Source organism: Poeciliopsis prolifica, unplaced genomic scaffold (assembly GCF_027474105.1).
Source record: "Poeciliopsis prolifica strain line A6 unplaced genomic scaffold, Auburn_PproV2 SCAFFOLD019, whole genome shotgun sequence".
Classification (NCBI taxonomy): Eukaryota; Metazoa; Chordata; class Actinopteri; order Cyprinodontiformes; family Poeciliidae; genus Poeciliopsis; species Poeciliopsis prolifica.
Window position 1 is genome coordinate 382999 of NW_026562394.1, and position 142770 is coordinate 525768.

At 36.4% G+C, this 142770-nt stretch overlaps 9 protein-coding genes across 19 annotated transcripts; 3 read left to right on the forward strand and 6 right to left on the reverse strand.

The window, feature by feature from the left end:
* Positions 1 to 545: 545 nt before the first annotated feature.
* tpte (transmembrane phosphatase with tensin homology) lies at positions 546 to 8275 on the reverse strand. 5 transcript variants are annotated; one of them, XM_055043516.1, is made up of 20 exons: positions 8162 to 8275; positions 7884 to 7932; positions 7500 to 7647; positions 5971 to 6051; positions 5811 to 5858; positions 5564 to 5719; positions 5055 to 5174; positions 4653 to 4752; positions 4488 to 4551; positions 3402 to 3466; positions 3248 to 3308; positions 3089 to 3170; positions 2811 to 2899; positions 2652 to 2713; positions 2475 to 2555; positions 1638 to 1743; positions 1454 to 1551; positions 1281 to 1376; positions 1125 to 1195; positions 546 to 1032 (listed from the first exon to the last, which is right to left on the reverse strand). In XM_055043516.1, the coding sequence occupies exons 3-20, from the start codon at positions 7541 to 7543 to the stop codon at positions 927 to 929; spliced, it is 1530 nt and encodes a 509-aa protein (XP_054899491.1). In that variant the 5' UTR covers positions 7544 to 7647; positions 7884 to 7932; positions 8162 to 8275; the 3' UTR covers positions 546 to 926. The 5 variants fall into 5 exon arrangements, with proteins under 5 accessions (XP_054899491.1, XP_054899492.1, XP_054899490.1 ...); XM_055043517.1 differs by lacking the exon at positions 8162 to 8275 and having other exon boundaries at positions 7500 to 7642; positions 7884 to 8018; XM_055043515.1 differs by lacking the exons at positions 7884 to 7932; positions 8162 to 8275 and adding an exon at positions 7790 to 7874.
* Positions 8276 to 9154: 879 nt separating this feature from the next.
* Positions 9155 to 12565, forward strand: fgl1b (fibrinogen like 1B). Its single transcript, XM_055043520.1, has 9 exons — positions 9155 to 9326; positions 9405 to 9488; positions 9630 to 9882; positions 10349 to 10508; positions 10622 to 10719; positions 11420 to 11508; positions 11605 to 11730; positions 11827 to 11891; positions 11988 to 12565. The coding sequence occupies exons 1-9, from the start codon at positions 9291 to 9293 to the stop codon at positions 12166 to 12168; spliced, it is 1092 nt and encodes a 363-aa protein (XP_054899495.1). The 5' UTR covers positions 9155 to 9290; the 3' UTR covers positions 12169 to 12565.
* A 248-nt stretch (positions 12566 to 12813) lies between these two features.
* On the reverse strand, positions 12814 to 19218 carry LOC129368506 (thrombospondin type-1 domain-containing protein 1). 2 transcript variants are annotated; one of them, XM_055043514.1, is made up of 8 exons: positions 19138 to 19218; positions 17761 to 17877; positions 16641 to 17035; positions 15893 to 16529; positions 15267 to 15428; positions 14311 to 14722; positions 13694 to 14213; positions 12814 to 13583 (listed from the first exon to the last, which is right to left on the reverse strand). In XM_055043514.1, exons 2-8 carry the CDS (start codon positions 17810 to 17812, stop codon positions 12933 to 12935), a joined length of 2829 nt encoding a protein of 942 aa, XP_054899489.1. In that variant the 5' UTR covers positions 17813 to 17877; positions 19138 to 19218; the 3' UTR covers positions 12814 to 12932. The 2 variants fall into 2 exon arrangements, with proteins under 2 accessions (XP_054899489.1, XP_054899488.1); XM_055043513.1 differs by lacking the exon at positions 19138 to 19218 and having other exon boundaries at positions 17761 to 17979.
* A 1994-nt stretch (positions 19219 to 21212) lies between these two features.
* On the reverse strand, positions 21213 to 26764 carry vps36 (vacuolar protein sorting 36 homolog). The gene is made up of 14 exons (XM_055044022.1): positions 26614 to 26764; positions 26332 to 26400; positions 25924 to 25994; positions 25522 to 25636; positions 25315 to 25404; positions 24832 to 24918; positions 24496 to 24528; positions 23545 to 23622; positions 23249 to 23383; positions 23081 to 23146; positions 22895 to 22959; positions 22012 to 22096; positions 21827 to 21903; positions 21213 to 21697 (listed from the first exon to the last, which is right to left on the reverse strand). The coding sequence occupies exons 1-14, from the start codon at positions 26707 to 26709 to the stop codon at positions 21616 to 21618; spliced, it is 1149 nt and encodes a 382-aa protein (XP_054899997.1). The 5' UTR covers positions 26710 to 26764; the 3' UTR covers positions 21213 to 21615.
* Positions 26765 to 27010: 246 nt separating this feature from the next.
* Positions 27011 to 37605, forward strand: proser1 (proline and serine rich 1). 3 transcript variants are annotated; one of them, XM_055043842.1, is made up of 13 exons: positions 27011 to 27575; positions 27650 to 27715; positions 28805 to 28873; positions 29065 to 29159; positions 29270 to 29363; positions 29533 to 29643; positions 29958 to 30059; positions 30856 to 30934; positions 31159 to 31251; positions 33129 to 33641; positions 34242 to 34464; positions 36376 to 36520; positions 36616 to 37605. In XM_055043842.1, the coding sequence occupies exons 1-13, from the start codon at positions 27531 to 27533 to the stop codon at positions 36727 to 36729; spliced, it is 1749 nt and encodes a 582-aa protein (XP_054899817.1). In that variant the 5' UTR covers positions 27011 to 27530; the 3' UTR covers positions 36730 to 37605. The 3 variants fall into 3 exon arrangements, with proteins under 3 accessions (XP_054899817.1, XP_054899815.1, XP_054899816.1); XM_055043840.1 differs by having other exon boundaries at positions 33129 to 34464; XM_055043841.1 differs by lacking the exon at positions 31159 to 31251 and having other exon boundaries at positions 33129 to 34464.
* A 2963-nt stretch (positions 37606 to 40568) lies between these two features.
* On the forward strand, positions 40569 to 45664 carry stoml3b (stomatin (EPB72)-like 3b). Its single transcript, XM_055044035.1, has 7 exons — positions 40569 to 40695; positions 42298 to 42404; positions 42485 to 42557; positions 42648 to 42730; positions 42817 to 43020; positions 44606 to 44740; positions 44859 to 45664. The coding sequence occupies exons 1-7, from the start codon at positions 40632 to 40634 to the stop codon at positions 45045 to 45047; spliced, it is 855 nt and encodes a 284-aa protein (XP_054900010.1). The 5' UTR covers positions 40569 to 40631; the 3' UTR covers positions 45048 to 45664.
* A 674-nt stretch (positions 45665 to 46338) lies between these two features.
* On the reverse strand, positions 46339 to 88389 carry mtus2a (microtubule associated tumor suppressor candidate 2a). 2 transcript variants are annotated; one of them, XM_055043347.1, is made up of 16 exons: positions 88210 to 88389; positions 75529 to 77792; positions 74395 to 74653; positions 70725 to 70982; positions 61524 to 61688; positions 58831 to 58929; positions 55871 to 56058; positions 55641 to 55766; positions 54039 to 54105; positions 53386 to 53600; positions 53174 to 53279; positions 53015 to 53088; positions 52824 to 52922; positions 51964 to 52083; positions 51724 to 51821; positions 46339 to 51186 (listed from the first exon to the last, which is right to left on the reverse strand). In XM_055043347.1, the coding sequence occupies exons 2-16, from the start codon at positions 77545 to 77547 to the stop codon at positions 50763 to 50765; spliced, it is 4317 nt and encodes a 1438-aa protein (XP_054899322.1). In that variant the 5' UTR covers positions 77548 to 77792; positions 88210 to 88389; the 3' UTR covers positions 46339 to 50762. The 2 variants fall into 2 exon arrangements, with proteins under 2 accessions (XP_054899322.1, XP_054899321.1); XM_055043346.1 differs by having other exon boundaries at positions 51724 to 51824.
* A 2085-nt stretch (positions 88390 to 90474) lies between these two features.
* Positions 90475 to 107388, reverse strand: slc7a1a (solute carrier family 7 member 1a). Of its 3 annotated transcripts, none has more exons than XM_055043350.1 (13): positions 107214 to 107388; positions 102639 to 102899; positions 102379 to 102561; positions 100960 to 101118; positions 99872 to 100049; positions 99513 to 99646; positions 97675 to 97897; positions 96228 to 96367; positions 94299 to 94401; positions 93301 to 93506; positions 92966 to 93117; positions 92138 to 92246; positions 90475 to 91815 (listed from the first exon to the last, which is right to left on the reverse strand). In XM_055043350.1, exons 2-13 carry the CDS (start codon positions 102823 to 102825, stop codon positions 91631 to 91633), a joined length of 1959 nt encoding a protein of 652 aa, XP_054899325.1. In that variant the 5' UTR covers positions 102826 to 102899; positions 107214 to 107388; the 3' UTR covers positions 90475 to 91630. The 3 variants fall into 3 exon arrangements, with proteins under 3 accessions (XP_054899325.1, XP_054899323.1, XP_054899324.1); XM_055043348.1 differs by lacking the exon at positions 107214 to 107388 and adding an exon at positions 104758 to 105036; XM_055043349.1 differs by lacking the exons at positions 96228 to 96367; positions 107214 to 107388 and adding exons at positions 95218 to 95354; positions 104758 to 104999.
* A 319-nt stretch (positions 107389 to 107707) lies between these two features.
* paxbp1 (PAX3 and PAX7 binding protein 1) lies at positions 107708 to 118635 on the reverse strand. The gene is made up of 18 exons (XM_055043688.1): positions 118216 to 118635; positions 117929 to 118051; positions 117378 to 117578; positions 116909 to 117130; positions 116718 to 116818; positions 115952 to 116175; positions 115540 to 115729; positions 113957 to 114080; positions 113290 to 113392; positions 112486 to 112601; positions 112182 to 112381; positions 111944 to 112091; positions 111734 to 111855; positions 111545 to 111621; positions 111392 to 111458; positions 110681 to 110827; positions 109983 to 110137; positions 107708 to 109840 (listed from the first exon to the last, which is right to left on the reverse strand). Exons 1-18 carry the CDS (start codon positions 118505 to 118507, stop codon positions 109723 to 109725), a joined length of 2730 nt encoding a protein of 909 aa, XP_054899663.1. The 5' UTR covers positions 118508 to 118635; the 3' UTR covers positions 107708 to 109722.
* Between the last annotated feature and the right edge of the window lie 24135 nt (positions 118636 to 142770).

Sequence of the window (142770 nt, forward strand, 5' to 3'; positions counted from 1 at the left end):
TCACCAAAATTTAAAGAATGCCCTTGAACACACTGAAATTCTCATGGGCTCATTCATGATTTGGTTCCCTACAATAAAAAATGTTCTGGTTGATTTTGGAATTAACATATATTGTGGATGAAAACCAGCAGATGGCATAGCTTATATGATCATTGACCATAGAAACAAGTTGCTTGAATTTTGTGCCTCTCCACTTGAGTCTGAAAGTTTGATTTCCAAATTTGATGCAGATCTAGTTTTTAATAAAAATTGATTGCTAAAACTTCAAGCCATGCTCAAATCCTTCATCAATAACTTGTGAAAACATCTGATTCTAGAGGATGTTAAAAGGTATCTGGTAGATGTAGCCCATGTTCTAGATTAGGTTTATGCGAAGTTTTAGCATATCCACTCGTCTGACAGCTTCAACCGTTTTTTTTCTTAGAGACTTTGGTGTGTTTGAGTGCTATACACAATGTGAGCTTTGATGCTAGGGTGCTTAAATGTGTATGGTTGATTCATAAATACATATATATTTAGCTCTGTTAATATGTAGAGCTTGTCACTTTCTCAGAAGCAGGCCTTCAATAAAAGCAAACTGATTACTTCCAACTTTAACTTTGTTCTAGCCAAAGACTGAATACAAACAAAGGTTGTAAATGAAAAACATTGTCCAAACAAGTTACGTACAGGAAAGAGTTTGATTCACTAGGGACCAAATACGATCATCAGTGTTCCAACATTTCATAGTTAAGTGCCATACATACATCAGAGCAATACCTTTGTTATTTTAATCACAGGTGCATCCAGCGCTAATCAGAAAAATCATCTAAATGGAAGATCTGGGCATTTGGAAGATTATAGCAAACACTTTAGTGTTGAATGCATTAACTTCTTCACAGCTTTCTCCAAAATTACATGTTTTTGTTCCTCTTTGTAAAGTTACTTCAGTCAGAATCTGAGAAGAACATGGTGACACCAAAGTCCTCTTTGTATATGTTCCAGGTTTTAGATTTATGTGGGTTATCCAGCTCTTCTCTGGACAAAAACAGCCTAAATAGAAAAAAAAAAGGTCAGCTGTTGCCAAGGTCTGAGAAGAATGTAAAGGCTTTAGAAATATTATTATTCAAGCTAAAGAAACTTACTTGTTTTCTGTTATAAAAGATGTATTAAACCAAAAGTAGAACGGAACATCTTCATATCCTTTTGGAAGAGACTGGTAAAGAAAAAAAAAACCCTGAAACAGTCAGGATAAACACCAACTTTTAACATTTGTAGGTTAAAGTTCTAAAAGGACTCACCGCACTTGATTCAAACATAACCTTCACGTCATCTTCAACTAGAGGCCCATTCTGCAGGCTGATTACTGCCGCGTTGCTGCCTGCATCAGGAAACACCTGAAAAACAACCAAGATTAAGTAAAGTTACACAACTGTTAAATGATGATGCAAACCAAATGAGTCTAATGACCCACCTTGCAGTTATCCTGTGTGCTGCAATCACACTGAAAGACCAGTTTTTTCTTCATCATTATTTTCACTTTCAGATCACTGCCATCCCCTTTACCCACACCTGGGCAGGAACAAGAAAACACATGTACTAGAAATCCTGGGCTGTTGAAGCAGTTGATCTAAGTGAACTTAGGTTTGCTGAGTTACCTGCTATGGAGTGAATCCGGATGCTTTTAATTCTCAGGCTTCTAGATGGAGGCAAATTTCGGTTGTACTTGGTCTTCATGATCTCATAGTACCCCACATAGCGGCTCTGTGGTGCAGACAGAACAAATACCTAAGCAACTTGGGCTTTTTTAATGATTGGGAAGAAAAACAACAACAACAAAAATCCACCATACATCACACTCTACTCTGTACAAAGAATACGTCTAAAACCTTATTTTCAGTATTTTTATTCTATATAACCTAGATAAGTTAGGCTTGGAGAATTCTGCTGCTTGCCTCAATCTTTAGAAATGTCTTGTCGTAATTGAATACTTTTTTGTAATGCAACAATGAATTGTGGTGGATTCTGATAAAATTAAAATAATTGTTTTTAATATGCTACTGGTGAGCTGAAGATCATTGCCATTTATTTATTTGAAGCCCATTACTAATTTGACATGCTCAACAAAAACAAAACCTGCCAGATTTTTGTGCTATTTTGTGGTTTTAAGTATAAATTTTTAAATGATGAAAATGTGTAACCTGGCAGGTTATAAATGTCTTATTTTACTTATGAAAAAAAGTATTGCAAATAATTCTAAACATATAAAAAAGATAAACTGAAGAAAATGTAATGTGTTGTGAGCACCAAATTAGGAAGAAAAGTAATCTGAAACAATCAAATATGGGAAATGTATATTCATCTGTCATTCCTTACATCCAACACAAGGAGGTGTTATTCAGGCGTGAAACAAAAAGGCCAGATTTCAGTAAAACCTTTTAAACAAAGTTCAATTGAAATAAATGAACCAGATAAACATTTCTTGCTTTTCTCACCTGCGAGGGAGTCTCCACTCCCTGAAACTTGGAGCTCCGAGTCTTGTCTGTCCTCCTCTCACCAAAATACTCCAGACTGTCCTGGTGCACAAACGCACACAGACAACAGGAAGTGGCTCTGTATTTAAAATATTCATCTTCTTCATTAACCCTGCTTTGAACAATTCAGAAACTAACCTGTGCACTCTCAAACTGGTCACTGTCAATGAGCCATGTGCACACCAGGGTTCCAGTGCGTCCTGTGGGACAGCAGTATGACAAATGGTTGATATAAAGACACTCAAGACACAACTAACAACTAACAAGATAGTCAAACAAGTAGGATTCATTTTTCACCTTTCCCTCCTTTGCAGTGAATAGCAATAATATTTTTGGGATCAGCAGCCATCCAATTCCTGACACTTTCTGTGTATTTCAGCATGTCTCTGGTAAAATTCAATAGCAAGAAACCACGATAAACTACCAGGCTATTAAACATAAAATAGTCTATACATTCCTACGATTATCAACGAGACGTTACTTTATAAAGGTACCTTGAGTGTGCGAACACTTACAAGATGAGATCAATATCAAAGAAAGCCTACAACACAAATATCAAACTGAAAATTACGTACGTTAAGGTGGGAACATTGTGGTCATCAATAAAAATCCGTTCAACTTTGTAGTGGAAGAACTTGGGGTCGTACCCTTTTTCACCTGAAAACAGTAAGTATCACTTGACAGGGTTCATAAAGAAGAAATGCCAAATGAGATGAGTGCACAGTCCAACTCACTGCATAGGTTGTAAACTTTATAGTGCCCTCCGTGTTTAGTGTCTAGGAACCTCGCAACCTCCTGCAGAAACATTTTTTTTATGCTGAGCATACACTGTGACGAAGGACTTATTTACTGTATTTCAAAAGTTTTGTTCATGATCATTTTACTTACATGGATTGGGTTCCTGTAAAAGGCCTGTTTCCCAGAGGAGGGGAAAGACATAGCAATGACACGATCTAGAGAGATGGGCAACAAAGTGTTTCACCTGAAATTTTCTTCCAAAGTTCACATGAACAAATTAACACACCTCATGGTAAGCTGCATGTTTTTCTAATATATTTTATATATTAGAAAATACCTACAGCAGGCTCTTGCTATATTGAATATGAAAGGGCATATTGATGAGTCACAAAAAGACACCACAGGTTTAATTGTGAAGGGGTCGTACAAGGTCAATCTTTAAACGTCTAAGGAATAAAAACACGAAGGCCAAACAATAGTTTGCCAGAGAGAACCTATGCAAAAATTAGGGGACTAATGTTCAAAGAATGCACAACCTTTTTCAAGACTAGATTTCTCAATAACTAACTCTGTGGATATGTGCATTGCCCAGATTAACTCTGGAGTTAGTGTAAGCACATTTCAACACTAATTAGCATCTTTGGTGACATCTAGAGTGCAATAGTAGGTGTGGTGAGGACATTCTTTTGTCTTTATGGTTTATTTTGCTGTCAATAGTTAAACGGAGTGCTTTCCTATTTTTCCTGGTTAGACTAACGTTTCTGAGAATTATACTGGCCTCTGAATGCCTTATGGTTGACAAGGTTTTTTTTGTGCAATTAAGTGCAATAAATTTGGTTTCCTTTCTACATATATAAAAAAGATGATTAAACCTCAGCAATTAACTAAATATTTCATGGAATGTGAAGTATTTTTTTTCAATTACTGTATATTTGGAAAAATAAAAAAAGCATGCAATACAAGTTTAATGGTAAATGAACTGAACTTATATAGCGCTTTTCCAGTCATTTTGACCACTCAAAGCGCTTTACACTAGAGTCACATTCACCCATTCATTCATACACCAATACGCAGACCGGTAGGCAATTTGGGGTTAAGTGCCTTGCCCAGAGGCACATCGACATATGGCAGGATGAAGCTGGAATCGAACCTACAACCTTCTGATTACAAGACGACAACTCTGCCACACAACCACAGTCGCCCAATACACATTTCTGAAACATACATCACTCATACCTGTGACGTAGGTAAGATCAAGATCAAATCCATCCCTCTGATAACGTCTCTTGTTCTCTGATATCTGAATGAAAAGAATATTGTCTGAAGGCTAAATACAAGTTATCGACATAGAGTCAGTATGCAAGTGTCATTTATTTCTTTTCTGGCTTTCAGAAAACATACCATCCTTCTAGTGACCTTCTCCAGCTCTTTCTTCTGAGATGCCAGTCTGAAAATTCTCACCAAGATGATTATTCTCAAGAAGCGCAAGAATGTCAGAGCCCTGTCAAAGAAGGATTTAGAACAATATGACATTTTTTCTCACACTGACAAATGGCAAGCTTCTTTTATCCTGCGTCCTTATGCAATTAAAAATGCTTTCTAGGAAGATAAAAATCAATGTAAACAAAATTGTGTCATATCCAATACATTTAACTTAAAAACAGTAAAATACTAATCTTGCATTTTTAGGACATGAAACGATGACTTCCACTTGTTTATAATGCGGACAAATTGACAAAAAAAATAGTCAATTTTTAGTTTTTTTTTAAACAATATTTTAGGTGCAAAACAGCTAACACCCACCTGGGAATAAGACTGGGCCCTGAAAGGTCAGTGAAAGTATAGACCATGGTGACAATCAGCGTGCTGACGACAACACACGCATCCATGATGTTCAAGTTCGAGCTGAAGTAAAGTTTGTAGCTAAAAGAGACCCAAAAGAGATTAATAGTCAACAAAAAAGCATAAGTTATACATTTGAGTTGTTTGTTGATAAAACGGACTGGATTTACTGAGTGACTCTGCACTAGTATTCCAAAGAATCAGCCCAAGACATGCCACACATTTCCTTTACAGTTTCCTCTTCACAATTTCCTGCTCAACAGCTCAACCCTCTGTTCTGCTGACACAGGAGGTTGGGAAAGCTTGCATCACTCTTGAACATTCTCAGTTCCCACATTCATAGAAAAGCACTTTAATGATGAACGTTTTCATGAAGTCATTCATATAGACAAGGTAGTCCCAAGTAACTGATTCTGATAATGAGTCCATCATTGTAAGACAAAGGTTAATTCTAATGCTTTTCTTCTCACCCTTCCACATAGACACGCAGGAGAACATCACCAAGAAAGAAGAAGGAGATGGTGAGTGACACAACTTCTATAATATTAGACGCTGCGTCATTTTGCAGCGCGAAGTCCACAATGACGAGAACAATGTCCACAATAATCAGGATCATTCCAAATACACTGACGAAAAACACAATTTGGGAAAGATTAGCACTTCATTCAACAAGAATGCAGGGAAACATTCATTACAATTCACAGCAAAATAACTCACCGAAACCCAAAGGACATAATAAATGGAGTGATTAGTTTCCGAATCTTCCTATAAAACAAGGAGTGGGAAGAGGGGGGGAGGGAGGGGAAGCAGGATTTTCATGAAATGTAATTCTGTGCAAATCTGACCTCTAATTTTCAGAATGCTGCAAATTACTTACTGGTACATTGTGTCTGACTCCAAACTCTTCTCCTTTCCATCATCAATCTCTACTTTAGCGTCTTCCATCTTTGTAATATTTCTGACAAACAGAAAGAAAAAAATATGAATAAATAAAGTCTGAAAAAGTCTGAAGTTGAAAGACAGAGCTACTGTATAATCAAGAAATTTTACATCACATGTACTAAAACTTTTTGAACACACAGGTTTAGTTTTATATTAATTGGCACCTCTCCACACTTTTAAGAGTATCAATACCTACTTTACAGACCATTGTGTCTGATTGGTGAAAACAAAATCTTAGTCATACAGTAGAAAGATTCAAATGACTGAAATTCCACAATAATACAACATCATTGATACAGCAAAAATAAAGAGTTAAATAAGCTAAAAGTAAAAAAAAAAAAAAAAAAAAAAAAAAAAGATTAAGTATGTTGTAGCTTGCAAAATATAAATAATTTACTTCTTAAATTGGTGTCAACAGTTAATACTGAATCAGCTACTAACATAACTCCCAAATCAAAAGGACTTATTCAGGTTTTGCTAAAACCACAAAACCAAGCAAACCCCCCAGATTTATCTGGCAATCAGAAAAACTCAGCAAAATATGACAAATGAATGGTGATAAATCTGAAACACATAAGAGACTTGCCGGTCCCACATCAAAATGGCCTTCAAGCCACTGCTAGATGGCCATGATCTAAACAAAACATGATCTACACCAAACATGATCTACACCAAACATGATCTACACCAAACATGAACATTATAAAAGCAACAGCATCAATGTTAAAATAAAAAAAAGAGAAATATTGGTATTTACCTGGAGCAGCTAATGCTGCCGGTTAGCATTACGGTAACCAGAGCAATATGACCATAAATCCTACGTCAATAACTGATCATCAGGAAAAAGAAAAAAAATCACTGTAATAACTTTTATAAAGATATGGCTTCTATATCTTTGTTTAAACTGTCATGACCACATTGTGAGACAGATAATGGGTGAAAATCTAGATCTCTGCCTCCTCCTCCCTGAGCTACTTATTAATGCCGTGAACTTATCATTGTGGTCTGTAGAAATGCGCCTATTCAACCAACCAGAGCCAAGAGGAATAAAACTGACACTGAACTTCACGTATTCACTGCTAAATCTGCTAATGTTTGCAGGAAAACCGTTTATCGGCTGTCATCGGTGGTTATGCTAACTAGCTTGAGGATTCATGACAGGATCTGATGAAACTAAAAGCTGTAGCAGAGAGCAGAGGGATGACGAGGACGGGGTTCAGCGCGGCTCTCATTGTTTCTAATTAGTGATGGAGACAGGGGAGCTTCATTTTTTAAACCGTCCCTTTTCATTAATGTTAGACAATGACAGATTCAACAAATATCACTTTGGGTTAAGGATATGGGTCGCTTTCTGATTTTGTTTTTGCACCTGCCAGTTAACCACAGTCACACCTTGTGCTTTTTCTTTAAATCAGAAAAAGAAGAACCCATCAAGAGCATACGGCAGAAATGATGTTCTCTTACCCATTCACTTCTGCATCTGGTCCTGGGTTGAAGTAGACGGACATGATGAATGTGTTTCTGGAGTTGTCTGGACCGGGGAGTTTCTGATTTGGGCTGAATACGGTTCAATACGGTTTCTGCAACGCAGTTCCAGCAGCTCCTTTCTGCTCTAAAACAAAACAAATATATGCACCGCATTCATTTACGTCGCATCTATTTATTTATTCACTGGTGCATTAAGACGGTCAGTGTCGTCTTTTTTATGCCAAAACAAACAGATACGCAAAATGGAAATTAAAATCTGTACCCACCACTTGTTCAGCACCCAACCTTTGACTTTAAATGCCAACACTTAGACAGCAGATTAAACCCTTAAACACAAGCTGAACTGCACTGCTTGCTTACCGTTAGGAGAGTCATCCGTGAAATTATACGACAGTTCGTCTTGTGACTTCTTGTGAGCACAAAAAAAGACAGTTCAAAGGTTAACAAGGCAGATTTTTTTTCACCCACTATCCCTCATCATTTTTTGCAAGCCTTGTAGTTTCTGACTTCCTGGACTTCACAAAAAAAAAAGTTCAGCCCCTTTGTCTGTTATGAGTCATCTATCCCCCTCTGCTTACTTTTTCGTTAAACAGACTGAACTTGACCATAAATCAACCGTACAAAGCTATTTACACCACCTGAAACTTCAAGAAGTAGGTCATCAAATAGACCACAATCCTCCCGCTTCTCCCTGCTCTCTGCACATCTGGTTCTAATTAAGTGCATTCCCAAACACATGCACGGAGATTTTTCATGCTCATCTTTTCAGGATTCCTCGTTTTCTTCTTCAGCTGAATGCAAACACGTGGGTAGTATTTGCAAAGGAAAACAAAATAAAACATTAGAGTGCATTAAAACTAAAACTTAAACACTCTTGTTGTGCTATTTTTCCACATAGTTTTGTATTACTAAAAATAATACTTTTTTGCATTCTAAACAAAATAAAAAGATTAGGCTACATGCATTTGAAACCAAATGTGTGCATTGCACAGGTTACTGACTCATATTATACAGTCACAAAATGGTGAAAGTTTGAAAAAAAATGGGAAAAATATAAATATGTATTTTTAAAAGTAACACCGCGGCTTTAAGAGGACTTTTACTTGCAGGTAAAATGTCTGACCACTGAATTAAACTCAACGGAGTGTGGCAGTAGAGAGCACTCTCGTGGCTGATCTGAAATTGTCACAGAAATCCTATTTAGGAAAAAAATTGCTTTTCAATACATGTGGGCTGCAGTGTGCTTTTAACCTGCAGATTTTCACACAAGTAAACAACAATGAGAACAATGTGATTTTAAAAGCTCCAATGGGTCACATTCATTTTGTGTGTGTATTTCCAATGACTTTTTAATGTTTTTTATGGTAATGTTCCTTATATGTGCAGAATTTGAAATAACACTGTTCTAAGACTGAATTGTTTTTTGCTATTACATCCCAAAGTGTAACAATCATGACTGTATTTTAATTGGATACCTGCTTGATGTTAAAAAAAAAAAACTCCCTTCCTGGAACAGAATGTGAAGAATTTTCCGTACTTCATGTCCAATAGGACATGATGAATTCTCGGATTAGGCAGGACTTCGAACCACTGCCATTTTTGAGTAACAAAACGAAAAGAAAAAAAAAAAAAAAAAGAAAATCAAGCTGATCCAAGTCCAGCATTTGTCAGGAATGTTCAGGTCTGTTTCACCTAATGTGTTCCATGCAGAACCAGCCCAGCCTATAAATAAGACTGACATGTTTCAGAGATGAAAGAACATATGGTATGGACAAAACAAAAGGGAAGTGCTGTGAAATGAAGGTAGGCTTGAAGAAGTTTTGTTTCATAAAAAGTGTGTGAATGTGTTAGATGTGGTCAATAATTTGTAATTTTTCTCAGACAAGCGTGTTATTGGTGAATACCATAGCAGTGCTGCTACTGCATCTGGTCTGCTCAGCCATAGCAGCTCCTGGGCAGCTTTTCGTGAGTACTTCACATCATTTCCCAGAAGGGATATACCTCCTTTTCTGACCATAAACAATTCTATGAACCAACAACCAAATAGACAAATGTCTGCATCTTGAAAACATTTGTAATTTCTAACTGTAAAATTTCTTATTTCAGGAAACTGATCCATGCGGACCAGAGGCTGCAACTCTCAAGACTAACATAAGGAAACTAGAGAATAAATTGCTGATAACAACTTGGATGACTGAGCATCTCCAAATGTATAGATACTTCAAACCGCTTGTGTTTGCTGAATCCGGCAGCAAACCTCAGACTGACCTGGCACCCAATGCAAACCAAAACAACACCTTGGAAAACAACATGATGAAACCAATTCCTCCAGCTGGAAATTTGATTGTCCATGACAAAGGTAAGAAAGGAATTAATATCAGTTATCACAATATTTTACTAGAACATATGAAATAATTAAAAATTTATTTTTACTAAATTTACTCAATCTTTCTTTTAATGAACTTGTTACTTTCTTTATTATTATAAATAATAATTCTTACTATTATTAATAGTAATCGATTTTTACAGTTCACATAAAACTGAATTTTTTAACCATAGTTATATTACTCGATTCTAAACATATGAAAAAAATAATTAACTACAGCACACAGAAACAAACGAAATGACATGAAAAATTATACTTTTATAACTGACTAACCAATATCTATTTTATTGAATATGTTCTTTAAGTTACACTTGTTTTGCACTTGTACTTGTTTTCTTTCCTTTGTTACAATATTTTACAAAATAAAGATTTTTTAAAATTGTTTTTATCTATTCATGTTCATCATTAAATTAAAATCTTTTCAATCTTGTTTTCCTAGACTGCTCCGAACTTTATGATAGGTTGAGATCACCAAGCGGCTTTTACCGCATCAGACCCAAGTTAAACCAGGAGCCGTTTTTAGTCTATTGTGATATGGAGGACGGAGGAGGATGGACAGTGTTTCAGAGGCGTCGGCATGGAAAAGTTGACTTTAACAGGTACTATTTACCTTACCAGATAAATAGCTGATATTCTTATGTTGCAAAAGAAGAAAACCTTTACAGGCAGCAGAGCTGTTGGAAGTAAAATATCAATTCAATCCTTCTTTTAGAGACTGGGTGGACTACAGAGATGGTTTTGGAGAATTCAAACTGTGGAATGATGAGTTTTGGTTGGGGAATGAGCACATGAATGCTCTACTGTCAGAAGGTTAGAAACAATGGTAATTTTGTTATTGACACAGTGATTCTCAGATTTTTATACACTTCTGTTGAGACACAAGCTTTTGTGATGTAAAAATAAAATTAAACTTCATAAAGAATATAAAAAAACATCTTTCACATGAGATTTATCTTTTACTATACAGCTGACACAAACCAATTTCTTCAGGGAAAAATACAAAACAAAAAGAGAAGCTGCAATGACCTAGTTGCATAAGTGTGTACACTTGTGTGCACGCAAGTATTTCTAAGATTAAATTAGAGGTTTAGGGCTTGCAAAGTGGGTATGTAAATTAGCTAAATAAAGTATCATGTGTATAAACCTTGGTAAGTATTGTTCTTCTTTAGCAGTCATGATTGGTAGGCCATAAGTCACTTTAGCTATGTGCTTCTTTGAGGCAAAATTGTGACAGCATTAATCTAGGGCTTAAGAGTGTGCACCTCCATGCTGCCAGGTTATTGTAACTTTCTTATTTCAGTTTTCTTTTTTTTTTCCTTAAAAGATTATTCTTTCTAGTGAATTATACACACTACCTGCACATTTTAGTGTGAACATATTTTTTAAAACATCATTTGTTTTAAGTCACACAAACTTTGAGGTATGGCAGGGTTATCTACACTTTTGAGATCCACTGTAATCCCATAAATGCCTACTGTTTTTTTAATTTCCCCATTTTGTCTCCCTGCAGATAAAAATCTGGTGAAGATTGATCTCATGGATTGGGATGGAAAGAGAAGTTTTGCATTTTATGAGAACTTCAGGATCACAGATGAAGCTGTAATCACAAAAGCATTGTTATGTAACTATACTTTCTGGAGAAACACTATAAACCGAGAGCAATATAACTAAACCTTTTACAAATTCTCCCTCCAGGATAAGTATCGTCTCCAGTATGGGCAGTACAGTGGAAAAGCTGGTGATGCTCTGACTGGTGGTGGAGGAATGGTGGAGCAGTGGTCTTCCTGCGTTAGTGGGATGCAGTTCAGCACTGGAGATCAGGTCAGTCATCTGCACTCCTGGTCTTAGGCTTTCAAGTGCTACTGATTGTATTTTTTATGGTGCACAAATCATGTTGATGATAACTGTTATTTTCAGGATAATGACCGCTTCCTTCAGGGAAGCTGTGCCAAAGAGAATCAGGCTGGTTGGTGGTTCAACAGGTATTTTCTTCTGTTTCTATTCACATAGAAATGTGTCTCAAAAGATATATATCTTGCACTGTTCATTTAAGTTTGTAAACTGCCTTCTATCTGCAGGTGTCATGCTGCCAACCTCAATGGCAAGTTCTATCGGAGGGGGCAATACAAGGCTGAGTATGACAATGGTGTGGTGTGGGGGACTTGGAAAGGCCTCTGGTACTCTCTTAGACACACCACTATGAAGGTGCGCCCCCTGGTTTTTTTGGACATTGCAGGAAGTGGAGCAGGGGACATTTAAAAATCTTAGACTTCTGTCAAAAGTGAAAGAAAACAATGTCTTTTTTTTAAGATTTGTATTTTAATTAATTCCTTTGCTTTAACATCAAATTATAGCTAAAATCAACAAAACATATATATTTTTTTCCAGGGAGCATTTCTGAGAATGTAAAATTGCCAGATTTTTAAACAAACAGCATTTTAACTTTATCATTTCACCAGTGTTCCTACTCTTGCAAAATAGTTCATGCCCCTCAACTTTTTTCACATTTTATGTTAAAACCCCATACTTTATGTATTTCAATGTGATTTTATGTGATGAAGACACTAATTATAACATACTTAGAAAATTGAAGAAAAGGATATGTTCTCAAAAATTTATAAATTTGAAAATGTATTTGTCTTCAGCCCTGTTAATCCCAATCAAAGGCACTGTGTCAATTGTTGAACACAATTGCAGTTTGATACTGCATATGTACAAATTAGAATACACAATCCCTGCCTGAACAACAGAACACACCCCAATTGTTACTGTAATAAGCATTGAGACTTCACAGCATTGTTGAAACTGTAGATTTACAGTTGATATAAACCTTTTTTTTATTGCATTTTGAAATCTATCACCAATCTAACTGGTGTTTAACCTTGCAGAAGGGTGAACGTGTTCATTATACCATGGAAATATTAAAAGTATAATGCATTATAAATGTCAAAGAGTTAGTTGTTCTATTTGTTCTTTTAACATATAAAAATTGTTAACAAAATATTGTAAAAATAACTGACTTTCTACTGCTTCTCCTGTACAAAATCTGGGGAAAGATCCAAGTCCAGCATCCTTTGTTCCGCCTCACTTAGCCTATACGGGGAGCCACCGCTGCTGCTCTGGTCTCTAGACATTGGCAGAGAGTTGCACCAATCTTTCCTTCGATCAGATGGTGAGACATTAAAGCTGGAGCTGCGCTGGCGTCCTTTGGCTCCAGAGCAGGACTGAGCCTCTTTCAGTTTCCGGGCCAGGATGTTCCTTTGGATAGGTGATGGGCCACGGCGGTTCCAGTTCTGCTCAGCCCGCTCAGCTCGGTCTACACCCAGCTGTTTCACCTCATGAGACCAAGGATGTGTAAGGGATGGACCGCCAATCCCTGAGACCAACTCTCCACCTATGTCTTCAGGGTCTGCAAGCCTCTTTCTTTCACCTCTGCCACTAAAGTCTTTAGCATTTTTCTCAGATATTGAAATATTGTTAGTGTTTGTTCCAGTGTGCTTGACTTGACTATTATGTGCTGTCCCCATCCAAATCTTCCACTGCTCATTACTCTGAGGCTTGGTAGTACTCCAGTCTGAGACTCTGTGTTCTGGAATGGGATAAGATGGGTGAGGCTGTCTCTCCCATCTTCCTTTGGTCCAAGAACTTCCTTCTGGAAGCGTCCGCGATCCCACCTGAAAAGGACAATGTGGAATCACATCTTTATTGATCTTGAGTCAATATATTTTAAAGTACATAAACTGGATAAATTTGAGGTAAAAAGTAATAAAGATGGGTGGACGACCTGGGTCATGCTCCTTTCTCTGAACTGCGTGGACTGAGCTGAAGAAGTCGAAAGCAGTTTGGTGTCACTAAAACTGGAGGTTCGTCTGAAGTTTGGATTCTTGTGGAAACTATTTGCCGATACTTCATCTCCTTCTCTCTTAAGACTGGGCATCTTGCTCCTCTCCACCATCTCCACCCAGTCAGCTGTGCGGTCACGCCATTTAGAGCTCCTTCCAGAGACAGAAGGAGGACCCAAAACTATCTCCACCCTTGGACTCAGTCTGTCTGATGTGACCCCCAATGTCCCAGATAAGGGAGTCGATGTACAAAAATGGCTGTGGTTGACATTGTCCTGAAAACCCAAGGGAAGGGCAGAACAAGCAAACTCAGTAGGTGAAGGAATTGGTGAGGTGGTGGGTGAAGCGCAGGTCTCTACCACAGTATCATGGACAGGGCTTGAAGAGACATGGTACAGCTGTGTGGCCTCTTTTAATCCTTGTTTCTTCATCTCTTTCAGCTGCTGCTGAGCCAAACGATAGCTACAAAGAATATGGTGTCTTGTTTACTAAAGCTAGATGGGACAAACATAATTAAACACTGATAAAAAATATTGATAGAAAAAATATGTAAACATACCCAAATATTGGTGGCAGCACCTTTTGACCTGTGGGAGATAGTCTTTCTGGATCCTGTGAAAGTGATTTCAGTGCCTGTGGTGAAAGAGGCTGCGCTCCGAGCGAGGGTCTCTCTTTTTGGGAAACGACTGCCCCAGATGGGCAATGACCATCAGAGAGGCTGGGCCTTGGGAGACTATGGCCACAGATGGAGGCCTCATCTGAAAGTTTGCGTCCACCAGGGGAATGAATGGAGCCTCTGTGAACTGAGCTACACTGAGGGGTTTGGCAAAGCTTTCTCCACACAGTCACCACAACTGTTGCCATGATCACTGCCAAGCAGAGGGAAATACCCAACACCACAATCATGTTTCCACCAAGCGGGGAAGCTCTCACAAGTACAGAGGGAAGAGATGGAGATGGAGAAGATAACACTATGGAGTAAAAGGAAAATAACATAATATTTAAATTAGTTACAAGGATATAATCAAGTATATTAAATTCAGCTCTATAACCACTCTGGCCTCCAGGACAGCGGTTACCAAAGTTGGGGTCAGGACACATAAAACATGTTTTTTATATAACTGCTACAGTAGTAAAAAAAAAAATAAGAAAGAAAAATGAAAGATAAACATATGTTTGCTTCTTTTTCATGCTCATCTACTCAAGTCACAGCATTTCATGTTTTTGTGAAAAGTATTTTCATGAATTATTGAGATAATTAATTAAAAGTATGTAAACCTTACAGGCAATATAATTTAATTTTGCATCATAGCTGAGAAATCTTATTTTAATTTGGTATTTGTATTTTCAATTTGATTCCAGTTTTGATAACTCTAATAAAATATAGAAGATGTAACTTTAATGTAACTAAAATAGTTTCAGGCAATTTTCTGCCAATAAGGTATTATAGAAAACATGAGAACCACTGCTTAGAGAAGACATATTTGTGTAAAACATTTATTTAACAGCACTTACTATCACAGTCTTCCAGGGAGCATAGAGATTGTTCTTTCATCATGCCAGTGCACTGCGTGCCTCTCACACCAGAGGGCAGCAAACACTCTCGAACCCTTTCCCTCACTGCCTCTCCACAGGTCGCACTGCAAACACTCCATGGGTGCCAGGGTCCCCAAGACTCTGCAACGCAAAATTAAACACACATATACTGTAATTATGATATTATACCTCTTAGCCTCCTCTGCCTTTTGTCATGTTGCAAACATAATCCTTAATGTATGTTATTTGGGTTTTATGTGCTCAACCAACACAAATTAAGTCAGTATTTTTTTAAAACCACCTTTCCGTCTAAATCTAACCATAATTTGTTTGTCCTACGTTTCTATCAGATTTCGCCATCATAAGATTAATTTGCATATATATATATTTTTAACGTATCTTATAATCAGTCAAACTGGATGGAAAACGTCTATTTTTACATTTAAGGTGATTACAAAGTTTTAGAATGACAGCTTAGTTTTGAGCTGAGCTAAATATTTGCTAAATATATATTTGCCTTCTGCTGACACTGTAGATCTACAAAAAAAGAGAGAATTGGTTACTTATATTTCATAAGGCAACAAAATCATTCAACTAAATCTCACCTGCTCTTCTGTAAACCACCAGACACGTCTGTGCTGGACTAGGGGATTGACTGAAGTTGAAAACAAAGTGGAAGCAATACTTATTTCTTCCTGGGTAAAAAACAGAGCAGTTGAATTCAGTCTTATTCTCCCCTTGTGTCAGCCAATTAGATGCAAGCACAGAAGAAGATTGTTCCTCTGGTCTAAACTCCATCGACAGTGAAGTTAAATCACCCCCCCTTGCGAGGCCTGCATTATACAGCAGTATTTTCCCATTGACATGAGTGCAAGGTGGGGATATCATCTTAACAGTCATTGTGCCCATGCAACCACTTTTATAAGCATTGGCATTTTCCACCAGTAGTTTGTAGGAGAAAATACGGGACAGATAGAGAGGAACAAAGCCCTTCACTTCTTGTACTGTGTGAGGGGATCGCAGAGCCACTCTTAAGAAGTCTCTCTCAGTGAACGGGAAAGCACAGGGCAGCTCAACACTCTGCGAACGAAGCGGCTTGATTGGTTTCCGTGTTTGAGCACGAACTTTGTCAATGGTACTTCGTCCGATCTGGTTGTACTCCATATAACTCACTTCTAAGAAGAGGGCAGAGTCAGTGCCTCTGGAGCAAGCCTGAAAGTATTCATTAGTGGATAACACAACCTGTGAATAACCAACAAAAGAGAAGAATGCAAATTATTGTTTTTTTTCTGACTGTACAACAGTAAAAAGGCAAAAAAATTGCTTGATGCACTAAATTTCTGTTTGTTTTACCTGAAAATATTCAGAGTGGTTTCCTGCTTTCTCCACAGAAATATGAAAAGTGGGCCACTGTACTTGCAGTTCAGAGCTCCACCAGGAGGCTGAATTTTCTGTGCTGCTGACATCTGTTCTGTTAGCATGAAAAACAGTGGTGATGCTTGTCTGCCTCAGCAGGAACCGGAAAGTTCCTGCATGCAGGAAGCAGGAACAATCAAACTCCTCCCTACCAACCAGCTGGTTGCTGGGGAGGGTCCGGGAAAGAACTGAAGTATTGGTTTCCATGTTGACCAGAGAGAGGCTCATGTTGGTGACGGTGTTGTTATTTGATTTTGTGCTAAAGTCCACAAATACACTCCCATTGCTAAGGGCCTCATGGAAAGAGGGCCAAATACTGAGCCCTGCAAAAGCTGAAAATGAAAAAAAAGCAAAGAAAAAGATATTGAGAATTATTCTCTGTACCCCTGCATTGTTGGTAAAATAACTGAACTTTGCATTCTAAATATAAAAATATTCTATAAGATTCAAATGGACAAACCAAAAATGTTTTCATCAGATGAGAAAAAGAATTAACCAGTTGGTCACAACAGCAAGAAATATGTTTGAAGGAGTTAATAAAAAGCGTCAAACCCCAGAACAACAACAACAATAACATCAAAAATATCTACAAAATACAGTAGAATCATCATTCTGAAGTTTGGTTACACTGTTAGAGGTCCTTGTGCATTGATGAATGCCTACAAAGAGCAAGGGCAAGAGCAAGATAAGGGAACATTTGGATTATGCCATCAACTTTTACATCTACAAAAAAATGGAAATAGCAAACCTATATCTAATCAATTCAAGCTAGCAAATGTTAGAAAGTTTCATAAAAAATAAATAAACATTCTTACTTAGTATCTTTCAATCGAATAAAGATGGAGCAGGCAGAAGCTGACTCTTCTTTGCAGTGCATCAATTCATCTGCACAACTTTTTTTTGTCCAGTTCAGCATATCTTTTCACTTTATTGAATGATAGACTGAGGGACTGAACATTTGTACTATGATATTTAGATCCTTTGCATTTTAGACAAAAAGACCCCTGCATTTTCAAATAAACACTATAATAAAGATGAAAGTCTTTGTGACACTCACCATATCCTATGAGCACAAGAAGGAAGGGCAGCAGCAAGACAGCCTGTGGCATTCCGATGTCTGTTTCTCTTCTTACTTCCACACCACATGACAGTCTTACTCAACCATTGTTCACATCTATCAATCACAGATCAAAAATGTAATTGTTTAAAAAAAACCACAACCATTCACAAAGGCTCCAATCTGACATAGAAAAAGACATTGAATAGGGGTTTTCTTTCTACTGAGCTATGGAAAACAGGAAGCTCATAGTATGAAACAACAAACACCAGTTTTCTGGTTCTTTAGGTTGGTCCTCCTCTTCCTTTTAAACTAGCAATGGGAATAAGGAGTTGTCGTCACAACCTAGCTTAAGTTGTTTTGGAGGGCTTTGTTCAAAACTAAGACCATAGTTCTATTTACGGGTCACTGCACACATTTTTGATTTGTGCGCTCTATTGCTTAAATAAAGTAATTTATCTCAGGCACAGGTGGTCATTTTAAGCCCCAGACAAAAATAAATGTCACATATAATTGGAAACACAGATTGAAAGGAAAGAAAGCAGATATATATCAAAACTGATATTGTCATTGCAATATTTATCGATATTATCACCATCACATGGTGCAGCCCTAAATTATGGTATTACAGAATGCATCATTTTGTATGATAATAGCAGAAAGAAAAAAAACATGTTTTAGCAGAATTCAACGGGGCACTTTCACTGAGTAACAAATTATGTGGAACTATATAAAAAAATACTAAATCTATATTTTTGCTAATCTTTGGTAACCGCTGTCTTTTAAAAATAGTTTAAATGCCATATAAGCTCATAGTACTATGACATCTGTACAGTTAGTTGAGATTCCTTTATTGATATTCTTAAGTGCACTTTTTAATCAATTAAAAGAGCAGGTGGAGTCTGTTCAGACAATGGAGTAAACTCTCAGGCAAAAGTACTACCAAAAAAATTAAAAAGATACTCATACAAAAATAAATTTACAAATAAAAGTATAAAACAATAGCTGTAAGTTCACTTTTACTGCACGTGATTATACTTGCAACTTGGGTGTTGTGAGAAAAACAAAAACACGGACTAAAAGATATTAGAGGATTAAGTCTAGTACTGCAATATTAAAGTTTTTTTTTTCTTCAAAAAACGTTTAGTTTTTCTTATGGAAACAGAACAAAAGGTACAACATTAATAAAAAAATATATATATTTAGCCGACACACATTGAATTCCAGGAGCTTTTTTTAGTCAGACTGCGTTATGCAGCTTTATTTCTTTTAAACAGAAATAATCGCTTATTTATAAATGTAAGTCATACTATTACGCGTGAGCTCTTGTAAACATAGTACGTAGTGCTCGAAACTAAGTAATATTGTTGTACTTACATGTCTTGTTTGTGAAAGCCTACACATAATTTCGTTACAGTTTCTTACGTACAGCAGGGACTGCGGTTAAATAATGTTTCCTTTCAGCCTGACAAAACGTTTCTCCGACATCCAGCGATACTGAAGCCCGAGAGCGTTTGAGCTGAAGAGCGCGTGCCATCTGCCCGTAGCCACTCGATAGTTAGCAGACCGCATTGGTTTGATGTTTCCCGGGATTTTATTTCTATTAAAAATAAAACCAATTACTGTCCTTAACTTCCGTCCATCCGTACTTGAAATATAATGTTGATAACGGATCATTACTGGATAATGAGACTATAGTGCCACGATCCAACTTATTTAAATAAACTATTATAGGATAAGGATAAGTGCCATGAAATTGAAATAAATAAACAAATGTATTCACAGGTCAGTTTATAAATAGCTACACTTAGATATTTCTCAAAATGTGAACACATTGTGTAGTTATTTCATCATTTAACAATTTCATAGTTTCAATCAATACATTAAATAGTTTAAAAGATGGCTTGTGAGATACTAATCTTCCCTTCAGTCCAAACATCTGCAATCATACCAGGAACAGCCCTGCCAGTTATCTATTAGATCATCTTTATGGGCAAAAGGTGTTGTGTAGTTTATCACCAGAGAAATAGAGAAATTAAAGTGAAATGGCAAAACTTTGCCAGAGGAAGCATAATTTCTGAATCTATTCACCAACTATACTAAAAAGACTTCAAACAATGTCACAAAGATATGGAAGAATGCATTTACAACTAGCATAGAGCTGATACTAGCAGACTAACTAAAACAGCTGTTCCCCTGCTTATCAAATATGCCACTTATTTGACCATATATACAATTGTTATATACAATGCTTTAAAAAAAATCTATGCATTTATTTATTTGTTTTTTTCATAAAAGTGAATCAACAACTTGAGAGATGATGCATGATTGATTTAAAACCCTGGAGATGGAAAAAGTCCCAATATATCTGAATATATCTAGAGTCAATGTCCCATTAAAATTTTCCCTAACCTTCACACTCTTCAACATACACAAAATCCATTGATTTGAAAGTTGTTCTCATCGTTTTGCCTTCCTCTAAAATAAAACTAGAATGGCTCAGTATTTCACATAAAAACAGAAAACCTCCTGTTCAAGAAAGCAATGGCCAATGCTAAAAAATATTTAAGGCATGTGTAGCACATAAGTGGTCAAAGTAGCAAAACATTTCAATAAAAGTCTTATTCTGTCAAATTCTGCATATGCATTTTGACAAGTAATAAATAGTAAGAAAATTACATTACATTTGTCATATCACAGAATAGTTCTATCAGTCCACCTTGCACTGATAAAGCAGAACAAGCAATATCTTAATATTTAAACAAATTTGTATTGACCTACTTGCCTCAAGCCAGATTTCCTGAATGAATTGAGCTCAACTATTATCAATAAGTGAACCACATGGCAAGCTAATCTAATCAGTTTCACCGACCTTCATTTTTCCTTCAGTGAGTGCAGGGGAAGAAAAAAAAACAAAACAGGAAGCTTCTCTGGGGATGAAACAGTTTACTGATCAGCTCAGTTCACAGCAGGGACAAAGAGTGATCTGATTCTAAGTTCCAAAAGCTCCACACAGATCAAAAAATGATATGGCAATTGACTGGTAAGCATTACTAAATCCTCCTATTTTACAAATGTATTAGTTTCTCTGCTGTAAGTTGATGTAGGACATATTGTAAAATGGCAGCTTCCACTGCTAGATAATAAAATGCTTTGATTTATGTTTAGTCACAAGTCTGTTTAATTACAAGTCATAAGGGGTAAATACAGAAATATCTTGACAGAGGTCATTTCAAACTGACCCGTTTTCTAGGAAACAAGCCAAATTGGAAGAACATTTTACAGTTTTATTAAATTATGACCTGTAATGAAAATGATGGAACAGAAGTAACTTCTTCTGATAGACAAGACTGAAAGACAAAATATCAAAGACGAAGTCAAGTAACATGGTTCGTTGAAATGCTGCACATCCAGAAATGCTTGCACATTGTTCAACAAATAGGACAACAGCAGAAGTTTCCAACAATTTATTATAAAAATGTGTGGTTTACTTTGGAACAATGGATCAAGATACTAGAGGCTGCAAGAGTTTCATAACAGTGTGCTAGCTTGAAATAAGCCTGCAGGTAAATCACAAAGACAAGAAAGTGGAAAACATACATCAAATAAACAGAAAGCATAAAGTACTTCTGTAAAATAATGTAAAATCTTTTCCTTATATACAGTATTTAGAAGTGATTTAGAAAAACAATAATTAAGACAAGAACTTTGCCTCACAGATTAGGTATTCTTAAAAAACAACAACAAAAAAAGCAACAAAGAGGACCCAACAGCCAAGTGTCATCACCAGACAGACTTCATCATGTATATAGTTTTTTATGTTCATCCTGTATTCTTAACATTTATTTAAACAGATCAAAAACAGTTTGGGTAAAATCTTAAACCCTCAACAGAGTCATCCCTACAAAGGTGGCCCATCTTCTCGGCAAGCAGCAACCTGAGAATGAAAAGCACACAGAACACATATAAAAAAGAGCAAATGTGCAAAACTGAGAGAAAAATGTTTTTAAAAACTATCGACTGTCAAACATAAGACATAGATGATGACTATTTCATGTTAGCTTACCGCTCCTTAGACAGAAGAACAGAAAGACCCAAGAGCTTTGCAAACTCCTCTGCTGTCAGGGAGCCTTTTTCTGTCACCTGAAATTAAATCACAAATCACAATGACAAAGAATAAGGGTAAATACCTCAAATATTTAGTAGATAGTGGAACAAGCTACAATATGATGTTGAAAGGTTGAAACTCACATTGTCCAAAGCTGAGGCTATCATTTCCTCTTCACTGTGAGACTGCAGCTGGACCACCATCACACCGCTGTCAAACACACGCAGTCTACACACAAGACAAAAAACAAACAAACAAAAAAACTTCCTTCAGTGAGAGCGGAAAGCAAAGAAATCGGTCAGGCATTGAGAGCAAAGCTAAAACAAATACAGACATCAATACATAACAAATATACACATAAAATATGCAAGAAAGCCACTGTTTATTAATCAGTGCAACTGGATGTGGGAAAACGTGGATCATCTTATAACAAGTTGAAAAGAAGTGATTGATCAGGACTGATATACAGAATTAAGGCATCTGATCTAAACATATAAAACATGGCAACAACTGAAACAAGAACAACAAAAAGAAGTTAATGACACAAAAATATCCTTTGGTTTCATTTCAAGACATCAGATTAAAAGAGGCTTTTAACATATGGATTTCACACTATGACTCAAGAAGATAACAATTTTGAAACCCATGTTTTATCTTCCTTAACTTCACAAGTCCTCTGTCAAATCCCAGTAATTTGCATAGAGGTAACTTCTTCTGATAGAAGTTACACTTTATTGAAATGCAAAGTTTAGATTCACAAGGACCAGTTACCCAAAACCAATATGGGAAAACTTGGCTTTTGTTATTTTAAAAAAAGAAAAAAAAGAAAAAAAAGAAAAAGAAACACAGGAAGTAAAAGGAAATGACAGCTGCGGAAGCCTGGACAGACGTTCTCACAACAGGAAGCCAGGCAGGAAGAGCCTGGTCAGCTTCGTGCTATGCTAAAAACTTAACCTGCTCAGCATCTAAAGGAATGTAACGCACACAGATAATTCAAACAATGCAATACAAACAAGTCAAACTCACCTCAAGGGTAGTTTCAAGGACTCAAACATTTTGCAGGCGTGTAGCAAATCTTCAGGAGATAAAAGCTGGGGGAAAAAGAAAAGAAAAAAAACGTAAGTATAGATGTTTGTCTGGGGTATAACTGTACAAATTGCCAACTTATGTCACATGAAGTATCAGCTGACACGATCAACATGTGAGCATCACCTCCATCCCCCTGGCACGGTTGATGAGACAATACACCTCTGTGAGAGCCATCATACCGCCACGCTCCTGAGATGGCAGCATAGAGAGAGTATGAAATTTATGCAAGACTCGCAAGAATAAAACTTGAATTTGTTTTATTCTTGTGTAACAGACAGATGAGACACCCACCTCTAGAGGAGCCTGCAGCATGTCTCCCAGTTGCTTAGCTAGCTGCATATGATAATGAGTACCAGATCCATGTGTTTCCCTCGTAACAGGGTTAGCAATGCCCATGCTCAAGAGGTAAGACTTAAAACGAATTGTCTATGAAAAGAAACATAACTGCAGATTCAAAAAATGTTGCTGTGAGCATCCGAGAAGTAATACGGTATCTGATTCATATTTAAGTAAATTTGAAAAACAAAGGCAAAAACTTTAATTTTTAAGAGTGTTACTGTATCTGATGTTGTTGCTGGTATTCTTACCTCATCCTCTGTTATATCTCCCTGTTTGTCTTTAATCTTGTTTGCAATAGATCTGGACAACTCCACCATCTCTTTGGCCTGCCAGTAAGAGAGTCATTTAGGATATCACACTGGAGTTTGATATTGATCAAGAATATGCAGTCTTTTCACTTGTCACTGAAAATATGCACATCAAAAGTATTCCTACCCCTTTAACCTCTTCAAAATGTGTCATCTAACCAAAAATGTGTTTTATTAAGACATAACAGGATTGTAACCAACACAAAGGAGTTTTTACCCCCATGCAGGAGAAAGAAAAATGATACATGCTAATGTGCATACACATGCATTTAGCCCCCTTTAATCGAATACCTCTTAATAAAGTACACAGCAACAACTGCTTTCAGAGGCGATCTAATTAGTATAATATGCTGGACATGTCAGGGTTTTTGAAGCTTAAAAAGAAGGATTTGGAAAGAGTCATATGATGCCCCTTTTCCAGTTTGCTACAAGCTACATAGGGAACATAACAAACATGTGGAAGAAGGTACTGTGGTCAGATAATATCTTCAGGCAAGAAGAAAAACTGACAATAAATGTAACTATGAACACATCATTCACATGATGAAATATGATAATAGTATGGTAAATTTAGTTAAATAGCCCAGATATTTCACAGAAAAAAAGTCCCCTAAAAATGACTACACACTCTCTAAATGTGCAAAACTGATAAAGACATACCCTGCCATTGCCTCAAAAGATGCTTTTACAAACTATTTACTCAGGATGGCTGAAATCAAATGCATGAAACATTTTCATTTGTAAAAATTGTCACAATTATTTTTGTTCTATAAAATTCTAATAAAATACATTGACAGATTTTAAATTCAAGGGGTATGATTACTTTTGCAAGGTACTTGCAGATAACTTCCATTATATATATGCAGGAAAACACAACAAAAGCTTCCTTACCTTCACCATAAGCTTACTGAGGTCCTCAAAGGCCTAAACACACATGAAAATCTGTTGAAGCTTCAGATGTTTACAAGATTTCATAATAAAATACAAATATTTTACAGAATACTCTATTCATGACTACAAGACAGTTAAAATGCAACTTTCATGTTAGCTTTTAAATTGCAATTCCTCCATATCATTGCCTTTAGTAGCTTTGATATTATGTAAATGGCATTATATATTATATGATGTCAGGATTTCATTTCTGTCTTCTGAGAGAAATCAGCTGAAAATATAGAATCTCAATACCGTCATTCCTTTGCTTTTTTCTTTTTTGTTTTCAGAGATTACCTCAGAAATGTTCTTGTCTGTTTCTTTCCTCTTCTCCTCTATCTTCCTTTCAATGCCAACAATTCCCACTGCGCGTGTCCTTCCTGTCTACATGACCACAAAGGGAAAGAAAAGCGCACACAGTTAAACAGTAAATTCAACAGCCGATAACTATAATCAAAGACAAAGAAACATAACAGCAGAGAAAACTCCCTGTATTTTAAAATGTTAAGGGAAAATGGTGGATTTTATTTAACTTTACTGGAAAATGACTAATCTAAGTTTGTTTTAAAAAATATATGTTTAATTAGCTCAACTAACATAAAACAATTTTTAAAAACACTGCCACCCAGTGGTAGTCTTTTAAACTGGTCACAAATATCTGATTGAATCTTTAAAGCCATAAATTTGCAGCAGGACGATCCCCTAGCTTTTATCTTGCAGTCTGGAACAGGGTTGTGATTAAGATAAATTCAGAAGGATGTTGTTTGTTCAGATTCTAACCTGAGGTCCAGTTCCTGTTGAGATGGGTTGTGAAACTGGCGTATTCTCCCACCTTTTCTGGGTAATCTCTTCTGTCAGTCTCCTGTAAAACTGCAATTAAATGGTATGGCGTCAGTTCCAGTCAGGGAATCAAGAATAGAAAATCAAGAAGAAAGTGCAAAGATTAAAAAAGAATGAGTTCTGAAAACTGTGTGCATGTGGGAATACCTCAATCTGCCCATGTTCTTTAAAAGACAGCTTGATGAAAGAGTACTTGCTGTTCTGGTATGGACCAGGCTCCTTGTTGCCAGGTGATGGATGCAGGTGGATTACTATTTTTGCACTTAAAGGCACAAATAAAACAATTAGTCATTGCTTTTGTGAATAGATTTAAGTTGTGTGACACTACTGAAACAGGATATATTATTAATGATTAATGATAATCTTTTAATCACTGTCTTCAATCTATTTTTGTATTTTTTTCATAATGACATTGCCCCTACCACTCCTCAAGGGTCTCTCAGTCATTAAATTAAGGCTAGGGATAAGGCCAAAAGTATTATTATACCTTACTATAACAATGGGAACAGTTGTTACAGTAAACTAGCTAACTATCCAACTTCTGTGTACCTCTTTCCTATTCCTCCAGCCTGCTCTTCAAAGAAAATAATCTGAGACAGGGGCATGGCCATGCAGCAGTCCTGACAAATGGAAAAAAGAAATGTACAAGTCATAATTTGAGAAATCATCGAAAAGTACTTAACTACAATGAGTTATAAAACAATCACCTAAAACGTTAAAGCAAGTAAATGAAAGTATTTTAATTTAGGGTGAATGTTGACCAACGTTTTGGTTTCATGTTGGAAGTTACATGGCAAAGGAGTCTACCACAAGTAAAAGCACAATAACTGCACATCTCATATCCGCAAACAAAGGTGCATGTGTAAACTGTTATTTTATGGCTCATTTTTGAGACAAAGATCAATTTAAGATGAACATGAATAACCTTTGCTTTATTTGTTTTTAAAATGTCCTTACGTGATTCTTTCCGTCCCTCCAGATCAACCGATGTGTACTCAACAAGGCAACTCCAACATCCAATTTTGCCTGGTCGTAATACAGAAAGCAATTTTTCATTATAGAAATAATCTTAACATGTTTCGAGTATGAACAGTTTTATAGACGTTTTTTTCCCCAATGCTTGTATGTATAATGAACAGAGCCTGGACTCACTACAATCTAATTTACATAATTTTTTCCAGAATTTTGCGTCTGTTTTGGTAGCAATACAAAAGCTCCTAATAAATGACAAAACGTTACCTTATCATCACCGTCATACAGTCTGACACCTCTCTGCTGTATCACTAAAGTTTCGTTTATTTCTAAAAGCCCATTTGACCACGAAAACCGGTCCATTTTTTTCTTCTAGGAAGGAAAAGACCAAAAACAATATATTGCTCCTTTGCAAACACCCGTTCTGTATTTACTTCCTGTAAGCTGTTTAAAAGTCGCCTGCATAGAATCACTAATATAGCTTTACGTGTAAAATATATATGTTGCAGAATCCATGCTAAATTTCTATGACTTATATTACAGGGTGTGTTTTTCTCTTATTAATTGTTAGCTACTGTTTAAAAAAAAATCTAAATCAAATGTTTGCGATCAGGTCCCTCACGGGTGTCCTTCCGTTGTTGACGTCCTAGCGCCAGCTGTCAGCAGCACCAGCTAGCTGAACTTGGGCCGTTTCTTGCACACTTCATTCAGATTTCAACGATTTTTATAAATGTGCTTGCAACGGTTGAAATTTTATTACGAGCCTGTTTGAACCAAACTTGGCTGTACGATCGGCCACAAATTTGTTTGTGTATTTTTTATTATATCTTTTTGTCGCGTCGTCGTCTCGATTTGAATAACTGTAGCACGCTAGCTTGTTGTTAGCTACAGCCACATTTGGTTCTGCTTTGCAGTCATATCTCCTATTTGGGAGTCATTGTTTACTGTCAAAGTTACTTAAGGAGTATTTTAACCATGCAATTATTAAATATTTCACTGCACTCGTATAATGTCTTAAATCTTGGTTTTAGTAAAAAATGAGTTTATGTTACAAGTCGAGGAGCAGAAAATAGATTTTAACCTAATCGTATCCGAATGCCTTTTATTTTATTTGACCTCAGTTGTTGTATTTTAAATATTACGTTGACCTTTATAGTTGTATTGTAATCAATAAAAAATCAAACATGGACAAGAAATCTTTTGACATCGTCTTGGATGAGATAAGAAAGGTATTAAATGTATGTCTGATTTGTAATAGTTATTACTTCGTCAACAATATTGTTTACGGTCTACGTTCTTTCAGTGTGTCCTTACGGACCAGCGAATCAGAGCCATAGAGCAGGTTCATGGATATTTCTCCAGTGAGCAGGTAGGTTACCGCCCTTCATCTTTTTAGCATGCCATGGTTGCTTACTGCCATACAGTTTGTATGGCAGTAAGCCATACAAACTATTTTACTGGCAGGCTGATCTTGATAGAGTGGATATAGGGTGATGTTGTTTAAAGATTTCAGAGGTTTGTCAGGAACAGCATCAAGAAACAAATTAAACTGCACAGAGGAAAGAGTTGTGGAAAAGCTTAAAGCAGAATTTAAATGGCTTAAACAATATCTTAAGTTTTGAACATCTCATTGGACAAGTTAATACATAATCTAAACATACAAACATTATTGCATGATTGCAAACTTACCAAGATGTGGCCATTCCTAGCTCACGGGCCCCAGCACAGTTAATCTCCATTATGGAAGAGTAGCAACACGGTAGACAGTCAAACTCCTGTATCAACTTTCACACATGCAATGTAGGAGATAGTAAATGTGGAAAAATGTGCTCTGGTCAGATAAAACCAGAAAAATTTTCTGGCCTCATGTCACCCGAAGTGCACCATCCCTATCGTAAAACATTGTAGTGGTAGTGTCATAAAGATGTGCTTTTCCTCTGTAGGGATAAGGAATCTAGTCAGAGAAATTGGGAGGGTATATGTGGCTAAATACATGACAACTGTAGAAGAAAGACTGTTAGAGACCATGGCAGATTCTAAATTATATGTATATATGTATGACAGAGATGTGAATCCAATTGAGAATTTGTGGTAACACTTGGACATTGCTGCATCCCATCTGAATGAGCATGAGCTATTTTGGCAAAGAATGGGCAAAAAGTTCAGTTGATGTGTAAAGTTGGTACAGAAATGCCCTAATGACACGCAGCTATGATAATAGTTAAAACTGGTTCTAAAAAGGATTGACCCATTGACCCAAGGAGGGATAAATATGTAATTCTCCAGCCATTTCAGATATTTATTTGTTAAAAAGTTTGAAAACCATTTCACAATATCCTTCTGTGTAACCGAATCTATTATATTTCATTTTACCGAAAGTATTATATTTTTTGTGTTTTGTTGTTCCAGAGCTCTCTTTAACTTCATTAGTTTTTAATAAGGTACTTAATGTGTGCAGGTGATGGAAATCCTGAAGTACTTCTCATGGGCAGAACCGCAAATCAAAGCAGTTAAAGCACTGCAGCATGTAAGTAGGAATACTTTTGACTAAATCAGGCTGTGCTGCTCATTTTCACTGATTAGCCTCACATCCCGCATGGTCTCAGTGCTCCCTGTACTATAGCAATCTCTCATCACCAGGGTAGCAAGGCATGTCTTAAAAACTCTTTATAAAATGGAGGCCTAATCTTGTATCTTTTCGTCTTTCTGTTACTTTAGAAAATGGTTGCAATTCCTACAACCAAAGTTGCAAACATTCTGAACTGCTTCACCTTCTCCAAGGACAGACTTGTTGTCCTGGAATTAATAGCTTTGTGAGTACAATTTAAAATGCCATTTAATGTGATCAAATGTTGTTTGTAAATTAGTGTGATTTTTCATTTGAATGGTGGTTTACTCACTAGGCATGACTGTTTCCATACAGGAATATTTTGGATGCTCAGAATTATCGACCAGTGGAGGATCTGTTCCGCATACACGCGTCTGAGAAGAAGCGCGCTCGCAGGATATTAGAGCAGGTGAGTACAAAGAAAAATAAAAACCAAAACAGTTTATACTTTATCAAGAATTACTTGTTTTAAGAAAAACAGTGGCAGCTGCTTTGAGAGCCAAATGAGTTAAGTAATTTATCATTTAAAAAAATAAAGTACAATTTTTTATAAAAAACCCATGTCTTTGTCTTGTTAGGTTTGTAAGGTTGGTTGCAAGGCTCCTGTAGCCATGATCTCATCCTGTGGAATGATTCCGGGAAATCCATACCCTAAAGGCAGGCCTAGCTTGGTCACTGGCACTTTTCCCGTGAGTTTAAACAATATTTAATAACTGACTTACTTAAATATAATTTATATGAAATGTCTGTATTTATATTAAACTTTTGTGACAGCAGTTCTGCTACAATCTTTTCAATGCACTGCATAGTCTTGTTTTGTTTTTCCCCCACATATGGAGATTTTTATAAAATGCCATTTTATAACATGCTTGCTGATTAATTTTTTTAATTGTATGAATTATTCATTAAAAAGAAGAGGTAAACTTATTTGAGTGAGGTTGAATGTTTATGTTTTTTTTAAGAATGATCATTTTTAAATATCAGATTTTGCTTCTAACCTCAGGGAATCCTTCCAATTAAGAAAGACAGTGAGAAAAAAGAAGATGGCTCCAAGAGTATGGAGGGGAAAGGAATTGCTTCCAGGATTATAGGACCTTTCAAACCTGTAAGTCCAGAACTGATAATGAGATGTATGTATATGTATACTTTGAAATGCCTTGCTGAAATGTGCTATACAAATAAAATTTGATTGATTTGATTGATAAGTGTCAGAATACAACACATTTTGTAATGCGGTAAAATCTGATTGCGCAACAAGTTTTTATTTTCAGAAACTATGTTGCCTAACAATTGTCGGTGAAACAAATGGCACTTGTTGCTGTGGCATTGAGGCAATCTCTAAAAGACACACCTTCTTTTTATTGTTTTTACTGGACGTCAAGATGATGTATCAGTCACAGGACTGATATGGACCTGTGACGATATGCTGAAAGAAATTTTTCTTTTTTTTTTCAATTTTGTTGTTTTTTTTAAAATAAATAGCTTCTACTTTCAGTGCATCAAAAAGTATGGTGGAACTTTCAATCTGTCACATTGCATTCACAAAATTCGATGTATTTTGTTGGTTATTTTAAGACACATATCAACACGAGGTTGTGAATAATTGTGAAGTAGTATGTGTGTGAAGTAGTAGTGATAGGACACTGGGTTTTAGTGCTTTTTTTGTTTTTGCTTTTTTACAAATAAAATAATTTGGGCATTTGTATTGAATAAACATAAAAAAAAAACAAACGTTAAAATAAACTGTATTGCAACACCTAATACGCTACAGTATGTACCAATTTGGTGACTTCTGAAGGTTGCCACAACTTCAATCCTGAATCTCAATAAAGTACATCATATAGTACAAGTTTTGGTTTGTATAATAGGCTTTTATAAGTGTTTACATTTTTTGTTCTTAGTTTCCTTCAACTTACAACCCTCATCGACCTGTTCCTTACCCTATCCCACCCTGCCGGCCTCATGCCACCATCGCACCAAGTAAGAAACAACAAAACAAAGCACACGTCTCATCAGTGTAACCTACTTTAGAATTACTTTGAACATCATGCAGCCTACCCGTAATTTAAAAACAGAATGCAGTCGCAGGGTGTGTTTTCTGACTGTTACTCTTGTATTGATCCTGGTCCATTTGGAAGCTTATTTTGTAAGTTTGTGTCACACTTGTAATGCAGACAACTTTAATATCTGCAACTGCTACTTAGGTGCGTACAACAACGCAGGCCTTGTTTCTGTGGGAGGGGTCATAACAGCCAACGTGCCCCCTCCCCCCTACCACTCTTCTCACAAAATAGCAGGTACGATTCCTTTAAGGCAAGTTGTGCCTAGACTCTTTCTGAAGCTTGCAGCTTACCTTGCTGGCATGCTGCTCACCTGTGCTTCTTCAGTTTATCAGGTAACTGATTTCAGTTTAACCTTGGTTGGAGCGCATTGATTGACCAGAAAAATACTACATTTTGCAACAAGTTCCAATTGCTGTTTACTATTATTATGTCATTGTTCTTATCTATAAATTGTGGGTAAATACTAGGGATGAGCAGTGATATCTTACACTAGATAACATTCTAGAGCATTTATGGCTATAACAGAAATAATGAAAGTCATTATAAAAATATATATAGGAATATATTTATATTTTTCATCATATACTATGATGAAAACTATATTTTAAAAAATCCACTGTAGTGTTTCTGGCTTTGACTGCAAAGCTTTCTAGCTTTGCAGTCAAAGCTAGAAAGCTTTAACATGCCTATTTTTTTTTTGCAAATATATTAAACATATTAATGATGACAAACTGCCATCCCAAGATGCCATTATAAGATTATTGAAGTGCTTTGGAACTAAGCTTATTTAAGATTGTTTAAATGTAAAAAATAACTTCACCACATTATTAAATAGGAAGCCCAACTTCCAACACAATTTCACAATTTCAGAAACATATTTATGTAATTAAATGTCCCAAAACATCCATGAATTTGAGTCAGAATTTTTGAGTTGTAAATGTATGATTCTTGTATGCAAATGGATTTAGTTTGAATTGTCTATAATTATATGTACTGCAGCATTAGTTATTTTAGGTTTTGAAAGCACCATTGAGGAAATGTCAAGGCTCGCACTGGCTACAGTGCTCCATTTTCAGATTCTGTGCCTTGGAGAATATCTGAGGTATTTCTGTTATCTGGTCAGAGTATACATTTTTTCTTGTGAGAATAGGTTTGGGTTTCTAAAGACAAAAATATATTTAAAGATTTAAACTTGGCCACTTAGTATTTTACTCTTTAGAAGTATCCTTTCTTTTTCCATTTAACATTCATTGCTTGGGGTAGTCTTTTATTTTAATTGCAATATTATTTTTTATATTGGAATTACAGCTGGGTTTCCAAAAGAGTTGGTCTGTTTTGTAAGATGCAAAAGAAAAAGATTTGAGATCCTGTATTTCAATGAAATTACACTTTTGATATCATCAAGTAATGATGATAAAGGATACTGATAAATAAAAGAAACAAGTTTTTCGTTTTTTGAAATTACAAGTTTGTAATTTAGTTTCATAATCAAAAGTCAACAGCTGATGATCAATACGTTTAGCTAAACAAGTGAGGGTGGACATGCACTGTTGGTGATTTTCAAGATCCCACCTCTCACTTAATGACATCTAAAATAGACTGCCCATTCCCTGCATAACAGTAGAGGGAAATTTGAAGAGTTCAGTGATGGCTTTGCTTTTATTTCAATTTTACAAGACATTCCAACTTTGTTGAAAATACAGCTGTACATTCTCCAAACCCTTTGGGGACATCTCTTGCTACCAAATTTCTCTCATTTGGTTTAACTGAAGCATTTAAGGTTAAAACCACATATGAGAAGAGTTATTAGCTGTGATAAAAAGTAATTTAAGCACAAACCAACCTGAAATCTTGATGTAGATATTTCCCCAAAGGTAAGCTGGAGATGCCTTTTAAAACTATTATTTCAAATACCCATAAAAAACTGCATGTAGGAATGCTTCTTTGCTATTCCTCCTTGCTTTTTTCCTTCTTTTATACACATTATGCAAATGGTTTGGCTTATTTTAATCTTAATTATATACATCACAACATAACTGACAGTAGTTATTTTTCAGATATCTTAATTATAAATTGAATCTAATTTTTGACAACCTCTATGTTATTTTCAGGTTACACCAAACCTGGGACTCCACAGAACGCCACACCTGGAGTTAACAGTGGGCCACTTCTCATTCCTCATGGGTCCACTCCTTCTACCCCTGCCCCACCCCAGGCTTCACCTTCTCAGCCACCTCCCCCAACAACCCCAATTACACCAGTTTTTCCTGGGATGGTACCTTCCCACAACTTGAACACCCCCTCTCCTTCCCCAGCTCCATCTCCATCTGTGATCAAAGCTGGACCGCATACCCCCAGTGGTCAAGTCACACCTACGTCTTCGTCTGTCATTAAAGCCCACACCCCCTCTGGGACTCCTTGTGGAACTCCTGTCCCAAGTAATGGGGGTTTTTCCTCTTCCCCCTTCCATGGCCTTTCTCGACCAGGGACCCCTGCTGCCTCTCGTAGTGGCCAAGACTCCCAGTCGCAGTCAAATTCCATCGGTTCAGCTCAGCAGAGGGCTTATTCCCAGTCTACGGACCAGCAGTCAGGGCCCAGCTTCTCCGGCATGCATCCACAAGGAGGTAACCCAACTGGTTCGGTGATCCGAAGTTATACCCCTTCCCCTCTCACTCCTGGATCTTCTACTCCAGTTATCCCAAACTGTTCCACCCCGGGACCCAGTCCAAAACCCTCCCCTGCCCACCCAGGCCAGGTTCAAGCTCAGGGTGTTGTGGCTGGAACCCTGAATAGACACTCTGGGGGCAGCAACAGTGGCAGTAACAGCCCCGTACCCTCAGCCTTTAAGGGCACATCTCATTCTGGTACGCCGTCGGTCAGCCCACTGGTGACACCTAGTTCGGCACAGGCTGCCCTTGCACGTTCTTTGGGTCTGACCCACCCCTCAGGTTCTCCTCAAGTGTCTCTCCCTACTCAGGTTGCTATTACTGGCCTCCAAGCAATGTCTGCCAGCCCCGCTGCAACTCATTATCCAGGTCTGTCCCCATTTCCAGCGCTGTCTTCTTCTCTTCCCTCTGCCACCATTCCTACATCAGTGCCTACAGTTCCTCCCTCGACCAATCATCCACCGTCTTCTGTCTACCAGGGCTTAGCCCCTGGCGCTGCCCCCTCTGCAGCCTCACCTTTTGCTCTAGGCCTCACCTCTGCCCCCTCTATATTCCCAGGCCTTTCTCCTGGGCCTAACCCCTCGAGTTTTCCTGGACTGGCTGTATCAGGTGGGGGTGGCACGAGGAGCCCTGTGTTGCCTTCATTTATGGGACTATCAGGAGCCACTCCATCCTCAGTTGCATCGGTGGCCCCGCTGCAAGCAGCTGCTGTTGGCGTTCCCTCTTCATCACCAGTGTTACCAGGGTTTGCATCTGCTTTCAGCTCCAATTTCCAGCCAGGGTATGTGAACTTGATTTTTGCTTTGATGTTCACACCACAATATTTTGGATTGTTAAAGTTTTATCAAGGTTTTAACAAAATACAATTTAAATTTACAGTTTTACTGCCAGTCTGCTGACTGAAATAAGGCTCACAAACTTGTTACATAATGGTGCTTAGAGGACAAATTCCCTGCTGGTGCAGATTCAAAGTCCTCACGTATATTTTAAAGATTTTAAATTTTACATCAAACACTTTTTGAAGTTTAAAGTATTTTTATCAAGGTGATCTAACAATTGCTTGAGTAATATTCTTTATTCTTTTATTATTATTTTCTAAGCAAAGGTGAAAGCATTATAATTACAGGTAAATTGTAATCTGAGAGGAAAGGCAAATATTATGAGTATTGTGTCCCAGCCAACACTGTAAAAATTGATTGCGTAGCAGCCCCTGGTGCTTGCATGTATCATGGTGCATGCAAGCACCCATGATGCTTGCATGCCCTGGGGTTAAAACATTGCAGGTCTTCTCTGTAAAATAAAATAGTCAAAGCTTGCTTCATCTTTCATCCATTCTACATTGGAGTGCCCTGAAATGACATCAGGATATGTTGTCTTCATCACAAAAATATATATTATTTAACTCAAAGTTCTTATAAAAAAGATTTTCATTTAACAACAGTAACAATTAATATTTAAATAAAAGCATTTGGATCACATTATATATTTTGTTTGTGTAAGAACAGTAAAACATTAAAATCCTTTTACCGGTACTTTTAATCATACTGTGATAATCTCTTCCTGGCCTCCACCAAACTAGAACATGTCCATTATGTCATATGAGTTTAATAATCTCATTCAGATTGCTAGGTAATATGCTCATCAGCTCATTTAGTTTAAACAAACATAAAGTCCAGAGTCCTATTATACTTGCTTTTTCATCCATTCTTTTTCTAGTAATGGCATAGCACAGTAAACAGCTGATAGAATTACCACACAATGAGTGGAAAAATGTGACATTGATTTCCACTTGCTTGTAAAGTCAAACCGCACGGGTATCATAAATTCTGCCTATCAATTTTCCACCACTGTTTTGCATGACAAGCCTAATGCTTCCCCTATTCTGTGCAAAGTTCTCTTGTGCTTTTACTCTAGGATTTCAAGCATAGACTATGTCTATGTTCTTTGCCAGCTCGGCAGAATAATGACTGCCAGTTATTTTTAATCTCAGAGGCAGAAGCGTAACCTTTTGATGCCATTTCATGTGGTGAAAGAGCAGTTGTTCCCTCAGGATAGAGTGACTAGAAGCCAACAATTAATGTGAAAAAACTGAAACAGAAAAAAATGTGCTGCCATTATCAGTTTTCAAAAATACCACATTATGCCATCATACAAATAATATTGTGGTTACATTGTAAATCATGATCTAATAATTTTGGGAAAAGATAGGTTTGCATCATGTTATAATGATATTTCCTCATCAGAAACATACCTAGAGTGTTTACTTCAAATTTTTTATGCATGTTTGAGAAATCTTTAAACCTCCCTTGGTATACATTCAAAACACATAACTCTTTGAACACTTTTAGTGACATGATGCAGTGCAGATTGAGGTGTGTTTCACTGAAGCTGAGAATTAATGTGTTAACCTGTATATAGTGTATATATTTGCCTAATGGGAAATATATACAATACCGGTAAACAGCCATAACAGCATTAGGTATTGATTGGCCTTAAATTTTCATATTGTACATTTATAAATTACACACAGGTGGAGTCTGTGTACAATTATATTAAACTGTGTTTATGTGATGGAAAATAAAACATGGTTAAAAATAGCTTTCACACACTATCATAGAGTGCATCTATAACATTTCTGAGGAAATTGCAAGCTTTTCCCATCAAGCACTCATGAAGTATTTATGCATTCCAGTTTGAGTGGTGCGCTCCAGGCTCCTGGTGGGAGTGGATTCCCTGGCTTGCTCTCCTTCCCTCCGGTACCAGGCTTCCCTCCTTCTGCCTCTGCTGCTGCTCTTAGCGGCCTCCACAACCCATCAATGCCGTCTGCTCTACTTCAGGCATGTTCCATAAAAACAGTATGCTGTGATCAAAAGTATTTGACTTTCATTTTAATAGACTGTTATAAAAACTCAGCTACTTTCTTGTGTTTCAGGCTCATCCTACATCTGCACTAGAGAACTTTCCTCCTCAACCCAACTACCATCCTGGTCCTGGAAACCCCTTCCCTCTCCAACCAGGACTACACCCCCAATTGGGCTGGCAGTGAAACATGCAGTTCGATACATTCAAACGTAGACCCTGAACCCGATGCTTTGCCCCTCCCTGTCCTCTTTGGAGGTAATGTGTCACTGGCCATGAACCCTCAGGACTTCAAAACAGCACTGTTGCATTTCTGTGTGTGTTACAGAAGAAGCGTCTAAATTGAAGAAACACTAGTCTGGATATGTATGGCATACTTGTAATAACTAGTAGGTAGGAGTTGTAAATATCAGCAATGAAGTTGTGAGGTTTAACACATAGATTGTGACTAGTTGAAACAATAGCTTTGACTTGCCTGATTTTAATAATTATTATGAACATTTATTACAGAATTATGCAAAATATGACAAATGTAAAATTATTGCTATCATGATGAACTGTTTTACATGATTCAGCAGGAAAGTGAACAGACATAAATTCTGTCGTTTGCCTGTTATTACAATGTGAACTTACCACTGACCTGCTGCTTATGAAATGGATTTTTAGGGGAATAATTATGATGTTTGCGCAGTTTTGGTCAGTGTAATGTCCAAGGTCTTTCTGATCAGGAAAGAATGTGTTTGTGTGATATAAAATATCCCAGGCCTGAAAAGTCGGGAAGAGATATGAAATAACATTTGCAACTAAGTATTGAAATGCCTCAGAGTGGACAGTTCCTGAACACACTCCTAGGAATCCAGCATGAAATGAGCCAAGAGATCTGCACAAGTCGAAGAAAAGGACGCCATTTTTTAAAACATCCAAATAAACACCAGTATATATAAAATCCTATGACAGGCCTTGTGACCGTTAAAAAGAAGCAGACTTTCTGTAATGAAACTTGTAATGAGTACACAGATGTGATAAATAAATCTCCTCCCAGTTGGCCTGATTAGAGCAGAGAGATTCGGGTCCTGTGTGATGATTTATCTTTTATAAGTTTGCTACTTTTTCACTCTTCAACAGATTCAGTCTTGTAAATATTTTCTGTTGTATGAAGAGTGGAACTTTTCGATCTTAAAAATTGGTTTTTGGCAGCTTTGGTCAAGTTTTTATTTTATTGTCATTCACTTTTTTTTTCTTTTTTTTATATAAACTTAGTCTGCATATTCCTGTACTGTAACAGTAATATTTGACCAGATACATCACATAATGTAGAACACCAATGAAATGCTAATTTATCTCAATAATTCAATTAAATTTGATTGGATTGAATTAAATGATTTTCAAATAAAATACATTTACTTTCAAATGAAGAAAGGAGTCGCTCTTTAGCTTTGGCAGGATGCTGTCATCATTGTCCCTGGTTCAGCAGTGGGTGACCTTACATGTGACAATTGTAGCCTATGTATTGGGTGTATCTGTCTATGTCGCGGCTGTTGAAACATTTACCCAAACCCAACTGTGTATGAATATCACCTAAACTTTTAAGTGAGTTTTGATTCACAACCATCTCAAGGTTTGCAGCTGAGTTTCACTTTTTGATTTGATTAAATCATTTCACTTTATGATCAGATCATTTATTGAGAGGAATCTGAACAGTTTATGTTCCTCACACACCTGGTAATACAAGGCTGATTGATGGGTTTATAAATTGTTCATGCCATTTTTTTTAAATAAAAGGAACAAATTATATTTATTGACTTTGTCATGCACATACACAGTTGACAGATTGTTTTAAATGATGAACATTTTATTTTGGATTTGTCATATTTGTATTTGCATATGTTCCACATTTTCTCAGTGATCTAGTTTCTGTTTGTTTTGCATTGACTGACAGGGCACCCTTTAAATAAAATTACCCAACCTAGACAAAATATAAAGTACAATATAAGTTTTTTTTATTTTTATTTTTTTTATCTGAAACAAGTACGTGTTGGACCACTATCTATATCTCTGTCTTTTCATTATTTTTTTTATTTATTTTGAACATAATGGTATAAAATCACGCACATGAACAAGGAATGCAAGACACATTTTTAGTACCACAATAATCTTAACATGGTCAAAAAGGAGTAGGAAGAAGTAAGATACTCCTTCCCCATAAAATCATGCTATATTTTCAGATGGACCCTCATTATTGAATCAAACTAGAAAATAAACAGGTTAATTAATTTTCCATTTTATCTGGATTTTTATATTTCTATATCGATATACCCACACACATCATTAAGTTTGAGTTACTCCTTAAGTTATATCCCCCTTTTCTTTCAAAAAACATGTTCTGTATATGCTCAGGTAACAGTTCATTTGATGCCTTAATCATAATTGGAGCAATTTTAAATTTTACCATATCTTAAGAATTCTAGATTTGAAGAACTTTGGGATTATGTGCTCATAAAAACTGACATTAAAGTTGATTCTAATGGCTGGTTTCTGTTGGATACTCAGTGGTTGTAAGGAGCTTTTGTAATTAATTCCCCACACCTCTGAACAATATGTTGCAAAATCAGAGCTATAAAGAATATGAAGTGATAAATTATTCTGAATATGTCTAGTTTTAGCCAGGACTGATATGGTTATACATAGTTTATTCTGGAAATGTTTAATAGGAGGTTTCCAACTGATCTTGTCATCTACTATTACACAAAGAAACTTATTAACATATATATACCCATTCTAGAGTTACGTCCTCGATCTGAACTTCAATTTGTGTATTTTTGTGACAGTTTCAAAAAAACATTATTTTAGTCTTGTCCAAATATATATATTTGTAGCGAAACAACAACAGTAAACTTAAAAATTCTAAGTTACTGAATGTTGCCACGATAATCCTTTCTCACACATTTCACAGCAACCTTTGTAATCCTTATCAACAACAGTCACCTGTACCAGTCAGGTGTCGATTAGTCACAAAGATTGACGGTCATAATATTCCTTTAGCGTTGTTTCCATTCACCTCTATTTTCCACTCCTTTTTTCCACTCTCATCTTTTCAAACAAATGAAAGATTGTAATCGCTAAACATTTTCTCACATAGATACATATATGTATACAGTTTTCTCAAAAGCTTCATAGAATTAGGATTTTCATCTGAAATTGTGTTATTGTCATTTCACAAAGATTTTTACTTGCTAACTCATTTTTATAAACCTTTTAAATGACAGATTTTGTGGACACAAAAAACTAGTGCAATACAGAGAACATGGACACAATTATTTACCACTCAACCTACAAGTAAAGGCTGTATCTGTAGTTAACATTTACTCAAACTTTTATGAATGTGTTGTCACTATGTGTGGTTTTAATAGAGTTGATATGCTTATTTGTGCATTTAAAAAAAGTTTTAGTAAACTAAACTAAACTTAAACTAAAAAACTACGAACAGTTTAGAAAAGGCAAACATTAATAGGGAAAGGAAAATATGATGTATTTCAGATGCTCTTTCTCTGTCAGCAGTTATGTTTTTTTGAAATTCTCTATATTATAATTGTGAAGAGGATCTAAAATACATATTTTCTTTTCCCTATTAATGTTTAGCTTTTTTGAATAGTTCACATTTTTTAGAAATATTTTTTTTCAGAAAAAGGTTTCTAAAACCTTTTATAAATGTTCTAATATATATGAGCATCATCAACTTTATTCAAAATATACAGTTTATTTTGACTCCGTTATCTCCTGGGAAGTTGTTGAAAATCCTGGACTACAGGAATACAATTTAAATGGTTTCCTCTTTTAATGTTTTCCTAACCATTTAAATGGTCCCCCCCTCCACCCTCGCTAGATATATTATTCTACAACAAAATTATCTTTCAACCTGGGTGAAGTTTTATGATTCCACTCTGTTGATAATCAGCTCAGTCAAAGCCACGCCTCCACATTAAGGGACTGTATTGCAGCTTTAAAAGACTGGATCACTTCCTCTTGGTTAGAAGCACTTTATGACCCTTTCAGCATATATCAGAGGATTCACTCAACTCTGAGCACCACATGGAAATGGAGGACCAAATGGAAAGCCAGAAGAGAAGAGGAGTGAGCAGTGATAAGTTAATATGTAAGCCAAATATTTTGATTGTTATTTTCACATGCATGCTTAAGCATGACTTGACAGTCTGTGTCATGTAGTATAGTTGTTATCACTTCTTACAAATAGTTTTTTATTTGGTTATTAAAGATTTTATGTAATCCTGACCAGGTGTTCTGTATGTTACATGACAGTTTTTTACTATTAATTATGAAATAAGGAGTTCAATGTACGACATGAATAGGTCAGAACATACCTGTGCTGATAAAAGCAGCGACACAACCCAGAGGAGAGCAGACCTCTGGCAGCATAGAGACAGAAATCACATGTCATAAAGATAAACATTGTCACTGAATCTTGTGACTGAGAATTATTTGCTTCTTTATTTTCTGTAGCTTTTTTCTACACTGTGTTAAGCCAAGCAAAAATAGATCCTATTTTTCAGAGATTTAACCCCCAAGTATGTACATTTTCTACCACTTGGTTTTTTTTACAAAAGTGCATCATTCCATAAAATACAATAGAGCGATTGTCTATACAGTATTTAGTATTTAAAAATGCACAAAACGCTGATCTATAAAACTGGAGCTGATTACAATATCAGCTTCTTTCTATTTTGATCATGTGAAAGCAGTTTATGCTAAAGATAAGGGTTTGCTGTGTTTGTTGACATCCACAAATATAGCATGTGTTGCAAGTCAACTCTTGTAGCTTTTTTGTGTTGGTTTCGAAAGATCTTCAGAGCCCAGAAAGAAATAACTGTCCCTTAGATTAAAAAAAAAAAAAAAATGCGGCTGGGAAATTTTCTTAGGTTGAACAACAGGAAGTTTATTCTGTTTGTTCAACTGATTTCCTGTGAGCTGCTACATTGTGGTTTCTGTTTAAATGTGTCTTTGTGGGCACTGACACTTTTAGCAAAAGCCACAAAAGATAAAACTTTCCATCAATATGTGATTTCTCTGATAACAACAAACACAAAAGGAAATATCCTCATGGCTTCTCGTCTGGAAATCCAATTACTCCAAGTCTTTTCTCTGGAAAGCTTTACTCCAGAGATCGTGTTGCATAAGTCTACATTTTCATAGTCTTTGCACATATGTTTTTGTTTGGGGGTGCTCTGTCATAATCTTAGTAATGATATAATAAATCTTTGACACACCTTTTAACTGCTGGTGGCAGTTAAAGTCAAAAGTAAACAAAAGATACGTGTTGTGAAATAAAGCATTAACTTTTCTTTGGTGTTAAGTCCAAACTAAAGGTAATGCTTTAATGTTTAATCCTAAAGTTCAACTTATAACATTACTTTTGTATATTGGCAGTAGTCCAGTGATTCAGATTTTGTTAAAGTAGGCATTTCCCAGGTGGCACTTGATGTAGCAGAAGCACCCATGTGTGGAGGTAATGAATCCTCAACACAGTCATCCAGGGTTTGAAGCCTAACCTTCAGACTCAAGGTGCATTTCTTACCCTATATATCTGTTTCATATCTAATTACCACAAATGCAGCATACTTGTGGCACAAAACAAAAAAAACAGAACAAAAAACCAGATGTTTCTTTACAATCCAGAAATGTGTCAAATCATTTTCTGTTTCTTAACACATTTTATAGACTTTGTTTTCTCTTTCACTAGCTGAAGGGCCAGTTGGATCTCTGGGATGTTGTGGCTGGGTGCTGGTCATCCTCTCAGGTTTTTTTGTTTTTTTGACCTTCCCAATAACAATCTGGGCTTGCTTTAAGGTGAGAGAGCGGAACACCAGAAATCACTCATTTCGTTTAGTGCAAACAATAACATGAACTGATTATTGTCAATACTGCAGATTGTTCAGGAGTACGAGCGGGCCGTCATCTTCAGGCTTGGTCGCATTACTGACCGAAAGGCAAAAGGACCAGGTGTAGTAATCATATCTATTTTACCTTTATCCTCCTTTTTTTAGCTTTAGCAAAATGCTCATGCCTGCACCTTTTTCTGTATATCGACAGGAATTTTCTTCATTTTGCCATGCACTGATTCTATTGTGAAAGTGGATCTGAGAACTGTGTCATTTGACATCCCACCACAAGAGGCAAGAGACACACAACAACACACTTTCGGAGGAGTTGTATGTAAAAGTCATGTCTATAATGTGTATAATGTGTATCCTTGCTCTAGATTCTCACAAAGGATTCGGTCACTGTGAGTGTGGATGGTGTTGTGTACTTCAGAGTGAGTGACCCGATCGCCTCTGTGGCCAACGTGACTAACGCTGACTTCTCCACTCGGCTGCTGGCACAAACCACCCTCAGAAATGTTCTTGGCACCAAGAACCTCGCAGAGGTCTTGTCTGATCGGGAGGGCATCGCCCACAGCATGCAGGTATAGAAGCTGAAAGGGCTCTTGTCTTTGACTTTTGTTCCCTCTTTCCTGATTCATATACAATCAATGTGTTTGCCTAGGGCCTGGAAAGTTATGAAGGGTTATTATTATTGTTTATTATTGTATATGTACATGGGACAGGTTTCTGAACCACAATACTTCACAGCAGGGGTGCAGTTGGGATTTTTAGGACTAATCAGTCAAACTTTTCAGATGCGGGTAGATTAAACTAGATTAATGTCTGAACTTTGACAAATCAAATGAAGGTTTCAGAAACCACAAATTGTGTTAGGATTTGGGGTTTATTGGGTTTTATATATTCTGCAAGTAGTGTAAAGTAATTAAGACCAGGTTTGAGAAAGAGTCTGAGTTTTTTCATTTTTTTAGCTAGAGCAGATTAAAGATGCTCGTAACAATTTTGGTGGAATTCTTTTCTTCTGCGTTCACCATAAAAAAAAATCAAACAAACCAATACAAATCAGTTTGGTACTCTCAATCCATGTGTAGTTCTGCCATATTTTTTGTTTCAAAATAAAATGAGAGAATAGGGATGTATTTTTGTTTATTTATTTAAAAGCTGACTTAGAAAAACGACTAAACTAAAAATAAAAAAGATCACAATTTTTCCAATTTCTTATTGTAATTTGTTTCTAGGTAAACAAAAATGGAAACTTTATACTTTGTTCGTGCAACAGTTGCTTTTGACTTACTGCTCAGAGAAATGTGCTGCTGTCAGCTGTCCTCGTCTGCTCAGTGTCACATAAAAAAACTGATTTATGTGGAGACTTTTTCCCAAGGAGTAGAATTTTCCCACTGAACAGCTTATCACTTTTATTCCACACTGAGTCCCCCTGAGAACGAGTCAAGTACGCCCTACTCTGTGGGAATTTATGCTGAATGAGGCTATTTATATCACTAGTAACTGTACTGTTTTTGTAGTACACTGTGTACCACAGAAAAACAACATTTGTCTTCACAAAAACACTGGTCTCTTAATACAATGAATGAAAATTTATGAAGTTAACTGATTATTAAACGTCAATTTTACCAGTAATGTGAATTTGGGTGTTGTACGAAAAGGGCCGGATAGGTCACTATGAATCTTAGGGTTTGAGGGTTCATGTCCTCTCCATACCCTGGGCCATCTGAACCCATGCTATACATGCAAAATAGGTTTCCTTTTTGCCTGTTGAAAATAACTGAATATTATTAAAAATAATATTCTATTATGTTCAATAAAGATGCTTTTTTTAAGATGTTCATGTATTGTGTGTTTCAACAATGTGAAACACACAATACACATTATTTACAAGGAGACTGATATCTACAAGCTTTTATTTCTTTTAAATAGGATGATTACAGCTAATGAAAACCTGGCATATTATATCAGACCAATAAAAAACATTTAAACATGGGTTTAATTAAAAGCATGCTTTTAATTGAGGTAATTATTTCCAAAAGGTACTTTTAAACTTACGAAATAGTTTTTTGTTAAATATAATGCTGCCTTTCATTTTCTTCAAATAAACAACACATAATGTTAGTTTCAAATATGAGGTAATGATTTTCTTTCTCTATTTTCCAGTCAAGTCTGGATGAAGCCACAGACAACTGGGGTATCAAGGTGGAACGTGTGGAGATCAAAGATGTGAAACTGCCTCATCAGTTGCAGAGAGCCATGGCTGCCGAAGCTGAAGCAGCTCGAGAGGCCAGGGCAAAGGTCAGGACACTGAACATAATAAAACAAACAAACAAACAAACAAAGACAAGTGTATCACATAAAACTTGAAAATTTGGTTGTGTTTTTGCTTTATTTTAATATTTGTCTCTTGCTACAGGTGATTGCAGCTGAAGGTGAAATGAATGCCTCCCGGGCCCTGAAGGAGGCATCCCTTGTTATTGCAGAGTCTCCATCAGCCCTGCAGCTCCGCTATCTGCAGACTCTCAACACCATTGCAGCGGAGAAGAACTCCACCATCATCTTCCCACTGCCTATGGATGTCATATCTCACTTCATGCGCAAGTGAGGCTGCTGAAGCTATCATTTGGAGTATGAGGAAGGAGTTGGGTTGCATTTATTGCCTATGCTTGAGAAAAAAATCTACCAGAATTCACTGCCAATCCTTCATGGCTTAGTGATTGTTAGCTTTGATCAAGCAGAGTCTTTCTTATGGATGTGATATAAATAGAAAATGGAATGCCAATGCAATGTAGTTTCTAAATTTGTGTCTATAATGATGTTATACAAGTAACTTAATGTTTTAATAAAGGTGTTTGTTTCATTGTGTTGAAAAACTCCAAATGTTTCTCTTGTATCTTAATTCTGGAAACTCCCAAATGAAATGCTAATAAGAAGTTACAAAGGAACTAAATGTGTTTTTGAAAAGTCATGTTTTGATTTCATAAACTCATAATGACACAAGATCAAAGTAAAACTCTTGGCTTTTTCAAACATTTTTCTTTTATAATAAAAATCTGAAAAGCATGTTGTGCACTCTGGTACAAAGTCTCTGTGCCAATAATTGTCTTCAGAAGTCACCTAAGTAGTAAACAATCGTGTGTAATTTAATTTTAGTATGTCAATGATTCTAAAGTTTAATGAAGAAAAAAAAACATTCACAAATAAACAATCTACTTAAAGGGACAGTATGTGTGTTCATATGGTGTCATTTTATACCATAGTAAAGTTACTAAGTTACCTTCAGGTATTCTGAAGCTGAGCAGAAATGGCAAGAAGATGGTAGAGACTAAACACAGGACAAAAAAAAAAAAAAATCTGTTATGGGCTATAAACTGCTTGAGAGACAGGCAGAGGTTAATCTTTCAGGATGAGAAATTATAAACATACAACAAGCCTTAAGATGCAACAGCTTAGAATCAAGCATGTTTATAAGCCACAGGGGTCCAGTCAAAGTTCATAAATAATCTCTTGTGAGAATCTCTGGTTTATTGAGAAATTACCGTTTAGAGATATTGTCCATCAAACCTGACTCACTTCCCTAATGCAAATGTACAACGCACCCTTCATATTTTGATACAGCTAAAATGTAAAAGGTGTGCGGTCCATATATGACTAATGAAATCCTTTCCTTTCACAATTATTCACAACATTTTTATAAGATATAAACTAAATTCAATCAAAATACAACTACAACATTTCAACACTCTATATCTCTTCTCATTTATGTAGTGCCATATCAGAGAATCTCCACTTGTAGTTTGATATAATAAAGAATATAATTAGCAGAATAAAGATTCTTGAACAACACAATTCATTCTGAAAACTCATTCTGAAAAGATAACACAAACACTATAAAATTTTCTTAAACACTTTAATATTGTCCTGTCTCGTAATGACAAACAAAGGCATCAACATACTGTGTTCACATTACATTGATGAATGATTTTATTCCTTCTCTTGTATATCTCCCCACGCTACAGTTACAACCTAACCGTGGACAATGCAGAGAAGTCAAAGAAGAGAAAAGGAGAACAAGGACAGCAAAGGCCGAAAAAACATGCTTCTATTTCTGTCGGTGCACTAAGACACACAACTCATGTTGTAAATGTATTTACATTCAAACATACAATCAGCACCAAAAAGCTCGTCTCAGGATCAAAATCCATAGGAGCTAAAGTTTTGAAGATCACCTCTATACATTTTAATAATTAATTGAATTGAAGGTTGACAAGCCACATTTGCTACAGTAGCATTTAGAAACCAACATGAATGTTAAAAACATTGCCAAATGTAATAAATTATCTACGCTGTTCTGTAAGTAGTTTTGACCAAATGCTACATATTCAATAGCTGCTACAAAATGATCACAAAAGAGGTCCTTCTTTAGTAAACAAAATGGCATGAAAGAGTTTTACAAAATGCAATCATTACAATTTTGACATTCAGAGCAAAGTGAGACACAAATGTCCACGGGACACATTGCAGGGTCTTTACAATACCAGTTTAGGGTTTAAAAACTGTAGTCCATGCAAAAGACTTATTTTGAAATTCAGAACTGTGTGCTGCCATTTGTAAACAATAGTTTTGTTGCATCTTTGTAGACTGTAGTTTTTGCACCTGAGGTGAACCTTTAGGAGGAATCTGTCGGTGGTGTAAGTGAGGAAAAATAATCCCAAACAATCTGAAAACAGTTTTTGACTGGTATTTTTCAGTCCACATTCTTTTTGTTTTGTTTTGTTTTGTTTTTTTGTTTGTTTTTTTCTTTTTTATAACTGAGCAGACATTCTTAAAATCATCAGTGTAGAAAAAAGAAATAAAAGAATTGTGACCGTTTCAATACATTTCTCAAACACTGCATTTGACATTCTTCTGCGACGAGCATTCAACCCTGTGTCCACATCATACAAAAAGTTGAAATGTAATGAAAAGAGTTCTTTTCAAGACCATCAAAAAGTGCTGGTAAAGACGTTACAGACCAACATCTCCCATAGATTTTTTTCACCCCCAGTAAAGATGTATAAAAAGCATTATAATAAATATTTATTTTATTGCTGCAGCAATCCATCATTTAAATGAAATAAAGCGGTAGGAGGATTGATTTAACCACATTTCTAAAATACTTCTCAATATCCAGAAGCATTTTTTATTTGAACAATAATCATTGAAATCAGCCATGGTGATAAACTTTTAATAGGTAATCCATGACACAAGGGCCAGTTTCTGCTAGTAACACTTCAGCATGGGAAAGACAAGAGAAAATGTATTACAGTTAGGCTGAAGTGTAGCTTTACCTTCCAAATAAATGTCCAAAACTTCATATCAGAAAACCATTGAGAAAGAAAATAATTTATTATTTATTTCAAAGGCTTTAGCACACATCTATACTGGAGAACTGTTGTCACTGAAAGCTTGGTCCAATAACATTTAAATGAAGCTGGTGGAAACATTCAAATCAAGTGTGCTGGTCAATATCTTTTTACATTTTCTTTGCAGAGTAAGTGTTCAAGAGAGTTTTGTAAGGACCAGCACCAGATCTCCACATGAAAAACCCCATTAAACCCAACTACTTCAATTCCCTAATGTCAGTTTACCAATAAATATGACGATAATAAGTAATCCAAATGCATGCTCCCCTTGGTAGTAAAACTATTGACATTGAGGTGGGCAAATCTAGGCCTCGAGGACTGGTCTCCTGCAACTTTTAGACGTATCTCTACTTTTAACACACCTGAGTCAAATAATGAGGTCATTAGCAGGACTCTGGAGAACCTGACTGTACTTAGGAGGTGATTCCGCTATTGGATTCAAGTGTGTTGGACCAGGGAGACATCTAAGAGTTGCAGGAGTCCGGCCCTCGAGGACCAGGATTACCCACCCCTGCATCTATCTATATACAGTGGGTAAAGTTTAAACTGTTTCAATTTTGTGGATAAAGACCTGTAGCTTAGAGTATATTATTTCAAGCCAGGCAAAACACCATGACTCTGAGGGTAATTTACTGTGAGAAGCAGATATAACACACCATCTGAAATAGTGGAAATATAAAATTTTCTTGTTACCTTTACTCATTTTATTTAGTCCTAGTTGGCTTATGCCATGCTGTTTTGTAAAATAATTTTGGGGGAAATCTTTTTAAAATTGTTTTTACAGGGCAGCTGTACAAAAGAAAGAAAGAAAATCTTATAAATTGCAACTCAGATTTCCCTGAATAAGCTATTCATTCACTGAATGAATTGAATCTGCAATTCATTCAGTGAATGAATTGCAGATTGTAAATTAAAATGTATTGCAGAAAAGGTGATGAAGATGTACTACAAATACAGGTTCTACAAGTTCTACACTAATTAAGTACATCACTTAAGGTAAACAATTTTTTTCTGTTTTACCAACATAATTTAGAGGCATTTTACACAAGACAGTCCCCTCAAAGTTTAATCTAGAATTTTCTGCATCCATGGACAAATCCAATAATTTATGTCCTGTTTGTTCTAAACATGTCCTCTGTTCACTCAATGAAATAAAACACTATGCATTCATGCACCACAGATACCGAGAATCCATGCCCCTTGAACTCTTTGACACACCACAGCAACAAACTTTCGTGTATCTTTAGGAGTTTTGTGATAGACAAAACACAAAGTTGGGTGAAATGGATATTTTCAACTTCAAAAAATCTTAAATGCAAAGCACACCTCACAGAATACTGTTTTGTTGATCATCTCAAAATGGAAACAGTAAGGACAAGGACTTAACACATTTGGGGTGGAATGATGTTGAACAAAGCGTATTATCATGTGCTGGAATCCAAGTTCAGACCTAAATCCATATGAGTCTGTGGTGAGACTTGAAAGTGGGTGTTCACAATTGCATCCTTGCTGAGTTAGAGCTATTATGCAATTTTATTAAAAAATAATAACATGGACAGTTACTTGCAATGGATTAGAGTAAATCTAGCTACTTGGTGTTGGTCTATGACATAAAAGCCTTATGAAGACAAAGATGTTTGGGGTTTTGATGCCATAAAATGTGAAAATATTTAGGGGATGTGAATACTTTTGCATATTCAAACCAGTGTAATGTACAATATAGTTGGGATCTCCAAATTATCTGCTCTACTGGGGTCATAAATCTGTATTCCACTTCTGTCCCATGACAAACATTTTTAAACTTACAAACGCACAAATATTTTCTAAACATCTCAGCATCAATAAATAGATCACAGCAATAACTATTTTTACGTTAAAACCGGAAGACTTTCACAGTACATGCTTGCTTAATTAGCAAAAGGCGTAATAAATAAATCAGTTAAACATTGCACTATAAAGTAATAGATAACAATTAAAACAATAAATCCTGTGCGAGGTTTCCCTTAGTTCTGAGCGCTCCGTTATCTGTTATGTTGTGTTCTGATTACTGTTGTTGAGACACAACAGACTGCACATTTCCACTGAGTTACATAGAAAACAGCAAACACAGATTTTGAAAGTTGACCTGAGGGACCTGAAGTAAAGAGGAGCTTGTCTTGTAAAGGAAGACCTGGCAAGGCTGTAAAAAATACACAAAGTTCTCAGTATTTTGCAGGTAACATGGCTCCGAGGAGGTTAAACTATCAGCACTGAGCTAATTAGAAACTCTCAAATAGAACTCGAGGAGGCAATTTGCTTCAATTTACAAACCAATTCTTGAACCGAAGTCCTTTATAAATAAAACATTGGTCACTCTCTGCTGGCGAGGTGGTAGGACCAAGTTTAAGGCGCTTTGTTTAGTCCAGATGAAAGGAGAGAACTGACTCTCCTTCCACATCTTACTCTAATGGAGAACAGCTTATTTTACTGAGGATGCGTGTGTGTTTGTGTGTGTGTGCATGTGAATGCGTCTTTGCCACACGAAAGTATCGTATTCTCGTGAACCGAATGTGTAATTTTCATCTCTACATTTGCACTATGCAGGACACATGCAGGGGAGGTTTATCTATCAACAACACCTGTTCTAATATTTAACAATATTTACAGTGTGCAATTAAAAAGACATGAACACACATAGAACAGTCAGAAGCTCTGACTGGAAAATTCAGTGGTCGCCAGCATTTTTTTTGTGTTTGTACATCTAACTTATAGAATCTCTGCATCACAAACACCACCATCAGCGTGGTTCACAGTGTCTGTACAGTATGATGGTAACTGGTCCTAGTTACTTTTTTGTGACATCATACATGCCTACAAAGAAAAAAATTGGAGTACTGAAGAAAAAATGGGGGACGTGTGAGCTTTGGAAGCTTCTTTTAATTCTGTAAAGAGGTGTTTGAGTTAGAGCAACCTGACGACACCCTGTGAGTGGGCGTGTTCGGGCCGGAGGAGTAGTTGTGATTGAAAGCCGCCCTGTGAGTGGGCGTGGCTGGCCCGGGAGAGAGGTTTTGATTGATGGCAGCTCTGTGCGATGGGGAGCAGTACTGAGCTTGCCTGGGACAGCCGTGACAGTGGGTGGGCGAGTCGCACCCTGCCAGTGGTGAGGAGGAGAACAGCGGGGAGGAGGGGACAGGGGAGGTGGAGAAGGAAGAGCGGTGGAGTGGGGACGAGGCCGGGGATATGAGGGGGCTGGTCTGGAGAAGCCACAGCAGTTCCTCGTTGTTGCGGCTCAGGCGCTTCTTCTCAGTGCTCTCCTTCTCCACAGACTCGTGCAGGTTGGCGTTCTCCTCTGTCAGTTGCCTGTATGGGGAAGGATAAATGATTGCTTGAAATAGGGAATGCAATGTAATCTTAGAATTTATCCAGTGAAACCAAAAAACACAAAAACCAACCCCTTAAAACGAATGGACGGGTGATAGAGGTCTTTTATGTTGTCATGTTAGCTTGGTTCGTCATGGTTCCAACTTTTAGGTCACAAAAATTATATTGGAAATTAGACTTTTAATGCTTTCTTATACCAATTTAATCTTTAACATGAATGCTGAAAGTGAGTCTATTTTAACACCAGTGTTACTGAACCACACTGACCAGAAGTCAAACTTATTCTACTCACCGTAACTTTCAGGGTTTCACAAGAATAGTTTAGATGTCATTTCAAATAACAGACTCAATTCAATTAAAAAAATATTGCTGTGTTACTATCAGCAGGTCCTGCACTACAAGATCTGGTCAAACACAACATACATTTCCATAAAGTTGTATAAGACAGAGGCTCTTATCCCCAATTTAGTAAATATCTGTAAATGCGATTCACAATGCTTTTCAGATGTGTCTTACCTAGACGCAGCAAGGTTCATCTCGATACGAGCCTTCATATCTTCATTCTGCTGCTGCAGAACCTGGATCTTCTCTTCGAGAAATACGTTCTTTTGAGCCTGCTCAAATTCAGAATGCAACAGAGGTGCAACCTTTAATTAACCAAACACTCAACATCAACAAAATCCAGAAAGCCCTGCATTTGTCATTTGCATGCAAAGGTTGATTGACTATGTCTTTAAAAGGCCTATTTGAGCCTACCACTTTCTCCAAGTCTGAGATCTTCTTCTCCTGCTGGTGAATCTGCTGATTTTTCATCTCAACAACCTCTTTCAAACTCTTCAAATCTTTCTCAATGTGCTGGTACGGAGCTAAAGCATCCTGTTAAAATCAACAACAACAATAAGAAGATGAAGAAAAAGAAAAGGCTTTGCTAAAATATTCAAAACCCTTTGGATATATATTTTTTTTCAAATGTCTTGATACAGCCACAGGTCCTAATGTGGATTATAAATGGTAAATCAAAACAAAGGGAATTGTTATAAAATGGAATGAGAAAAAAAAAACTTTGTTTTTATGCAATACTAAAGAACACATAAGGCAATGCAGAGGTAAAGGTATTGTGTATTTCAACTCTCTTTAGATAATTGTTCAGATATTGCCTCTTTTGGTATTACTAAGTGATTGATGGACTTTATATTTTATTTGTACCAAGGGGTTGGGTTGCATTGAAAGTACTTTTTCACCATCTAGTGGCCAGAAAGTGAATGATATCTAAGCTAAGCTTTATTTGACTTTTTACTATTAGTAAGTTAGGTTTACTAAATTTCAATAAACAATCTACTATATAAGCAATTTGAGCATCTGCAAAAATATCTATTAATATAAGAGTTTATGAGAGTGGATGTAAGAATTTAAACACTGCTATTAAAGCCACAAAATACAGTTTTGTAGATTTAACATGACAAAAAGTGGAAGATATGCTTTACAAAAGCGCTATGTCATTTTTATTTATTTTTGAAGTATTTATAAAAAGCCAAACTGAACTGGACTAATTTTAGAGACATCCTTGAGGAGTGAGACAGATGGTTCTCTTTAGAAAAACTTAGATTTATACTCACAATGATTTGTTCATCCGTACTCCTTCTCAAAGCTTCCTCGAAGCGTTTGGCCTTGTCCTTTAGACTGTGGTTTTGAAATGTGAGCATATCAACTTGATCCTAATCAAAGACACACAGCAGAAACTGAACATCATACATCCACACTGACTAGCAGGTATAAGGAATTAATAAATCTTCTGGAGATGTAATACCTGTAAAGACAGCCTGAGTTTCTCAAAATCTTCCTCTAGGAGGAGCTTCTGTTGCTCATGAGCTTTTCTCAAGTCTGCACACAAACACAGCAACAGAAGTCAGTTTTAGCAGTTTATGCATCACAGTTTTGTTTTTTTATTTCATATCTAAAAACATACCTCTCATGGTACGAGCATGCTCCTCATGCAGTGTTGCCATGGTGATATTATGCATGTCTCTAAGCTCCTGCATAGCTGCCTGGTGGTTAACTGTCACCTCCTCCATCTAACACATCCACAAACATATATAAATATATATACAAATACAAGAACTTGACAGTTCGCATTGGACATGAAAGACTGGATTCCAACCCCTGATTCCTCTCTGTCACCTGCTCCTGCTGCTGAGTCGTCAACTCCTCCATCTCCAACCGATGCTCTTCCTTCAGGTGCTCCACCTCAGCAGTGTGACACTTCCTGAGGCCTTCTTCCACCGCAGCCAGCTCTGCCTCCTGCTGCACTTGGAGCTCCTGCAGCTCGCGCTCAAACGCCACCTCCAGCGCTGTTTTGTCCTGCTGGAGTCTCTCCCAGCGCACCGAGTGGGAGGCTGCACATCAAGCAGATTAAAAAAGGGAATCAAAATGTTCAACTTTTACAGAAAATCTTTGATTTTGAGTAGCTAAAACGTGTTCAAGTCTAACAGAAATTCATGGAGAAACGTAAGAATTTTGATATCTGTAGAAATATGTAGAATTAATATGTGAATAAATATATATATTTTTTTGCTTATATGCTAATCAGAACTAGATATTCAGTCACTGAGTCAGTGAGTCAGTGTCACTGATAAATTTATGAGAGCCAAAGATGTATTTTAAATGCTTAGGGAAAGAAACAGCTAAAAGCTAAAATATTCCATTTTTAATAATTAATGCAAAAATATTTCTTTAATATCTGTGAAAGTAATTGGCAAATACATTCTTGGGAATTATACAACAAAGCAAGAGAAATGTCTACATCAATATTTAGTCATATCTAATTCACTTACTCATTTCCTCTCTGGCTTTCTTCAACTCCAGGGACAATTCACTTTGAACTTCCTCAGCAGTTTTGCTCTGAAAATTACAGAAAAAACAACTATATATTTTTGACATTGTAAAAAATCTAAAAATAATTATCAGTAAAAAGTTTGTATTGTTTAGAGCAGTAACAAAAATTTGTAAGAGTATACAGCAGGTCACAATGAGCTTACATGTTGACTTCATAAGCAAACACTGAGATTAAGTTGTAAACATTGTGCATTCATGTGACGTGAATATTTTCACATTTTGTCAAAGATCAACATAAGGCAAAATAAACAGAAAAATAGGATAAACACTTTTCCAAAAATTTTTGTGAATTAAGATATAAAATTAGTTTAGAAGAAGTATATTAGTTTATAATTTAATCTGAGTATAAATGCAGCAGTTCTGTAAAGTCCGCAGGGTGAATGACACAGCCACAAACCAATAATTGATTATTCACCCAATTTGAAAAAGGCTTTTTTTTTTTTTTTTTTAGCTGGGACACAAAATATGGTGAGAGTTGATGAGAAGTGTGTGGAGCTAAATCCTGGAAGAAACTCTCTCAGAGGCTACAACATACTATGGGAGAGAAGGGTCAACCTCTCTCAGAACACAGCTAGACCAACAACAAAATAGATTAGATCATTCATTCTCATTTGTTAAAATGAGACCAATCTAAGTACAAATATGTGAATTTAAAAATTAGTATTCAAACACACCTTCCATCCAGTCTGTACCTATGTACAATACATTTTTTCCATTTTTATCAATGAAAAATTTGAAAATCATGTATCATTTTGCTTCGGCTCTGCTGATATTTGCTACTTTTTCCTGACTAGTGCACTGCATATCCATTCATCCTTGTTCTTACAGGGTTCAATGTCACTTTCAATTAATTTTGTTTTTTGGAAGGGTGCATTTGCCCTGCAAGGGGGAGTGTACGTGACCTGCATGCACATCAAAAACATGTCAGTTTAAATGATGCATATATCATTTACAACAGCTGCTCTGTGCAGTTTCGATCAGGAGGGGGTGCTCAAACCATCTCTACTGCCCACCACTTGTCTTTTGCATTTCTGTGCTGTATGCTGATTGAATGCAGCACTCAGACAATGACTATAAAGGAGTGAGACAGATACAGACACGATCACTGCTTTCCTGTCTCAGCGCCTTAAACACATCATCAGGCAGGGTGAAACCAGTTTGGACACATTAACGTGGAGCCCGTCTTCACACAGTCACTTTATCTCATCATCCTGAATCTCACCTCATGGTGAGAAATTATCCATCCGTCCTTATTCATGTTCACAGTTTGCACATGCATTGCACATGTGTTTGCTACAACCGAGGGTCAGAGAAAAATGGTAGGAGGAAACATCATGTGGAAAGTGTATGGAGGAGAACAGATAAATTCTACTGATAATCAAAAGTTGTGTCACAGGAAATCAGATTGATCATCAGTTCTACTCTCCACTGAGGATTATTTGGCTGCTTTATGAAGTCATAGTTAATTGGGAATAGGGCCACTGTTGCGGAACAGGGAGCCACAAGGTCATATTTTCATTATATAATTTCATTTCGGCTACCTTGAAGCAATAATGCTGAGTGGTGATGATAAAGGCATCAAGACCTAGAGAAGTTCTCTGCAGCTCTTCCCTCAGAGTCTTTAGCTGCCTCTCCTGATGGTTGCAGTACCTCTGTAACCTATGAACCTGAGCAACAAAAAAGAACAAAAATACCCCAAAACAAATAAATGTAGATAAATGCAATAGAAGAATGCAAAGTTTAAGTAGTTAGGCTGACTCTCATTACTGACCTCCTCCAATTGTTCCATCTTTTCTTTCTCATCTGCTTGCCTTTCTTGCTCTTTCTGCTGAGCTTCTTCTTTCTCTTTCTGCAAGTTCTCCTGGTGTTCCTGCTGCGGCCTCAGGGGAGCCAGACGCCGAGGTGACCCTGAAGGAGTGGAACCCCGCACTGCCGCTGCAGGTCGCTGCCCGGGCTGGACTTTAGAGTGAAGAAAAGCAAGCAGAAACTATAAATGGGTGGAAGTCAAATTTATTTTGAATAACACTTTTTAGCAACAATGCAGTTCAGAGGCAGTTATGTGTTTCACATGGAGGAAAAACGTGATATAAAGCTTTCTTTAACTTACTAATTTAAAAAAAAAGTGTTGTCAGTCCCTAAATTAAGTCAGAAGTTACTTAATAAACAAATAGAGTGCAACTATCTTGGGAGGAGACACAACTTGCAACCCAGGATAGGAATCAGTTCAAAGTGTATCAAAGTCTGCATGTACTCCAGATATAAATCAAAATCAAGAATTTGTGGCAAGACTACAGAATTGATGATTTTAGAAAGACTTTATTCAATATGACTAAACTTGTGCTTTATGGTGAAGAACAATCAGCAAAACACCAATTTCCAGTTATACAAAAGACATTCATGGTTGCAATTCCACAAAATGTGAAAAAGTTCAAAGGGTGTGAAAACATTTGCAAAACACAGGATATATCATCATGATCTAATTTTTAATTCTCTGTACCAATGAAACTAACAGCTGTTAAATTAGGAGAGATCTGACCTGACCCTCTAATGATGGGCTTCATGAGATAAATGATTGGAACTTAATGAAATCTTTTCTGCAAAGGAAATTTTGTCCCTAATCTGATGTCCCCGCCTTTAATTTTATGATAAATGGGACTAATATCTGCTCTGCACAAAAATTAATCCACAGAGAGCATCACTGTGAACATCTAGGGTTTTATAATAACTTGTGTAAATATTTACTTGTTAACTATCAATCTAAGTAAAGGTTTCATTCACTATTGATGAGAGTAATTTGAAAGTAATTTGAAAGCTGGGCAAACATGCTCACCTCGTCATTTTTCCTAATAGGAAGACAACCAACTATGTTGCAGCTGAGATTCAGACAAGTCCATTAACCTGTGTGTTCTACCTTGTCAATGGTTGTGAACAAAGGTGCACAACATCTTTTAGTTTCGATATGTCAATATTTTAAAATAGTTATTGTAATTTTTAAATCCCTCCTATAAAGCAAAGAACTATCCCCCCAATGTCTGCACCTCTGCATCCCCAGCCTGAGCCAGATCATTCGGACCTACTGAAGCGTGAGGGAGCGGTTTCCATGACAACGCGAGGCAGAGATTGGGGTGCAGGGTCCCAGGTAATGGGAAAGAATTGGTTGGAGAAAGGTGGGGTGGGATGGGGGATAAAATAAGAGAAAGAGCAGTGAGATAAAAGAGAGAAAAGAGTTGCAAGGCTATATTGAGTAGGAGGGGGGTGGGGACGAGGAACTGAATCACTGTAATCATGATACATTTCTAAAGCCCATTTAGATGAGTGAGAAAGAAAGCTGATAAGAAAAGTACATATTTTTTTTTCCCTGAAAGAGGAAGTGAATAAGGCTGAGAAAAAGGTTTTGCTTTTCAAAATCCATACCATTTAGCAGATCTTGGAGCATTTATCCACATGATTATTCCCTGTTGTGTCCCTCTCTAAATTATTTCCACCCTACTTTTCCTGACAAGCACACATGTGCACACATACCTGCAGACATGTGTAGTGTCCATCTGAAAGGTTACAGAGAGGATACTGAATACTAAATGAGTGTGATGCAGATGGGAGCCGGGAGAACGGATTTGGAATATTAACACGAGCAACAATGATGAAAACATTGAAAAGACCGCAAACAGTATGTCATTATAAATGTATTACAACCTGGATTTTCACAGATTTCACTGGAAATATCACTGAATAATAATATCAAAAATTCAAATTTAAGTGGGCAGAAGGAAATTCTTTGATTATATAGGTAAAGGTAAAATCAGGAGAAGTGCAAGAAGGAAAATAAGGACCAGTAACACTGCAGTGGAAATATTAAACAGAAGAAAAAAAAAACAAAGCCTGGGGAGACTTTTTTTATAAGGAGACATTTGGATGTTTGCTGCAATCCCATGACATTTTTTTTCACCACTGCAGAGCTAGAAGAAGGAAAAGCTCTGCTTTTCATGGACCAAATCAAATCATAGACGGAGCTGTGTGCTCAGCTCAGCACGACACACTTGGAATAACCACACATCATCCAAGCTGCAATTTGATGTGGTTAAATTTCATAGTTTAAAATATTTCAAGAAGTTGATCTAGAGTAAAGAAGTAAAAACCACATGGAGCTGAGGTGTGGTTTTGTAAAGGAAACATGAGGATCAAACTAACAATGTATTAAAGAACCAGACAAAGACAAAGGTATTTGCCTTTATATTACTGTAAAAATAGAAGAAATATATCTGACGAAATTAAAATATCATCAATACCCTAAATCACTTCAGTAATTTTATTCAAAGAATATATAAATATTATAAAACTTATATGGACTGATTTCATATAGTGAGATGATCAGTTTATTTATGTTTTCGTGTTTATATTTTCATAAAATTTTAATTTATTGAGATGCACCTGGACAGTACTTTCAAAGCAGTTTTTACAACCTTTGTTGAACCTTTTCATTTATAAGTCAAATGCTGGCCCCTTTTATTCAGAATCTTTCAGTGACAGAAATCATGAGTGATAGCAGAGAACGTTCTTATTTTCAGTTTTTCAGGCGTAGTCTGCAAGGTTTCACTCCCAAAGTCCAAAACAAATTGCCTATTACAATAAAAAGCCATAGGAATTAGTTTATGCATTTTCGCTTTTTTTTTTATGCAGTTCTGAAATGAAAATCTAAACAGGCTTTAATGAGTACTCAACCAACGAACTTACCTGGGGACTGGAGTTTCGGGGGAACCACTGCCAACCTTTTTGGCGAAGAAGGAAGAGAACGTGTGACCTCTGAACTCCGCTGAAACTCCTTTCTGCCAACTGTCAAAACACAAATTTGATAAATCAGTGGATGGTTTCATCCTTAGACAATCAAACAAAATTAAAAAATCCGTAAGGGGCAGGATCTGGCAAAAGTATTCATTTTTTTATTGAGGCATGTTTAGCTGCATAGCATATGTATATAGGTATGTGTGCTTGTGTCACAGTCACCAAACTTGCTCTTTACTTTTTCTCAGTCTTTTTCTACTCTTCCCTTTCATCTCCTTCTATCCCCAAAGCTATAAATATCTTTCTAGATCATCTGTCAAACATGAACAAGGCATTCAAGGGTCTACATAAACATCACCTTCATGTTCTTTGTAACATTTCGCACTTTCTAGGCCAAAATAGGTTCCAAATAGGGATTTCTAATCTTTTTTTCTATTTTGTGCTTGCACATTTGCTTGTATGCTACATTACACCTTTTACACAGCTGGAGGTGTGTGAGGTGGAAAGCGAGCAGCAGGTTTTACAGAACGACGTTAGACGTGTTGCTGTGTGAAGCTAAAACGGTAACGGGAGGAAAGTGAGAAGAAAGGAAGTTTCAAGAGGTTTGTAGAGAGTCTGTCATGAGGCAGAGAAGAGAGGGAAAAGAGAAGCTTTGAAAATAAACTAATTAGACCTGTTATGGGAGAGAAGCCTCTGATCCTGAGCAAATCCACATATAACCCTGGAGAGATACTCTGGGCCTCTAGAGAGATCATTTATGGGTTCACTGTATGTGTGCTCACTCCTCATGCTCTTCTGCTGTCTTTCAAATGTTGCTCTCAGAGTGGCTAATAATTTTGGTGTACATATCGCAGATCAATTCATATTACTGTAATAGTTTGAGTTTGTATTAAAAAACATCACCGTCCCAAGTGAGCGAAAGATTCACAATTTTTGTGGGAGCAGAGCCATTTGACGTTAAGATAGTACAGTGCTTAGCAAAAATATTCATACCTGTAGAGTAGCGTTATCAGTGTAATTGTCACACATTTCATTTTGAAGGAGTGGGATCAAAGATCTGCTGTTGATCTACATTGGGTATGCTGAAACATACCCAAATTAAATCAACATTTTATGGTAGCATCAGATACAATGTTTCGTACTAGATCTTTGCCACACAGATTTAATCAAAGGCAATCAAAGCTAAAATTTGGCAGACATTTTAAAATGTCCTCATGTATGCAAGTATATGAGAGGCTTTATTAAAAACTGAGTTTAAACTGATGCTAATTATTTTCTAATTAAATATTTGTTAAAATTCTAGCATAAGAATTAATTTCATAGGGTAATACTTCAGAGTTATGAAAAACAAGCCACAGACGTGTGGATCTGGCTAAATTACAGCATCTGTCATGCTTACACTCTATAAGCCTGACATTTTGTGGTTTTCAAAAGACTCTTTGGTGTCCCAAATCAATGAAGATAAAAGCCTTTGGTGGCAGCTGCATACCAGCTAAACACTCAAACTGTTGTATCTTGTGTATTGGTGAATTTGATACAATATATTTTCTTAGCACATTTCTTAAAGTCAAAAGAAACTTAATTAATGGAAAAGAATAAATAATAATAAATAAAGAATAATAAATAAATTCAGAGGTCATAAAACAAGATTCCAGGCTTTCAACATATAAAACTGAACTAAATCAGGACAGCTAAAATCATATGCATGTTCTGCTTTTTAGGTTTTTATTTGCCAATATTTTCCCAGATCATTTGTATTATTTCTTCAACTTTACAGTTACGTATTACTTTATCACATAACTACTCATCTCACCCCAACCCTGAAATTTCTGGAAAAAAAAAAATTCTAAAGGGTTGGAATAGATTTGCAAGGCATTGCAATAGACTGGTGAATAGTCTACTGCCTATAAATGTAGTAAGTAACAAAACAAAGCAGAAAAGTAGAGTTAATGTGAACAACAGTTTCAAGCTAGATGTTCAAGGAATAAGAGTCCTCTTATTCTGCCAAATCTGAATTTTACCAAACTACACAGATAATAATTGATTATAATGCTCTCATTAAAAAGTGTTGTCTGTAGCTTCAGTTTGACTGGGGGGAGTGAGAGAAAGTTCAGGAACTGCAAATGTGCTGTTAGTCCTCCATGACTCACATGTCACTCAAACAAGATCTCATAAAACTTACATATATTTAGTGTTCATTTTTCAATAATATCCTATAAACATTAAAAACAATAGATTTCACATTTCATTCTATATGGTATCTGTTGTTAACTCTACGAGTGAAAATCCTGTTGATGCGAAAAGCATCACAACCATGTCTGCTGTTGGTGTTACTGGTGCTAACAAAGTCAGGTGTGATCCTGCATGAATCTCACATTTTTATTTCAGCTTGAAAAGCTAAACTAGCTCATTGGTGCAAAGCAAAAAAAACAGTAGTTTGAAAATGGCATATCACCCTTTCTAACAGCACTGCTGCATTCAGCTATATGTTTCTGACTCTTTTGTGGATAAAACTGCTCATCTAAGTGTTGTTGTAAGAATTGTTTACAACACTTAAAAATGAAAAAAAAAAAAAAAAAGCTCACCTGAGCCTTTAATAAACTATTTGGGAAGACTAGTTGTTTTTTCTTTGATATTCTACTGACCTCCAGGTGAGCTTCTTGGCTGGGGTGGCAGGTAGCGTCGTGGTAAGGCCGGGGTGGAGGGGGGCTGCAGGCTGCTGCTGCGACATGGCGGATCCCTCTGTTGATCTGTTGATGGAGGGCTTGTTGTCACTCTGTGGAGCGGAGGTTCCTCACTCACACTCAGACCTGGAACACATCAAATACAACAGTAGTTCTCTGAGGTTTAATTTTCAATCAAATGTTTAATCTCAAATGAGTTGTTTCTCAAAACCCATCTATCCCAAACTTTCATGAATACAATCTTTTTCCTTGCATGGCTGTGTGACCCTGCTGTTACATCTAAATTTGGACTCACTGGACTGAGAAATGGTCTGTTACTTGAAGGTCTTGCTGCTGCCCTCAATCTTTCTTTTCTAACCTGGATCACAGCATTTCTGCAAAATTGATCAATAATAGCACAGCAGAGTGAGCCAAATAATGACTGGTTCAATTTAAGGCTGCTGCAAAGAACCTTTAAGATTATGATTTAGTCAAGTAGAACAACTTGCTTCTCTCTGTGCCACTAGAAGACTGAAGGTTTGTCTCATGTTATGCCAAATCCCCCTCAGGTTTCTGGGATTAGAATAGCTCACTACAGGGTGCCTCATGTTTTCAGAGCAGTTATGCAAGAGAACATCGCTTCAATCTTCCCATCAACAGAGACAAAAACCTGTACAGAAACATTTCCAAAGTAAGATATAATTCCAAACAAATAATTAAGAAATTCATTATTATTGTAACACTAGCTTCATTGTGCTACTTTTTGAAATGTAAAGAGTGAAAAAGATCTCACAACAGAGCCCTCTGTCCATGCATCACTTCACTGCTTAACTCTAGATACGTCTACATCATTGACTTGATTTTTTTATTGTTGCTTAAGATGATGTATTGTGAATTGCTTCCATATGCTAGGAAGCAAATAAACTAAATTGAACTGAATTAAATGTATTAATCAACATTTTCTCCAAACAATCCTCCTGAATATAACCATAACAAATACAGTTTAACCAAAAAACAAATTAAAAAAAAGTGAGATGTGTTCAAGCAATACGAGGATCACCATTATAAAAATTATTCTGGTGACAGTTGTTTAAAAAAAATGCTTATGTGAACACCATGGTATTGTGCAGAATAAAACCCTTTTAAGTTAACTTCTTAATGACCAAAACTGCACTTTCTGTCATGCATTTATTATTTTAAAATAGGTTAACAAAGCTTTCAGTTTTTGTCCTCATTAATATTATGGTTTAGCACCCATAATCTGGTTGGTGTGCTCAACCAAAGTCATGCTCTAAAATAGCTACAGATAACTCTGGTTTAACTGATGCCTATTTCAAATGGTCATTGGGTGATCAATGACCCAACTAATAGCATTAGTTGCTATTCCATCATATGGGAATTCAGGAATATTAATATCTACTAACGTAAATATTTGATCAAAAGACAGTTGACTGATGCTCTCAAAGGTCTTGCAAACATAGAAATAGCAGAGGAATGCCATAATAAGACTGATGCCTTGGATAAAATAAATTATTTATGATAAAACAGTGATTAACAAAGAGGAAGGGAGAGATTTAAATAAGGAGGAAGCTTATCAAGTAAGTAGACTTTAAAAAAGAGCAATGAAAAGAAATAAATGAATGACAGAGGAAGAGAATGAAGACCCAGGCCTTTTCTGAGAGTGTAGGAAAAATCTTATGCATATTTAACAGAAATTATGAAAATGAGGAAACAGCTGGGGATGAGGTAGGGAGCATTTTTTACACCTCAGCAGGAGGCCATTTTCTAGGAGAAATGTCTTGCACATTCCAGCAAAACTAAATTAATGCTGATTTTTTGTTTGTTTTGTTTTTGTCAAAGTAGATGAATAGATAAAGAAGCAAGATGAAGCTATCCAATCCCACATACAGCCTCACAGTTTGCTTGTAGTGAAAAATACAATTCTGATTATTTAAAGGGATAAGAAATGGCTCTAAAGACTTTCGTTGGACTTAAAATCTCATTTATTTTTGATGAACTCAGCTTAGTTGGAGCCTTCCCCATCAGCAAAAGAAACTCAAATGCTTTCCTAAAGGAACTGATCCTTTCCATCTCAGCTGAATTTACAAAAGCTGCCCTCTCCAGGTGCTCACACAAACACATTAAGTGTTGACAGGGAATAAAGCTGCACAGCTGGCACTGCTGACTTGCCAAAGAAAAAAACATCCTAGTCATCAATGCATTCTCCCTCTGGAAGTAACTAAACATTTCACGCCATAGTATGACCACAAAACTAACTGGTGAAGCTGATGTACACTTTGGTTTGTTTATATTGATTTAGTTTATCTTAACTAGGGAACATAAATCATATTAGAAGTTCTTCAGTGAAATAATCTCAACAAGTGTCTCTGATATTCTCAAATAGTTTAAATCAAAATAACAGTTTCACAACACTAAGTGAGTAAAATTACAAAATATCGGCTTTGTTCTACAATGAAAATGAAAACAACTTCAACATTTGCAAGTTTTCAGGAATTAAAGTTTTGATTGCCTTTAAATATAGGATTTAGCATCTGATGATCTATGGAAATATATTTAAATCATACCTCGTCAGTTGTCTTTTAACTAAGCTACATGTTCCCTCTGACAGATGCACACTACAGTCAGTTTAGTGGATGTGATTAAGTATGAAGAGTAAATCCATCCGAGACTGATGTTTGTTCTGCCTGTCAACTGCTGCTTCCTCTCCTCTGTATGTAGGAAATGTCTGTCACTCTTCCATTGCAACTCAGAATATCCTGTTAAAGCTACTGCTCTGCCTGAAAGATCTTTCACATCTCCACTCTGCTTACACTAAGTACACATTATGATCTCAAGAAAAAAAATAAAGTATGTCTGGCAAGTAAAGGATCCTTTTTCGCAATGTAGAAAAACTTTTCTACACTGTGACATTGAAACAGATGCAGGTAAGTTTTCCTGCATCTGTTTCTAATGTTGCTACATGATATTAGTGATTTTTGTTTCACATGTCGAACACATGTGGAGTAATGTTTCATATATGGAAGACTTTCTATGGGCTGGATATTATGTAATTTCCACATGTAAAATATGCTGCAGGGTCATCTCATGATTTTTAGATGCTGCTTGTATCAATTCAACATGTGAAACACGTGGTAGATCATACATGTGTTTCATCATGTCATTAAAATATTTTAAACGGATTTCAGCCTTTTCCTTATGAATTTGTTGTCACATGTCATTTACACATTCAAACACATGTAAATGCATGCGTGTAAATGCACCTTTTCACAGGTTTCCAGAAAATAGATTTTCCACCTTCATGTGGAGTTTTTAATCAGTTGTGCTATTTTGAGCTTTTATATAAACTGATTTTATTTAAGGAGCTGTGACTTTAAATGGAGAATTTTTTCACTTGAAGCTATTATGAAAAATAAAGGAGTTGTATGGCAAATGACTGTAATTGTCAGCAGAAAAGCCATCATTTAGTAACAATAATAAATAATTTTATTTTTAATTATAGATTATAATTGATTTTAATTAAGATTCTTCTGCTTTGTAAATAAGATCTGTATACAATTTAAGATGTAAGCAAGTGAACCAAAACACATACAAAATCAGGTCTTGTCGCATTTTAAAATGTAAATCAGAGAACACTTAAACAGCACACAATGGACCTGTAACATATAGACAGGGCAGAGAAGGACCTATGGAGATGACCATCTGTTGGCTGCACTGGATATAAAAACCAGCAAGAGCCAGATTCAAGACCACTGAAATGTTAATCTACACACCTCTGAGACGTGATTTACAGACAGCAACATGAAAGATTTATTTTTCTCGTTTTGGTTTACTACCAGCCTGACACACAACAATCATTTCATTGAGGCAACAATCTCATACAAAAGAGCTGAGCACATCCAGGGTGCATTTGTGTTTGTATGGCACTCACTCTTTCCTCACCCAGTATAGATCAGGTCAATTTTCCACTGCAGTTTAGTATGTGATATACATTTGTGCCTGCTGTTTACAGACTTTGTCAGACATTTTCACTCACGGAGAGTAAGTAGAACTGTAGCAAATAAAGGGAAAAAAGCACTGTCACTAAAGCTCAAGACAGATCTATAAAACCTGCATTTTATCATAGAAAAAGATCAAAATATAGCTAGCAAATGTTAAAGAAAGATAATCCAAAAGTGTTAGGAAAAAAAATCCTTAGCATAGCTTATGTTTAATACTTGACTGTCACAGGGTGCACTGCAGGGCCATGTAAACCAGCACTATAAATTGAGTCAAATGAAGAAAAAAAAACACTGCACACTTTAAAAAGTTATGTAAATGCTAAAACTAAAAAGAATTAAAACAATTTTGTTTAAAAGAATGTGGCATTTCTCAATTTTCTATATGATACAATATGATAATTATTGTCTCATAAGTTAAAAAGTACAAAGAATAAAATCGTCAACATATACTAAAAATCAGTAAACAAAAATGTTTTGCAAAAAATCTTAAAAACTTATTACACACATAATCATATTCGTATTTATTAACATTACATGTTTACCCATAGCACATAATGCAGGAAACACTAAAGTTTAGCTGCTATTGAGCAACTAGTTTTTTTCCAACATGAAATGGCTCAGTCATGAAGTCAAGTTAACGGTGAGTTGGATGAAATGCACTTTGAAGATGTCAGTTAACGAATAAGCTCGCTGAGGCCATTTTCCCTGTCAGCTCTGACGCTTTAAGAAGCTTCAGCTATGTTAGTTTTATTCTTCTTATCCACAGAATAGCATCCATATCTAATTGGCCCATCCAATTTGCTGCTCTCTGGGTGAGAACTTGTGTGCATGTGTGCATGCGTGCTTGTGTGTGTGTGCATGCACCACGGAAACCATCTGCTCGCAGTGAGCTGGCATGAGTCTCAGACCAGATCTAAGCCTTGTGTGGCATCTGGGGTTTGACATCCTCTCCATCTACACTCATGATTCTCTTTCCGCTCATTTTCCTCCTCCATCCCATTTTCCCATTCTCTATGCTTGCTGCTCATTTTGACTCATTGGATTAGTGTTTATAGCCACATCACTCTTCACCTTCTTCCTTCTGCTCCCGAGATTCTTTTTGATTTCTTGTGTTATTAGATTATTCTTTTCTTTAAAAAAAAATACAGATAAGAGTGATAGTACTCTATTTTAGGATTTGAGTTTTCAGTCACAGGCTTCATCAGGCTCCTTCTGCTGCATTCACATCTCAGCACCTTATGTTGTCTGGAGTGGAAAACCTGAACCCTGATGCTTCTTCTCTAATACACCAACAAAGACAACCATGCAACAACTGAGGAGGCCTGAGTGACAACCCTAATGCCTGGATTTTGTTAATGGTGTATTGATTTCATATAGAGAAACCTAAAGCTCCCAAGATGCTCAGCTACTCTGCTCTTATTTACAAGACTCTTATATGCAAACAGTTGATAAGAATCAATTAAGGTAATCACTGAAGCTTTAGATCAAAATTACCTTGTTTACATAGGTTTGGGTGTGAAAAATATTTCTAAATTGTTACATTGCCTTGCCAATATGTTTGTATCCCTTGACATTTTTATACTTTGTCAGATTACAGAACAAACCAAGATATATTTTGGTAGGTATTTTGAATGATAAATTCAAAGTAAGCTTCAAAGTGGAAAGAAAACAATACATCGATCCACAGATCTGAGACGAGACTCAGTTAACAGGACGATTTTTAATTAGTGATGTCCCAGTTATAACTTTTGTATTGAAGTGAACAGATAAAAAGCCACTGCTAAAATAAAGCACAAAACAACCATTGTGAGCAAAAAACATATTGTGAACTTCCTAATATAATGGATAAAATTCCTTTTTGCCAAAAGTCTTGTTTTGTTTTTGCCTAAAACATATTTTGGAAAGAGATGTTTATTTATTTATTTTTCCAAAAATCACATTAGCCAAAAATTACTTAGGCTATTATTTTAAGAAGGTGATTATATGGAAAAAGGGGAATGTTACACCAAAATGCATGTTTTTGGCCAAAGTGCAAAATACAATATGTGGCAAAATACTTACATCACCCATAGCAAACCATTCTAACAGTATTAAAGAGCTTTTCTTCAGTAGATGCTGGTCACAATAAACAGGAAGATGAATGGAGCTAAATATAGATCAGTCCAGGATCAAAAACAGATGGAGGGTGCTTGAGACTCGGGCATATGCTCACCTTCCACTTGGATACAAACCTGAAACCTACATCCAAAGCTTCAGATCTAAACAAACATACAGCATACTCATGAGTTACAATATAACTGGGAAAGGCAAAACTTTACAACTGATGTTTCACATAAAAGAAAAATATCCAAAGATTCAAATCTTAAGATGTGCAGTGGTAATAGAAAGATTGCACTGAGAGACTTGCAGCTATAACTTCGGCGATATATGTTTCTGCAAAATATTGATTCGGGGGACTGAGTACAAATTAACTCCTTACTATCCAGAAGTTCATTTGTAAAGGTTTTAAAACAATTTATTATGATCATTCTGTTTCACTATTATATGCTATGTTATGTTCATCTGTCATAAATTCCAATAAAACACCTTAAAGTTTTCAGATGTGTGTCAAAAAACACTTAGCAAGATGTTGTACTCATGAATACAAATTATTTTTCATCTGATTTTTATTATTTTGTGTAGACTCTAATTAATCTATCACATCTGAAAAATGCACATCCTCATCCACTGGTTAGAGCAGTCTGATACTCAAGTGTTTCACTTTTCTGACCTCCTTTACTGAAGAGCTAAAACTCCCCTCGTTATTTTGCCTATATCTTTAATGATTTATTTGGTCTGCATCCTCCAGAGAGCTACATTTCCATGTTCAGTTTGGGAATCAATGGGGAAAAGGAGCAACCGAGCACAGGCTCTACTCTTACTGCACAAACGGGAAGTGTATGGCTTCACCAACTCCCATGATATCCATGAATGAAGAGTGTATAAAACCTCAGCTGTCAGCATGGATGTGCTTTGATTCAAGTTGAAGTATAGAAACTCGGAGGAAAAAATACCCGAGACATAACAAGCCTACATTCTTTGGAGGAAAAAGATATAAAGATATAATATATGAAAAGTGTTTGGAACTGTTGAGAGGTACTGGGATTTAAATACACAGTTATGTGATCAAATGAACAGAACTAGAAATCTGAAACACAGAGTGGTTCAACTGTAAATTCATGCCAATTACATCAAGTGTTCAAAATCAACAAAAGTTGAATGTTGCTTTAGATTTCAGTCGAATGCTGCTTTAGGTTTCAGTGATCAAACTCTCAACGACAACGTGTAAAACTGTTGAATCCAGGTCCAAAAAATAGAGAAACTACTATAATCATAAAACTTCCCAGTATAAAAACATGAAAAAGACATAAGACACCCATTTATGTTACGCAGAAAGATTGGAAGAATGAGTCTGGCTCACTTTAAACCTAAATAGAGAAAAGAGTTCAAACACTTCCGAAACAAGGGTCATGTAAAACACACACAATCAAAATCAAAAGCAAACCCACCCACATTCTCATCAAAGGCCCCCAATATTTTTCCTGTCATGACTGTCATCCTTGATCTTCTTTTATCTCCTCCCAAGCTTCTGTAGTTCATTGCAAATTGCAGAGTCTGGTGCAGATGCAGCTTTTGAGATTTTCTTATGTTCAAAAGTTTATATGTGCAATAATAAACAATACTGTTGTTTAAAGGCAGAAATAACCAACTAAACATGAACACTTCCTTCCAGACAGTGTCAAAGAAAAATTTAATGAGTCATTCTCTCAAATTAAGCAAATAGTACAGATGCCCATGTGAAGAGAAAGAAACACGGTTAAATGAGTACAGCTTTAAGTGCAATGCTGTAATGAGAAACTCAGATCAAGACAAACTGAAACTGAAGGGGAAAATCTAAAGAAATCTTAAACATTCCCTCAGCACACAAATCCATGTGTATTATGTTTATTATTTTTTAAATGATTGTGCTTCTGTCTCTATGTGAACCTCCTAGCTCAACAAAGAAGCTTTCTTGTAGAAAAGAAACTCTTACGTCTTCTGAAGGAGATCACCATGCTGATTTAAGTGAATATGTAAGAGGATGAACTCTTTTTTCTTTTTTGTTTTTTAATTAGAGAAAAAAAAATCATGAAAACGTTATGCTTGAAAGGGAGGAAGAGAGGAAAGGGGGAATGACATAACAGGGGGCCTGATGTGTGTGAGCTGCGAACGCAGGCGCTTACGTCAACTGTCACTGGGAGAAGAGTAGCAAGCCTTCTTATGTAGGTCACATTAAATAGACAAGCTGCTACCTCAAAACTCAGCCAAGTAACCGAGCAGCCCTGACATCACAACTGGAAAAACTCAGTTTCACACCATGAATTGAAAAAAATTACACAGTTCATCCAGCAGCAAGTTTGATATAATCTTATCATTCTGATTGCTCACAGAATCTGTGGCACAGACCTTGTTTGGAGCTTTCTGAATCACGATAATCTTTAAATTACTGCTACTGTTTTCATTTGAAACAGTTTGTGTAATACTTTAATCTGGAACGTGCAGCATCCATCCCATCTAAGATCGAATGACTCACCACAACTCAAGACCAAAGCAAGATGTTAGTGGCATTTTTTAAACATGGTTGTGTCAGAATCGTGGTGTGGGCGGTTCTGAAAACTTGATAGCAAATGTAGAACATAAAACATACTGCGTGTTTATAGATAATAAACATTCAAAGATGCTATTTGTATGATTTGACTCAACATAAGTCATTTGCAGAGTTTACAAATGAGTTATAGATTACAAAAGAAGATTGTCAAGATGAACAAGTCTGGGAGATATGTATTATCAGAAGATTTGTAATGAAAGGTGGTAAAAGGTATCGATTTAGGGTAATGGGATAGAGATTCATATTTAAGATTTGAATTTTCTGCCACTTCAGTACTATGTGTTATTTTGTACTGGTATAAAATGAGTTGAAAATAAAATGATTTTCTATAAAGCATTGTAAATTGAAGCAACAAAAAATAGAGCTAATGCTTTGATTAAGATGTTCATTGAAAAAAATAATGTTAAGTTTCACAAATGCAAATTTCACACTTGGTAAAAAAAATAGCATCATTATTTTTGTTTAGAGGGAACTCACGGTGTGCTGTCCTGCAGGGATCACTCTGCACACTGTCAGCGGAGTGGGCTGAGGACGCTGAGGAGACGCTGGAACTCCTGACGAAACCAAAGGCTGCCAGGCGGCTTGCCGGGAGACGGTTGGAGGAGAAACCTGGAGCCCGCAACCCAGACTGACTGACTTTGGGAAGCAGAGATCTGGAGGCTGTGGACGGGGGTTGGGACAATGGTGTGGAAGCAGGAGGAGCTGCAGGAGCTTGATGGCTGAAAACCTGGTCATCTAGTGATGAAACAGCAATTTGACATTGAATTGTTTATCAGTCTTTAGAAAGACTGCATTGTTCAAGAGGCAAGATGTAAATAAATATGGCAGTTGTTTAATTTTATTTGGAAAACAAGGTACACCCATGCTGGATCACTCATCATGAGTTGTTGACAAAGCTCTCTCAGTAGGAGCATAAAGTTTACTTTGTGGTGACTCTGGTTGTTCCAGCAAGCAAACATAATAACTTCATACAATTAAACTGCAAATAGCTGTTTGGCTCTGCCTGTGCTAACAGACTGGACTAATGGCCAAAATGTTTTCTAATGAAGTTATGATATTTAATTTAACACCTACAAAACAGCACAGGGGATGTTTTTTTTCCTGATACAGTGCTTTAAAAAGCAAACTTTTTTTTTATACAAATACAAAGCTGAAGGGGTGATGTGCCTTTAGTGCCCCTCAAACAAGACTTTATAATGACATAACAGGGGGCCTTAGCTGTAATTCTCATGAAGCAAGATCGCCTTACAGGGAAGCAGAGTAAATATCACAAACATTTCACAAATACACTAATAAGGTGAAGGTAGTGAAGGTCACTACATTCCTCAAGACATTTGGTGAGACATTTCTGCCTAATCAGCCAACATTAAGGCAAAGTATTTTTATGAGTTATATATCAGGTCCATGAAGTGATTTGTGGAAACCAAGGATCTGACGAGCGCTAAATCTCTCGTGTATGAAGTGTTTCATATGAGTCTGTAAAGGAACTTTGAGGGGTGCAATTCTTTTATCATCATTTAGCCAATATCCCTTTGACTAAATGATGATTTTCTGCTCTTTGTTGGGTGTCAATGTTAATTTTTGGCACAATATAAAATTTTAATCATTATGTTTTTTTGTTTTGTTTTTATTGTATAAATATTGTCAACAGTCCTGCTGCTCTAATCTGTCCCAAATTTGTGGAGGATGCAGCAATAATCTGTGGCACCATTTCTTCCATCGTACAAGTTACTATTAAAAAGCAGCGGGTTATAGTCCTGCCTGTATGGATTCTATTGTCTCTCACAGCAAAATAAAAATTACGATGTGCAGACATTAACAATTTAAGCTTCGTACAGAGACACACAGCATTCAGTGGTCAAATCTCAAGACTTTGGATAAAAACCCCATTGTGGCTTCCATGGTCTGCAAAAACAAGGTCAAGATCCTGCACTGAAGAAGAGCATTATCGCCTGCTGGCTACAGAGATAAGGTACGCAACCCTCCTTTCCTTTCCATTTGGCACAGCTGTGTGCTTCAGCGGAGCCCAGAGGATAACTACGACATCAGAAGAAAAAACATGTTTCACAGGGAGAAACAGATGCCTGATGTTAGAGAAAGGAAAAAGTAGAATGGGAACAAAATGGAAAAGTCCACCCCCTCCAGCATTATTTGAGATGCAACTCATGCTTATCACATATTTCTTCCACCACTAATATCTATGTGCCATGTAGCCTACTTATGATTTTGGAGATTCTTCCTCTTGAGTGAGAGGAACCATTAAGAATAAATGTGTTGATTTGCATCCTGTCCTTCTCAACCCCCACTCCTTATCCTATTCATCACCTCTGAGAGACCAGGAGGAGAAATTATAAATTAGTATAACAAACATACACTTATCCCTGATTTAAATAGCTTCTTTTGCTTACTTTTTAATTTTGGATCTATGTTCTATTTCTGTTCCTAACAGAGAATTCCTTCTACAATTCAATTCAAACTTAAAAATGCAGAATGTATCATAAATCTTTTGAATAAAGCCAAAGTGTGCTACGGTCTTTGAGTGAAGCAAGGCCATTGCCACTTTGGATAAATTATGTAAATAAGGCCAGGAAAAATCAATAGGACATGCAGCTGGCGCAAGCACTAATGATTTTAATCACAGTCCAAAGTGAGAGGCGACAGTGTGTATAGATTTCCACCTCCAGGCTTTAAGCTGCATGTTATTAAATGTAATACTTGTTTGCAGTCTAGTCCCAGCAGCGCTACTGAAAGGAAGCATGGAGAAGCATGTGTGAGGGAATCCACTTGCAGTAATGGTTCATTGAATTTCACTGCCTTACCTTATAAGTGGGCTTTGCTCATTACTTTAGACTATGCACTTCAATCATGTGACCCAACTGTCACAAACTATATAATTGCTATAATTAGTAGGAGTCAGACATTTTCATTTACAAAATACCGAAAAAGTCATAATTGAAATTAGTGCAGAAGAATAAAAGGACTAACACGGGTACAGAGAATGGATGGCTGAAGGGAACTATGTGGAAAATGATACATGCTTTTTCAATTTTTCATAGATACAAAATATGAATTATAAGTATTTGAATTCTGCCCTTTTTCCCCATCTGACTTAGATTGAGTTATTTTGAACTGAATGACTAATGAAATGAAAGAATGACTAAAGTGATTCAACCTGCAGGTGTTCGAAGATGGTGGTGACACACCACAAAGCAATAGCAGGAAAAATCAATTCTAAAAAAAAGCATTGATTCAGGGGAGCTGAATGTAAATGCATGTCACACATTTCAGATTTCAACTGGCAGTACGAATTGACAATCATTTACCATTTTTCTTTCACTTTACAACAATGCAATCTTTAACTGGGTGTATAGCATCAAATCCCAGTAAACTAATTTAAATTTGTGGTAGTGATGTGACAAAATGTCCAAATAGTATTAATACCTTTGCAAGACACTGTACTCAAAGCAGACAAATGTTCTGTGTCAACATTTAATCTGGTTTTTATCAAATCTAGTGTGCATAAGCTAAGAAAAATTCCAGTGAACAGTCTCTGCAGAATGATATGCCTGAGATATGCATTAGTAAGAAATATGGTAAGATGAACCATAAAATATGGTAAGATGGTAAGATGAACTGATAAATTTTTCACTTTATGTCTAAGCTATTACTAAGGGAAAAAGCGAATGAAACTCACCATGTAAGCAAAGAATGAAAGACCCTTCCAGAAGAATGAGAAAATGCCATACTTCAATATTTTATTGACAGATGAGCTGAAGTAGAAATCTGATTACAGCAGTCAGAGGCGCTATCTGTTTCATAGAAATTAGAAATTCGCTGAGGAGAAGATGTGAGTGACTTATAATTTATTTATTATTTTTATATTTCAGTTTGTAGATTGCTGCCTTCTGGTGCAGAATGCATCCCCTCCTACAGCCATCCAATCAGGACTGCCAAAATTAATCTCAGAGAGAATGCATTTTAATGAACCGCCTTCATCTCAAGCCAGACTGAGAAATGCACAGGTCCCACAACTGTTAGCTGTTGCAAGGCAGCAGGAAGACCAGGCTGTACTCTAGTTAGTCAAAATGTGGGCTGATGACGTCATTTTCAGTTGTCATTCCAAAGGTGAACGTGTTGAGTATCCTACCTGTGTTATCTTGGCTTTCCTGGCTGATCGCTGGGCTAACGGTTTGGATTGGCTGGCTGAAGACCGACGCCGACCTCTGTCCTTGACTGGGACCACGGGTCTTTACGGAACCCGCAGTTGTTCTGGTGACGGCTCCAAGACCCAAACGGAGGCCTCTGCCCGAACGAATGAGACTTCCACTTCCTCCGACCTGTGTAACTGTCCTGCCCTGCAATGCATCTTCGGAGGAGATGCCTTTTAAACTGTTGGATCGCCCCACCTAAAAATCAGAATCACTACATTTATTGAAAGGATTGAAGTGACAGATTCATTACATTTCCTGACTTCCGCAGCACATATTCTAAAAAGAATTGCATTACATTTGCAGAAGAAACAGCCTGTTTTCCCTTCTTATGTTTGGAAATGAATCAATGGGGACAAACCTTTCATACACACATTGCGCTGAGAGTTAGTGCCAGATAAAGCTATTTAACACAAATTTTAAAAAATGGTAATGTTAAGGCGATAATGATCAGCGCTTGGACTTTGAAAAAGATACACATTATCAACTATGTGTCAGCAATACATTCATAGTAAATAAAATTTGCCAAATATGCCAATCATGGCACATAACATTTTTTTTAATTATTTAATGGCAAAAGGTGCTATAGAAAAGAATAGAAAAAAATCTTTATTGTCTGCTTAGGAAAAACTGCCTTTGGCTCAGCAGTACACAAAACAAACTGAGAAGAAAATTACAAATGATAAGACAAAAAACAAAAGCAAACAAAAAGATATGTTGATCAAAAATGTATTTAAAATGTATTAGCTGCTATAAAACATCATATTCAGAAAGTTTAATTAACTTCAAATTTCTGTATCAAAAAGTTATTTTTTTATTGGGCTGATGTAATATTCTAATCTTAAATGTGTTTTTATTAACTATTGAAAAAAATCCTCATAAAATTAACAATAAAGGCTTGAAAACACCAGTCTGACTTTTTCTTAAATATTCCAACTTATTCCATATTAAGTTGGAATTTAGTTACTGTGATTTAGTTACTGTGGACAAATCACTGCAGCAAATTGAGAAGAGATACTTGAATATAAATCTCAGTGCAAAGATATAGAGTTGATCGCATATATCTAACTCACCTCAGATGATGTCCCATAGAAGTTCTCCACCCTGCCGCTCAGTTTCGGGGATGCATTGTGGCTGTGTGCATGTGCTGGGGGAACTGTGTTTGTGTTTCCAGGAGTCCTAATGCTCCTGTTTTGCAGCCCTGGTGGGAAACTGTTCACCTGCATCTCTTGGCGATATTTATCGTAGAGTGGGTTGGAGGCACTAAGTACAGGGGTTCCTCGGGTTTCAGCGTCAGGGTTTCTGCGCAGGTCTTTAGATGGATCCTTAAAGGCCGCTGGTGGTTGGCTGTTAGTGTAATTCGAGAGTCTGGATGGCAGAGATGAGACCTGATATGGTCCATCAGCAGCCTGGAGTTTAAACTGAGGATTTTTTCGAACAGACGTTATGATCTTGGGGCGGATTCCTTTAGGTTTAAGTTTAGGTGATGGAGAGTTCTCTTTAGGGTTAGAGTTAGAGGAGCTCTGCTGGATGTTAAGAGGCGCTTTTGGGATTCCACTTGTGCTTATGTTTGCTTTCACTGGAGCTCTCAAACAACTGTTGCCATAGCCCTGAGCTGAGGTTGGTACAGCTGGGTTGCATCCTGATGGGATGTGCCTAGAAGCTCCAGAGACATTCCTGGAAATGAGGTACATAGAGGGCTGCCTCCGTGGTGAGCCCTGTGGTGTCCTGAGAGGGGATTGAGGCGGGGTAGATGACCTGGATTCAACTCCAGTCTTGTTGGGACTGGAGCAGTTCCTTCGATAAGTGAGGTGAGCCTGAGGTTTGTTTTCCAGAGTGGGTGTGTTGGAGGGACCAGAAAGATGTTGTGTAGTTGTAGTTGCCTGTTTTTCCATGGGTGGAACCTCCCTATGGGATGCCTGGTTAGTCTGTCTTAGCTGGGAGATAACACTCATGTTGTAAAGGTGGGAGAAGTCTGATGGTTCCCTTAAAGCAGATTTTGTAAACTTTCTGCTTGACCTGCTGCTGTGTGACTCTGGTGATGCGTTGTTGGAGGAATGCAGCACTGTTCCAGTTTGTTGAGTTTTAGGCTCTGGCAAGTTCCTGTCTCTTATCATCTCTGACTGGCAGAGGGGTCTGACAAGTTGTTGGCGTCGAGGCGGCAGCACCCTCTCCTCAAATCCAGTCTTTCTCCTTTGGCCCAACGCTCCATCAGAAGACCTTCCATTTCTATGATGACTCCTTTCCTCCAGTCTCTGTTCCTGGCAATAGTATTGTTGACAGTCGTAACTCTCTTGAGGACGAAATGGTGGGGAGTTCTGATTGGTGTCTAGGGAAGCTGCCCTTCTGCTGGTCTGGGCTGAGGTAGTATAATTGGTGTTGGGAAAAAGGTTTGTCTTGGGGTGGGGTAGGGAAATAAGAGATGCTTCACCGCTGGAATCCAGAGCACTAGACAGACTTCCACCAAGAGCAACAGCTGACAGACTGGAAACAAATACATTTGTCTCAGACTTGGATTCTTTCAGACCCCCTGTCCGTCTATCCCTGCCTGTTCTGGTGTCTCTTTTCTCGACTGAGCCTGTCACATATGTATCCAGCTCTTCAGTACTGTGACAGGCAATGCGTTTGTCTTTGCTCCTCTGTATTCTGCTCTCTTCTCTGTTGTGGTCGTAGTTTCGTCTGACACCGGTTGAAGTAGAACTGGCTGTGGAACTTGAGGATATGGACATGGGACCCTCATCCTTACCATCTCTCGTGCTTTCTCCATCATCTTCCTCTTCGTTATGCTCCTCCTGACTTTGGTTTCCTAAAAATGTGTGGATTTCAAATTCTCTGAGCTCAGGCTCCATACATTGCTGTTCAGATCCCCAGATTACAATTTTGTCTGGAGAGTCACTCTGACGAACCAGTGGAGGAATAGAGCTTGTGTTGTACCCTGTAACCTCAACCAGACCCCCACCTTCTTGGTCAGTGGCTGAAGTTATTTGATTGGCGTTATCATCTCCTGATGGGGTGAAATGGGTTTTATTTCCAATCTTCTCTCCTCTATCAACACTGACCCTCAATCCATGAAAATTAGTTGGAATGCTCATCTTTGACTTTTTTATTAAACACGTTCAGGGGTTGAGGCCATTTACAGAGTTTTAAGAGTTACTTTAATTTTTGCTCTTCCTGATCAGGGTCAGTGTTTTTAGAGTCATTTGGCAGAATTATCCAGGAGTTGGTTATCATCTCAGGAAGTCTCTCTCTTTCTTTAAGGTTGCCACACAACTTGCATTTAGATTGAGTTATTTAAGTGATGTTAATGGGTTTAAGTGAAGATAGAAGTTTGATAAATCTGGAAGAAGAAACACAAAGGAAACTATTAGAAAGAGCAAATAAGTTCATAAAATTCAACCACTTCTGATAAAATCATCAGATTTTGTCCCTACAGAGTTCCAGAAATAGTTTTTTTGTCCCCAGTGCATCTTTAGAATAGCAGCTGTTAATTTGCCCACAGTCCTATTTTCTTTATATTTGTAAGTTATATCTTTAGAGGGTTCTTTGACACAAAACTTCTCCACCCAAGGGGAGTGGAGAATGTGGGGAGTCATCAATCAATGTGTCCATAAATGTATAAAGAAATAAAATCAGAACTTCACCATAAACACAGTTTTTGTAGAAATGATTACTTCACTGCAACACTTGTATTTGATATGGCAACTACAGAGTTGATCAACAGTAATAGTAGTTAAATTCAATCATACTTGAAAAGTGTGGAAAAGGTTTCTATCAGACTAATTGTATCATTTATACAATTTACATTAAATCAAATCTTGATGTCAGTATAAAATACACAGTAACACAATACATTCAAGGAGAAATTATGTTTCTGTATAAATATACATGTACCCATTTATACAATAAATCCAAAGAAAGATAGTGTTTATCTAGAGAATTCATGAATATTTTATATTAGTAAAATCAATACTTTGTGGTGGGGTTGGTGACTTAGGATAGCTTCTAAAGAAAATGGCACCAAAGGTAACCTCTTTGGGATGAATGAAGGTCAGCACATCAGACAGGTGTCAATGCCTATGCATGATACAACACCTTCAAAACAAAAAACCTTATCCATGCTATGAACACAGAAATCAAATACTATGTATATATTGTCTGAATCAGAAGTGGTACCAGGAGGTCTATGTTTTGCACCACAAATTGCATAGAATAATGGAAAATGACAAAATGTTATGGCTACAGAACAATATCTCTTTCATATGGATTCTTCTTCTCCCTTGAGCTGAGTAATCCTGCATACAATATACAAAGACGGTGCAAAAAAGTAAGTAAAAATACAGCAGCGCTGGGAAAGCCATTTAGTTTCAATCTTAACATGAGTTATAGCATGTTATGCCTCTTAGTGTGTAATTTTTTATGAGCAGTGGGGCTGTGGGAGCAGAAAGAGCCATGTGAGTTGAATATGAGCACAGTGTCTGTGCTTGAATTTAATGAAAGGATTGAGTAGGCAATGGGTGACTTCGGAAGGATGTATTGTCTGTATCATCCAATACAGATTTTTCCGAAGGAGTGAGAAAGTTCTGGCACAACAATAATGCCAATGTTGTGGGTTTATTTTTGTTATTTTTTTGTTGCAGACATTTAGTAATATCTTAAATTAAGATACACAATTACTGGCCACATACAATTTTCTTTGAACACAGGCTGCATCTGTGTAATTTTATTGTCTTCTTTAACAATTCCACTGAAACAAATATGGTAAAAGCATTTTTTAGTGCAGGATGAATCATACGTATACTGAAATGCAAAAAAAAGAAAAACTCACACATACAGAATAAATTTGACACTTTTATGCTATTCCAATTTCATGTGTGGTTATTAAAACGCGGCCTGCTGATGGATCCAGATGTTTTACATCTTTATCAAATCGTATAAAACATATTGGTTTATGTTCTTTTTTTTTCCTCCATCAACTGTCCTTGTACACCACATCATGCATCTTCCTTCACTTTCCATTCTGTTTGCATCATTTCAGAAATTCAAGTTGAGCCCTCACCTAATTATTTTTCCAGCAGAGGTGTCTGTTCTCATCAGCAGGTCCTTTTTTCATGTATCTGATAGCAGGCATTTTAGCGAAATCACTGCTAAGATGGCAGCTCACTCTGCCTCTGGCTTATTTGCAAATTTTTTCCAAATACACAAGAAAGGAAAGCATCAAATAGAATATGTTTTCCTGATGGTCAGTTGGTTATGTGAATTTGGTACTGAGCAAAGAACGATCTATTTGAAAAAGACAAGAAAAAGTGCAAGTTCTTTTATTATGTGGAAAGATTGCAGTTATTTTTTTGACTTCTCTGTAGTTTTCTGTTTTGCTTCAAAAAGAGAAATAGAAACCTAATTTGTGTTACATACAAATAACAACAACAGGCAATCTGCCCACTGTTTGTCCCACTTTGCTCCTGTGTATGTTGCTCTCTATCAAATAATTAGCTGGTTACAAAACACACATGGAAAACTCAAAGTGGTAGGGAAAGGAGGAGGAGGCTGAATTCTCCGAGAGGACATGGTGCCAGATTGATTACAGCGCTGATGTACCACCGAAGCGTGTGCTGATGACAGCAATCTGAGGGAGGCTGAGTGCTCTGCTCAGTCGCAGCTCCAGTACCTCAATAAACTGCATTTCAACAAACAACCAGGCTGACAAAAGGCCAATTTGGTATAAAACAGAAGAGTGTGGAGAATTGATGAACAAGTCTGACAATTTGAATAAAAATATTTATTTCAGTGCAATACATTAAATAAAAAATGTGAGAAAAATAAAAACATTTGGCTCTCTTTCTTTGTTTTGACATAAAGAATACAGTTTATAAGGCAACTTGGGCATATGTGCTAAGTAGGAGCCAAAATGTTTTTTTCTTTCTGTGTAAACAGGGATGGTACCAAATTTTGCAGAACGTAGCCCATGTCATGCATGATGAAAGCATGACCCAGGAGGAGCTGGTACTTTGATGTTAAGTTCTGTTGCAGATTTTGGAACATAACTTTTATGTTTTTAAACAAACCCAATTAAGTCGCTCATGACATGAACCAGATCTTAACATAATGTGAGCTGAAAATGTAAAAGAACCGAGAAAAGACCCATCTTAATTTGACTATCAGGATTCAGTCTGAGTGGGTGAGAGACTGAGACATAATCTGACGTGGGAGGGATCAGACTTGCACATCGGTGAAAGAAGAATGTTGCTGAAGATTTCTGATTAGGCTGACGGTGGGGAACGTGTAATGAGAATCACTATATGAGCTTTACGGCCCCGTTTATAATGTGACTTACCGACTCAAACCCAAGAGAGGAGAGCAGAGCCATTATTGGAAATCCCTGACCACAAATAAGGCTCATTAGTAATGAATTGCTCACACTGATGAACATGGGAACCTGTACTTCCGCTTTAATAAAATTCTTCTCTCCAGACAGACATAAGTGAATCTCAAGATATAAGCACTGATAGAGAGTATAGGAGACTGCCAAAGCATTTTTTTCATTTATTTTAAACTACTGGCAAAATTATGGCGTAATCAAATGCAGTTTGAAGGAACAGGAAATTAATGATTAGTTAATGAGGTTTTTTTAACCATGGACAAATCTCCTAACTTACTGAATTTGTTTAATTAAAAAAAAAAAAAATATGATGTAAAATGGATGTTCCTGAGTGCCTTGTAAAAGTATTCATATCCAATGAACAATTTATTTCTATTTTGTCTGGTTGCTATCACTAAATCCAGTAACTTTAAGGGGTATAGAGCAACAGAACTGAGTTCATAACTGTGAATTGAAAGGATGTATTGTTTTTATTTTTTACAAATTAACCTCTTGAATTTGTCATTTAATTTTAATAAAATCCAGTGCAACCTCTTAATCATTTTTGATCTCAGTTTAAATACAGCTGTTCACAGCAGCCAGGTCAAAGACAGTGCTGTGGAGAAGTTTAAAGCAGGGTTAGGTTAGAAAACAATCTAAACCTTCAATACACCAAAATGGTGGCAACATTATGCTGTGGAAATGCTTTTCTTAAGAATTTATTTAATGCCACAATAAATATGACTTACTTCATGTCTGACAATCCCAATAAAATACAAGTTTGATGCTGTCAACTGACGAAATATGAAAAAGATCAAGTGGTATGAAAACTTGCATGAGACAGTAGAAAGATGCTTGTGTGATCTGGCATGTTTTAAATCATTTCTTTCTTTCCTTTGCACAGAGGTTGTTCTGAGAAAAACAGTTTACAGTTAAGAAAAGGTAAATCAAAGCGAAGTGGCAAATGTTCGCATTGTTTTATCTAAAAATCCAAAAATTCTTTGAATTGAGCGTTGCGCTCACTTTCTTATTTTGTTATTTTGCAGCATTTGTTTCCATTTTCAGACACACACACACAACCTCTGAAACAATACAAAGCCAATCGAATGCTAAGGCACACACTCATGCCCGACATGCATTTCCTCGGCATCTTTGTTGTTCGTCCAGCAGCACAAGCTGCCATTTGTCTTTGGCACTTTGCTTTACTCCTCCCCCCACTGGCTAGCAGACAGGTTTTATAGCTCTGTGGTCCCCAAGGGGGACACCAGCAACACTCTCACACATATATTCCCATCTCTTTCATCCACACTTGTGTTGAGATGTGAATTCCAGCACTTAAAATAGAAACAAACGAGACGGCACAGAACAATGACGTCTGTTTGTGTGTATCACCATAAATCGTGACTCCTGAATATTTATACATGACATAATCTGATTTAGCACCTGGTTTGCATTAAAACTGGCTGTCCAGAAAGGTGAAACTTTGTTCAATGCACTTAATGTTTTATTTATTGCATAGTGGTAGTAAATCTAATACTTTGCTGCTTAGCACATTAAAACAGACATAACAAACAAAAACAGAACATTCCATGAAAGTCATCCAACAGGTAACAGCTCAGACAATCCTCAGACAATCGTTGCCTGCTCCTCCTATATGTGCTTGCAGCACAATACAGGCAGAAATAGCAGTGGAATGGGCTAAATGCTTCATTATCACGGTGCACAATAGACACCCCGTTTGCAGAATCTCACAAGACGATTCACTGCAGTGTTGCTGAGCGTTAAGTCAAGGGATAACTCCTGGGATTTACCATCTCATACAAAAAAGAAGCAAAACAGCGCAGGAAACGACATATAAATAGTCTTGCAGCTTTTCTCTTTATTGATTTGAACTGGTTTTCCTTTTCTGCATCAAAAACAACAAATGTTCCACTTTGCTTCTGTAGTCTGTGGTTCACACCATATTCAGACAAGCTTTGTCCTTACAGTGATTTGTTTTATGCCTCTCTTATGAAATTTTTTGTAAGTTTCTGCCGTGCTGGTCCAGCCAATCAAATCTTTCATCTTATTAATGAAGTGTTTATAAGGGCAGGGTGAGGAAATCAATCCCATTTCCATCGTTCTAAGGCGACACATCAGCAGACTGCAGCTTTGCTTTCTGTCTCTCGGCACTCCCACATTGTTGGGGGGACAGTAACAGGATTTATTGAGAATCTTGGGTCAGAGTGGGTGGTCATAGTTAAGTGAATAAGGGGGATATGGAAATCAGATCATCTCCAATAAAAGCTGATTTATCTCCTTACCGTGTGAAGGCATACGTCACTGAATTCGTTGAAAAAACAAATATATGTATTCTACTTTTAAAGTAAAAGGGTCTTTTTGATAATAAATTCCTTTATGGTCATGGTTGAATGTGTAAAAATGTGTAAAAGTTCAAGGCATGAGAATAATTCTACACACTGGATCCCTATATCCAGATTTGATGAAAAAAAAAAGAAAAGTTGTCACTCGCAAGTACAGGTTTATGGCAAAAAGGCAATGATTGTGCTATATACTTCATATTTTTTTCATTCTTGCCTTTGACAATCACCAGGAATCAATTTTCACTTCATAAGGCAGTTTTTTTTCTTCACCATCTTATTTTGCTGAATGTAATGCACATTACCTTGCAAGATGATGAAATTCAGACAGAGCCAAAAGAGAAGAGAAAATTAAATTGGGGTTTAAGTTATTAAGATGGGACAAACTGATATTGGTCAAGCGACCGACGCTGTTGTAAACGAGCAGATGCAGAAACAGTGAAAAAGGAGATTGTGAGAGAGCAGTCAAAACACAGACTGACATCCGTCGCACTGGTGACAGCTTGAAGGAGGCGTGAAACGAGGCTGCCTGTCCACACCGGTAGATGGTGGCTCTGCATTATTATTAACAAAGCCCCTCCACCCTCAACCCTAATGCCTGTCGCAGAGTGAGAAATGTTAACTCTTGCATGCCTGAAACTGTATGGGACAAAGAGAGGAAAAAATGTGCATTACATTCAAGCTGTGAAGAGTATAAATAAAGAGAAGCATTCTTTGTTGGACTCTGAGGAGGCTGCAGACATTCACAGCCAGACATTAAGATGGAAGGGTAAGAGGCTGAGTCACCTTTGTTTTTTTTTAAAGAAAATACAGTCTGAATGATGAAGCACAAAGGACGAACGATTGATGGGAACTAGTGGGGGTGAGAGAGGATTCTAGATAGCACTGCTATGTGTAAATGTGAAATGTGTTGTAATGTGAAAACCCTTGATGTGTGGGGGAGGGAAAATGGTGAGAAGTGAGTAAAAAAAATGAAAAACGAGGGTTCAGGAAGGACAGAGGAAAGGAATATATTAAGAAAAGAAGAGACTATTTTCATACTGGGGGAAAAGTGCTTAACAGAGCCATGAACTCCTTTGGGGTTGGGGGGCGACATCTCACATGCACAACTGTTCTGGCGAACAGTTTTATTTTTAGCAACACGGACAAGGCTGAAAAACAGAAGTGGATAGATGCAAAATATGAAGAGGGCTCTTTAAATATTGATCATGTGGATTTCTGTCATCTTGCCAATTTGTGAAACGGGCTTTCAAGTAGCTCTGCACATAAAAAGAATTGTTCAAGTAAAGGCTCCAGATTTCTTGCTCTTGTTACCCAAATGAGCTGACTCTGTGCCCTTGAACTGACTGCTGACATTCTGTAAAAGGTTGCACTCAAGTGAAACAATGGCTTTCATGCTGACTCTCCACAGCATAGGGACGTGCATGTGCGTATGTGAGGAGGCGTGTCTCTCCCCCGCTCACTCCTCATGTCTTGGCCATGACTGCAGGGGAGGAGCCACGGTGGACTCGCTACCACCTTCCAGACAAAAGCAGTGTGAATTTGAAAACGCAGATTTGAGTGTGTGTGCTTACTAACATGCAAACAAAACACGCTGAGATTTATGTATATATTGACAAAAGTGGGCTAGGAAGTTGCTACAACAATACAGTTGTCAAACTAACTGTAGCAAATCTTCAACAAGTTCTAAGCCAGTGGGATTATTTGGTATTATTGTTGTTATTTAGGAAAAAAAAAATCACTTTATGTATGCAACAAATCTTCAACAGCTAGAAGTTTCTCTTTTAAGATAAGGACTGCTAATGTTATGCAGTTAGTTTTATTTTAACTGTATATTATTTTTTCCCCTTTTTTGTTTGTTCTCTTTTTGTGCTGTAATCCTTTCATGACAAAGCAACAGCAAAAAACAGATTGAGTCAAAGTCAATGTTGGTCAAACAATAAAGATTGATTGGTGAATATTTAATTCAAGAAAACTTTATAGCATGCACTAAGAGTCACACTGACACACTTTCTGTGTTTCTTCTCAGTTTTCACAACTGAACTCTTTCCTATCCTCCTTCTCCTTGTTTGCCCTTTAGAATATCCTTGAAGGTTGCACTAGTGTGCAACACTCCTGGGCTTTTCGACAAGCGTTCTTACCCGTAGAAACACATGTATATGACATCTGAAACAGATGGCTTCTGTAAAATACACACTCACAGACATGCACATTCGCAGCAGTGCACACTGTGTTCTTACTGAATTGATCGCAGCTGAGATATAGCTGAGGTCAGACATATTGTATCAATCATGCAAACGTCAGCATCCAGAAAGGCATGACAGCAGACAATTGAAAGGTCACTCACAGGCAGCATCGTGTCAGCCTACGCGTTAACATGACAGGAAGGGTTTGCTGAGGTTTAACAAAATGAACTGGATGATCCATAAATGTGGAAAGCTTGTGATACTGGAATCAATAAACACTATGAAGTGCACTTATCAGACACATTTTAATAAAAGGTTCTTAGTTTAACAAGTACCACCAGGCTTTAGTCAATGCAAAATCCTAAAGATGCCAATACAATAACTGGGGTGAAGTTGGTCTCAAATTGCTCTCCACAATCTCAAGGACAACATTATTATCAGAAACAAATCAACTATTAACAAGCATCATTAAGGTGTGAAACATATTCACTTGACCTTTGTTTGATGCTTCACGTCAACACCTCAGGTTCTCAGGGTTTTCAAGCAACACAATGAAGAGACTGAAAATAGTTTTGCAAAAGTGTCAGAAAAATCCAACAACCACAGCTTGGATTTTTCCTGCCTTAAAGAGGAAGGTATCAGATAGGAAGGTGAGGTTTTAATTAATGTCCTTCCAACAGAGCTGGATCAAGGTTGTATGAGGCCCTGGGCAGAATTTTGTTCACCTTAATTTAAGCCATTCACCCAGAACAGCTCAACCGACCTCCCTTTTGTATCGCCCTTGCTTTCTTTGTTTTCTTTGTTTTGTACATTCTCCAGCATTATATGCACAGAAAATGTTTTCCTGGCCCAAAGAGCTTTAAATTTCAGTAATTTCCAAATAGTCAAGGTTTAATTTCCAAATAGGTTTAGTATAGAGATGTGTATTGATACACTAAACAATTGTTTATTGTCAGATAAATATGGGAGATATGGGAGATTACTTTGTTTAAGATTCATTTTAAATATAGGGGCAGAACTTGTTACAGAAAAACAGTCTCAGCTGCTGCTACAGAGTGAGCACTCTGATGCTCAGCATAATCTTTTTTAGAGGTATTGTAATGTTGAATTGACAAAAATATAACATGAATATATATGGGTTTGTGCAAACATTTAGATCAATATAAACTGGGAAAAAACACATCTTTTACTTTACAACATAAAGGACTTGGAAAATTTGAGCTGCCTGTAAGACTATGTTCACACTGCAGCCTGAAGTGACCCAAATATGTTTTTTATGCCCTTGTGCGACCTGTATCTGATCTTTTAATGAGACTCTGAACAGAACAAATCCGATTTTTACAAATGCAACCCACGTGGTTCTAAATCTCATACGTATGTGATCTTTTCAAAGTATGACCTGTGTTTATGTGGAAAAAAGCAGGAAGAAAAATGTGGATTAAGTTGTTGATGCGCTGGCTCCAGTTGAACAACAACTTTAAAATTGAAAGATATTGTCCACTATTAGCAGACATGTTTGCTTCTGCAAACATTCAGCACAGTCTACATGTGATGTTACTGCTTCCTCTACTGCACATGCTTTAGGTTATTTGCAGTTCACACAAAACATCACATGGAAGTTGAATATATTTGAAAATGTGAACAACCACGCAAAAATGTTACAGATTTCACAGAAAAATCTGAATTGAGCATTAGGGCTTACAGCGTGAAGGTAGCCTCAGAAAACTTTGACACATGATTAAAAAAAATTGCAATGCAGAAAATATTGGGAAAGATCGCTCTTAGCTATGTACACCAACTGTACTATTTGCAAATAAATGTTGCTAAAGATCAAATGTTACTGGCTTTATTTGATTAAAACAGAAAACTATTTGTTTTTTGTGACTTCTCTCAATGTTTTTTTTTTCATTAACACAGTCACTGCAGACATAAAGGCATTCAAGAATTGTTCTGTGACTTATGATACAATCATCAGACTTATAAGTATTATTGCGAATAAAGGTATCAGCACAAAGTCCAGCAGTATAACTGATATATTCGTGAGCGTGTCAGTGTTTTTCTATTTAATTTATGATTATGAATATTTGCTGATTTTGAGAACCAGAACACCAAAAGTCCTGAATCAGATCATCTGCAGATCAATGTATTTTGTCACATGTACAGTTCAACCCAATTTCTTTGAGCCCCCCGACTCAGTGGTTGCAAAATTATACCCAGGGCCGAATCCTTTAAAATAAAAAATTTCAACATGGAAGTCATCACACTCTATCCAGACAAATAAGGTTGGAGCAATCACAACTGTAAATTAAGAAGGTAATTAAATAATTCTGTCATCGAGTCATAACCCAAAACTACATGAATATCAGGATGTTTTTTTGATCCTACACATGAAAATGAGGTAAAAATGAATAGAATCTGTTTTCACATGAACAACTCATCAGCACTCCTGCTGAAATCCATACAAATTTAATGCAAGTGGCTATTACCTCACTGTACAGTGGGTGATAGCTCTAGACTGCAAGTCAAGCCTGTAATTTATACAAGATCATAAGCAACACACACTCACAGATATCTCACCTGCTCCATCCATCTCATCAACCTGCATGACCTCACTTTTTCCTCCAATCCCGCCTGTATTATTTAACACTCATTAAAGAGCAGTCTCTTCTCCTTCCTTTTTTAAATAAACAAAACAATGACTTTAGTATTTAGCTGTGAACGAATTGATTCGGTAGAAGAAAAACAACAACAACAACAAGAAAATACATGTGCGACACATCTTAAAACCGCAACTGGCCTCTGCAAAAAAAAAAAAAAAAACATGCTTCGGATGTTTTCAGTATCGCCACTTACTTGCAAGGTTTTCTGGTGCTGATTCACGGAGGAGGTTGGCGGAAAACACAGCAGCTGCTTTTGGAAACAAAGCCGCGTGGCTCTGCTGCTTCCTCTGCTCTCGCTCAGGTTTAGGATGACATTTACGGTGCCGGAGGAGAGAGGTATGCTGCAGACAGGAGGAAAAGAAGGAGGCGAAGGAGGGAGGGATCTGGTGGAGGAGTGGTGCTGATGCTGCAGCCCACAGCAGGTACGTTTATACGCACATGCTCTCGTTTCATTTTCTTTATTCACTTCCGCCCTCTGCTGGTTCTTTACTGAAATATCCCTCGGTGCTCTGAATGAGATGAAATACTGTGCCTTACAATGCATACAAACCCATTTATATTCATATATTTATATGTATTGCAAATTTAAATTGTATTAAAAATTTTATATTTGCATTTTTGCTGTGACACAAATTCTAAATTCAGCAGATATTAAATTCATAGCTCAGGTGGGAGAATCTGTCTTAAGATCAGCTATTTGTCCTGCACTGAACAAATCTGGTTTTATATTAAAAAGAAGGTAAAAAATAATTTTAAAAAAGTCAATGTAGTCAATGTAGTTCTTAGATCTACTAAATGTAAGAAATTTAGTAGATGTCCAAATCAAAGTTTCCCACAAGTGATGTCGAGGAATCAGTGAACACAAAGAACCAGGTGAACTAGTCAGGAAGACCAAAATTGAATGTTCTGACCTACATGTCAATTATGCACAAAATATACTAATATTTGACAAAAAATATATAAATGAAAAATCAAGTGAGAAAGTGAACCATGCACAAGATTCCTTCATTGATAGTTGGAGCTGTAGAAATATGATATTTGAAGCTGGAAAGTGTCCATGTATGTGTGAGCCATGAATTAGCCTGCTTTTCCCATCTTTACAGAAAACTGTTTTAAAATGACAGTAAGATGAAATAATAAGAAAGCTGCAATTTTGTGCATCAGTGCAGTAAACTGAACTACTGCCACACTGAAAAAAAAACAGTAAAGAAACAACCCTTCTGTAAAATAAGAAGGAAATAAGCAATAACTGCTCACTGTCACTTCACATACTCCCTTTCTTGCATGGATAATACATTTTGAAATGTTGCTGTGTTCAAATGACCTTTGAAGCAACAATTAGGTGTATCATTCCCAGTGAAAGGTTGTGCCTCCCAAGAGTAGCTGTAGTGTGGAGCATTTGTAACTGAGTAATTATGCTTATGAAAGAAAAAGGACAAATGGCAGCAACCTTTTTTATTTATATCAAGGATACAAGGTTTTATTTGCAGAGCTCTGCTTATTAGAGGAATAAAATCAGTTTAAGACAACATAGAAGCTATAGAATCCACATGTTATGCAACTGCTCTTTTTCTTAAAAAAAGAATGTTTTTATCAATAAATAACTTAATACTAGAAATATACACACCTTATGTACACAGTTTTGATTATACACATCTAATTATTGACTGCCATCTTGTTTTCAAGAAGCAGTGTCAAAAGTCTGTATTCAAGGACTGGTATCCTTCATGTTTTAGTGGGGTTTTTTTTCACTGATTCTTCACTCCTGAACCGGTTTATTAGGTCTCTGCAGAAGTTTGACATGTTGCGAAGGTAGTTTGAATCAGTTGTATTGGAGGAAAAACTCCTGTAAAACTGGACGGGCACCAGCCCTTGACGACTGAAGCTGCAAGTGGAGGGAAGGATAGTGAGTATTTTTGAATGACTGGATTTTCTCAGCTTTTTTGTGATAGTCATTGCTGTTTCATTTAATATTTTTTGTATAGTGTACTCCCGACCCCGTTAGGGAGAAGAGTGCTCAGAAAATGGATGGATGGATGTATAGTGTACTTATAAATACATTTTGAATAAGATGCACAGAAGAGACAACTCAAACAAAACATAGAAATATTTTATAGTCTTAAATCCAATTCTATAACATTGTGTGATCCAATGCATAAATTAAAACCATAACATGACCCATGCAAAGTGTATTTTTTATCTTATAAACAATAGACATGCTGCTGCTACATTGTTTTGGAATATTTTGCACCAGTTTAAATTGTTGCACTTCAATTGATTTAGCAATTGTTTCCAGTGTGAAGTAAATGCAATTTTGTTTCAGAGTTTATTTGTAACTGAATTGGCCACACTGGCAGGGAATGTGGAAGTTTATGAAGTTAATCTAAAATCTGTAATAACTGTACCTTTGCTCAGAGTTTGGTGAAACTTAAGAAAAGGTATAGAGCGAAGACTGAAATTATGTTCAAGAAATATTTATTGCAAAAAATATGTCTATACTTGAAAGGGAGTTTTTTACCCTTTCTCCCAAACACATTCAGTGACATTCAACAAGCAGTGCGATGAGAAGAAATCAGAGGACCCGTCCCTTAATATAATTAATATGAATAGGACAAAATTCAAAATGGACACTACTAACAGACTGAAGGATCAGTATTTCAAAATTAAACATTTTAAAGGTTTGGGGTAATATAATGGAAGCATGTTAAGAAATATGCTTACTCTTTTACCAAGATACAAGATCGTAGAGACTGAGGGTGTCAATTTGTGGTTAGTATAGTTTTCACATTAAAACTAGTTTTGTAAGTTATGTACATAAACAATCTTATAGAAAATGACTGACCCATCTCCTAAGCAAATTTTAGTGAAAAATTCAAATACATAATCAAAGACAATGGCTGGTCAGCTTAAAATTTATAAAAAATGCCCTTTCTACTGAAATAACATCTCAAAATATTTTTTTTTACTATGTTCCTATGAACATTTTTTAGGTAAGTAAATGATGCTGCTGACTACTTTAAATCATTGTTTTCCCCAAAGGTTACATAGCTAAAGATCCACTGACCAGTTTCAAACAAAGCACACTGTGGTAACACATTTTATAAAGTACTGAGATGGTTGTCTGTTCTTCAGATTTATGTAGACATTATGTTTTAATATATATAAAAAATCAATCTATGTTTAGAAAATATTCTGGCAGCACAACATTAACCACTCCACAATCTTACTGCTAGTAATTTAACCTACAAACACTCCAACTCAACATGTAGAGGAACTTAACATGGCTGTACCTTACCTCTCAACTTCCATTAAACATTAATGTCTCTAATGAAAGCCCTTCTTCCACAAACAGTCAGGCAGTAATGAATAGCTGAATCATGAGACCACGCAAAATACTGACTCCACTGAGTGTTTCAGTTTGATTTTCTGCAAGGCATTCATCACCACTTGACTGTAATGTGAACAGGACCTACCTGGGAGTGTGACAGTTTACATTTTTGTAGCATAGCTTTCCCCCAAAAGGAGAGATGAAGAAGTGGACTGTCAAAAACCCTTCTACAATGACAGCCTGGTGTCGGGGCAGGTGAACGTGGAGTGGTGTATTATAGTCCCTTCTAAAACCCCCTGTCGTTTTCTTCCCTGACATCCAGGCCATTATTGAGAAAAGCTTCTTTCTCTATTGACATGGCTTCCAATTCATGATCAAGATTAAAACCATTCATCTCTGTTACAAGAGATATGCGAGCGGAGGTCGCCTCAGAGCTGTGATGAATGCCATAACCGAAGTAGATGACTAAACCTGCAAAAAAGGAAAAAGACAAAATTTTGCTTGTATTATACACACTCATGATGAAAAATCTGGAAAAAGTTTAACTGGGCTGTAGATAAAGTATGTTTTGATGTAAATGACATGTGATCAAGTCTTCATAGTTTGAGTTTTGCAATCCCTCTTAGTAGATATTTTTATGAAGACAATGCTAAAGAAATGACTTTTAACAGTACCTACCTGCAATTGTGATATCACATTACATTGTGCACAGTTCCAATCAGCTTTGCAAAGAAAATAATTTTTTAATGTTCAACATAAAAATAATGTATAATAACAAAAGATGTATAAGTACCTATAGCCATCCAGATGGAAAATCTGACCCATGTTCCTCTGTCCAGTTGCATCATAAGGTAGACATTGACAAACATGCTTATGACTGGAATGAAAGGCACCAGGGGAACCTGGGAAACAGGACTGTATTAGCACACACGAACAACCTGGAAAATGTGTGCATTTATTTGAAAAAGTTAAAAACAAATACATTCCAAGAAAAATAATGTTTTGGAAATATTTTAAAATACTTATGTAACCACCCTCCCAAGGACAGCATAATATATAAAAATATATTGTCACTGCAATATCATTTTAATCAGTGTTATTATTGCCTGTTAGGATATTTTAAGTATTGCTCTGAAAGTAGTTATGAGGATGTTTAGAAGACCATGTATTTGCAAACATTTTTTGACTTACAGACATGCATGCATGAGAGGCAAGTTTTTGTGTTTTTTGAAAAGTGGCTATGGAAACAAGATCTCTACATGATGTCATTTGTTTTCCTGTTTTACCTATTTTTAATTGTATTTATAAAAAATTGACCCTTGATGAAATGAAAAAAAGATATGACATTTTACAGAAATTTCTAAGGTTGATTACAAATGCAGTATATCTCTTTAGTATAAAACTATTTCAGAAGTAAGGATTAGGCTTTAGGCCACTGAATAAATTTACTCAAATTAAATACAAGATTTTTTCACTATGTTATTTGAAACTAAAATAAACAAGGAATTTATCGTAAGCTTTTGCACATTTTTCGTCCATCATAGCCAAAAATGAGCAAGATGGAGATGAATGTTGAATTGAATTAGCATGCCATAACACTGAAAAGGTCTTCAAGCCTAACCTTGAAGGAGAGTATTGTTTTACTCTCAGGCTGCCTCCAGATTATGAAAACCACAACAAGACACACCATGAAGATCACACTCAAGGCTACCATGTTCCATGAGGCGAAGCCTCCCTGCACGGCCAATATACTGAAGGCCAGGATCAACATTCCTGCAGAAGGACGTATGAGAGAGTTTGTAAATTCAGATAGACATTATTTAATTTTAGACTTAGTAGATCTATTTAATGTACGCAAAACCAGCTGATTTTATGTCATGTTAAGACTTCTCATAAAAAGACAAACAGGCTCTTAAGACTAATTATTTTTCTGCTTTATCTTGCATGAAAACATACCTATGACAGAGGTACAAATGTTAACAGTGAAGCCTGACATTGCGGACGGCTCGGGGTTGTTTGGAAACAGAAGAGTCTGGAAACTGAATCTCTCTTCCACATCATGAAGAATACCCATACTGGGCACACTGATCCCATCACTGGAGTCTGCCTCATCATGGGTATTGGCTATCTGGTACACTGGGCTGTGGATTTCTGGCTGGTATCTGGAAAAAAAGACCTACACATTAGGACATTTCTCAATTAGTGCTTTAAATATAAACACTACATATTCACTGCTGCTGTTCCAATCATGACAATTTAAACCAAATGTAAGCAAATGTAAAGCAGCAGTGACCCTTTGTAGAAGCAATGTCAATTAAAATGGGAGCAGTAGCCAAGTTGCTTCAGTTTGTGACAGCTCAACCACAGCTGATCTGTCACAAACTGCTCAGCAAACTGCTCATGAAAAACATTTTTATCATATGTTTTTCATATGAAACATATGAAAAGTGAGTCAAATGTTCAGCGTTATAACATATTCACAGAGAACACAACACTTTAGTTAAAAATCCAATCAAAATTGAAAAAAATTAGACTGCATATTTGGATAAAACATTTCTTTTCTGAAAGTTACAAAAATAAAAGGCAGGAAATTTAAATTTAGAATTTAAAAAATAGAGTACACAGATTCGGTTCTATAATATGCAAATATTAATTAAGTAAATGTTGAAACATATTTACTCCAAATCCCACTAAGCTGGTTACTAATGTCATAAAATACCCCCAGTTTATGTGTTTTTTAATATTTAGAATAAACAATTTTGCAACTCAATCAGTATTTTTTTTTCTTGTAACACAAAGTAAAAGAATAAAAAGAGTCATGTGAAATCAAAACTCCAATTTTACATGTGTTCTGTTTTGTTCCAGTGAGACTTTTATAATCCATGAAGAGTCAACTAAGTAAATTTTTCTTTGGTTTCCACCTAGAATTTTTGAATAAAACAGTCCAAACTGACCTTAGCACCAGCACACAGGCGGCCACTAACGTATAGGCCAACAGCGTTCCTATTGACATGAGGTCCACCAGGTCCTTCAGGTCAAACAGAAACGCCATGATCGCTAAAAATGATTAAAAAAAAAAAAAAGCAACAAAGGGCTCCTGTAAGAATGGTGCAAGCTTGAAGATATATAGTTTTTAACGAGCAAAATTTAAAAAGTACTCAAATATTTTAACATTGATGGAGATCAAATTTAATAAACATTCATTATGGTATTTCTTTCATAATCTAATTCTGACTGAATAATTTCTGTGAATACATGTCTCAGAAATTATTGATATACGATCTATTATGGAAGTGTTTCAACATAATGCACAGGATAATGAGTACCGGTAAATGAACTTTTATGATCATGTTAAGATCTATTATGTTGAAGCCTTTGGTTCCATTTATTTCCAAAGAAATTTAAACCAAACAAATCTGTTTCTGCCCTGACAAAGTTGATGACGGTCATGTTAATTTAAAAAAATTATTTAGTTGATGACACCGTCATCAACATGCCATAACACCTGCCATGTCATGTTAATGACAGTGTCGTGACAGTCTTATTCACAACTTGTCAAATAAAGTGTTGCCTTTATTTGACAAGTTTTAGCCATATTTTGACAATATGGCTAAAAAATTGTTATAACTTTAGAAGAAGAGCATCATGGTGGTAATGTACTGAAATGTTGCACATTTTTTAAACTTTTAAATTCTTCCTTATTTTATTTTTTGAATTATATTTAATCCATAGATGCTATTGCCAACTGCTCTCAATAAACTTAATTATCTAAATTTGCTCTCTTTTAGATCTTTTGTTCATATTTCCCCTATAGTTCTGTTGCCGTTTTCATAACTCTGACTCTTCCTGGTTTGCATTTCCTACTCCTCTTACCAGACAAGACCCCAGCTGCAACGGTGGAGTTTATGGGGGCCTTCCTTTCGCTGACATGGGCCAAAAAGGAGAAGAGAAGGCCATCTCGTGCCATGGCAAAGATGATACGGGGTAGAGGGAACATGGAACCCAAAAGACTGGGGTAGAGTGAGGAGGAAAACATTTGATTTGGGAGATAGTTGTGGGTAGGTAGAGGGAAATATAGGGAAATAAAAAAAAAAAAATGCCAGCTTGAAAGAAAAATGCCAGGCATGTATGGATTGGAAATGTGAGGCAGAAAATGCGCAACATGGAAGCAGGGTGGAGTCAGTATTATGCAAGGGGACATGATGCTGTTTGTCCAAAGTTTTTTGGACGATGCCATGGAATCATGCAAGGCTCCACATGCTATTATTCTACATTGCAAATTGTGTTTATGTATTGAGACATGCAGCTTTGCTTAGTGGATTTGTTATTACAAGATGCAGGTTCAAAATATTACAGACAGTATGAGCTGTGATAGACTGATATTAGGACTGATAGGAGGAATAACACAGTTAGACTATAATAAGTTACACCAGTGGAAGTTATTGCTTGAAGAGCACCCAAGGCAAGCAATGCTTGCCCATAAGAAAGCCATACTTTTTAAACAAAGCTCCACAGATTGCAAAAACACGATTTTTTAAATTTCAAGGGTTGTGTATCTCAGTGTAGCATCAAGGGTCTGCAGGGGCTTATCTACCTACAAACCCACCTCCCTCCCCTCAGTCCATCTTCCACTGTCTCCATATGCATTTGTCAATTTTTTTCTATCAAGCTCCACCACTGAGCAAGCCCTTTCAAGAGAAGGAAACAGAACCCTGGCTATAAAACAGTTAACAAGACCCTTCAATGATCAGGGAGCTGATTTCTGCCAGGTGTTAACATCTCCAGATGACCATCAGGAACATTAAACCCAGCACAACTCAGTCCTTAAGCATGGAAGGAGGCTACAGGATGCAAAATTAAATACATGCATGTTAGTATCTCACCTGCCCCTGTGCCTGAGGCAAAGGTTGCAGTTAGTGGGGTTTTGGTGCGAGGGCTGATCTCAGCCATGAACTTGAAAAGCAGCCCATCATCAGCCATCGACCACAAAACACGAGGCATAGGAAACATTGCACCCAGCAGGCTGCCATGGGGGGGAGACCAGGATATATAGTATCCACACTTCACTTACATCCAAGAGAATGATATAAGACATACATGAACAGAGACAACAACTCAAACATTGAAGAAACATAGAACAGTGTAAATGTAGCAGAATAAGAAACAACGTACATACAGTACTGTCAAAAAGTTCTGAGACCTCTTAGCTTTTAATGTTGTGCTTCCAAAGTGCCAGACTGTCGTGTTATTTACCTTTGATGCCCAATATATTTGATATTTATAGATTCTGCGGTAACTGAGCATGGTACAAAAAGAAAGTTATCTTTTCTAAGAAATCAGCTATTGCTACTTTAGTCAGTCTTACAATTTGTTTTATGTGTTAGTTACATTGTTTATAGATCAGAGTTGCAAGCAATAGACAAAAAGGTGAAATAAAACAGATTTTTATCAATAAAATTATTTATTTATGAATAAAAAATAATAATAAAATAAAATTATTTACAGCAACTTCCTTGACACCACTCTAAATTATTACAAAATTGACTTACTCTTCAAAAGAGGGAGAAAAAAACTGAGGTTGCTCAAAATTTTTAACAGCACTGTAATATCTTGTGTTCTGAGTATCAATGCAGACACATGCAAGAAAATGTTAAATACACAGTCATTTAAAAAAATACCTCAAGTGAAATTATGCAACACACTTCATGGTAAGAATATAAATGATATATATAATTAACAATTGAAACTTAGCATAAGAAAAAGTGCTATTTAATAAGTCATTGTTACATAATCAGACGCTTATACAAATTATTGGTCAGTGGAGCTTTTATTTTTAGATAAGGAATCAAATTCCGTTTAAAGCTAAATATACGAACAGCACCCATATAAACACACACAAGCGTGTCTATATATGCCTGCAAATGCACGTCTGCATGTTTCTCTGTAGCCTTTATCACACGTGAGCATGAGCGTTCAAAAGACTGTATTCTTTATACAACGGCTTATCAGCACTTTTATTCTGACATGACTGGGTCTAGAAATATTTACAAGATCTGCTTTAGAGAAATTCAAGATGAGGCATCCAATAATCCAGTGAAAATTATGTTTTTTATAACAAATTGAAAATAGCAGTTGAAGGAGTTGTTTTCATATTAATGATACATTGAAAGATCCAACCTTATATTGACATGTTAATTCTCCAGCTTAGATTGTAGATATTTACTTTATGACATATCTGGAGAAAATGATCTGAAGTGCATATTTGAAAAAGACTGAAGTAAAAACATGGCACAGACATATGGAAAAGTTTATCAGGTGTGAAGTTCTTACCTGGTGGACAGAGCACAAAGAGAGCCTACAGCTACAGCATATTTGGCTCCTCCCCAACCTACATATTTAAAAGCTACAGGCAGAGGGCTGTTGCTGTCCAGAAGATAGTATGGCATCATGAGGGTGAGGGCAGCAGAAACACCAAAGTAAGCAACGAAACAAATCAGCAGCGAGGACACAATCCCAATAGGAATGGCTCTTTGGGGGTTCTTCACCTCCTCGCCTGAAGTTTGCAAAAATAATAAACACAGTTCAGTTTATCTCCAAACTCTGTGTTGGCCACTATTACTGGAAAGAAAAAAAAGCAAACAAACAAACCCAAAAATTTATATTTTGTAAAATGATACATTTATGTCACCTTCAAACATTCTGTATGCAATAAAACAGTATGTTTAGCAATAAATGACAAAATTCTCAAATTTGCAACTCAGAGTAGTTGAGCCTGAAACCCCTCCAACAGCTGTTGCGCCACTGTTGGCAAGATATTTTTGTGTTGGCAGGAGTCCAGTGCATGTGGAAAACTGTAAAACAGATGTATTTCAGACATACTGAAAGCATGTGTTTGTAAAAAATGAACAAGCAGGTTATATTCACTAAGGGATAATCATATTAAAACCTCAGTTAAAGGAAATTGGGTAAACATTTGCACAAAGACTTAGTTTAATGTTCTGGAGTGAGTCTGGATGACAAATGAGAGACTCAGAGACTGAGATATAAAGTATGTATCACTTCTGATGCATTTTGTACATCATAATGCATTTATGACACTACAAAACAACAAGCTTTCTTGGAATATGTGCAATAGACATGCTTCTAAACTTCAGCAATAATTTAGGGGTTTTCTCCATATTAGCCAAAAAACTTTGGGGAAAAAAAAGAACAAATATGTCAGAGAGCATGTAAGCTTCTATGTTCACCCCAACATAGAAGCCTTGGATCCATTACAGCAATCCACAAACATAATGCAGAAACACAAAGACCTATTCACATATGTACATTTGAGGCATTTAGAAAAAGTCTGGACAACATCTTCCTAAGCTGAATCTCTCCTTTTTGCGTCACAGCCTTTGGCATCATGCCATGTGCAAGAAGTGGACCAAATGCATTAAAAGTGCAGCTTCTCTCTCCCTGATTACTCTTATGTAATGCTAGAAACTAAAACTGTTCCAACTGCAGATTCTGTTTCATGCTCTATACCCCAACTCCAACCTATAAATGAAACCCTGTTAGAAAGTGAAATGGAAATAAGAGAAATGCTTAGATGGAAGTAGATCTATTTCAGACAATTAATTGAGAGCAAAGATATTCTGATTGGAAAGAAAGTTCTCACCAACATGTCAAAGTAGACTTTAAGGATAATATGCAAAGACTTTGATGTTATGAGTTGAAGGAAAGACTTTGTTGGGTGGCATAAAGGTATTTCTTACGTATCATTTCTCCAAGAAACACTATTTTAATTTCTCTACTTAAATCACAATCTCTAAAAGGATAATATAGCATAATGTAAACAATTTTTATGTTGGTTATGTTAGTGAAACAATGATATGGCATAACATGACCACTGACAGGTGATGTAAATGTCACTGATTTTCTGCTGCCAACATCTTGGTGCCAGATCCCATTGCACTGCTTGAGGTACAGTATCTCCTGGGCTCCAAATCTATAGGCAAGGGATCTTTTGGCAGCAAATGTGGGATTAACTCACAATTACACAGGTGAGCATATGGATAATTTGTTGATAAAATATTTACAGTACAACACTTTAAGACACATTTTAAAAAGAAAAAAATCACAAAAAGCAGAGAAAGTACTTTCAAAGTTTTCCATCTATCACTGACCTGTGGTGGCGATGCAATCAAAGCCTACAAAAGCATAGAAACATGTAGCAGCTCCTGAAAGTACTCCTGTGAAGCCAAATGGCATAAAGCCACCCTGTCCTATTCTCTCCTTGGATGGCAGGATGGCAGTCAAACTGCACAGAAAAAGCACAAAAATATACATATTTTAAAAGCTAAGATCTCTAAATCAAATCAAATCAAATCAAATTTTATTTGTACAGCACATTTCAGCACCAAGGCATTTCAAAGTGCTTTACATCATAAGCACAAAAACACAAAGTCATGCAACATAGAATAAACAATACATTGTTACTAAACAATGTTGGACACATAAAGGTAGTTTGCAGTGATATTCTTACTTTAGGCTTGAGCTATTCGTATGATTGACATGTAGGACCTCCTCTGGAACAATCTGCCAGTTCTTTAAAGTGCCTTTGACCAGCCCAGAGATCACCATGAATAATAAGACTAAAACATTGACACAGGTGAACACCTTATTCACCATCGCTGACTCCTTCACTCCAAATGCCAAAAGACCTTACAAATGAAAACAAAAAGAAAATTAAACAGAGAAACAAATTTCGAATGTGTATTATATGTATAAGCTTCAATATAAACTTAAATTTATTTAGAAATTTGTCAACCAAACAAATGACAAAAACTCAATACATGTAGCAAACTAGAAGTAGCTAAAGTCAACTTTAGCAAGTCAACTTTAGCAAGATTATTTGCTAAAATTTAATCTGAACATCTGAAACGGAAAGAAAAGGGATTAAAGTTGCTTTGAAAGTGGCATGAATATTGTTATCAAAAGGAGCTGAGCATTTTAAGAACAACTAATTTAGTGGAAGGTTTACACAAAATAATCTAGACATAATTCAGAGCATGCAGTTGTGTGGAATAAAGAGTGTGGAGGGCAGATATAATAGGAAGACTGTTAAGAGATAAAAGATAGCTCACAGTTGCTTTAATAAGCACTTGTTACAACTAAAGAATGCTGGATATCATCACTGAATGCACAACACAGCTAATCTTTAAACGAGTAGTATATAGCAGCGGAAATCCTAATCAGTGGCCACTCCCGTCAGTGAAAACAGGAAGCTGAGATACACAGGCTCCCCATAATTGGACTGATTGAAAAACATTATCTGGTTTGGTAAATCTCAAAATGATCTCAAATCTCACATCACCTCAAACTGGTTTCTGAACAAATTCAATGAGTACACTGGACTCCACGGGTGAAGGATTTGCATCTTAGATGAACAGCTGAGAAATCTTCAGCAGCAGTGTGATGTTATGTTATTATGAAACCAAAATGTCCATGTTAATCCAATGAAAATATTATGCAGCAACGTGGTTGTCCAGCCTCACACAATCAAGATCTACTTAATAACGTAGTCAGTAAGTGGTGAGACAAAAGAAGACACAGACAGAGAGATGTTCCTACCTGTAAGAGTAAATATGATGAGAACTGCAAACATGTCAGGGTATTCTGCCAGCACACCTGGTGCATTCATGGACATGTGTTCTCTGCAGAACTCCTCAATGCGTTTCCCTACCAACTCGTCAAAGGTGGCGCTCCATGCACGGGCAACACTCGAGGTACCTGGAGCACAAAATAATAATAATCAAGTAAAACCTAAACGATTCCCTGCTCCCATTTCCTTTACCAATACTCTGAACTACACCTAGTAAAAACCCATAAAGCTCACAATAATAGTAACTGGGTTGAAAGCTTTATTTCAGTTTAAACAATTGCCTGTTTAACCCCAAATTTATTCCTGCAAAATAAGTGCATGCATTTCAATCCTTGGACCTCCCTGACACATGATATTTATGAATTATTACATTTTATGTTGGTTCTGTTAGTGAAAATGTAGGTTTTATACTTGGCAACAATTGTTGCTGGGGGGAAACTGCATAGTATAAATTTCACAAATGTGGCCTGTTTGTAAGAAAATAAGAAAAATCATGACATGCATAACCTATTATAGCAAAGAATGGTTACAAGAGTGTTCAGAAATACTTTAGATGCATAAAGATTCAATGTCACTTTCTGCAGATGTCATAGTGTCAATGTTCTGAGTGACCTTTGACCTCATTTAGTCATTTATCCAAAGTCAGGTGAAAATGTTAGTGTAAACAAATTTGTATCAGGGAGAAATTCTCCTTGTTCTACCAGAGCAAGAACTACACCTTGGCTCTGTTCTAAACTAGTTTCAGGTGTGGCGTCATCTTGTAGTTTTCATTGAGTGCATAAGCCACATTTTGTGGAAAGGATCACGTTCTGAGGCGGTGAAATGGGGTAGGGTTTCAACTATGGGATGTAGAAGTCGTCGTTTTGAGGTTCTTTCAGGTCTAGAAGATTTTAAATATCTGATAGTCTTAAACTGTGTGGGAACAGCAAGGCATATAGAATAAACAGCAAAGCTATAAACAGAAAAGCTGTCTATATATTATCCTAGCGGCAATAACTGTTGTCATGCTTACGTTCGCATTATTACATTATATAAATATATAAAACAATAGAAGACACTTGGAAAAACATGTGTTCAAAATATTTTATTTATATTTATTTATTTCAATATTTTACTGACTTCCTCTTGTACAGGTTTGTAAAGAGGTCTGGTAATGTGACCTTTCACACTAGATGCATGAAATTTACATTGCATAGAGTAGATACTCTATTATTTTATTTTAAAACTTCAAGTAGCTGCCAAAAGTCAAAACAATTGTTCTAGAGCTTCCAGAAGTTAGAAAAAATGTGTAGCAACAATTGTTGCCAGTGGGATTTAATAAAATGACCTAAAATATTTTGTGACCTAACCCTAAAAAGACACTCATTGTAGAAATTATACTGATTTACCAATGATGTAAGAGAGAATGAGGTTCCATCCAGTAATGAAAGCCCAGAGTTCTCCGACTGTCACATATGAGTAAAGATAAGCAGAGCCTGTCTTCGGGACCCTTGCTCCAAACTCAGCATAGCAAAGACCTGCCAACACTGAGGCTGAGGCAGCTATCAAGAAAGACAGGACGATAGCGGGACCTAGAAAGATATGATACAATCAAAGATCTGTTCTCCAAAAGCTAAAACTTTTACATCAACAAGGCTGATTAAGTTACCTGAATTGTCTCGTGCAACAGCACCAGCAAGCACGTAAACACCAGCACCCAATGTGCTTCCCACACCCAGGGCTACCAGGTCGAAGGTGTTGAGACATCGAGACAGACGGGAGTCCTCAGAATTTGAGTTCACCACTTTCACCCTTAGCAACTGTTTTCCAAAACGCATAAGTTTCTCCAGCACCATGGTTTGCAGACTAGCCCCAGGAGGGGAGAGTACTTGAGAGGTCACAGGGGGAAAAAGTGGAGGCTGCACACACCCTAAGGGGGAAAAGAGGATAAAAGATTATGTGGAGTATATCTGAATGAATATGTGGGAAGTGTACTCTAAATCTTGCTAGTAAATGTACACTGAAGTTGTTGAAGTATTACAGATTTGACAAAAAAGTCTACAAAACTCTGTTGGAAGGACAATGTGGTTTCGTGGGAGGTTACGTAATGTAAATCCACTACGTATGGCTGTAAAGCAAAGAAATAGTAGAACAGAGGGAGGTCTTTTGGAAAATCTTGCTATTGGTTATATGTTATGTAAACACAACTCACAAAGGACATGTGAATGCTCCTTAGCATAGTGTTCAACAGACAAACCTCTGCAATACATGACCAAGTGTCACTCCTCTACATTCATAAAAGTTACCTATTAACCAAAGATTCTATTAATAATAAGATTCTATACTTGTTTTTATTAAATGGGGGAAACTTAAAAAAATAAAAATAAAAAAAATAAAAGAATGGAACACATTGTTCAATGAGAACAATCTGTCCACTTTGAACACATTGTTCAATGTGGACAATGTGAAGCAATGCAGGTTACGGTCCAACAGTCTGGTGAAATGACTGGTACGTCTCACAGTGAAAATGGAGTAGAGTGAATGACGTGCAGTGACACTGTGACACTGTGACTCATGTCAACATAATGGCACCTTGTCAGGACACTCTGACATGTTGACATAAATCCAGAAAGGTTACCGTGTTCACAATGTACCCATTCCTTATTCCTTCCTGGAAACATTCAAGCTCAATAGTTCCAAATGCTAATTTTTATCAAACTGTCATTGCCCCCCTCAGGCTGTGCTTACCCGTAACCATATTGCCCATATCAGACCCAACCAATGATTATAAAGCCATTTTAAAGGTCATTAACATTAGCACTTTCAGATGTAGATGTGTTTTGCAGATCATTGATGCTCACATGGTGTTACAGTTAATAAACTGTGCTTAAACCAGCAGGGAAACAGGCTGGATGCTCATGAGAAATGTTAGTAATTTAAAGAGAATGCAGATTCTCTACCATTAGGCAAACAAATCCCTACACAGTCTCAAAATAAGCAACAGTTGACTGGTTGATTTGGAAAAGAAACTTTTTCAGCATTGTGTAGTGTAGAAACTCTAACCCAGCAAGTTAAACTGCATAATCGAATCTTAAATGTTTACTAAATACAGCTGGTATTTAAATGTTTCTGCGGAAAGCAAAGAAAATTAAAGCATGTACTGAGACAATGTACATAGCCACATGCACAAACATAGCTACGTCAAAGTAACTTATATAAACAAAGTGACCCCATACGGACTTGAGTACACAAGTTACTCAATTGCTTAAGTTTTTGTCAATGCAAATGACAAGGCAAAAATATGATGTATTAGACAAATAATCATAACCCTTCAAAGCAATCTTTAGTGTGTGGGGCAAATAAAAATGGTGAAAGATAATCATGTAGTACAGATTATGGTAAAAATCGAAAGGAAATATTTGAACTTACCGGAAAGCAGTAACGCTTCCTTTTAAATGGAAGCTGTTAAAATGCTTCCATTTAATCTATGTGGTAGATTTTAAATTAATGGTGACAGGTGTGGAACTTGAAAGAATATTTGCTAACTTTTCTTTCAACTGCTGTCAGAAGCACAAGCTGTCAGATGGGTAGGATTCTAAAATAGAATATGGAAGAATCACATGGCTTGGTTATTCCAAGCTGCCTGAAGTTGAGCACGAGCATGCACGATCAAAAAGTTGCAGTCACACTATCAACTTTTCTACATTTGTCAGAAAAGTGTTGCAATACTTAACTCTTACACACAAACTCAAATTCCATGCCCACACACTGAACAATAAAGGGCTTACGTTTGCGGAGAACGCTCATAAATGTCACAATTTCCAAGAGCAGGAATTACTGTGACAACTACAATCTTGCTTTGTAAAGCATGGTCTCTTGTCCTACAGCATGCACACAGATGCATTCACGAAACCTACTATATGTATCAACAACTTCTTTGACAACTATAACTCAGATATCAGAAAAGTGGAAGCAATGCCCATCAGGGGGAGGGAGTAGTTGATCAGAAGAAGGGGTGTGATGCGTAGGAACCAATTAAAATTCACCCTGTATTTAGCACAGTTCCACATTGCAAAATGCTATGTCATGGCTAAAGTCATGTCCAATGCTACTTAGAAAGAGCTGCTCTGAGAGATGGAAATCCAATTAAAAAATGATTAAGGGTCTATATTTTTATGTCATTTATAAAACTGGAATCATTTTGGTAATCATAACTGGTCTAAAACAATAATTTAATATCAGTAATTAAAAAAACATCTTTATTTTACACTATGTAAATATCTGGTTTACAACTCTGGGTGCTGCTCTAGTGTTACATTTAAAGGTCAAGTCTTTCAGTCTTGCTCAAGAGATAAAATAACTGACCTAAAATGAAGGTGGCTAGGTGTGTTTTTTATTTCCCTTTCAGTTTGCCATGTTTGTGTATTCAACAATGCATGTCAGCCATTCATGCCAGAAAGACTGGGAGGACAGACACTGTCATTAGTTGCACCACCTCCATTGATAAAATCTATGAGCAAAGCAGGACCAATGACTCTCAACAAGAGTATCCTCAATGATGGGGTTTTGCCTCAGCAGTACCCATACAGTATATTCTTGAAATATCTTTGTTAAAAACATATCAGACCAGACAGCCAAGTTTTAAACATACAGAATGCTTTATAGTCAGAAGAAAAAAGAACAGACACGATTCCTTTGTCTGGATACATTAAAAACCACATTTTTGAGAAATAATCATATGTTTTTGAGAAACAAAAGCTTAACTTTTACCACTATTCACTTCACCAACAGATATAGCAGAAACAGACAGAATGGTACTGCATTCAACAAAAGGCAGTATCCACTCAGGAGACAGCGTCATGAATGTTGTGAGTTGGCATATTTTGAGATTGTATATGTACAACACAGACAAAGACGGCAGAGGACGTCTTGGTTCACTGAAAGTAAAGTTCTTCCTTTCTACCTGTTTACATTGCAGCGACTCAACAGAACAAATGCACAACATACGTCAGTGACACAGCATCCAGTTTACGCTGGTATTAACAAGCTCACACTGGACCAATGCAGCAGAGATGACATATGAAGCTCTGAGTTTCACTGAACCTGGAAAGCTTCTGCAGACTCACACTGGAGCTCCCTGCAGAAATGTGGTCTGCAACTTTGCCCACTACTGACCTACTTTGGGACCTGCTAAAGTTAGACCGAGTGAAGCTGATCTTAACTGTTGCTTTTGGTATTTGAAAGGTCAGAACTCATCCAACCATTCTGTAAAAGGATACACTTTTCTCAAATACACTATGTGGTCAATTTCTCCTGTATTCCATCAGAAAATAGCCATACAACAGTCCATTGCTGCTATCTGAGACATATACAGAGCACCAGTTTCTAGAATAAAACCAATTTATATCTGATGACTTAGACTTTATGTAAAATATCTAAGTAATTTGAGATGACAGAATACTTCTATTCCACATTGTTTATTTACATAGGACAATATAATGTTTATAGATATAGCTAGTATAAACTTATTTAGTCAGGGAGGTGAATTTTAAAGATTTGTGGAAGTTTGTGGTAGCCTAACCTGATTAAATTGAGACAAAATAAAAAATAATTGGGTCAATTTAAGTTTGTTTGTAAGTTTGGCTTATAAGCTAAACAAACGTGTGTTTCTTTATGCATTTAATCGATTGTGACAGACCAAATCCTGCTTTGCAGTGCCTACTCAAACAGACCACATGTTGCTCTCACTCTGCAGACCGCATTCAGAGCCCACCCCGTTCAGATCATCTGGGTTCAGACCTCTCCCCACACCAGCACGGATCAGTTTTAAGAAATCCAACACAGTATGAGCTCTATTTAAATCTCATAGTTCCTATAATGTAAACTCCACCGCGCCTCTACTGTACTTCCCTGTAGTCTCCAAATAATATATGTAGGCCTATTCTGTTCGTGGAAAATGCAACAGCAAGCGTGAATGCAAGCAGTTTGAGGAATTAGTACATTATGTAACTCCGTGGACGTCCCTCTCTCGTCGAACGTCAGAAAGAAAAAAAAAAAAGTTAAAATCTGAAATAAAACTAAAGACACAAGCATGTGCTTTAAGACTACTGTCAGCTCTAGCAAAAAAATAAAACAAAACAAAAAAAAAACATAATACTTTAACCTGTATGAAAACATTTTAAATCTTTAAGTTAAGCGCTTAACTTTAAAATAATCTAAAGGGAATACAAGTAGATTTATTTACACTTTAGTAGTGCCAAATCCCCGTCAGCCTGCAAGGAACAGCTCCGGCATACGCGTTTCCAGAGGTCTGTAGATTCAACAAAAAGTGCCGCGACAAGTTCTTCAAAGTTTTAAAAATCTCCGTAAAGGCGGTCAGGAACTTCGAGATGTTTAGGTCGTACTTGCTCTGTGACAGCGTGTTCAGATGGAGGAGGGGATTCATGGAGGTCCAAATACAGCTCCGCCCCTTCATTCGCATTCATATTGAGCAATTACTCAGCACAGCTTGTTGTTGTGATTTAGATCAACTCCTGCAATGTTTTTTCACAGACTTAGGAGAAATACATAAAACCATGCTTCAAAATGTTAATAGGCCTGTATCTTATCCTTAATTTGAATGCTTTGTAGAAGTAAAAGAGTACAAAAAAAAATAAAAAAAATAATAATTTGGCTCCCAATAAATTAGAATAACAGTGAAAAATATATTTCAAGTCAAAAATGAAACTCAGAAATAGGTTCATTACAGATATATTTTGAGTACTTTATTCTGATATAAATATTACATAAAAGATGTTTTCAACACAAATGTGTGTTTTCTAGCAAAGACTGCTGACCTAACAGTCAATGGTACACAAGGAGTGTTTATCAATGGAAAGTTGAGCGGAAAAGTGTAGTAGAAGCACCAGCATTGACTTAAGATACATCTACAGAATAGAAACAAACAAAGGAATCGCCTTTGTTTCAAGTATTTGTGCCAAATTCAAAAGTCATGTTGACAAAATCTGTGCTTCAAGACCCATCCCACACTGACATATTACAGACATGGCTACTGCTGACACATTTCTTGCATTATGCCACTTCTGTACCAGACAACACCAGAACCATCTTACAAACAGTCCAGCCCGTTTGCAAAAGGGGCAAACGGGCTGGACTGGTCAGAGATCCAAAGCAGTCTAGCAGGTAAAAAATAAATAAATAATAAATAAATAAAATTAAACATGTCAATGTTCTCCAAGTTTAAATATATCTAATGGAAGAAATACACTATATTGGCAACAACACAAGCAAAAATTAAAAAGATCAAACCAAAGTAATTATAAAGGAAGTTATGGGTGAAAAACATGACTGATGAATGGAATAACACTTGGTTAAAAGGTACAAAGGCATAGAAAGTCTAGAAAGCAGTTGCAGGTTATCAATACTTAGAAAGCTTAGAAAAGCAAAATCACTGCACAAGAATCCATTACAGAAGAAAAATTACATTGAAGCCGTTTTAAAGTTTGAACATTTAGAAAGGCCAGTATAGTACTAGCAAAATGTCTGATCAAGTGAAGCTAACGCTGAAATTACGATCATGAAATGACAAATGATATTCTTGATAAAAATCTAAAGATGAAGCAGGTGTGGCCAGTAGTCCAAAGACATATCTTTCCAGATTTTACAAAAAGGTAAACTGCTAGAACAACCAGTTTTCTATAAACTTGGAAGTTTGTGGGAAAAAAAAGTAAAGATCAGTTGTACACAAAAATCACTACAAATATGTCATGATTTGAAGAGTTTGGGTGATAGAAGAGGTCAAAATCAAACCTGACCAATTTATTAATTTCTCAAAACAGATGTTTTGAATTACAAAAGTTTCTCTACAAAATGTTTCATACTTACTCAAATTATCTTCCTAGTCATTTTAGGAGTAATTTTCTTTATTAGGTGTTGAAAACTCACAAATCTCTAGAACAAAACTTTAAACTTTATGTTCAAAAACCCTGCATGTGTCTTTCAGCTCTGACCAAAAATATGAAAAGCCAAAATGGATGGCCAGAAGAGGTTGGCTATAACAGCTGAAATGAGCAGTTAAGATTAATTTTATTTGTGTAAAATGAATCTAAATAACTCAGACGTCTTGAATTACTGGTATAAGTTTTGGTGCTGTAGTATATTTTTCCCTTTAGGGCAGGAAGACAACAATCATTTACAATCTATATTTTATTCACAGGTAAAACAACATTAAAAATATAACTTACATACTACCAGAGCCTTTTGGATGTGATGGCGGTGCTTATGGTTTAGATTGGAGTCAAAAAAAAACAAACAAAAAAAAAAAACTGTTACAGAGCACGAGTAACTTTGCCTTTTAACACAATCAGAAGAAATGGTTCCAAAGAGTAAATATCGGCAGTCAAAAACTCAAATGGTGGAGTTAAGACTTCAGAGATAGAATATTTTCAAAATCGTACTCAAGATGACACATTTTTACTCCTAATAAATTATGGGTTTTAAATTTCTTTTCAAAGTATACTTTCTGAGTTTGCAAGACGGAATTACATTTCAGCTTCGTGCCCATGGGCTGTCAAGAACACTATACATTATTTACAATATTTACAAAAAGAGTCCTCTAATCGTGTAAGTGTAACAGGTGCTGAGTTTAAATTCATGTATGCAAATGTACATTTTCCTAGATTCCCCCATCATTGGCGTTAAATGTTCAGAGCAGCAAAAAATGTCAAGGAAAAATAGTCTCTGGTTGTTTTCTGTTATTTCACTTCCATGAGCTGCTTAATGTCTTTAACGCCGTGCTCTTCTGCCACGGCGATGATGTGGTCCAGGGCGTTCACGCGTCCCAACATCCTCACCACTTCCCTTACTTGCTCCCTGATGGTGGACATGGGATGTAAGAAATACATTATAACAACATGTAAATCATTTAACATTTAACAAGGTATTTAAGTGAAACAACAATAGAAACTATTCCAAATGAGAAAAACCGTCTTCAGTATTATTTAGAGCTACTTACCTAGTGGTGCGCCGCTCGTTATCAGACGCCCCCACACTGCTGCGGTGCAGTGTGTTGGCCAGATGTGTGAGGTAGCGACACAGAGGCTCCAACTGGGGCAAGGTATGCTGGCCTTTCAGCCCAGAGAACCACTGGGCTGGCAAACACTCCACCACCTGAGAGGAGGACAGCGAATCATAACGCCGCAGATTATGTCACCGAGTTAAAAATAAAAACTAATTTGTCAAGAGCTTTTCAAGAGGAACTAAATATCTTTAAAAAATGTATATATCAAATTTAAAATAAAAAATGCATTTGTGCTTAATATGTAGTTTGTTTTGACATGCAATACCTAATGTGTCAATTAAGCTAAAAAAAAGCAGAAAAAGGATATTCCAAATAAAAAATATTTTCTTAATTTCTTTATAACTATTTAGACAAGAGACTTGTACACCTACAAGTTGAAACAATAACTAATGCTACTTATTTAATAAAGTTAGTAACATCAAATCTAATTTATTTATAAAGCACCTTAAAAACAGTCAACTTAATAAAAGTTCCGCATTCACAGAATTTAGATTTTGTTAATGCATATTTATACAACAATAAAAAAAACTCCACACCAGCTTCTCCCCTTCACATAATTGGAGACAGAAGAGAGGCAGAGAAAGACAACAATTTCCAAACTTTTTTTTAAATTTTCCATCTGAATTTCTCACCTTCTGGCATTTCTGCACGTTCTCCTCTCCGATATCTGTGGTCTGCAGCGCGGACAAGATGTATCTGTTAAGAGTGCTATCCAAAGCCAGATCCTTCAGACAGGAATAGGATAAGATGCCATCCCACTGAATGATGTTGCCCAGCAGCTATGCAAAGAGAGCAAAAAAGTAAAACATCATCCTAATGTTGTTCATAAAAAGTTCTGATTTCCTGAATGAAATCAATCAATCAAGTTTATTTGTATAGCACATTTCAGCAACATGGCAGTTCAAAGTGCTTTAAACCGTGAGAGTAAAGAAAAAAAAAACATCATAAACTCGTATAATCAGCAGCTGTGAAAACCAACAACAGACATTACATTTTGTCAAATCAACAATACACATCAAATATGTTGATCAATATTAAATTTATTATGGCTGAAAAGTAATTCAATTGATTAGTGAAAGTGCAAGTTACTCTGTAGTACAGTCCTACTCTCATTTGTTTTTGATGATAATTTTTCTTTAGACAAAAAAATGATGCCTGGACACTTTTTGTATTTTTTAGATCAAGTGCTTTTCAATACTAAAAATTTCTTTATGCTTAGTCAGACAAAAATAATAAAATTACATTCCATAATCACCCAGACCACAACTTATGAGTGAGTTAGTGTGTCTTAATCTGATTTAAGAATATAAAAACAGCATAAAAGTGCCAATAAATGCAGATACCTTTACACAGGACCAGAACTGTCGCTGATAGAACAGGTATGCACCACTGTTCTTATTGTCCATCACACTGCATAAAAGAAAACAGTTTCTTATGATGATTAGATCACCAAGAATTAAAACTGAGCTTCAAATTCTAACATTTTTCTGACATACTTTTTAGGGTAAAGTGGAAGCAAGACATCCTCATCCAGAGTCCGTCTGGTCCGTAAGACTATTGTTTTCAAAAGCTCCTAGAAGACAAAGGTAAGATAGTTACAATAATTTTATAATACTAAGCACATGTAGCTTAAATATTTTACATGGCTGAAATAATTTGCATGAGTACATAAAAGTATGTTCTACCTGTGTGTACTGGTTGTCTCCATGCAGCACAGTTGGATAACCTTCAGCGAGTCTGTGAATGAAGCTCACCAGCCTCGTTGTCTGACTGCTTGACAGCGGGTCCCACACTTGCTCTGCCAGTACTGCCACAAACAACATGACACATGTTGTAATCGTTTGGCCAAGACAAATAATTTTTAGTATCCCTTGCTGCAGCACAGGATTCACTACCTGATAGTTTGGAGAGAAGAACCTTCTCTACAATAGCAGGCAGCAAGCCGATATCCCCGTCGTCTTTTTCAAGCGTTCTGTGCTCCTCAAATCCATAAAACAGAAGCGACTCAAACCATAGCATGTACTCGAAGTTTGCACACGGCTCCTATATGAAAATAAAAGAAATTCAACCAGAGCTCAGAATTAAGGACCTGGTTTTCAATCAAAAAATTTGAATGAACAAATGTTTCTTTACCTCGAGAGGGTTCCACGTGATGAGCTGCAGACGAACTAACGGGTTAAAGAGCTTCGGTAAACAGAGGCCGATGTAAGCGTCTCTGTAGCAGTCCGGGTATTCTCTTCTCCAGACCTCAAAACGGGATTTGATGCAGTCAAGAGAATGAAAGTCCTCCACCACATCCTCAAATACTTTTTTACTTTCTGCCTTGATGCGATCTGGATGGGACAAATTTTGAGGACTGTTCATTTCTCAAGTTTTTTGTTGGCATTTCAATGTTCTCTTCAATAATTAGTAGTTTTCACAGTTTTGCAGAAATTACCTCTCTCCATGTTGAAGCTGGTGATATCTGTAGAGGTTTCTTCATCATCAGAGGACAGGCCTTCTTTATGCTCAGCCCTTTTTCCATTCTGCTCTCTAGCCTGTCGCCGACGAGTTCTGGATGCACACACACAGAAGTAAAAGCTTTAAGAGAAGTACCATAGTGACCAATACTGCAACTTGAAATAAGTCAGTTTGACCTCTCAAGTATTTTAAAAACAATTTAACCTTCCTAAATAGACTTTCCATAGTTTACACTTTAATATTTTCCAAAGTACAAAAAAGCTTGCTTTAACAATTCTTCAGTTATGGTATATCTGTAACATTAAATATTGCAAACTCATAGTTTTACAAAAGGAAAAATGTGTCCATAACATTCCTGAGCAAAATTTGGTAGAACTAATCTAAATTTTCTTTTACAGTGAATTACTGAATTTTTACAGTAAAATTCACTTTTACAGTGAATTGCTCTAACTGATCAAATATCTTCCCTACCCCCCAAAAAAATTCTGAAAGTTACAAAGTTGTTGTTTAGCGTTTCAGAAGGCAGCTACAATTTAAATTACTAAGCAAGAATTATGCATGAAATTTATTTTCCCTGTGGCTTATTATTTTTTATTTTCACAATCAAATTTTCATTCTACCTTAAGCTTGAAAGAGAAAAAAAGGAATGAAAAAGCAAATTACTGATTATTAGTCTGATTCTTCCTCAACATAACCCTCTGAAAAATTACCCCCTCTGGTGGCTCTGGGGAGTATAGGAATCTCTGAGGTTTTTAAAGTTGAAAGAGTGAAGTCGTACTACCTTCTTGCTTCTCTTTCAGCTATCCTCCTCTGTCGACTGTTCTCTTGGTATGCAGCACGATCTCGACCGAATGAGTCCAGACTGGGCGCCATGACTGCTTTATCTGAAATAAACAGGGTGAATGTTAAAGCCAGAACTGAATAGTGGAACAAAACCCTTGAACTTTTTTCTATTTGGGATCTAACGATAACGACATAAGCAAAATGTGTAGAAAATAAAAATGTTAATGCATGATAAAAGTATTAGTTTAAAATATGTGAACTTTCCAATTCTTTCAGTATATACTCAATCTGTCAAAAATTTTGGTGTAACATTTCTTAAAACTTACCGTGCTGTAACTGCAGACATGTTACAGTAAATTATGTTAACCTGTTAGTCAGAAACCAATGTTGTTTGACATCTTTATTTTGTTGCTCATTACTTGAGGCAAGTTAAAACATCCAGCTGCAAAAGTCAGCAACTCTGAAAGGTCTTTTCCCATTATCATACATGCTCAATCACACAAATTATCAATCACTTCACTTTAATCATATTCCCAATAATACTGCGATGTGTGCAGAATGGAGCAGGAATATGAAAACACAAACACGCAAGCATACATTCAGATATAAGGGAAACTAACGAGGCCATTTCAAATAAATCATAAAAACCTTCAAGATGGACTGACTTGAAAGGCTTGCAAACTCCGACGATTCATCTTTAATATCATCCTGTCTTCTCTGGACAAGCCGTGCAGCCCGTTGCCTTAGTAACTGGTGCATGGCAGCCTCCAGCTCCAGGACAGCAGGCACCTGAAAGATATGATGCTTTTTGTGACCTCTGACCCAGCAAAGGTGGGACTCCGAGTCAGTGGGGCTTCTTTGGTCGGACAACTTAAAAGACACATGATGGACAAAACACTGCTGAGAAAAAAAATAAAAATAAATCTTGGAGTAAAAAAAAAAAAAAAACAACAAAACAAACTCAATTATTAATGCTGACTCCATCAAGTTAACCTTGAATGTTGTAGACTGAAGTTGAAACAAGAGTGGAATGCAGAAGATACAGAAAGCACACCATTCCATTACAAACATTATATACTAAATGAGAACAGAACATGGTTTCAGATCCACTCATCAAAATCTTTTGTGAACTATGAGCTGAAATCTGGTGCTGCAAGATCAAGATTAAATTATTCTGTCTGAACATGCATGTTGTTGTAAATATATTCGAGATGCACCAATCAGAAAGCTGAGGCAGATTTTTGCTCTCTGGTTTTTGTAAATCATGCAGATCTACAATTTGGCCAATTTTGACATCTCCCTCAGCCTTCATACCACGAGCAGCCATTCAAATTTTACATTATGGGCTGAGACAACATCATGGCGTGCTAGAGAGCAGTTGCTGAAAAACAGGCTTTACTGTTCTTTTTTAAGAAAGGACTAAGTTGAAATGATAAATTTTATTTAGCATCTTAAAGTAGCCATTAATGTAATTAGTGTTACTGAAGATGCAGTTATTTGAATTCCCTAGAAAATATTGATCTCTAGACTAATATTCACAAAAGGTTGCCAAACTTACTAAATCATGTATGTCTAAAAACAGAAAAAAAAGTTAATATCTCAAAAGGTTAAAACTGAGCAGTTTTGCTGTACTGGTTTGAGCCTTGATGTTGTCTGCTGAAAATGTCACTCTCTTGAAACCTGAATAAACAAGATTTGTTTTCAAGAGTAGTAGAAGACATTCATTTTAAATGGATTCTTACACCTTTGGGCATCCTGTGACAATTTTGAAAACCTCACATGCTTTGAACCAACTTCACTCAGTATCAAGATCCAAAATGAAGAGGGTTGCTGACCATTGCACCTGGCTCTTAAGTACATATACGTGATGCAATAAATGACTGGAAAAAGGTTTGTGAGCTTCTAACTGGACAGTCCCAGGTCAAGGACAGGTAAGCTGGAAACCATATAAATCCGGTCAACAGACAATTTCTCTGTGCATCTCTAAAATTATAAAGATTTATCTTGAATGCATGAGATATTTTCATTTTATTATATAAATCTTTACTCATCTTGTTTGTTCCTGAAATGACTTTCCCCAATTCACTACATTCTATTGTGTAAGAAAAATATTTTTTCTATGTTGCATGTGGATTACAATTCAATTTATTTTTAAGACTGCATCTGTTTGAAATTCACATAAAAGTTCCCAGATTACAGACACAAAACAGCAAGCAGCTTATCAAACTGCAGATAAATTCTCCCTTACCTTTTCACTGAAACACTCAAGCAAGTCTCCAACATACCCTCGCATTTCTTGCAAGAATTTGTATCGATCTGCATTATCATTGGATGAACCCTCAAGCTGATGGATGGTGCTCTCAGAGGCCTCTAGTTCATCTCTTATCTGTTCGTAGCGTTTGATGTTCGCGTTGTGGCCTGCATGCATTTGGGTAAGCCTAAAGACACATGAAATACAGGGGAAAAGAAGAGCTAATGGTGAGTGAGACAGGGACAGAGCGAGACAGTCAAAAAGAGACCAATCTAAACTCATAGTGGAGACATATTTTGCCTCGTGGCCATTTCACATGTAGACAGCTTTGCTGGGTCATCGGGATCAAGGGCAGCAGGTGAGGTGAGCACTGATATTAGATGTTGTGGCAAACTTCTGCAGAACCTACCTATCCTGCAAGCGCTTCTTTACCAGATCAATGGACACGGGAGTTAGATCACAAATAGGAGCCCCATAGCGAACAGAACCATTGTCAGAGAGGCTGGGAATCTTTCCAGGCTGTGGAGCCACTGAACTGTAGGTGAAAGGCATACTGTAGGAGGAGCCGTAGGGCTGAGTTTCATAGCTGTTTTGGTAGTAGGCTGTGCTGTCCTCTGGCTGACTGCTTTGAACCTGGTCAACAAAAATAAAATATAAGCTTGATTAATATCACTGCTAAATCAAAAAGCAACAACAGATTTAAAAAAAAAAAAAATCACAATGGTTCAAACACACTTTTCTTGTGAAGATATTTGTCCAGGAGTAAATTAGCTCGAAGTTCTCAGTTCACTTTTGGGTGATTTTTAAAGCACAAACACAAATGTTCAAACACAATTATTTCTATTGAGGTCAGGCTTTAAAAACAAAAACAGTAAAAACCAAGAAGGAAGCTCACAAGAAACATTTGGACAATTTTACAATCAAAAATGTCCAAAACCAGAAGTTTTGTCTTTTAATCATATCTTCCTCACATCAGAAATCTGATTTCAAAATAAGTATCTAACAAAGAAACAGACAAATTTTGTTTCTCTAATTGAGAAAGTGGGGTAAATAGCTTAAAAAAATTAACATAACCTCTTACCACTGCAACTCAAAATTTCAAAAATGATACACATAATTTCAAAAACCCAACATGAAGTCAGAATATTTCACTGCATGTGATAGATGCTGCTCACCTGGGGAATGCTGATTCCTTTCCTAATCTGTTCTTGCTCCCAGCGGCTTACTTCCTCATCTTGACCTGTATCCAGTGCTTCGTCATCACTACCCTCAATACCTGTGCACATTTAGAGAGGACATCTGTCTCAGCTAATAGTAATTAATGCGGATAAATGTATTTGCAAAATTAAGCACTTCATGGCAGTACCTATCTCTTCAGCTATCTTCTGTCTCTGACTTTTGTTCTTGACACCACTAAAGCGGATCCTCTTCTCGTCTTCATCTTCATCATCGCTGCAGTCCCTGTCTTCTTGCGTCATACGTTTCTTAGAAGGCTCGGCCTCCACCAGAGGAGCTTCCCCTCCGAGCTCTCTCGCAAGCTGCCGACGTTTCCTAGCAGCATGGATGAATGCTGCATCAGGAATTTCTCCTGAGGTAGAAGCAGGAAGTGGTCAGCACTTAACACACTTCTACATGCGAATATGAAAACATTTTTCAGGCTCTGAAGACACACACACACACATATATATGTATATATTTTTTAAACGTTATTAGCTGCAAGGTTAGTGAGGGACTTAACTTAAAAAATATGACAGCTAACTCCAGCTAAACCAAAGAGTGCAGACCAAACTCTGGAAAAGATTTTTGAAGAGAAGGTTTTAAAATAGGAAGACTACCTGGCTTCAGGCTTGTGAGAGATGACAGTGTGTTGAATGATGATCCTACGTTCCTGCCCCTGGACAATTGACCCCCTTGAGCTTTTGCTTCTTCATCCTGTTCATCTCCACTCTCCACTTCCATCTCTTCCTCTCCGTGTTCACTGCTGCCTCTGCTGATAGCCTCCTCTTTCACAGTAAACACAGGCTGAGGGGGAGCATCTGAAGGAATAAATGAGTCAAAGGGTAATCTTAAAGGAAAAGCATTTTTTGACTGCATCATATTTATTACTACAGAAAATTTGTATATATTCCAACTTGCATTTGAACAATCTGTGCAAAAACAATCTAGAGCAGGGCTTCACAAGTTCAGTCCATGAGAGTCCTGCAATTTTTGGATCCAGTTCTTCTCCATAATACTAAAATCAAATAGCTGAATTCCATCTTCATTCTATTCCATCTCCATATATATTCGTATAGTCCCTTTAATAACTACCATACTGACGCAGATTAATTTTTATGCGGGCAGATATGATCTCATTGTGTTGCATATTAATAACAGTGGATCTCACCAGATTTGGTTTCCTGTTTGACATTTCCCGATTTCTGCAAATCTTCTTTGTATTCTTTCTTCAGCTGCTTGACTATCTTCTTGCTGTGATTGGGTTTCTTCACGCGGAATACCTCGGATCCCTCTGTTAACATGACCAGACAGACAAGACATGAGACAAGGTAAGACAAGAAGAACATTCATTAAAAACGTGAATGCACAATCTATTTTGTGTTGTAGCTATATGAAAAAGATTCAAAATCGCTATTGTGGCTAAAGTTGAGTGGTTAGCTACGTTAGCACTGTTACCTTCGTCATCGTCAAAACTCAACAAACTGGCTTTAGTCGGAGGAACTACCACTGGAACTTCTTTGCACTTCTTTTCCTTCTTCACGGGTCTCATAATGTTCAGGTTTGACAGAAAGCCGTTACTGAAACAGTTTTCCTCGCTGCTTGGAGCCCCGCTGGTCTCAATGAACGGGATTTCAACCACAGGCCCGAAAGAGGTGGGCGCAAAAGACTGCGGCTGGCTCTCCTGCTGCTCGTCCTCGTCGGAGTCATTCCTCCGCCGCAAGTTAGCTCGTTTCGCCCTTTTGAACATTGTGCTAATCCCTTAAGGAAAAAAGCGCGTAACGCAACAGCCGAACAATATAAATAAAGCTTATAAAACAGATATATCAGACGCACACTGCATGGCGGCCATTTTCTGTCTGGGTGCTCGCTCGTTTTTTCTTCTTTGACAGTAAAAGTGGAACACAGCTGATCTTGGAGAGATACTGCCATCAAGTGGGCACAATTGTAATAGACGCCTGGTACAGACGCCCAACAAAAAACAAGTTTCGATGTTTGTTTTACTTTGTGGAAAACCAACAGAAATAAATCAAAGGTATGACACAAACTAATTTACGTAGCAGTATAGTAAAATATAAATTAGAAGACCATATTGCTCTGTTCATTGAATTTTTCAGATCACACAGAGCAACAGTGTCAATTATTAGGCTTAAAACAGAGAAACAGTGAACTTTGCCTTTCAGATTCAAATACCTGCATAAAAACCCCATTAAAATCATTTTTAAATTAATTTGCTTCTTCTATATCTAACTGCTAGGTACATGTTCTTATATTTTCTGTGTTCTGAGATTTTTATCTAGATGTTTATTTAGTTTATTTATTTTGAATGGCATTTTATAACAATATTTCTGTCATTCGTTCATAGGTGTAAATTATTCTGCACTTGCAAGTGCTTTCAGACTTTAGGAAACTGTTACACCTGGTTGTGTAATCTGATAGGCGGGCCATGTTTTATGGAAATCAAACATTTGTTCAAATTAACAAATTATTGTGACTTGTAAATACGTAAAAAGATATAAAAGCATTTTCAGATCAGCTGCCCAGCAGTGTTCAGCTGCCAGATGGATTGCAATACATTTTGTGGTTCAGGCACTTACAAAAAAAAAAAAAAACATTAATGGGCTGACACAGGGCTTAGTGGTGTTGATGTCTCGATATTGAAAATAACTTAGTAAATTAAAGCACCATCAAAGACGTAGCTGGAGTAAAATTTTGATTAATTAACAAGAAGATGACCTTTTAGCCTTAATGATGATGATTGGTGATAAATAGCTTTCAATTAAAAATAGCATTTGCATTTTAATACCTCAGAGACCCTCTTATTCTTTTCCATCTGCAAATCTAAAATATATTAATATTCTGTTGCAATGGAAAGATTTCAAAAACAGAAAAATTTACTCTCTAAAAATATCTGGTGGAAATATAATGCAATGTATGTTAATATGCTTTCCCAGTGCTGTATCAAATATGGAGAGATCCATGCCAGAAAATCTTCAACACAATTGTATTTGGTTGCAGATTTTGCCAATAATACCTGTAGCTATATAAAATTGATTGACAATATTGACCCAGAACCTGGTGTTATTATATATAAAATAAAATGAATGATCCATCATTGAAGACAAGCAGAAAAGAGAAGCAAACAGAATGTCCTTGCTGAGGAAGTAACACTAACAAATACACCACTGTGCACCACCACATAAATGACTTTTGGCTCTCTCAGACAGTTGGAATAAAAAAATACAAAATTAAAGACAAAGAGAACATGCTCATTATTTTAAATTTATTCAAAGTGTAAATGTTGAACATAACTAGCACAATAAAGACATTAGCAGTCATTTCTCGATTCTGACAGTCTGGCGCCATCAACAGTGCCTTGACCTTGGAAAAAACAAACAAACAAACAAAAAAACATATGTGTGATGTTCTTTTGTATTTTAAACAAAACGTGCAGTTAATCTAAAAACCACTTGAAGGCGCTGCACCCCTTTGAAAGCAGAAAAAAAAGTGTTTAATTTGTGGCCAAGGTATGCTCATAGTTCACTAAGGTACACTGAGGTATAAATGCTAATGAAATACAATGACATTTCCTGATCCAGTGAATCTGAATCAAGCCAGAATGAATATAGATGACATCAATATTGTCTTCTCAAATGTTCATCACACTGTTCTCCTTGTTTTTAACAAGAGACTGTAGCTTTGTATCAGATAAGTATTTGCATATGAAGAAATACAATTCAAGTTTTATTAGTTATATATCACACACTGCTTACCTGTTCCTGAGAGCATGGGGGAACATGATCAAAGAAAGAAAGAGCCTGCCTGTCTTCTTTAAGAAGTGACAGGAATCATGTGAAATTGCTCCCACTGGATGCAGTCATTGTAAAAGCAAAGCCATAGGAGCTGCACTTTCATTTGCAGCAACAGAACAAGCATCAGGATTGAATAACTGTAATTATTAAATACCCTCTTGGTGTCACAGGGTAACAAAGATAGAAAAGAGAAGAAAATAGATGTTCTAATGGAAGTACAAGAGGATCACAACCTTCACCTTTTACACTGAGTCTCAATTAATGCAAGCCTATGAACATTAGTTTAAACAAAATGAAGGCATAATTGAACACTTTTCATCATGACAGCTGTGTGTATGTTAGCTTTTCTTTTTCTAATGGAGTCAACTATTTTGCATCTGGCATTGACTCCCACTCACTGCGGCTATTACTGTGCTTTTGAAACCAACGAACAACGCAGCATCACAAACGTAAGGGCAAAGCTGCAGAAATGCTAGGTGACTAATTATGCTTCTATCTAAAAAGGATCAAGATTCACTCAGGTAATTTTGGTTTAAACTCTCTAAATCCCTTTTGCTTGCACAATGCATTATTTATCCTTCTGTAGAAGATAAATAATTAGGACACATGCAGTATAGGCTTGACCATTCTATGACATACTCATTACAATACAAACTCAAGTAAGTACACAAATGCTTGGAAGTTTTTAGTAATTGTTCAGGCAGGAGACAGGTAGATAAAGGGATAGGGAGCCAGTGTGAGAACTTCGGAAGAGGTGTGATGTGCTCTATTTTCCTAGTTTTAGAGACATTGTGAGCTGCTGCTGATTGACTTTTTAGGGAGACCTGTGAAGACACTGTTGCAGTAATCAATTCAACTAAAGACAAACAAATGGATGAGTTTCTCAAGATCTTGCTAGGACATTGGTCCTTTAATCCTAGAAATTTACTTCAGATGATAGAAGGCTGACTTTGTAATTGTCTTTATGTGTCCCTGGAGGTTCTGGTTTGTGTGCATCACAACACCCAGATTGTGGGTCTGGTTAGTGGTTTCTTGCTGCAAAGGCTAAAGCTGTGTGGTGAATCTCATTCCTCTTTTGGTCTGTTTCTGTTCAGCTAAACAAAGTTATGGCAATAAACAAATAAATAAATAATCATGGCAACTCCTTTCCTAAATGTATTAACCAACTTACAAAATTAAGTGCAAGTTGCAAAAAATGTCTCAGAACAGAAAGAATCAAATATGGCCAATGGACTCAAAGACAAGTGAGCCTCAAAATTAATATTCTGCTCAAAGTCTCATAAAATGTTGGGCTTGCTGGACGTGTTTCATCTCTCCCACAAGCTGTGGATCTCTACAGCTCCCCCAGAGTTATCATACAGTGTTTCTCTTATTAATGCTCTCCTTGCAGTCTGTCTGCTTAGTCAGACAACATTTTGGTAAGTTTGCAGCTTTGCCATGTTCTTTCCATTGTCAGATGATAAATCAATTGTCCTATGTGCAAAGAAACTCTCCAGCTGTGTTAATATTACAACATAATATAATGCTCAAAATAGTTGATTTTACATATTAATTGAGCCTATATTTGAATATGTGTTTATTGATAAATGTAGTTTTGAAAATACAATGATCATGTTTTATTGTATTTTCATTCCACCCCAAAGAACAGATCAATGCATCATAACAAGTAGGCTTGACATTATAACAAATTTTGCTGAACATGAAATTGTTCCAGAAGTTATCATGGTAAACAATCATATTGTTTATTGCAATCACATCCACTAAAACTGAATTTTAATGAATATTTTACCTATCCAAGAAATAAACAAAATAACAGAAACAACAAGTGAAATTAATAATGAAGTTGCCAAACAAATGTGTCCTTCAAGAAAAATGATCAGTTCATAGGACTGCACCAAATTGAAACCGTTTTTCAGCCAGTCTTTGGTAGAAATAGAGAGAGAAAAGTGTAAATTCATGCAAATAAAAATGATTGAATTAGTTTGAATTTAACATGTGATTAAATGAAATTTCTGTGCTACAGCAGCAGAAAACCTCACTGTTTGCAACTCATGCCAACTAAAAAAATTGATGTTATACTAACAAAGATTTTTCTAGATGATATTGGATTGGGAAAACATTGCATGGTTAGATGAGTCTTGATTTCAGCTGTAACATTCAGCTAACATTTCTTTCTGGGTTTGACATTAACAACATTGAAAGTGTGCACTAAGTGTGTTGATGATGGGTAGAATTATACTAATGTGGAAGATATTTTCTTAGCAGGTTTTTTGAAATAGGGGATCATTGAATCCAAGCAAAGCATATCTAATATACTGGTGTATGAATGTGTTTCTTCATGTTTCCTTTCATGTGCTTTTTATCATTTCTTTTTAACAACTTTTAAAGTACCAAGAAAGTCTCCAGATGTTTTAATATTTATGCAGAAACATCAAAAACTCTACAGGCTCCACACAAAACTCAACTGTAACTGATTTGTTTGTTTGAACACAAGCTGTTAGATCACAAAGGAACCCAAGGGCTCAGACAAAGAAACACAGCATGCTACAGAGTGCACATACTATTTCCAGTGCTATTTGTAGAGGTGTTTTGATCATCAAATGGTATATATCATTTTCTCATGCTGCTTGATGCATTTTGCGTACATTTGACAGATGTTCTATTTGAGTGTGGCAGTGGGAGTATTTGTATATTTCTTCTTGGCCTTCCTTGGCTGCTCTTGTCACGGAGCAGAGCTTACTGTGTCTGACAGTGTGAGTTGATTACGCCAGAGTTTGTCTTAAACGCTAACCCGTTATCATGAATATGCAGTGACCCCCAAGTGCTTCCTTCATGCATTAGAATACAAGTTGACATTATGCATTTTATGCTTCTTTGCCACGCTCTTCCACCATTCTCTTCAGCTGTCGCCCTTTCTTACTAACTTTACCCATTTCCTAAGCAATACAGTTGTTTTTTTGTGCTGCTCCATAAAACTGCAGATAGAAATGATAAGCATAAACTTTAAAAGGAAGTCTGAGGGGAAACGTTCTGTGAAACTGCTGTGTAAGCAACATCTCAGATCCTCCTCCTCTTAATTTCTTTCTTACCCATCACTTAAGATAACATCAAAATGTGATCACACGGTGACTATCAGGAGTTTTGCTCACAATCACGTTTGCCTGATTCCATTCACACACTCTAACTCCTTCAGAGTTTCATTGCATCTGCATTTGTGTTTGATCTAGTAGAACTTTTTCTTTCCAGCAGCTTTTCTCCACCCGGCATCAAATTCTGCTTAGGTTTTAAGAAAGACAACGCATCCTAATCTGTAACCTTTGACAAGGGAGAAGCAGCAACCTCCTCACAAGACTCCGCAATGAGAAGCTCCCCACAGCACCTGTGAGGGATGCAGACTGAGACTTAAAGTGGAAAAACAGTCTGGAGGAGATAAGGTACCTGATTAAAGTGAACACAGGGAGGAAATGATGATGTTTAAACTCACTTTGAAGCCTCAAACTGGTAAATAAATGATGTGCTCAAGAAGACTCAAGAAACGGCTGTGGTTTGTACACCTGCGGCTCAATGCTTAAATATTCATTTCCTGTCAAAGTCACACTCTCACACACATTTTAGGAATGTGTATGTAGCTTCTAAGTGTGAGTTTAAATTTTACAGAAGCAATATTGAATTTGAAAAAGCTATGTGCACACAAGCTGCAGATGAGAAATGAATAAAAAGGAATAAAATGTGGGGTATATCTTACCTTCTAATTAACAATTTCACACATCTTTAAAATTCTCTCATCAGTGGATAGCATGCAGCAAAAGAAGCAAAAACCCTCTGAGCTTTTATCAGCTCTCTTGCATTTCTTTCATCAGTGCCATACCAGTAATGACCCTGAGATTAGTGCCAGATGTGTTACCTAAACTTCTCATTTGGCAGGAATGGAGGGTGAGAAGACTTTTTTAATTCATTTATTTACTCATTTGAAAAACGATTGCAGCTGAAATAAAGACCGGGCAAAAATGCATTTCCTTTGAAAATACATTGTGAATGCACTCAGAATATTTTTGGTGAAAATTGTAGAATGACTTGAAGTCAATTGCAGCAAACATGCAGAAATGTAAGAAATGAGCAAAATACATATAGAAAAACTGTAACACCCCACGATAAGGCCATTTGAAATCGCTACAGAACATTGTTTCCAAACTTATACTGTAAGGTCACTATGGAGCCCTCAAGAGGACATGGGAAAAAATATATTTTGTGTTACCTTGCAATATGCTTACAGCAATATTGGCTGGTATATTTTGTATACTGTGGAAAATGTCTATTTAAAATTTCAAATGTATAAACATTTAAAGAGCCTTCTTGTTTATTATCAATTCTTTGGTACAAAAACTGACTGAAATTGATTTATTCACTGCATGTCTGTTTGTGTAACTTTATAAGGTTGAAAAAAAAGAAAGCTAAAGCTAGCTGAAATAGTAATGACAGCATGTAGGCTATCACTAACATGTTGACCTACAGTAAAATACCCTATACAGTGTGAAAAAAATGGTGCAACCAGGCCTTGATCAGATGTTATTTCATCCATATGTAACAAAATGCAAAAAACTAGAAGTTTTTAGAGTGTAGATTTGAATTCATTTTCTTCTTCATTTCCACTGACATTCAAATGTACCAATCCACCACAACTCATCCAAAAACAAGAGTGATTCTTTTCCATTTATTTTAAAACAGCTATTTTCCTGGTTTGTTGTCTCAGTCTTTCTTTATACTTCACTCTGCTAATTGATAATTGTGTCAGGCTGCTCATTAGACCATCTCCTTTAAAACTCTTTGACTTTGCATTTACGCTTTTTCCTTCTCATGTCTTCATTTCATGTCTCCTTCATCTATTTGGCTCTATCCTGAGCCTTCTCTCTCCCTAGTCAGCATATGTTTCAGAAAGTCCTTCAGGGCTTTCTTTCTGTCAGCCTGAGTACAGATATTTCAGCACCTTGATTTCAGCGTAATTACATAAGGATAACTGATGACTCTCATTGAATGCATTTCTTTCTTCCTTCCTGTCAGCCCCATCAGGAAAATGACCTGAGGCAAAGCAATCACTCACTATCTCTCCTTTGCAGACGGGCACCAGAATCTTTACAAAGTTTACGAGTAAAGACAAAAAGAGATTTTTTTTCTTTTTTTGATTGCATAGTTATTATACAAGAATAACTCTCCCTAAATGCATTCCACTCTCTTTCTGCCAAACTAAAAGGAAAAAGACCTGGGGCACAGCAATCACCCACTTCTGCTTTGCACCAGAGGGAGGTGCAACAATTTAAAAATTGTACAGATATTAGATATTTTTTTTTCAGCATTTAAGTTGCATAATCATGACAGGGACTTTGGCCTAGCATAAATGCTATTTTTGAGAACCCCACTTTGTAATAGTCGCACAGATATATAGATACCCACCAGGGAGTTACCAAGGGCAACTGTTTTATAATGCTTGACAGTGAACAGTTCCTCAGGGACATCTCTGAATTACTTACTGGTTCTTTAATAACAGACAGAAAAAGATACCCCATTTTCTTAACAAAATCTCTTTTGTTTAGAGGTTTTGTTTTAAAAACAAAGTTCCAAACAACAAAATCTGCCAGAGTATTTGTTTGCAAAATTAATTTGAGCTTTATTAGGAATTAAAAAGCACAAGTATTAGTACCCATTTGAGTTTGAAATGTACATATTACACACAGGTTTCTAAAAAACAGCTTAATTTCTGAGACTTTTTAGTCTGTTCCATTTTGTGTGAGGATTTTCCTGAATGTAAACAATGCATTTCATTTAGAAATCAAGGTTCCACAATATAGAGGAAGTGTGGTGAGGCACAGAATCCAAGTTGCTTGAGGTCTGCAGTGATAATTCGGGGTGCCAAGTTATTTTCTGGCAGTGGTCTCCTGCATGAGTGTGTTATCATTTACACTCAGAACATTTTACAGCACGTCATGCTTTCCTTTGCTTACAAGTTTTATAGAACTTTTGATTTTATTTTACAGCAGGAAATAGGACATGCCAACTCTGCAATTAGTACCAATTCCTAGCTTAAAGACCAATATATCACTGTGTTGGCCTGTCAGTAAACTGTTCTCACTTATATTCCATAGAGAATCTTTCAACTGTCTTCAAGAGAAGAATTTAGAAACTTAGCAATAATCCAAATAAACTGAAGGTCTCCATTATATTAACATATAATGTTAATATCTCAATACATCAGCAGTCCAGAGACTAATCACGTTCATGTTACACAATGTATAATCAATTCTTACAACAAACAAACATGATAAATTAATATACTGTATGAGGTTTCAGTAGGCCAAAACATTTGCATAAAAAAATCTATTAGTGCATTATATAATTTTGGGGTTTCATATGATGTATGTTAGAAATCAAAATAATTTTAAAACAAATGTAACAATATCTGGGTATGCATTTCAAATATTAGTTTAAGGATAGATTATAATTTTATAATTTATCAAGATGCTTAGTTCTGCTGTTCACACTTCATAGCAGAGATCTTCTGCCAGAGATGTTTTCAAAGCAATGAATAAAATGCTGAGGATGGAGGAGAGTACCCATGACTTACAAGTTTGAAAACACACCGCGGAAATTGCTGTTTTTATGTAGCATCACCTCAAGAATAGTGGATAAGGTATCCTGATGACTGTTTTTGTGTCAATATCAAGACCACATTCATCTAAATCTAGGCCTAGCAAGTGGATGGCAGTGGATAAGAGTACAAAGCACAAATTTTAGCCAGCATGCACACTTGTATACAAAAGTATTGGATTGCTCTCACAATTTCTTATCTTTCAGTCATTTTCCAAGTGTTCTGTGCCACTCCTTTATACTGTGTTTAAAATGATTACAAAATATATGGGTCATGTGCAAAACCCATATTTTTTAGAAAGCTGGAGTGGAATGTTAAAGATATTTTAGGCCCACGGTGATCATAAACGAGTCCTGTGGGAACAAAGAATGAATTCAGAAAACAAACACTCACACTTTGTAATCGCTCTTCTTAGGCACACATCTAAGCTCAGCATGTGAAGAAACCCACAGCTGCACCAGCAGAGGGCCTCGCACCAGGGCCTTGATTTAATCATTGCCCAGCGAGGGGAGAGGCCAAGCAGGCAACAAAGCTGCCCTCCAGCCTTCTATCCTCTGTCATCAATGCACCCAATAGGTTGACCCAGGAGAGGCCAATCCCTCATCCTCCACCCTCCACCTGGGGTGTTTGAAGATGAGAGGAACTGTGTGTAGAGGGAAGGGAGGACCAGGAGGCGGAGAGGCAGATGAAACCGAGGTTGTTTTCTTTGAACTGCTAATCACTGCGTTTAAAGTTGACCCCGCTTCCTGTCCCTCTTTCAGTGTTAAGCTCATTAAAATACACACCCTGATAAAAGATTTGGGTGTGAGTTCACCTCGAACCCTTACAGAATGCTTTCTCAATTCCCACTAAATACTGAAATCTTAACTAAAGACAGCAAGAAGTTTGTAGAAAAATGAAATTAAAAATACTGAACACAGTTGCTGTTTTAATGTAGTTTCCTTAGTCTTCTCTATAATTTTAAAATCGACATCACAAGGTTGTTTTGGAGTTAAACTATTATGAGCAGATATAATATTTATTGTCTAGTTCCATGTTGAAGGGCTCCAGAAATAAATCAACATAAACTGAACTAATTTCAGATCTATTGGTCATTAATATGATAAATAAAGACCATAACTTGGAGCAACTCTGTCATTAGCTTTACAAAAAGATTGTTCTATAAATTATTTCTAAAAATCTACATTTTGTAGGCCTTTAGTAAACAGCTCGATACAATAGCAACACAAATACACATTAGACAAAGCTGCATGCACAAACTCACTCAGAACGATATTCGGATTCAGTCTACAATTACTCTGAACAATTGTACTGCAAATAATCTATGTAATGTACAGTATGTCTTTATTTGATGTATATGAACATTTTTGGTCTAATATTGGTGGTACATTGAAACACTAATCTAAGCACAAATTTTAGGTGACAGAGGAACATTAGAAACTAAATTGTGTAGACTCAGTGTAAATGGAAGGTCCAAACAGAGCCACTTTGGTATGGACCTAGTCAGAGTCACATGCTCATGCGAGGTGTGAATTGTGCTCAGTCTCTGCTGGTTCCAATTTGGAAGTGTTTGCATTGAAAACAGTGGGTCACAACAAGCCCAAGGAGACTCACACTGATGGTTGGCTGTGGAGGGAGAGCATGATAAGGCACAGCAAAGATGGAAAGTTGAGTAGCAAGGGATCAATCAATCATCGCTCCTGTTGGTTTATATTGACTCAGAGGTCCCACTGGGCTACCACGGTCAATGTGCTTTCGGGCATTTTGTGTGGGTCGATGACGGAGCATGCCTGACTTACCTCTCACCTTTTGTGTGCGTGTGTATCAGTGTAATAAATTAGAGGGTTTTTTTCAGGTGCACTGAAAGGTTTTCATAGCAGCCATAAGTTATCTTAAGGTGAATATGTGTTTGGAAATTACAGCCTCTAAAAATTTCATATTGATGGTACAATAAGGTGTACATAAACCCATGGTTTCAGTTCTTTTAGAATATTTCTAATGGTGTAATTTACAGCACCTTGAAAAAATATAAATTTTCCACAGCAGAACAACATAACACATAATTCTTGGCTATTTTATTTATATTTGTTACATAAAATCTATTTAACCACCATAAATGAATATTGAGGTGATGAAATAACAACTTTTAAAATAGCAAAGATGGTTTCTGAAAGGCTACATATCTGTGTTAATTAAACATGAAAAAGCTCAGATAACAGAGAAGCTATGTAATAATAATGATAAAAATAAAATTTAGATGCTGTACAGAGTGTGAAGAATCTGTTTAAAGAGAGTAGAACAAATTTCAGTCAGAATTTTAGTAGAATTTCAGTCAGACGGCTGATCATTAAGAACAGATGAATTCGATTTTCTTGCGCTATTACCATAACCCTCACTGACTAATCTTTAAAAATAATTCAAACTACTAAGTAAGAAAATGCTGTAAAATGGCCCCTGGCCTTCCAAGTGTCTTTTGTAGTAGTACAGTCAGAAATTCTTCATGACATCTCAGGAGAGATTGTCTCCTGAGATTGTCTATTCTACCTTAAGTAAATCTGTACTGTTATTTTTCAACTTGCCATGTTATCTGACAATATTTTCTTTTTAATAAAAAAATAAATAAACAGAAGCCATGACAAGGCATAAGATATATATTGTAAGTGAGCTTCAGATACACAAAAGACACAAAACGAGACAGTAAAAAAATACAGGGAAAACACAGGCTCACAAAGTGAGTTAAAAAAGAAAAATGAGAGTACACAAAAAATAGCAATCTCTACCAATCTTTTTGCCAGATAGAGATCTGGCAAAAAGTTTGGAAGATTGATATGAAGACAGGAAAAAATGAAGACAAGGTGGCACTCAAAGAAAGCTTTTTGTTGATTGTCTGCTTGGAAGAACATTTTCTTGTGTTTGTTGATTTACAAAGAAAAATAAAATGCCCACAAGCTTAGTCTTTCCTGTAAATACTATATTTGGGTTAATTCTTCCAACCCCCTTCGTAAAAAAAAAGCAATCTGTAAATGTGAAAAATCTAACCACACTTTGTTGCAGGGTAGTAACAAGATGTTGTATTTTGTTTATCTGGACAGTCATGAATGTGCACATATGTAAATAAGCTTAAACATACTGTTGAAATAAAAATCTGCATGATTTTACCAAAACATTTTGCAAGAGCTTTTTTTTTTAACAAACTGCAGGGTCATCAATCATGTGGATGCTATGAAGGCTTGACGGCACGGGAATACACTGACAGGATCTGAGTGATGGATGATTGACAGCTGATGATTACCTGAGCTGAGGGTTGGTTAGTGTCTCCTGGGTGAACCTTGCTGAAGCTCTGCCTTGAGTCAGGTGGACCAAGAAGAAAATACATTTACAGAAAATAAACCGGGATCAACCGTATATGTAAACTTTGAAAAGATTACAACAGCGTTCCTTCATATAATTATTCGTAATCGTAAGGAGTGTGCAAAACAAACATGGATAATCAAAGATGTCACAATATGACAGTAGCAAACAAATAATCCAGAAAGATTTCTACAGGGAGAAACAAATTCTACATCCTTACATCACTTGCCCTTGTCAAGTCTTCTCTCTTTTGTTTTAACATTTCAAGCTGTTCAAAATCTTGATGGAACTATATACAAACAAAAATTATTTATATCAACGTTATAGACAATGACACAGAAGTGGTGCTCAAATACAGCTGTTTTCCACTGTCAGTTTTATCTACAGATTCAGATAAAACAACCTAAAACTTGTCTATAAAAGTGAACCTAGAAAAAAAAAGTGAGATTAACATTTGTTTGAAATGGAAATTCTTTCAAAAGGTTTATGATGAGGACTTACAGCCTATGTATATGTGGCAGCTGCTCTACCTCAACACCACACACCACCCCACTCTGGTGGGGAACCAGAACTCTATCTGGTTCTTTACAGGCAATGAAAGAGACCCACATGTTTTCAGAAAGCTGCTGAATGGTACCCTTTGAAGACAAATGAGAATAATCATTGCTGACCTTTAAGATTGTGACAACCACTGTGTCTTTGTGCACATTTTATAGACATATTCTAGTTTGTATCTCATAACGGAGATTTAAAGCTGTCAACAGGTTTTGCTTTTCATGGACTGGCATGAATTCTTTTTTTGGTATGTAGCACTCCCAATGTGTGAGAATGCCTCCATATTTTCTAAAACCTGTGTTCAGATCAAAGGGAGAAAACTAGACATATTTTAACTATAAAGAGTACATAAAAGCATTTTTTTATAAACGATTGTACAAACATAAGCAGAGGGAATATAGTGTTCTAAAATTTCCTGATAGTTGATTTAGCTGACTTTGAACTTAGTAAAACAAATTGGACCCCCATCCAACTCAGATTTTGTGTCTGCCGACTCTTCCCTCCTACTCTAGGACCTTGATTTCCAAATGGAATGCAATTTTACTAGTAAGAAGGGATTTTGATCCATTGAGCAGTCAGCCAGTTCTCTTTTTTTCCTTAGCTCAGGTAAGTTGCTTCTGACATTGTCCTTAGAGTTCCTGGAGTTCAGGAGTGGATTAATATCTGAAATGTTACAGTTGTAGCCAATGTCCTGAATATATTTGTGTGACTTTCAAATCACTCCACCTCGTGTGAATATCCCTGAACTTTTGAAGAGGCTTTTCTTCACAATCCTCTCAACAGACTGCAGGTATCCCTGCTTTGTGTGCACCTTATCCACCTCAGCTTTCCCTTCCACTATGCTGTCCAATAAAACACATGGATACAGTAGTTGATGAACAGCCACGATATTATTTTACCAATCTTTTGTGTAATTATCCTCCTTTTTGGGGACATTCATGACTGACTGCTGAGCAACTGTCAAGTCAGCAGTTTTCCCTTATGCCATAACATTGCTGTATTTAATAAAAACAATATTTGTATTGCTCATGTGTAATATTTTGACATTCTCCAAACTTTTCCATTATCAACAAAAATAAAATAAATTAAAGCTTTAAATATATGTATAATGCAATGTTTACAATGTTTACACTTTTTGACGAAAACATAATTTCACATTTTAATTTATTAAGCTACATCTTCATCTATTAATTTTCCATGTGGGGTGGTTCTTGCTTGATCACAGAGAGTGATTTAGTCAATGACTGAATGTAGTGTGTAGCATTTTGAGGTCCTCTGGATGTCATAAGGTGCAATACAAGTTCAGATCATTTATCATTCCTGGAGAGAATCCACACAGGCAGAGGAAAAACATGTAAACTCCAGGTAGAAAAACACCAGGACAGGATTCAAACCCCAGATATTTTCTGAGCAAGGCATGGGCCAACAACTGCGCCAACATGCAGATCTAAGAAACAACTGTATTAATTTTTGGGGGAGTTTTATGAAAAATTAAATTAGCCTTATAGTTGCATACTCATATCTATCATATAGGTACTTTTCAAAACATGGAAGAGGGTTAAGCAAATTGGGGGCCAGAAAGTCAAAGTTTTCATGCTCTTCACATGCCACTCTTCTTATCTACTCTTAGACAAATTATATAACCGCAGACACATTAGGTACATTTATCTTGAAGAACATGAGTTCCTTCTCTTGTTTTTCATTGCGCTGCAGCATAGTACTAAATTAAATTTTTTTTGACTTTCTGAGTTACCAAATCAGATAGGTCAGCCTAGCCTGTAGCCTGTGATTAATGGTGGAGTGCTTTTTCTGGGCGACGACCAAAACAGTAAAAGAAGAGCTGAGGTTATTGGGTAAAATGTTGTTGAAATAAGAACAAGATTAAACAACAAAGGGAGGAAAAGATTAGTTTTAAGAATATATTAAAAACTCTCAATGACAACAAGAACTGATAAATAGTGGTTTGTTGCTGTATCCCATTTGTGTCAATGTGATAAATTTAAAGGGTTTTTTGTATGTTTGCTTAATAGATGACAGAAATCAACAAAATTGCTCAAGTATCGGTAAATAAAAAGTTGGCAATTGCTGCATTAATTTATGAGTATTCATTAAATTATTCAAAAGAACTTGCTCTCAAACATCATCTTCCCCGTTTAATAGAGCTTATGTGGGAGACATGCACGGATGTCATGCAGGTACCCCTAAAAAAATCTCAGCATATTGGCAGTCACATACACACTTATTAGGACCCACACAATTCCTTTTGCCTCACAAAAACATGTCCTAACTCAACTTATCTTGCAACTCATCCATAATCAAATATGACACTCCTTGCCTCTTCCTCCCCTCTATCACCCCTGCTCCCTTCTCACGCACCCTCCTCTTGCTCTCAAATCCCAAAATACCAGTCTGCTGAACAGCAGTCTCCCTATAAGCCCCAGGCCAATTAGAGTGGTGTAGCAGCATTGTTATGTGCCTGTCATGGTGGGTTTCTCCTCCCCACTCTCTGTTTGTGGCAACACAAACTGCTGCTGGGCCACAGGCAGCTTAGAGCTGGAAATGGAGGGAGTGAAGACAGGAGGAAGAGAAAAGGAGAGGAAAACGTCATACTTTTTAAGCAGAGGTGACTTCTAAAAATGCAATTCGAGAAGAGTTTTTGAATAACAGCATGAATTCTATTGCTTGAAGTTACTGGTATTCTTCATTAGTACATACACAGTAAGAAAGCATGAGCTAGATAAGAGAAGATTTAAAATACAGATCATTCTGTTTTTCTCTTAATCATCCTCCCACTATACACAGCTGATTACAATCAAAACCCTAGCTTTCTTGGGTGAAGGTGTTTGATAAATTCGAAGCCCACACTCTGTTCTGCATAAATATGAGCTGATTTTCATACAATTACCCACAAATAAAGTGGTAAAGCAATCTTATTTGACGTAAAATAAAAGTAGAGGGAAACAGTGCAATTTCCCTCTGATGCAATTTCTTCTGACAACATTTAAGCAGAGCAGAGCCCAGAGTCCAAAAACATCACTGTTAGTTTAACTGGTCTCTCTAAATTCTCCTTCGGTCTGAGTTTGTGCATGGCTATTTGTCCTGTCTGTCTCTGTGTTGCCCTGCGATGGACTGGCGACCCGTTCAGGGTGAACCTTGCCTCTCGTCTGTTGACAGCTGGAGATATACACCAGAGGGGTGCTTCCGACCCCAGTAGATGAATGATATTTATATGTTGTAAATACTGATCTGTGGATTATGAATACGTTGACGATGCTGAGGAACTTCAGTCTTGACACCTGATAGACTTCAAGGAAAAAGCTAGCAAAATGTCACAACCTGAAAGTAAAAAAATAAATGTTTTTGAATAGAACCCTGTTTTAAAAGATTAAGGTAATCAGTTTTAAAGTATCGGGTTAATTGATGACAAAATTCTGTGCTGTGGCCAATATGTTTGGTAAGAGATATGTGCCAGCCCCCACAAAATTAGCACGTCACCCTGAAACCACCACTGAAACTGTAGATACTGTATTTAGCAATAAGGCTCTCAAGTAACTGAGATATTTAAAATTAGTATAATGTAACATCAATATTGTGTTTCCTGATATAACATGTACGTTTCAGTTTTATTCTGGTCAGATTCATAATTGCCCTATGCTGTCGCAGCTGTCACTGGATAGGGATGGGATTCACACAGGCTCCCAGATTATCTCAAGGAAAAAACACAAAAAATGGCACATTACAGTTAAACTTTTGCTCGTCACAATTTTTTAAAGCAAAGATCTCTGTAAAAAGAGATACATACCAAGTCTCTACAATGTGTTTCTGGGTGAAAAAAACCCTTTTAGTCCCAGTGGTCTCTGCTGAACTTTGATTTGTCAAGGACATTTATGGTGGGTAAAGTTTTCAGTTTACTTTAACCACATTTTAATGTTGATACAGAGTGAGAGGATGCTGTGAGTGTGTTAAGCTCACTGTGTTGGCAAGGTGAGTGGGTTAAGCTTTTGAAAGTTGTTTTTTTACTCACACCCACAAAGTATAAATGGATTATACAATGATAAAACTAGCTGAAATTAATCAATGATGTTGTTTAGGATATATATATATATATATATATATATATATATATATATATATATATATATATATATATATATATATATATATATACCAATGCATCATAAAAGCACAGGTGATGTGAAATCCTCTCTGCTTAGTCTGTTTGAGTTTTTTTTTCTAAATCATCCATTTTTTCTTTCTCTTCCCCAATAGATAGACAGCACAAATCTGAGCTGCCACTCAAAGCAAACAATTGCAAGAAATGATTTTTCCAAGCAGTCAGTTGCAGCAGGGTGCCTTTTATTAGCCATACTTCTTACAATTATGGCTTTCTGTTTTTTGTATTTTAATGTATGCTGTCACACGAAGATGTTTGCATTGAACATTTATGATTATAGGGTACAGAACATTTTTCAATCTCATTTCTTAAGGAGAAATTTGTTTGTAACTCTATTTATCATTCACTGTGCACATTGAAAAAAAAATGTAAAAAAGGTCAAATAACAACAGAAAGCTTGAATATTTATGTTTATCTAACATGAAAATAATGCTAAGTTCTGTAAATTTTGTTAACTTTGCATTTACCTCAAGTAACATTTTATGTTAGCGCTGTGTATCTTATTAGCTGCAAAACTGCAAAGGAACTTCGGGAAAAACAACTGAACTATAAAATTTGTTTGAATTAATATTTATGAATGGTTCATTTTGAAAATCAACAAAAACCTTTATTGGCATTATAACAATTAAATACTAACTGTTTGTTTATCTTTGGTAATGGGCTTCAAGTCTTTCAGATTGGAAAGCTTCATTAACATTACTCAAATCTTCAGCTCCCTTCATAGATTCTGTCTAAGGCTACATTTACACAATGTAGCCTTAGAAACTGCTGCCTGGAAACTGTCAATATTTTCAGATGTTGAAAATATCTGAAAATAAAAAAGTTCCATGTTTAGATGCTACAATGTCTTCATTGTAGCGCTTTGGCTGTACCACAATATGGTACTGTGATTTTAGCATGCTGTCGAATGTGCATGCTCTTTTTACTCTTAGCTTCTACCTTAGTAGCTTCCACCTCATGGTAAACAGTAATCAGTATCTGCCTTCCATGAATGGAGTTCTCATATAACACATGTATTCCTTATCAAAGATTCTGCTATTTAACCTTGCAATCCGCCAATGCTATCCGCCATTCCTTTTGTTATCTGCCCACATATGCGTAAAATAAACCCTGCATTCTGTGCAGAGTACTCCACACCTCTGTGGGGGGTATTACAGAAAAGTTTCAGTCTAAGAACCTGGTTTAAAAAATATGCAAACATTTTCCAACGTTCATTTCAAATTTGATTTTATAGTAAAATGCAAGCACATTTGTAAATGTTTTCCAAGTATAAAATCTTCAGCATATGCTTGAGATGTGGAAATATTCCCACAGGAAAAACCATGCTTTTCACATTACACATTTGATGTAATTATTTTCTTCTCTGCTTTCAGCTTCATGGACATTAGACCACATGTTTAACCATGTAAACACATCTCTCCACACACAATCAGAAGGGAAAATGTGAACTTTGTGAATTGTTTTTCACAAGTTGTAGTCATCTAATTCAATCAAAGATATCCTGTTGAAGAAAATGAAATATTACATGAGTTTTTTTCTTCTGAGACAAGTTGAGTGCCATTTTTTTTACTTTCATTTGTACATCAGATCATTTCCTCTAATATTCTCATTATGCCTTTTACACGTCTTAATTGACATCTAGTCATTTTTTTTTTCTTTTTACCAGGAAGTCTTGTAGTAGTGAGGCACGTTTAAATGCCAGTGTGTCTTTGCTGTCACAGCAGTGCATTACAACCCTCTATTTCACCACCTCCGCTTATGTGAAGGGCCCATTAATGGTTCCATGGGAGGAGGACTCCGATTGGATTCAGTTCCTGTTGTCAGTTGCAATAAGGGAAAAAAATGTTTACTGTCAGCTTCTAGTACAATAGAGAGAGAACTGTTTCATTGCATTACTTTTCTTTTTAGAAAAGTACTCAAATCAGTTCTGATCTGCTGTCCAGTAACGAGTGTAGAATTATATATCACTCTAATTATTTTATTTGTCTACCTTTTCTGCATAGCTGATTTTTATTATTTAATGAAATGCATCTGTTTTATTACTGATTTCAGGAAGATATTTTTTAACTACAGATGTGAGAGCACAAGGACCAAGATTGTAGCGGAGTTGCTCTTGACAGTTTTGTTTTACACCTTATTCGACAAGACTAATATAGAGAGATATTACATTGCAGCTCAGTCTATGACTGTATGGGAGTTCTACCACATTGACTGGCTTAAAGGAGGGACAGTTAACTTTCTTTAAAGCAAAGTAGGAAAATACCTATGAATAGTGTGAAGCCTCATTACTTGAGTAAATGGGTAAATGCCCCATGGCCTGTACCACCCACAGTATGCCAGATGCAAGAGCAAATTGGTCTCTAGAGATTTGTAGACATGACTATGTGAATGCCTGTGTGCATTTGTGTGTTGTACAGTATGAAGGTGGGAGAAAAAATATGATTGAAGAGGACAAATATGCCAAAAATAACCTGATTAAATTCAGAAAATAAACAAAACACTGTTGAGTGTATGTCTTTCTTATATCAAGTTATCTATTAAAGTGTATCTATTTAGGTGAATAAAACCACACAGGAAATCAGATACGAGACAATATAATTTATATTTAAGCAAAAGCTAAATACAGAGGCATTGTGTAAAAAGGAAAGCTTGTAGGACCACCTAGTAGTAATTGTGTCCTCAGAAACAGATTGGTCTGAGTGACACAAAAGGCATTTGATACATGTGCGTCTGGAAGAATTGTTGGCTTAAGTGATACAAATTAAGAAATAATAAGATTATAAAAGATTTTTAAAAAAGTATAAATGTACAACATAATGGCTGGACGTCCCTATCATGTCCATACTTGCAAATAGCTTCTTGATTAAATGAACATGGCATCTTCAAGCACCTGTAAATCATTATAAGAATTAATCATAATTGTGCAGTTGCGTAGATCTCTTCCTGATAACTTGGTTGATTTCGTTTGACCTTGCCATCGTGTCAAAAAAGAAATCAATGGATATAAGTTGTGGCTTTAAAATACATCCACAGGTGTGTCTATATAAATAACTATCATGAGTTAGTGGAAGGAAGCCCAAAAGGTTTAACCCAAGTTATACATTTTAAAAGACAGTTTTCTCTGATACCAACCAAATATATGACCTTTTTTTAATTCAAAAAACATTCCAAAACTATTTCTAAAAAATGTTGTCAGCAAGTTTTCTGGCATTTAACAAAAATAAACAATTTTGGGAATTCTAACTAAGCCAAAACAAGAAAAGTTTGGTGTGATTTACCTTCAGACAGTGAGTAAAAATTGTGTTTGTGTCTTTTTTATGCAAAACATGTTATCTGATTTCATCTGTAGGTACCATTTTTCAGAATTTGCTCTACGCCCAGTTATCATTTTATATATATGAATGGCTTCAGCACACCTGACCTCAAATGAGAACCAGATATTTACTCACTGAACTTTTTCACCTTGTAAATAAATTTTCTCTGTCTGTGTGTTTGGATTCAAACTTACTTTCAAACTTATGGATGCCACTTTTTGTAAAAATTTGGATTTTGTTAACCTAACACTTTTGTTTTAAAACTTTCTGCAAAACTGCAAGAGTAGTTTGGGGAAATCTGCCTGACAGCTTGGGAAACTCAGCATTGCTACATTAATGCAGCAACACTGGGTTTGTCACATTTCCAGTAAGTTGGTCTCCCAAACCTTCTGCTCACACTGAAGTCACTGGAGTCAAAAATGACATTTTTCTGTTATTCATTCTAAACAAATGAAAATGGGATTCCGTATTTAAAAATGGCAAAAAAATGTTTTCTAAAATTGAACTAATACTCCCAGGAAGTATTCTGCACCAAAACTAAAAGATTTAATGCTCCGGGGCAGTTTAATTTTAATGCTCATAACATAGCAAGCCATAAGATTTGATCTCAGAATACCAAGGTTGGATTGTTACACAAAACCATCACATCTGATTCTTAAAGACCAAAGCTGTTGATATGCAATTACTGTGAAATACTTTAATTTAACATAGAAAAATACATCTACAACTCTACACAAGGAAAAAAACTGTCAGCTACTATTATATAAGTATAAGCATAAAACAACATATAAGCTATAAATTTTTTGTTCCACTTATATGTCACTAAGACTATTACAAGGAAGTTCTCAAAGAGAAAATATTTGTCTGAACTGCTATGTGAACCATTGGGTGTTTTTTTTATTTTCATACTACTGTGAACCGATCAGTAGTTCAATATGAACTTCAGTGAGTGGTTTCTTTTTACATAAAATTAAATTGGTAAACTGGCTAGTAACATTAATATGTGAAAAAAAAGTTTTCCCAGAGATGGTTAATTTTTTAAATTATTTTATTTAAAAATAAATAATTTAAATTATGGGTAAGGATAATTAAATTAAGTGGATTTATCATTTTAGGAATTAAGAGTTGTTTGTACATTGTGTTAAGGCTGTTCTTCTGTTTTTGATAGAATCAGCTTTCAAGGACTGAGCTGAGATGCATGAGAACTGGATGCTGGAGGTAAACCATGACATTTCATACCACGGCCACATGCTCACAGGAGGGTGGTAGGATCTCTTCTTTTTCTCCACAGAGGATTCTTTGTTTTTTTTTTTTTTTTTTTCTAACTTGAGATTACAAAGAATTTTATTTGCTACTTTTCTTTGGGTCACTCCTGATTATATAAAATAACTGATTCACTAAAAAAAATAGGAGTAATATAACTCTACTTGAAATATCCCAGGACAAGTGAACCTTGACTGTAGAAACTGATGTTGGCAGTATGTTCAATGGACATTATATGAACTGAATTGAACTCAATTCAGGGAAACTGAGAGTTGAATGTTTTATTTATTGTGTCAATGTGTTTTGAGTGGGGGAATTAAAAGTGTGTTCACTGAAGTCCTTCATTGAAATCATTAACTATTCAGATTAAATTCTTACAGTACATTGCAAAGGTTCTTTGCAAAAAAATCCTTTGAGTGTGTTTTATTGTGGTTATAGGTTTGTTTTCATTTTAGCCTTATACAGTTGTGATTGCCAAACCTCCCATGGACCTAAGAGAAGTGACCCTGATTGTGTAGACTTTTGTTGATTCAATAAATCACAGCAGTAGATATTTAGGCATTCTGGGATACTCAATTCACAAAGCGTTACAGGTACAAGAAGGTAGCTGGGCAAAACAGGAAAGTAACAGGAGGATCAAGCAAGGAGTGAGAGCAGGAACTGAGTTGATATACTGATTGTTCTCAATCCTAAAGTTTATAAAGAAGTGAAATATTTCACCAGCTTTTACAATCTAGAGCTGTGTATTAAAACAGTGACATTGGCCACTGATTTAAAATGACTCTTCTTAAAATGCCCTTCACACTGTTTCTTATCTTCCCATGTTTGCTGGGAAATTGGAAAACTTGTGTAACATGAGTCCAAATTAATGGGATTTTGTAGAGGATCAAATCCTGCCAAATCTGTGAAGAGTATTTCAGTTTGATGTGTTCATTAGTTACAGAGGAAAAATTGACACATGTAATGAAAACGTCATTTGTAATTTCCTGCAACTTCACACTCATAGATTGTTTGTCTGAAATTGTTTCACAGGTGACACTTTTACTCACAATCTCAAATTAATTATTCATGTATATGACTATTTGTACAAGTTTGGATTTTGTGCTCTGCAACTTCTCACGTCATCATCCATGAATCTTCTAATCTTGAATGTAAGTGTGAATGTTTTGAAACATATTTACCTCCAAGACATGCCGTCTCTATGTGGTATGTCTTAAATACTGACAGGACACACATTACTTAAACTGTCTTTTGAACTGCTGCTAAGAGTGCAGCCTCTTTAGGACTATAGGAAGCACCTATAAACGCTCCTTTAAAACAATGTTTTCAATGAAGCTGGTCGAGTTGTCTCTCTGCCTGTGGAAAGTCCTGCTTGTTGATTTTTTCTAGCCTCTATTAAAACCTGTCTTTAGATAGAATTCCACTTGAGAGTTGGTTTGCGCAAACACTAATCATTATTCTATATACAATATATCTTGAAATAGACCTTAAATACCTATTTAAATACCTTTTAAATAGTAATAGAAATATATGCATCGAAAAACTATACGTTATTTCATAGGAATGTCTGCCCTTCACAAACAGTAAATCTACCATTTCTATTGTTCATAACACCTCAAGTCCTTGGGGTCTTTTTGTCTGTCATTTCTATTGGTTTTGTGTTTATTCTTTATGTGCTCATATTATTTAATGCAAAGAGAAAATGTGTGGAAAAATCATGCAAAAATGTTCGCAGGTTAATGTTCCATTTTTGTTGACCATAACTATATCAAAAAGTAAATTCAATAAAAGAATGTGGGAGACACTAAAAGTTGCATGTCTGAAAGTAAAAGGCAACTTCAGTATTGTCAGTATTTCAAAGAAACCTATTTCATTCACAGTCACTCAGCTATATTAAAAAGCATTAGTCAAACACAGAAACGCACAAATAAATATTCACCAAATGAACTTCAGACATAAAAAGACTTGCACACTCTGCTTTGTCCATAAAGCTAATGGAGTCTTTTGCTCTCTGGAGAGTATGTGACAAGTTGAATCAGCTTGAGGAGTTGAAGACTTATTAGTCCCTCTGGTATTTATTTCCATGTAGAAACATCAAAATCAACACCATTGTAGAAATAGACTTAAGCCAAGCGAGTGGCTATAATTTTCTGGTCAAGCACTTATATCACCAATTTTAAAAATTATGTGGTAAATCAGATGTATAAATAAAATATAACAAAGAAGAAAAAAAAAACATCGAAATATGCATGTGATTAGTGTTCAAATTTAGTTTGACATTTCAAATTAGCAGTGTGAAATTTATGTTTTCAAAAAAATCAACTTCTTTTGAAAAATGTTTGGCTCTTAACATTTATCCCTGCTGTTAAAGTCTAAAATCAGATAAATCAAATACATATATTAATAAATAATTCATCTGAAAGCAAATATCTGAAAAATTTGCTTTTTAATAAATATGGAGTAAATATGCAGTGAACCAGCTGTTACCAAAGATCACTCACTGGTCCCTTTTGTTGCTCAAACTTTGCTGATTTTACTGCTCTCTATGCCTAAAGGTAAACGTGCCATTATTTGCAATCCTAAAGGATTTAACTGGCATGTTTAAATGCTGGTGTGTGCATTTAAACAAACGGACAAACAATATATATAAAAAAATCTCCTTTTAGTAGTAGCCCACATTTTGAGTCAGTCCTCTGTTCACTGCCAACTGACAAAGAGAATATTAGGGGAAAAAAAACTTTTAATAGAAACCCTAAAGCTACTTATTAAGTTCCTGCCAATATTTTGTTTTCTAAATAAGATTAGTTACTAACCTTTACATGGCACTGTAAGCAAATAATCATATTGTTTTGTTTTAGAGAGTTATAAATAACATAAAATAATCCACTATGTTATGGACTGGTG

Bases quoted from the DNA above. Each gene is read 5' to 3' on its own strand.
- proser1 (XM_055043840.1), top strand. From the start codon at position 27,531: ATGGACAAGAAATCTTTTGACATCGTCTTGGATGAGATAAGAAAG. The intron at 27,576-27,649 runs GTATTAAATGTA...ACGTTCTTTCAG, and splicing joins TCTTGGATGAGATAAGAAAG to TGTGTCCTTACGGACCAGCG. The intron at 29,364-29,532 runs GTGAGTACAAAG...TTGTCTTGTTAG, and splicing joins CTCGCAGGATATTAGAGCAG to GTTTGTAAGGTTGGTTGCAA.
- LOC129368506 (XM_055043514.1), bottom strand. From the start codon at position 17,812: ATGCCACAGGCTGTCTTGCTGCTGCCCTTCCTTCTTGTGCTCATAGGA. The intron at 14,214-14,310 runs GTATGTTTACAT...TATTCTTTGTAG, and splicing joins GTGCTGCCACCAATATTTGG to CTATCGTTTGGCTCAGCAGC. The intron at 13,584-13,693 runs GTCGTCCACCCA...TGTCCTTTTCAG, and splicing joins GAGAAAGGAGCATGACCCAG to GTGGGATCGCGGACGCTTCC.
- paxbp1 (XM_055043688.1), bottom strand. From the start codon at position 118,507: ATGTTCAAAAGGGCGAAACGAGCTAACTTGCGGCGGAGGAATGACTCC. The intron at 117,579-117,928 runs GTGAGATCCACT...TTATTCCTTCAG, and splicing joins CAAACAGGAAACCAAATCTG to ATGCTCCCCCTCAGCCTGTG. The intron at 112,602-113,289 runs GTAGTACGACTT...GTGTGCATCCAG, and splicing joins GCTGAAAGAGAAGCAAGAAG to AACTCGTCGGCGACAGGCTA.
- mtus2a (XM_055043346.1), bottom strand. From the start codon at position 77,547: ATGAGCATTCCAACTAATTTTCATGGATTGAGGGTCAGTGTTGATAGA. The intron at 61,689-70,724 runs GTGAGTTCCCTC...GATGTGTTCCAG, and splicing joins TCCCTGCAGGACAGCACACC to GTCTGAGTGTGAGTGAGGAA. The intron at 55,767-55,870 runs GTCAGTAATGAG...TTTGTTGCTCAG, and splicing joins AGATGGAACAATTGGAGGAG to GTTCATAGGTTACAGAGGTA.
- vps36 (XM_055044022.1), bottom strand. From the start codon at position 26,709: ATGGACCGGTTTTCGTGGTCAAATGGGCTTTTAGAAATAAACGAAACT. The intron at 24,529-24,831 runs GTAATCTCTGAA...ATGTGTGTTTAG, and splicing joins CAGACAAGAACATTTCTGAG to GCCTTTGAGGACCTCAGTAA. The intron at 21,904-22,011 runs GTGAGTTTCAAC...ATTTAATTTCAG, and splicing joins TAGCCTCAGCTTTGGACAAT to GTGACAGAAAAAGGCTCCCT.
- tpte (XM_055043516.1), bottom strand. From the start codon at position 7,543: ATGTCCGTCTACTTCAACCCAGGACCAGATGCAGAAGTGAATGG. The intron at 2,714-2,810 runs GTGAAAAATGAA...GCTGTCCCACAG, and splicing joins TCACTGCAAAGGAGGGAAAG to GACGCACTGGAACCCTGGTG. The intron at 2,556-2,651 runs GTTAGTTTCTGA...TTTGTGCACCAG, and splicing joins ACCAGTTTGAGAGTGCACAG to GACAGTCTGGAGTATTTTGG.
- fgl1b (XM_055043520.1), top strand. From the start codon at position 9,291: ATGGACAAAACAAAAGGGAAGTGCTGTGAAATGAAG. The intron at 11,509-11,604 runs GTAATCACAAAA...TTCTCCCTCCAG, and splicing joins TCAGGATCACAGATGAAGCT to GATAAGTATCGTCTCCAGTA. The intron at 11,731-11,826 runs GTCAGTCATCTG...TGTTATTTTCAG, and splicing joins AGTTCAGCACTGGAGATCAG to GATAATGACCGCTTCCTTCA.
- slc7a1a (XM_055043348.1), bottom strand. The intron at 94,402-96,227 runs GTGAGATACTAA...AATCATTTTTAG, and splicing joins TGCCTCAGGCACAGGGGCAG to CGATCATGGCGTTTCTGTTT. The intron at 91,816-92,137 runs GTACTTATACAT...CCTTTTTTGCAG, and splicing joins TTCCATCTGGATGGCTATAG to GTTTAGTCATCTACTTCGGT.
- stoml3b (XM_055044035.1), top strand. From the start codon at position 40,632: ATGGAAATGGAGGACCAAATGGAAAGCCAGAAGAGAAGAGGAGTGAGC. The intron at 40,696-42,297 runs GTAAGCCAAATA...CTCTTTCACTAG, and splicing joins GAGCAGTGATAAGTTAATAT to CTGAAGGGCCAGTTGGATCT. The intron at 44,741-44,858 runs GTCAGGACACTG...CTCTTGCTACAG, and splicing joins CTCGAGAGGCCAGGGCAAAG to GTGATTGCAGCTGAAGGTGA.